This window comes from Hyperoodon ampullatus (assembly GCF_949752795.1).
Source record: "Hyperoodon ampullatus genome assembly, chromosome: 10".
Lineage (NCBI taxonomy): Eukaryota > Metazoa > Chordata > Mammalia > Artiodactyla > Ziphiidae > Hyperoodon > Hyperoodon ampullatus.
In genome coordinates this window covers 57,083,741-57,227,919 of record NC_136923.1, presented here as the reverse complement: position 1 = coordinate 57,227,919, position 144,179 = coordinate 57,083,741, and the positions used below count along the sequence as shown (strand labels likewise).

The 144,179-nt window shown below is 38.8% G+C and overlaps 2 protein-coding genes across 2 annotated transcripts; one reads left to right on the top strand and one right to left on the bottom strand.

Moving 5' to 3' along the window:
- The first annotated feature begins 39,983 nt into the window (after nucleotides 1-39,983).
- On the top strand, nucleotides 39,984-111,923 carry CMC1 (C-X9-C motif containing 1). Its single transcript, XM_079712242.1, has 4 exons — nucleotides 39,984-40,017; nucleotides 62,137-62,226; nucleotides 108,282-108,372; nucleotides 111,539-111,923. The coding sequence occupies exons 1-4, from the start codon at nucleotides 39,999-40,001 to the stop codon at nucleotides 111,657-111,659; spliced, it is 321 nt and encodes a 106-aa protein (XP_079568368.1). The 5' UTR covers nucleotides 39,984-39,998; the 3' UTR covers nucleotides 111,660-111,923.
- A 3,574-nt stretch (nucleotides 111,924-115,497) lies between these two features.
- AZI2 (5-azacytidine induced 2) lies at nucleotides 115,498-132,070 on the bottom strand (the record flags this gene model as incomplete). The annotated part of the gene is made up of 7 exons (XM_079713383.1): nucleotides 115,498-116,144; nucleotides 118,479-118,597; nucleotides 124,034-124,092; nucleotides 128,460-128,608; nucleotides 129,674-129,773; nucleotides 130,260-130,385; nucleotides 131,855-132,070. 7 exons carry the CDS (start codon nucleotides 132,068-132,070, stop codon nucleotides 115,732-115,734), a joined length of 1,182 nt encoding a protein of 393 aa, XP_079569509.1. The 3' UTR covers nucleotides 115,498-115,731.
- Between the last annotated feature and the right edge of the window lie 12,109 nt (nucleotides 132,071-144,179).

Sequence of the window (144,179 nt, the reverse complement as noted above, 5' to 3'; positions counted from 1 at the left end):
TATGCCTTGTTAAAAAATATACAGCATTATAAAAAAGAATTAAAAATGAAAAAGCATCTGATGCAGGCCTCCCCACAGGCCCACCCCTGCCACCACTTGTTCTCGAAGTTGACATCTGAGTCTCAGGGGTAATCAGGAACACAGAATTCATTCCAAAAATCTCTGCGGCTCAGTTGGAACAACTGTTCGTGTTTATAAGGCACATGGTTTGATGAAGATTGCATTTATTTTAGATTAGTCTGGGGGCTGGCCCTGTTGTTCTAAAAGTCTAAGGATGGGGCTTCCCTGGTGGTGCAGTGGTTGAGAGTCTGCCTGCCAATGCAGGGGACACGGGTTTGAGCCCTGGTCTGGGAAGATCCCACATGCCGCGAAGCAACTAGCCCGGTGAGCCACAATTGCTGAGCCTGCGCGTCTGGAGCCTGTGCTCTGTAACAAGAGAGGCCGCGATAGTGAGAGGCCCGCGCACCGCGATGAGGAGTGGCCCCCACTTGCCGCAACTAGAGAAAACCCTCACACAGAAACGAAGACCCAACACAGCCATAAATAAATAAATAAAAGTTTAAAAAAAAAATAAATAAAATAAAAGTCTAAGGATGAAATTACAAATTTAAACAGTTGGTGTCGGTGGCAAACCCTGCTGTTTGCTGGAGCAGATGCTGTCAGTGCTCCTCCCACATCCTGTAGGCACTTTTTCTCCCGGAAGCACCTACAACTCCCTGCCAGAGGGCTTTCTTTAGGCCTCATGGGGCACAGACTGGAAGTGCTGGGTGTAAGTACCCCTGGAGGAAACCCCAGGACAACCTGGTGGGGTAACTCTGAGAAATAGCCACACTGACCCCAGCCTGATGAATTTCACTGACCATTCTTGTAACTTGATCTACAGTGTGCCCTCCCTTCTTTCTCTCACTTCCCTTCTTCCCTGGTGTTTCCTGGTTTCATCTCCTAAATAAACTAGTTATACATTGTTTTAGGATCTGCTTCTGGGGTAACCAAAACTAAGATGCTTCTCTTCCAATACTTATTCCTTTCTTCCTTGTTAACATGACTTCAATTTTCTTGGAGTTCCCAGCTTCAAGTTCAAGTTCATGGGCTTCAAGGGAGGCTGTCTCTCCCCCACCCCAGGAAAGGGGTGCTGATTGGTCTAGGCCCAGCACAGGGTTCGGGTTCTTCTACGTGAGCAGGTGGCTCCGTTATGACCAGTGAAGACACTGGGAGGGCAGAGCCAACATGGAGGAGGCAGAACCATGAGAACTGCAAGAGCAGAGGCAGAGCCCTAATCAGATCACACCCGGAGCTGCTCTGCCTCTGGAATTCTTGTTACATGAGACATTGGCCATTCCTGTTGTTTAAAGCAATTGAGCCAGGGTTTTTTGTTACTCCAGGCAAAAAGCATCTAATTAATACATTTTTATGTCTAGAGAAAAAAACCCCACAATCCTTAGAGTGTCAAGAGACAGTGTATGGCCACTAGAGCAGGAATCAAGAGCCAGAAGGGGACAAACAGACATCAGGACAAGCAAGGGGAAGTGGACAGGGGATGGAATTATGTTCACTGAATAATAATGGCAAAGGAATCCAGAATGTCCAAACCAGAGAAACAGGGCACCAAGAGTGGATAATCAACTAACCAACCTTTCTTCTTTCCTTCCTTCCTCTCTCTCTCCCTCCCTCTCTCTCTCCCTCCCTCTCTCTCTCTCCTTCTCGTCCTTCCTTCCTCTGTCATTCATGAGCACACACTCTATTCTAGGCACTTCTAGGAAATGAGCATTCAGTGGTGAGCAGGACTGACATGGCCATAGCCTTTGGGAAGCTTGCACCCAAGAGAATCACTAGCAAGTTGAAGCCCAGGAGTGCATTTCAGAGCAAGAAGCAGGAAGGTGGACCCATGTATGGGCCCAGATAAAACTGTGTCGCCGCAGCTGGGTGCTCTTTCTGCCGCTCTCTCCCCCAATAGGTGGACATCTCGACTCTGGGCCTCAGCGGAGCCAGGAATGACTCCTGATATCAGGCAGTGTCAGTAACTAAACTAACCCCAAATAAAGAAAACTCTTCCGAAGACCTCACTGGAACCCTCTGAACTGGGCAATGTTTGGTAAAATGGCCCTCTAGAAGACAAAAGTCACTTTTATTAAAAAATATATATATATGGCAATGAGATGGAGGCTGCTATTTGGCAAATGAGATTTTTTCTCAAATAAGAAATGACCTGAGTTGAAGGTGTCAGGTAAGCTCAGCCAAAAAGCTACCTGGAAATCTGTATTGATAAGTCCATGCTCAGTAGGGGAAAAAGTACTGTGATGTCTTCCGAGGCACGGAAAGGATGTTAGCCACTCAGATACCCATTTGCTATAGCCAGGAAAACTTGGAAGAAGGGAAATCTTGATGTCTCGCTACCCCTTTGGAAGAAATTATTTTATAACTAAAAGGAGAACAGAGACAAAATATAAAATTATACTTGTTTCTCTTAGAATTCATGCCATAAATATTACTTATACGATTTAAATGTACATTATGCTTTATTATTAACATGTTTTACTTAAAATGTTTATCATTTGTACATTTAATCTGGTAACACATTTTTTTGCACTGACCTGCAGATGTCTGTCACCTACTATTGTTCTGCTTTGTATATATTCTTCTTTGTATATTATTTTCAAACATATCAAAAATATTCACACATACACATTTATGCTCTCTTTTCAAGCTAATATGGCTGATAATTATGTTATAAAAAAGTATGAGTATTGCTAAAAATGTGTGGTTTTGTGCATGTTATGGAAGCTTAAAGGCTATTTTTGATTCATTTATTTATTCATTCACTCAACAAATATTTGTGGAATGCCTATGACAAGCTAGATGCTAGAATCTTGAGCTAGAAGCTAGATTTGTTGCTATAAGTCTCTGTAGAAACTACTTTTCTACTGTTGCCTTATAGTTAACCGTGAGTTATTAATACCAAGATCCAAATAATAAATCAATATGAGATGGCAAAAAAAAGTCAAAAAACAGAAGAACAGGAGCAAGGTCAGATTCAGATACAAAGATTCATAGAATGAAATATACAAGATAAAAATAATCAAGAGAGAGTGTGAAGACCATGAGAAAATCTGTGAGACTGATACCCACAGAAGTTTACAAATAAAAGGAAAGCACCGTCTAGTCAGTGCTTGGTTGGTATCAGCAAGTTCTCATTGACAGAGAGCTGTGTTGAAAGGCTTGAGCCCCATTCTTTGGTCCCAGTAGATCCTCTAGACCTACAAAGCACTATTTTCAACCATCTGAGTCTTCATCACTTCATCACAGAGAGCCAGTCAGTCCCTCTACAATCTCTGCTTTATGTTTCTTTTCCACCAAGTTCCAGTTGCTCTCTAATTCTGAAAGCAGAAGTCCAACATTGTATCATAAGAGGCAAGATTTGGATTCATTCTGACACATCACCTGTGGTGCACCATCTTTGGTTCATGACAGAGCAGTCACTTATGCCACCTGAACATCCTTCTCTTCTAAGATGCAGAGAACAGAACATCACGTCATCAAAGTCAATAAGTTAGAAAAAAGAGAGACTTAAGACGGCAAGGTACAAACTAAGATAAGCCACCATATGTGTGCAAACCTTCATGGGAGAGGGAGGAAGTTGGCAGGCCAATACTTAGAGCCCTGGGACCTAAAGGGAAAACTCTAATCAGTGGTGTAGATTCAGAAATTCTGCCTCATCATTTTTCTCAGAACAAATCAGGCCCTGTACACTGACTTAAATCAGCTATCTAAGAGGAGACAGAAATATGTATCAGTAGGTCAATTATTTATGTGTGGTCAAAATCCCTCTAACCTTTCCCAATCTCAAGGGACTTATAAAAGCTATCAGGAATTTTCTTGAAGACCATGGACTAAAAATAACTGAGAACTATACTCAGTATCCTATGATAAACCATAATGGAAAAGAATATTAAAACAAATATATATATATACACACACACACATATATAACTGAATCACTTTGCTGTAAGCAGAAATTAACACAACATTGTAAATCAACCATACTTCAACTCAAAAAATGAAAAAAAATTAACCAAAGTGGAAGAGTCTTGAAAGGTTTTTAATACAGACAGGGGCAAAGCCTGGTGATCTGACTTTATTCCATGTCATCCAAGTGTTCATGCTGGGCAGATGGAGCTGTGGGGTCTGAATAAGATATTTTTTCCAGGACCTGCGGTTCTGACTCAGAACAAGCACTGGAGTGGATCAGAGCTGACCCAGAGCCAAGCTGTATGAAGTGAGGAGGGAGATAAGGATGGGAGTTACTCAAGACCCAAAGAGTCAAAAGGAAGTCTGACTTCTGTGGCTACATCCACCAAGCTGACAGCTTCTCTCCTGGCTTCCACTTTCATTCATCCAATGGGAACCACCCTCAGGACAGCAGAAAGTGGAGGAAGGATGGGATTTTGGCAACGGGCCTCAAACATTTTGGTCTTAGGACTCATTTAAACTCTTAAAAGATAAAAATTATATCTATTGGTATTAGAAATTAACACAAAAATTGTATCTATTGATTTTTACCATATTAGATATTAAAACTGAGAAACTTGTATCTGTTGACATAGGTATATGATAAAATAGATTACTATAGAAAATGATATAGAGAAAAATTACATCTATTGGAAATTTTTACGTTAACTTATTAATGTAGTGAAAAATAACAATAATTCCATAGTAAATTAAAGTAATTAAAATGTTTTATGAAAAATATATTTTTCCAAACAAACAATAATTAGTGATAAAACTGACAGGTTTACATTTTTGCAAATCTCCTTAATATCTGGCTTAATAGAGGGCAGCTGGATTCTCATATCTGCTTCTGCAGTCTGTTGCCATATCGCATCATGTAGTCCCTGAAAAATTCTACTGTATACTTAAGAGAAAATCAGAGAAAACAACACAAATATCTCAGTATTATTATGAAAATACTTTTGAAAATAGCTATGAAAGGGCTTGGGGACACCAAGGAATCCCCACACCACACTTTGAAAACTGCTGGTTGGACTATATATGCCCCTGCCCTCTCCTTTCTAGGCTACAAGTTGTCAGTGGTTGTGCCCCCTGGTCAGAGCTGCACCCGCTGTTGGGCATCCAGCCCTCTCTGTCCATTGTATTCCCAGCCCCTAGCCCTCCCCTGAGCCTGGGAGTGATAAAGTCTACCTGGTGTTGGTAGCCCTGGAGTGCTTCAGATCCTCTGTTGGCAACTCTTAATCTTGCCCATACCTTTCTTGGTAAATAGACCCTTCATTAAACTCTAATCAGTCATCTTTTTTCATGTGTGCGTGCAGTGGGCAGACTCTAAGGTGGCCCCCAACGATCCCCCCTCCTGGTGTTCTTGCCTGTGTGCAATCTTCTACCCTTGAGAATGTGGCGAAAGTGTTGGGATGTCACTCCTGTGGTTGCATTACGTTGTGTAAGACTCTTCTCGCTAAAACAGGTGCATTCTAGAGCCTCTCCTTGATGAAGGAAGTGGCCACATAGGAGAAGTGACCATGTGACCAGGACTGCAAGCAGCCTCTGGGTGTGCACACAGCCTCCAGCTAACAACCAGCAAAAGCTAAACCCCAACCCTACGGCCATGGAGAAATGAACTCTGAGCTTCAAAGGGATTCTCACCAGTTGAGTCCCCAAATGAAAACAGAGCCCAGTCCACACCTTGATTCCAGCCCTGTGAGACCCTAAGCAGAGGATCTAAGGTTTGGCAAGATTCCTGATCCATAGAAACTGAAATAATACAGGCATGTTATCTTAAGCTGCTAAGTGTTTGGTAACTTGTTACACAGTAATAGGTAACTAAAACAGTGCCATTTTCCTCCCAAAACCCTGACTCATAAACCATCTACACACTAACTATAAAAAAAATTTTATTTTACCACTGCTGTCCCATTATTAAACGCCTTCCCTGTATTCATTTCCAAGTCCCATGATAGCTACAAAGGAAGTAACAACTAATACGTGCAGAAGTGTGTAGTGATATTGGGTTTTTGTTGTTTAAAACTCACCAGTTGACTTTTCTCTGGGTTAGAAGGATACAGTATTAATGTTACGGAAGATGTTACAGAAAAACCCGAATGAACTTTTTGGCTAACCCAATATATAAGGGTTATATGTGCAAGACTCCTTTGCTTTTAATTCCATAGAAATTGATACTAGTACAATGTACACAAAATATTTGCATGTGGCACAATATACAATATGTGTATAGTTTAACAAATTATAGTATCATGAGGATCTGCCACCCAGCTCAAAAAACTGAATATTACAAAAACCTTTGATGTTAACTCCCTGGGTGTTCATCTAAAAGCCTATTTTCTTGCCTCCCCAACCAGGTAACCAGTATCCAGTATTTTGTGTTGTTCACTCTCTTACCTTTTGTTATCAGTTATCAACCATATCTGTTGAGATATATATATATATATCGTTTAGTTTTTAAGTGCCTTTGCACTTCACTCATATATACTTCATGTATATATGTATGTGTGTATATATATATAAATTCATCTGCAACTTGCTTTTGTTTCTCAGTATTATTTTGGATTCATCAATGTTGCAGATATAGCTGGAATTCATTCATGTTTTATTGTACTTGAACTTGGTTATCCACTCTCCTATCTATGTATATTTAGCTTGTCTTCAGTTTTTGTTATGAGCAACTTGCTGTACACAGGAGCAGGAATTTCTCAACTCCAGGTGTATACCTAGGAATGAAATTGCTGGACTGTAGGATGTGTTAATTTACACCTTCACCAGATAATGTCTATGATTTTCCAAAGTGGCTCTGCCATTTGATGCTCTTAGAAACTGTGTGCAAGTCTTCTTCTGCTCCATGTTTTGCCGATGAGCCTAATGTACCTTTAATTAATTTGACAGGATGTTGACTTTTACTCTAAGTGACACCAGAGGTTATTGGAAGATGTTGAGCAGAAGTGTGACCTGACTCCACATGTATTTTAAGTGGACCACTGTCTTTCAGGTTGCAGATAGACTACAGGAGACCTGAGAAGGGGGTGGAATACTTGGAAATGCAGGCAATAGTTCAGGTAGCAGATGGTGTTGGTCTGAACCTGGGTAATAGCATAAAGGTAAGGAGATTTCAAGACTGAGCCATAGAGCTTGCTGATGGACTGGCTTTGGGCTGGGAGAGTTGCCAAGGATGACTCCAACTTTTTCTGCTTGAGCAATTCTAAAGGTAGAGATGCCTTTAATTGAACTGGGGAAGGATGCATTGGTCAGACCTGAGTCTTGGAGATGTTAAGTTTGAGATGTTGGTTAGACATCCCATGGACACTTTAAATGGCTGTCGTATGAATGAGAATGGAGCAGGTCCTCCCCATCAGCACTGTGGATCTCTGAGTCTGGATTACTCTTTGTTGTGGGGCATCCTGTGCATTGTTAGATGTTTAGCAGCATCCTTGTCCTCTACCCACTGGGTGCAAGTAGCACCCATCCCCCCAGTGGTGACAACCAAAAAAGTCTGCAGTCATTGCTAAGTATCTTTCAAAGTGGGAGTGGGGGGCATAACCATCCTGAGGTAAGAAGCACTTGAATGGAAATGAGTTATGAAGACAATCCTGAGCTGATAAATTTGGGAGTCATTAGCATAAAGATGGTATTTGAAGTCATTAAACCAATAAATATCACCAAAGAGTAGATGGAAAAGAGAAGATGTCAAAGGGCTGAGATTAAGGGTGGGGATGCACCAGTATTTTGAAGTCAGAGAGATAAGGAGGAACCAGCAAAGTTTCAGCAAAAGAAACAAATAAGTCAGGTGGGAGGAACCAAGAGAATGTGATGTCCAAGTGGAAAAAAAATTTTATCAAAAAAGAGAGAATATAAAACTGTGTCAAACAAACCTAGTAAAATAGGATTGAGAATTGATAGTTTGGTTTGCTGTCATGAAAGGTACTGATGACCTTGACTTATCTATATATAAGTTGCTAAATACAGTATAAACTTAACAGTAAGAGACTGGTCTTATGTGTATTACCAGCACCATTACTTTCTCTGTTAAAACAACCAAAACTAAACAAACCAAATACAGTGTTACTTATTTTTTGTTGATTTTCACAGGTGATCTTTTGAAAATCTGTTTTTGGGGCAAAAATGTTTCTAATTGATTCCAGAAGTAAAGGAAAATAATTATAGACATAGAGTAAAAATTTTTTTTCAATGAGATTTCTGCAAATGGAAAGAGAGGAATCTGGCATCAACTAGAGGGAGAAGTGGAATCATGATGGAAAAATGGCAGGGCATGTTTTTATAATTATGCAAAACCATATCCAGCTGAGAGGGAAATTTTGATGATGCAGAGGAGAGAGGAGAAAATTGTTAGAGTGATATCCATGGGTAGGCAAGAGAGGTCTGAGTCATGCTGGGTACATTTCAATATATTTCATAGATGCCAAGAATGTTAAGTTTGAGATCCACACAGCAGGGGCCGTATCCTCTTGGCACTTTCTGTCCTGTAGGTAGATGCTTACAGCTTCTATCTCAAGCACAGCAGGAGGCCTTTCTCGGACTGGAAGAGAAGGTTTGGCCCCCAAATGTTGGCCTCCCCTCCCCCAAGCAGTCCTCAGCCAACGACAGATGGGAGAGTACGTACCCTGGGGAGAGGGCAGCCCTAAGGAGGTTTCTGTGCCATCCTGAGAGCTCCAGGGGGCTGAGTCCCAGTGCCCACAGCAGAAATCTGCTCTTTAGCTCCCCCGACCCCGTACTAGCTGATTTCCCTTCCCTGCCTCACTTCAGTTCCTGGGATCTCCTTCCAAATAAGCTACTTACACTCAAATCCTTGTCCCAATGTCTGTTCTGGGGAAACCCAACCCAAGACAGTATAAAGTCAAACAACATTAAGCCCTACCTACTAGTCAGCAGTACAGTACTTCTTACAAGTTGTGTAGAAAATTTGTCATTCTGGACTAACTTAAAAACAATGTCTGTATGCCTTAGCAGATTTCAACCCAGAATATACTACAACACAGAGGAATATTTATCTTGACTAAAATGGCCCCGTGTCTGTGCTTGAGTGCCACTCTCTGTCACATCAGTGTGACAGCACTAAGTGTCTAGCTTGAATAAGTGGTCCCTGTCCTTTGATAATACACCGTGGGTCCAGCATTCTGCTCACTACAATTTTCAGCTCCATCAGGGGAAGCCTAAGACGTCTCAGAATTCCCAGAGATTTTCAAACTGTGCTTCATTTGTTGTGTTATGCACTCAGTCTGTCTTGTCCCTTTGAACTGGATTCACCAGGGACACAATTAGATAGCCACTTTATTTGGGTTTTTTTGTTGTTGTTTCATACTCCCTAGCTTGCCATTTCTTTTTCAGTCTGAATTGTGTTGCTTCCTCATCCTCCACCCACCCCAACTCACTCATCTTTCATTTAAAAATCCCACAGAGACAGGTAACTATAATATAGATCCGTATAGATCCATAAGACTTCATTTTGCATAGTTAGGGAATAATTGCTAATATTTATATAGTGCTGCTTATGTGCCCGACACTGTTATAAATGCTTTACATGAGGTTCTTTTTCTGTCTTCACATCAACTCTGTGTTGCAGATACTAATATTATCTGCATTTTACAAGACTGAATTATTATGAATTTTAATTGGTACATTTTGGATTCCACAGCACTTCAGGGCTAGAAACAGTCTTGAAACTTCATTTAGGTGATCTCTTCTTGGTAAACAGAGATGTTTCCAAGTGTTCTAGGATAATCATAGACCCAAAACTTTGAAGTAGTTTACAGATGCTATGAAGGGAATTGGGTCCCTCCCAGAATTCATATGTTGAAGCCTTAACCCCTGGTGTGATGGTATTTAGAGGTGATTAGGTTTAGGTGAGCTCGTGAGGGTGGGACCCTCATGGTGGGATTAGTGTCCCTATGGGAAGAGACCAGAGAGCTTGCTCTTGTTCCCTCCACCACATGAGGACACAGAAAGAAGATAGTCATCTGGGAAAGCCAGGAAGAGGCCTCACCACAAACCAAATAGGCCAACACCTTGATCTTGACTCCCCACCTCCAGGACTGTGAGAAAAAACTGTCTGTGGTTTAAGCCACCTAGTCTATGGCATTTTGTTACAGCAGCCTGAGCTGGCTAAGGTGCCATGTTTCTGCAGGACCCAGCCTGGCATCTCTTTCCAGGCCAATCTCAGATCAGTGTCCCCCCCTCACTGTGACACTCTGGTCACAGTACTTTATTCTGTTTCTGCAATGAGACAGTACTTCTGGGTTTTCATAAATGCTGTTCCCTCTGTCTCGCACATGCTGGTAGACAAAATAATGGCCCCCAAAGATGTCCATGTCATAATCCCCTAAACCTGTCGATATGTTACTTGATATGACAAAGGGGACTTTATAAGTGTAACTAAGTTAAGGATCCTGAGATGAGAAGATTATCTGGATTATCCAGATGGCCCAGTGTGATCACAGAGTCATTATAAGAGGAAGGCAGGAGGTTCTGAGTCAACCCCACAAAAGCAGAGCAATGCTGTTGTCAGTAGAGGGCCAGGAGCCAAGGCACGTGGTGGGCACTAGAATCTGGAAAAGGCAATCCTTCCCTTAAACAGGTTCTGCCCTGAAGCCTCCAGGAGGAATGAAGCCTTGCTGACCCCATTTTAGACTTCTGAACCCCAGAACAGTAAGATAATAAATTGTGTTCGTGTATGTCACTGTTTGTGGTAATTTGTTACAGCAGCCATGAGAAACTACTACTTTCTTCCCACTTACTCCTCTCTTTATTTTCATTCTTATTGATCCTTCAAATTTCCATTCAAATATCACTTCCTCAGGGAAAGGAATGTCATTTGTCTTACCACTTCAACCACTAACTCATCAAAGAAATGCCCCTGTTATATTTTCACAGCATCCCATGCTTTTCCTTCAAAGCTCTTAAAACTGTTAGATTATTTGATTAACTTCTGAGTAACCCCCCAGATTCCAACTTCTGTGAGGGCAGAGTCTATGCTGTTTTTTTCTCACCATTATATTCCCAACATCTCACACCAGAATATCACAAACATTCAATAAATAGTTGTTTAATGAATAAATAAATGAATGAAGTAACTAATTCATATAGGATATGAAAATGATTTGATAACTCTAAAAGAGACATATAAACATTATTGTTATAATTTTAATTGGTTAGGCCTCCAAGTAAAAATTAGTGCTATAGGGACTTCACCATTGGCGCAGTGGTTAAGAATCTGCCTGCCAATGCCTGGGACATGGGTTTGATCCCTGGTCCAGGAAGACCCCACATGCCATGGAGCAACTAAGCCTGTGTGCCACAACTACTGAAACCTGCATGCCTAGTGCCTGTGCTCTGCAACAAGAGAAGCCACCGCAATGAGAAGCCCCCGCTCGCTGCAACTAGAGAAAGCCCGTGTGCAGCAACAAAGGCCCAACACAGCCAAATATAAATAAATTAAATAATTTACTAAAAAATAAAAATTCTATTAAAAAATTACCGTTATATATAAAAGGCTTCCTAATAGTCTGTGAGCCTTATTCCCATATTAAAAAGCATCAGAAACAGTTGCTGGTTAACAGGAAATTGGGGGCTCATTTTCATTCTTCTGTTTCTAAGTCACGTCTTTTTCTTGTTTCCACCAGTTCAAATATATGAAAAGTACCTTGAAAAGGAAGTTGGCTTTCAAGTTGATTTTATAACTTTATTAGTCAAGATAATCCTTGCTGTGCTGTAGTAACAAACCCCCAAATCTCAATGGCTTTAGATACATAAAATTTTTTCTTGTTCTTGCAAGGTCTGAAGAGGGTCAGCAGTGTTGTCTTCCATTTATTGATTCAGGAATTCAGGCTCCCTTCATTCTGTGATGCCGCCACTTCAGCCTCTGGCCTCCAGGCTTTGTGCAGGACAAAGAAGTCACAGCCCTTGACTACCTTGGTCCAAAGGTTACACACATCACCTCAATTCATAAGCCATTGGTCTAAACTTGTCACGTGGGTCTGACCCAATGGCAAGGGAGTCTGGGAAACGTGAGGAGCATGGGGAATATTTGGTGAGTGTTGTCCACAAGGGCTATCAATGTTTTTGGCAATGATTCACTACTTGTATGCTATAAGTAAATTGAAATATTGTTCCCCCAATTATATTTAAATGTACTTAAAAGTTCCAGCTCTTCAAAGAAGCAATAGAGTGACTCATTTTTTAAAGAGTCTTTTGTGAGTAATCACTTCAGATGTGTCTCTTTCAAATTAAGACAGGCGTGTTTATGTTGTCTTTTCCTGAAGTTGTGTCCTCCTTGGCGTGCTGGGCCAGCTCGCCCCTCTACTTCTCTACCCAACTCCCAAGTTCATGTCAGGTAATCTTGCAATGGTAGCTTGAATTTGGCCACAGTGGGATCACCTACACCATAGCATTTAGCAAATGCTACGAATTAGGACTTCTTTTGTTTTCAGAGAAGCAGTTGTTAAACACTTACTAGCACACTACTGTATACACTGGTGGTTAAAATGATTGTTTGGTCCTAGAAATCAGATTGTAACATAGTTTTTAAATTAATGTGTTATACAATTTTAAGACCAAATAATCTTTTGGCGCCCAGTGGGTCTGTGCACACATGCCCACATACGTGCTTGGGGCTGGCAATGCAGTTCAGCAAAAGGCTCCAGAAGGGTCAGGAATCCAAAGTCTGTTCTAGGTTCTGCCACTAATCCCTATGAGTCCTTAGCCAGGTCACTCAGTCTCTCTCAGGCACAGTTTGTCAAGTGTAAAATAAGAAAATGGTGCCTGCTGATCCCTAATCCTCTCCTGTCCTGATACTTACAATGCAGATCCCACACTGAATCAAGCCACAGTGCTCATACTTTGCGCTAGACTGACAGTACCAAAAACACCTAATTGTTTCAAGGGCAGACATTGGAATTTATTTCTAGATGATTCTGTTAGGGTTTGTGTTTGCTCTGTGAGAAGTCTGTGGTTATACCACAAAAATATGTATGAAAGAATGACACTCTGTTATTGTAAAATAAGTGAAAGATTTATATTGCAAGGAATTCATGTTGCAAGCTCTGTCATCTTGAGACTTAAACTATAACTGCAGCATTTTCTTTCTTTTTAGATCATGCTCTTATATTGGCTTTTGTTCCAATTATTTATTGCTGCATAACAAATCACCGCAAAACCCAGTGATTGAAAACATAAGCTGGTTTACTACGCGTCACAATTTCCTGGATCAGGAATTCAGGCACATGGGATCAAAAGGGATGCTGGGTGATGTTCAGGTTGCTGAACATATCTGGAAGCTCCAAGATGGCTTTACTTATGTCCTAGTGCCTTAGCAGGAGCAGCGGGAGGGCTAGGCTCATCTTGGTCCCTCTCTTGCTAACCCAAGGTCATCACGGCGACTGAGGGTGCCCAGAAACCAAAGCGGAAGCTGCCAGTAGTCCTCTGAAAAGGTAGGTCCAAATGTGGCCGGGTGTCACTAGTGGCAATCTCTGCTTATGAAAGCAGTCACAGGCCAGTCCACATTCAATGGGAACAGTGTCAAATAATTTGTGGCCACTTGTAATCTTGCATAAAATTAAGAAATATCTTAAATACCACTAGACCCTCTGTAATCCTGCTCTCCCCCAAATACACCATTGCCACCACCAACAGCAGAGAGATCAGATCTCCCTCTTAAACTCCCATGACATTACACCTTGCCCCTGTATGTAAACCATGTGACCTTTAGCACAGTCTTGGTATAAAATGGTTATCCCCAAATATGTTAATTTTATCAGTATGTTAAAAAAGTCTATCCACAAAATACATAATTTATATATGCAAACCTCTTCATTTATTCTCCAAAGAATGAATCTCTTCCCTGATAAATCTTCAGATATTTATATATATATATATATATATAAATTATATAGATTATATGTTATATTTATATATATATAAATTATATAGATTATATGTTATATATACTGTTGTTATATATATAACATAAAATTATATATATTAAAATTGTGTTTTATATATTTTAATTTTCTGTTTTTTGTGTGTGTCTGTGTGAGAATATCATATATATATATATATATATAGAGAGAGAGAGAGAGAGAGAGAGAGGGAGAGGGAGGGGGAGGTTAATTACAGTATATTGGCTCATGCAATTATGGATGCTGAGAAGCCTCACTATCTGCTGTCTGCAAGCTGGAGGCCCAGGAAAGCTGGTGATGTAGCTCAAAGACCTGAGAGTCAGAGTGCTAATGGTGTAGACTCCAGTCTGGGTCTGAAGGCCTGGAAACAGGAGCACCAACGGCAAGAGAGATTGATGTTGCAGCCCAAGCAGTCAAGCCCAGTTAACTGAATCTTCTTCGACATTTTTATGCTATTCAGGCTCACAGTGGATTGGATGATGCCCACCCATATTGGGAAGGGCTTTCTGCTTTACTCAGTTCACCAATTCAACTGCTAATCTCTTCCAAAAACACCCTCACAGACACACCCAGAGATAATGTTTAACCAGCTCTCCGGGCATGTCATGGCCCAGTCAAGTTCACAAATAAAATTACCCATCAAAGCTAGTAACCCTGATACTTCATTTAAGTGCTAGTAAAGAAAATTTAGAAGAATATGCCCACAACCTTGCCAATAAATTTGACAATATCAAAATTTAAATAAATCTCTATTACAAAATACCATGAACAAAGTTCAAAGAGAAGTGACAAATTTGGAAAAAGATATTTATATCATATGTAAATACAACATGGATCAATATCCAAATTATACAAAGTATTTCTACAAATCAATAAAGATAAAACACATGAGAGCAAAATAGATAAGGGACATAAACAAGTTATTTACAGAAATAAAAACACAAATGACTAGGAAAAGATGCTAAACCTCACTAGTAATCAGGGCACTGCAAATTACAATCCATTTTTTACCTATCAGATTGATAAAAATTTTAAAACCTGACAATATCAAGTGTTAGTGATAATGTGAAGGAAGGGGAACTGAAATTGGTACAGACAGTTCTGAGGCCAATTCAGTGGTATTTATTGAAACAAACAAAAATACATACCTCTGTGTCCCAGTAATTCCACTTCACACTAACTTCCTTTGTTCCTGTGCAAAAGGAAGCATTTTGCTATTGTCAAAATTGTTGACAAAGTCACATATTTTACTGCATTTTTTATTGTCAGTTAAATAAAATTTATTATCAGTTAAATAAAATTCTAGTCATAAACTAGAAATTTTGGTAGGCGGGTATTGCTTTTAATGCATTAATAAATGTATATGTTTTGTATAATTATATAAGGAACTACATTTAAAGTTACAGGAGTTATATAGCATTCTTTATAAGCATGAAAAAAATAGAGACAACTAAAATAATCATTAATAACGGAGGTGCTAAGCAAAATATACTATAGTTAAAAGAATGGGGGTAGATTTGTGTGTATTCACATGAACTGGTCTCCAGAACAAGTTGCTGAGTAAAAAAAAAACAAGGTAGAACATTACATACAGTGGAAAACTATTTAATGTTAAACACATATACAAAACACTACTATAAATTGTTATGAATTTGTAAATAATGGTATGTAAATGCGAAGAATAAGGTCTGGAAGGACATTTACAAAGCTGCTCACAGTGGCGACCCAGAGAGTGTTGAGGGTGGGACAGAAATCAAAACAGGGATTCAAAGGAACTTCAGCCCCATCTGTAATATTTTAATTTCTATCAAGACAATATATTATTTGTAAAAAGTAAGAATAATTTTAAAAATTAACCACAAAACTTTTTATTTCAAAATGTTTGAAGAGATAAATTACTCTTAGTAATAAGATGAGATATCCACATTATATTTTTAAGTGAACAAACTAAATTTTGGGTCATTCTGTCCAGTACAACTTCACTTAGGTAAAGAGAGAGAAAAAAACAGTTATATAGATACATGAGGTATTTAAGTGGAAATGCATGGAAAGGGAAAGATCCCTGCAGACTGGTGATGATGGTTACTTTGTGGGGAAGGGAATGAAGGTGGAAGGCAGAGGACGGGAGATTTTTACTTTTTTAGAAAATATGCTTCTGCACAGTTTCAATGGTCATAATGAACCAGTACTAACCTTATGATTGAAAGCCTAATTTAAAAAGTTAATCCAAGGTTGGCCTACATGGTTGGTGATGAAACATCCTGAATTTCACACCTAAACCATGGCCTATTTCCAGGATCACTTTTGTTTAGAAGATGGAAGCCTTTTTTATCCAAGAGATTGGCATGAAGTTCATGCACTGAGTCAGCAGAGGACAGCTTCCATTCATGAGGAATGAAGGAAATAGGAACACACAATTACTCTTCTGTAAGCGTTAGGGAAAATGCCCCAAAAGGGACACATTGCATTTTATTATCATTATTGGTTTGTAACTCTTCAGGCAAAGGGTGTTGAGCTAAATAATCTAGACCAAATCTTAGGCAAGAATTTGTTGATCCATACCAAATTACATAGCGAAAACTGGAAGAGACTGTACTAATTGTACAATCACTTTTTTATTATTAACATAGGCACAAAGGGATAAGTGTATAAACTGATGCTATTACTGTCCCACTCCTTTGTGCCCAAACAAAAGAAAAAGATTTTACAAACAGTGTCTGTTTGATGGTATCAAACATGGTAGGAAGAGCCTCTTCCTTCAGTCATTTCCTGTTTGTCAGTTTTCTATCTAGATGTCAGGTTTAAATTTGGAACACGCAAGAAGCAGTGAATTTATCTCAAGCGAAGGAAGAAAAAAGGGAAGAACAAAACCGGATTACCCATCAAACAACAAAATATAATTTAATATGCAAAGTAATGTTCCTTCTTCTAGTGATAAAAACTATTGGGGAGGTGATTTGCACAATACCAGTGAGAGTTATGAACAAATATGGCTCTAATGGCTTATGAATTGTTAGCCTGTGATTTGAAGACTGATTTAGTAACTACTGACATTGAAAGACATTAAATTAAAGTGATGATGAAAAGTGATGGATTCCAATATTGGGATAAGTCAAAAGTGAAATAGCAAGGGCAAAATTAATGCAAGAACCTCCAAAGAGAATGATTCAAAATGAAAGAATATTCTAACAGAAAACAAGAAGTACAATAGCACTGATTAAATCATAATTGGTATAAGGATTCACTGACACTAAAATGAAGTTCCTTCTTAGCTAATATTTGGAGAAAAGGAAGAAAGGGATGCCCTATTAAACCCTACTAATGACTGACCCAGAGAGCAGTGCAGCGCTAAGAAAATTCTCTTGGTGCATGTGTGTTTACTACATCTGGATCTCCCAGGACAATGCCAATTTACTTAGTTTTAATTGTGATATAATTGACACAGTAAAAATGCACAAACCTTAATTGTATAGCACAATTAATTTCACATATGTATCCAGCCATGTAGCTATCACCCAGACCAAGCTTTGCAATATTCCGTCACCTTAGAAGATTTCCTTATGACATTTTCCAGTCAGTTCCTCTTCCCCTAGAGGTAGCCAGCCTCTCCTGCAACTCCTATCATCATAGCTTAATTCATATGTTCTTGAGCTTAATATAAACAATCATACAATATGTAGTCTTTTGTGTCTGGCTTCTTTCATTGTTGAATGATATTTGCATTGTTTCAATTTTGAGATCATAATGGTTGAAGCTACTGCGAGCATTCTTTAGAAGGGTCCATATATTTTCATATGTTTTATATGTCATCAAGTTCCTGTTGATCATAAGACCTGTGAATTAAACAGAAATGTTTCTCAAACTAAAATGGTGAGACAGAGATTGGATTACCATAACAGACGGTCCCCTCCAAAAAGAGAAGGAACAGAAGGTACAGAGCAGTCATAGGTCTGTAGCAAGTCTGAAATCCACCAGGCTCATGCCACCTCCCCTTGATTGAGGCCCAATTCTCACCCTGCAACTGGGTTATTCTTGGCTCTTGGCTTTGACCTTTGGTCTCTTGGCTCCTCCTTCTGAATCATGATTTCTCTTCCATAAAAAAAGTCTGTGTTTGCAGCAAGGTAACTTTCTTAGCCTGCTTCCTGCACATAGAAATTAATTTTTTATACTATCTCTGTCCCTTTCATTCCAAGCTGTTTTCATTCCCTTACCAATTTTGTGGTTTTCTTGTATCAATTTATAATATCCTCAATAAACAAAGCCACACCCACATTTCTTTCATAGACAAGTCCTTCCATATCTGGGCCACATGTATGGATGCTATGGGACAAAACCCTTAAAATTCTTAAAAGCCTTATTGTTACTGAGAGAGTTTATAAAAGTCTGCCCGTAAATCTTTCTGAGATCCTAACAAAGTATCTTACAACTGCATATTTGAGATATTTACCTTAAAGCCATGTTCCAGTGATAGCTCTGGATTTGGTCTTGCCATTTATTATTTTGAAAATCTTTTACTGGGAGACACTGGGGATGGAAAACAGTTTTATTTTTAAGCCCAATGAATCCTGAATATATTGTAATTCCTCTAAATTTGACTGAAAAAGTTAACAGTTCCTTCCTTATTTCATCCCCCTTTCTTCTTGTAAGTTATTGAAATCAGTAGAAGAAGCCAGTTGGCACTTTCTGCATTCTGCCTGGAAATCTCCACAGTCAAGCCCATGAGTATTTCAAGTACCCATTCTATTTTCCAAGTCTCCACAGGCAACAAAATTGCCAAACTGTGTGCGGCTACATAACAAGGATTCCTGCTTCCCCATCTTCAAATAACACTTCCCTCACTGTCATATGAGTCCTCGTCAATGGCCTCTTGAGGCGTTGAATTTACAATATTCTTGAAGCGCTACCAGCATCCACCCACTGCCCGTGCCAAAGCCACTGTCACTTATTTAAGATTTGGGTTATGGAGCACCCTCTTTGCAGGTACCATTTACACCAAAATGTAATGGCTTCAACAATAGCCATGTAATTATACTCATTGTTTTCTGGGTTAGGCATCAGGCAGGGATCTCCAGAGTGATTCTTCAGCTCCCTGTGACACTGACTGAGGTCACTTAGTGGTATTCACCTGTGGCATGTGGGTTGGTTTGGAGGGTCCAAGACAACCTCGCTGCATGTCTGAAGCACTCTGGTGGGATGGCTGGAAGTCTGGGCTTAACTGCAGTGCCCACACATGGCTTCTCTAGCATGATGGTCTCAGGATATCAAACTCTGAGAAAGCACATCAGCAGTCCCAGAGAGTGTGTTCCATGGGACCAAAGCAGAAGATACTGACCTAATCTTGGAAGTCACACAATATGCCACTTCTACCACATTCTAATAGCTCTGAGTAAGTCGCAGGTCCTGGGAGGGAGCCAAGAGGTGTGGTTCACTGCAGGATCATCTTTGGAGACTTGATAGCATATATGGAACAAAAGTAGGATGTCACTTGAAGACTAAGAAGAATCATTGTAATGTCACTGTTCCTTATCCAACTAGCAAATAAGCATGCTCTACTTTTTAGCTGTTATGAATCTTCTCTGTGTAGTCTTAAGTACATTGTTTAACATTTCTGTATTTTATTTGCCTTATTTGTTATACTTTGTAAATTTGTTGTGATGATTTAATTGAGATCATAAAGTGCTTAGCTGAGGGTCTAGCTCATAGTAAATATTAGGCATAATAATATAAATATTTAATATTTTTAGTCCCTGTTCCTATAATAATCCTATTGCAAAGGAATTATTTGTAACAACTAATAAAGAAAAAAACAAACACAGAGAAAGTACTATGACCTGTTAACTGAAATAATTTTATTTTATTGTTGACCTTAGATATCTATAAAACTTACTTCTAAATGCCAAGCAGAAAACTTGGAAGGGCATTCACACATGTCAATACTGACATACTCCTAAATCTCTTTGTGGCTCTGGTATGTCTCAAGATGATTCTGGAGCATGTCCCCAAAGCCAGGAATGATGAGGAGATTATTGTCATCCACAAGACCCTCTCTGGCTTAGACTACTCCAAAGAATGGGGGAGGTCACCTGCTTCACATCCCAGGGAATCATTCTGTTTCAGAACCAACTCTGAATTCAAGAGAAACTTCAGTTATTTTATTTTTTGCCCCAAATTAGAGGGCATATAGACAATAAGGCTGGCCAATGTATGGCTCTAATGAGCACATGTGGAGCTGGTCAAAACATTCAAAATCTTAAACCTTAAGATCTGAGGTTTCCCACATCCCAAACTCCCCTCTCTTTCAACCCACTTGTGTTTCCTCTCTGTTAGGTCTGCAGATGGGCAAGCAGTAAGGTTGGAATATGCTCCTGAGGGCATAGCACTCTCCTTCTTTGGAAGGCATGCCCAAAGAAGATGAAGCTTACTTTTCTGGAATCTCATTTACAAAAACAAGTCTCCGGCCTTGGTCACATCTCACTTTCTTCTTTTCTACCAATTTTCTCCCAAATGTTACTGTTGGAAGGTTGCCAAATCATCAGTGATGCTGCCAGGGCTAAGCTTTCTCAGGTGTTGCCTGGTTAACTCAGGCCTTCCAGAAGGTCAAAATAAGTCTGAGAACAAAAGTGTTCTAAATCTAAATGGGGCCATGGTGATAAATGATGGCCATTCTGATTCACTCAGTGGAAAGTACATTAGTGTAGAGCTGGGACTTTATTAAGGAAGAGGAACTAAATATGAATTGACCATCCCACTTGGCAGTGATGCAACATGGTATGATACTATTCGACTGGTTAGAAATATTGGAATATTATGCTACTTTGTCCAAAACAAACCAGTGTTATTTGGTTTTTAACTCATTTTCCTGCTACCCAAGACCCTAATGGTTTGACATTTCCTTGCTTGCTGTTACAAACAAACCAAGAAAGAAGAAGCAATTTGGAGCTGTGTATTTAAAACTGGAGGCACTTAAAGAACAAGGTTGCTGCTCTGAGGTCTGCAGTTTTGTCTGAATGTCCACATAGAACAGGCCTGGGAGCTGGTTTTACCCACACTTTGGAAGAAAGAAGACAGCATATGAGATGGAAGAGACATCTTCTGAATGAGGAAAGTAAATTTGTGTTCATTATCAGTACTTGGGTTCCAGCCTAAAGAAGGCTATTAGGATATTAATGATCAATTGTACCACTTAAGTGTAGGGCCAAAGCTAATATTGCTCTAGTACTGAGGGAGTATTATCTCTCATAATGGGTTAAAATTTGAACATATATTTACTTCCAAAAAGAAGGGAGTTACAGATAAACTTCTGTCCCTTAGTCCCTCTTCTCAGTCATGATATTTACACATCAAAACTAATGAGTCACAGAGATAGAAAAATCAAGACCCCAAAGAGATGGGGAACCAGACTCTAAATTAACAGATCTCATCATTAGGGTCAGAGAGCAGCGGCAAAATCGACTATTATAATTATAATCATAGTTATTGTTATTGTTTTGAGTTACCAGAGGGCTCAGAAGGCTCAATTTCAGAGGACACGTTTAAACTTTCTAGTTTTGTCTTACTGAAGTTACAACCATTGTTAAATCTGATAAAGAGTTCTGTTCCCTTTTCTAATTCCATGAAAGACTAATTCATGTATAAAAAGCCTCTACTTCATTCACTCCTTTGTAAAGGAAGAGATGCATCAGTCTACTCAGGAAACAAATCTTGTTACACATGGGAGATCAATTGTTTTATGAAATAAAATTAAAAGTGTAAATGCGGTTAACATTTTAAAGATATGGCAATTGAAATTACGCCTTGAACTCATTTGACCAAGTATTTTTTTTCCGTTTTTTGAAATCACACTTGTATTGACATGCACTCTCTTCCTCTATCTGGTATGCACAAGGTGTGGGAACTTGTGCAATAGATAATTAATCTCTATTGTTACCTATAGTTTCATAGTTAACACTGTCTTAGCAGAAGTGTGAAAACACATTCACACCTTTGAAAATGGATGATTAATCAAATGACAATATGAATATTAGACAAAATTACAGAAATGACTGCAAGGCAGAGCTATTTATGATTACAACATTCTATTTCATTTTTAAGGGTAGACTGTTCAGTATAATCTGTGCTCCTCAAACATCTAAGCAGATTCTCAACTATTTAATTGCATAACTCCTCAAAAAAGAAGAAAATTTCAGATCCTTCCCTAATTAATCATTTTTTCCAGTTTTATGAATAAATAATTGACATATATCACTGTATAAGTTCAAGGCATACAGCAGAATGGTTTGATTTACATATATTGTGATTACCACAATAGGCTCATTTAGCATCCATCCATATAGATACAATAAAAGAGAAGAAAGGAAAAAAAATTCTCCTTGTGATGTGAATTCTTAGGATTTACTCTCTAAACGGTTTTCCTATATGTCATACAGCAGTGTAGCTATAGTCATCATGTTATACATTACATCCCTAGTACTTATTCATCTTGTAACTGGAGGTTTGCTCCTTTTGACTACCTTCCTCCAATTCTCTTTCCTCTCACCCTCCACCTATGATAACCACAAGTCTTATTCCTTTTTCTATAATTTTGTGGTCTTGGTTTTTTTTAGATTCCTCATATAAGTGAGATCATACAGTACTTGTCTTTCTCTGAGTTATTTCACTTAGCATGATGCCTTCAAGGTCCATCCATGTTGTTGTGAATGGTAAGATTTCTTCATTTTTTATGGCTGAATAATATTCCATTGCAAGCATATGCCACAACTTCTTTTTTTTTGAAGAAAAAAATGTTTATTAAGACCAATGTGCAGCATGTGGCAAACACAAAGTTGATCCCTGTCTACTGTCATTTTACAGCCTAGAGGGGCGGATAAGATACAAAATATGTCCCAGAGATGTTTAAACTTAAGACATATCATTATATAGTTATCAGTGGAGTTTGTATCTTTCTTTTATTTTTTGAACATCTTTATTGGAGTATAATTGCTTTACAGTGGTGTGTTAGTTTCTGCTTTATAACAAAGTGAATCAGTTATACGTATACATATGTTCCCATATCTCTTCTGTCTTGCATCTCCCTCCCTCCCACCCTCCCTATCCCACCCCTTTAGGTGGTCACAAACCACCAAGCTGATCTCCCTGTGCTATGCGGCTGCTTCCCACTATCTATCTATTTTACGTTTGGTAGCGTTTATATGACCATGTCACTCTCTCACTTTGTCACAGCTTACCCTTCCCCCTCCCCATATCCTCAAGTCCATTCTCTAGTAGGCCTGTGTCTTTATTCCCATCTTACCCCTAGGTTCTTCATGACCTTTTTTTCCCCCTTAGATTCCATATATAAGTGTTAGCATACGGTATTTGTTTTTCTCTTTCTGACTTACTTCACTCTGTATGACAGACTCTAGGTCCATCCACCTCACTACAAATATCTCAATTTCGTTTCTTTTTATGGCTGAGTAATATTCCATTGTATGCCACAACTTCTTTATCTGTTCATCCATCGATGAACACTTGGGTTGCTTCCATGTCTTGGCTATTGTAAATAATGCTGCTATGAACATGGGGATGCAGATATCTTTTTGATTTAGTGCTTTCTTTTCTTTTGGTTATATTCCCAAAGTGGAATTTCTGGATCATATGGTAGTTCTATTTTTAATTTTTAACAACCAATGGATCAAAGAAGAATTAAAGGAGAAATTAAAAATCTCTGACATAAATGAAAATGGAAACACAACATACCAGAACTTGTAGGATGCAGCAAAAGAAGTTCTAAGAGGGAAGTCCACAGCAATAAACACTTACATTAAGAAGCAAGAAATATCCCTGACAAACAACCTAACACTGTGCCTTAAGGAGCTAAAAAAAAAGAAGAGTCCAAAGTTAGCATAAGAAAGGAAATGATAAAGATTAGAGCAGAAATAAATGAAATAGAGAACAGAAAAACAATAGAAAAGGTTAACCAAACTAAGAGTTGGTTCTTTGAAAAGATGGACAAAATTGACAATTAACTTAGCTAGACTAACCAAGGGAAAAAGGGAAAGAACCCAAATCAATCAAATTATAAAGGAAAAAGGAGACATTACAATGGATACCATAGAAATTCAAAGGATCATAAGAGGCTATTATGATCAACTGTATGCTAACAAGACAACCTAAAAGAAATGAAAAATTCTTAGAAACATACAACTTACCAAGACTGAATCTGGAAGAAATAGAAAATCTGAATAGACCAATTACTAGGAGATTGAACTGGTAATCAAAAATCTCCCAACAAAGCCCAGGACCAGATGGCTTCACTGGTGAATTTTACCAAACATCTAAAGAAGAATTAATACCAATCCTTCTCAAGGACTGAAAAAATGAAAGAGAAGGGAACACTCCCAAACTCATTTTACAAGACTAACATTATTCTGATACCAAAACTAGAAACAAATACTACTAGAAAAGAAAGCTACAGGACAATGTTCCTGATTAGCAAAGATACAAAAATTCTCAGTAAAATGCTAGCAAACAAAATTCAGCAGCACATTAAAAAGTTCATTTACCATGATCAAGTGGGATTTATCCTTGCAATGCATGGATTATTCAACATATACAAATCAATCACTGGGATACATCACATTAACAGAATGAAAGAAAAGAATCCTATAATCATCTCAATAGATGCAGGAAAAGCATTTCACAAAATTCAACATCCATTCAAGATAAAAAACTTAAGAAATTAGACATAGAAGGAACATATCTCAACATCATAAAGGCCGTATATGACAGGCCCACAACTAATATCATACTCAATGGTGAAACGTTGAAACCTCTTCCTCTAAAATCAGGAACAAGACAAGGGTGCTCACTCCTACCACTCCTATTCAACATAGTAGTAGAAGTCCTAGCTAGAGCAGTCAGGCAAGAAAGAGAAATAAAAGGTATCAGAATTGGAAAGGAAGAAGTGAAGTTGTCTTTATTTGCAGATGACATGATTTTATATATAGAAATTCTAACAACTCAACCAAAAAACTGTTAGATCAGATCAATGAATTTAGTAAAGTTGCTGTATACAAAATTAACATGCAAAAATCAGTAGCATTTTTATACACTAACAACAAATTTTCTGAAAGCGAAATAAAGACATCAATCCCATTTACAACAGCATCAAAAGCAATAAAAAACTTAGGAATAAACTCAACCAAGGAAGTGAAAGATCTCTACTCTGAAAACTACAAGACATTGATGAGAGAAATTGAAGACACAAATAAATGGAAAGGTATCCTGTGTTCATGGATTGGAAGAATTAATATTGTTAAAATGTCAACACTACCAAAAGCCATCTATAGATTCAGTCCAATCCCTATCAAGATTCCAAAGGCAATTTTTTAAAGAAGTAGAAAAAACACTCCTAAAATTTATATGCAACCACAAAAGACCCCAAATAGACAAAGAAATCCTGAGAAAGAAGAGCAGAGCAGGAGGCATCACACTTGCTGATTTCAAGCTATCCTATGAAGTTAATAGTCTTTGAAACAGTATGGTACTGGCATAAAAACAGACAAATAGACCAATGGGACAGAATCGAGAGTTCAGAAATAAACCGGAGCATATACAGTCAACTAATATTTGACAAGGGACCCAAGAATACTCAAAGGAGAAAAGATAATCTTTTCAGTAAATGATACTGGGGATAATTGAAAAGTCCATGTAAAAGAATAAAACTAGATCCATATTTTACACCACTCACAAAAATTAGCTCGAAATGGATTAAAGACTTGAATGTAAGACCTGAAACCATAAAATTCCTAGAAGAAAACATAAGAATAAAGCCCCTTGACATAGGTCTTAGCTATAATTTTTGGATATGACACCTAAAGCACAATCAACAAAATCAAAAATAAAGAAGTGCGACTACATCAAAGTAAAAAGCTTCTGTACAGCAAAAGAAACTATCAATAAAGGGAAAAGACAACCTATGGAATGGGAAAAAATATTTGCAAACCATATATCTGATAAAGGGTTGATATCCAAAATATATAAAGATGCATACAACTCAATAGCAAAAAAACCAAATGACCCAGTTTAAAATATGGGCAAAGAACCTGAACAGCTATTTCTCCAAAGAAGATACACAGAAGGTCATCAGGTACATGAAAAGATGTTTTACATCACTAGTCATTAGAGAAAAGCAAATTAAAACCATAATGAGATATTACCTCATACCTATAAGAATGGCCATCATCAAAAAGACAAGTGATAACAAATGCTGATGTGAACGTGGAGAAAACCTAGTGCACTGTTGGTGGGAATGTAAATTGGTACAGCCAATTTGGAAAACAGTATGGAGGATCCTCAAAAAATTAAAAGTAGAGCTACCATAAGCATTTTTAAATACATGAGGTTAAAAAGGGAAAGAGAGGTATAGTTCAGGATCATAAACAGGGAAGAGCCAAGAAAAGAGAATCATATTTGAGTGAATAGTCAGTTATTTTTTTCCTCTGGACTTTGTCATTTCCATTTAAAATGCAGACTAATCTGAATAGGCAATTAAACATCTAGTCTATCACAGCAAGTCCTTTTTTGATAGATGCATAAAAACCAAATTGAGAGATAAGCTTCGTCTTCATTGTTTTGTTAATTTTCTAAGTGTATCTGTGTGTTCTCTTTAAGAAATAATGATTGGGAAAAGGCAGTGATACTTTAGGAGGAATGTAGATCTAATAATTGGAGGTTTAAGACCAGTATTCCATGTTCATTGTAGTAAACTCTTCAGATAAAAATATTTATCTATATTTATATTTTAAAGCCAAAGCGCATATTTGTGACACTATCACAAATATGTGATTTGTTGCCTCATAGTGTGGTATTTGAAAGACGTATTAACCCTCCTGTAATGCCTTGAAATCCAGCTACATAGCTGATTCATTACCCCACCCCAAATTAGCCCAGTGCTTTATACTCAGTATACATCCTTTTCTACAGAATCAGTGCTAAACAGTAAATGATGAGACAAGCAGGGCTGAATAAGGCAGCCTTCCTGTGCACATACAGCCCAGTCCCCATAAGGCCTCACTACTTCTCGAGATCATGATGATCATTAAAAACTTACTTGTAGACATAAGCCTCTTGAGGGCCACAAGCACTGTTTTATTCACCACTGAATCAACACCTATGTCAATGCCCAGGATATTAATGAGAGATTCAACAGTGGACATAGCTATTCAACAGACATGAGAGAATTTACACAGTCAAATAAATCCTGACCTTTAACAGTGGTTACTTTAGCCAACATAGGCTTATAGTACTGTTGCTGAAAACAGGAATGCCTCAACATAAAACATTACACAAACCAGGTTTAATGATCCCAGGTATGCCTGTCAGGAAAGCTGGGTTCTAGACTGGACTTTTTTCCATTGGGCAATCATTTAAGATCTGCTGATCCCTCTCCTTGAAGTTCTATAGCTTCTTCCCATTGCTTTGCTTCAATGAATACAGTGGCCAGACTGATCTGTGGACCATGAACAGAGACTGAGATGCCTCACTTTTACAATGAGGGACTTCAGTGGGCAACATAGTTCTCCATTTGTAAATAATTCAGTGATCTTATTTCTCTTTCCATTTTTAAAAATTTCAATTTGAGTCCTTGACTATGTTATCAAAATGGCAAGAAAAGTTGATACATCTTATCAATTCTTTTGCTACTAGCTTGGGTAAAAAGTTTGGTGTTTAAGAGAAAGTGGATGGTAAAATGAAACTAAAGCTTTTAGATTACTGTGGATTTCATGAAAATTAGGCTATGTTATTCTCTTTTAAAACAAGTAACTACCAATGTCATATCTATAAGAAACTTGATTAAATATGAGGTGAAAAATTGTATCTTGGAATTCTCTGATTTTCATCCGTATGTCACATTAGTATGTTTCTGTGTTTTTTAAAAAATACCCACATGTTCAATAAATGATTAAATTCATTTTTTAAAGCATGTAAATAAGACAATTAAGAATTAAAAGTACAAAAACCTGTTAAAAGAGAGGAGAATAACAGATGTATCAGGGACCTGGGATGAGTTAATTTATGAAACTTAGCAATTAAAATACTGCAAGTTTCCTGGTAGCTAAGACATGATGGGAAACTCACTGGATAACTTAGTTCTGAGTCTAATAAAAGAATACCTACAGATTTGTTCTTTCCTAGACAGACTCTTTTTCCATTCCCATCAAGCCATAGACAACATTTAACACAAACATTACACAAATTTCACTATATTTTGTATCTTCTGGGTCATTGCCACAGTATTAAGTTATAGAGCTTCAGGTGAACTAGAAGTTTGTGTCACAGGACTCATTATATCTTGTGATCCCTGAGACACTGCTCAAGAAATCAATGCAAGTTTATTTGCTTATTAATCAACAGATTAAAATTATAATATCCAATCATTAATAGTTGTCAATTAGCAAACATTCACTAGTAGAATGTACCAAAGTAAAAAACATTTTCTAAAGTGACCTGCAGTAAATATGTCTTTTGACCATTCCCATCTAATAAATCTGGTGATGGTACTGGACTACCTATTATACTTTTTACTTAAAATATTTTATAATAAAAATAAACCTAAAGTGATGAAAATACAAACATTGAAGCCTCTATTTCTTTTTATGATCTTTGTATGAATGAAGAAAAAACTTGGGAAAATTACGTGTTCTCAGTGTTCGGATTATAAGGGGAGTGTCAAAAGGTGCTTATTGGGGTGACTTCTAGAACACTAGTGCTACTTTGAATTTGTGGAATCAAAGTGGGTCTCTAAAGAAGGGGTTTATAATCATAAGGAGGTGTCCTGGACAGAATACGAAGTATCTCAGAAAGGTTTTAGGGCTCTGTTGCACCCTTTCTTTAAAGAGTAACTGCCTTTCTGAAACTTCCTATAAATGGAATGAACTGGGGCTCCAGAGGGATGGAGATAAGGGGGAAGGAGTGGGATTATAAACTCAGATCAGGCCAGAGGTAGGCCTGGTAATTTGGAAATTAGCCTGTGGAAAATCTGGGGTCATTAAAGGGCTTGCAGGAAACAATGACATGATGAGATAGAAAATGGTTTTACAAGGCATCAAGTAGTTGAGGTGCACAGAATGAATGGGAGAGAAGAAAACCTGCAGGTCTGAAGCAGTTGGGAGGCTACAGAAATAGTCTGGCTAGGAAGGGGTATGGGTCTGCACAGATACACTGACTGTGAGGAAAGAAAGATGCATGGTTTTACAGGAAGTTACACAACATAGTTTGGATTTAGGGAGTGAAATACAGAACTTCCCATTCAAAGATTATTCATATGTTAAGTACTGGCTGAGCTCTGACAACATTGATTGAAATAGGGATGACAGAAGGTAAGTCTTTTCTAATGTGCTGAGTTTGAGGTTATCAGTAAGACATCAGAACTATTCAGTAGAGAGCTGGGGACGCAAACCTGTAACTTGAGAAATTAGAACTCAAGTAACATTTGGGAACCCTCCACATAGAATGCAACAGTTGCATCCCCGAGAATGGATCACTTTTCTAAGAGAAAGGCCACAGAGAAGGCCGGAGCTCTCAAAATTGAACGTAATGGGAAAGCCAAAAATTTTAAAATGGAAGAGGGTTAGTCAAAGAACAAAAAAAAGAGCAGAATTCATGGGAGAAGTAGGTGGGTATAGTATCAATCTTATTGAGATAAAAGGTTTTCTAAAAGGACAGATGGGGGTAGGCAACAGCGTTGGATGTCTCAGAGGAGCTGAGAATGCTTCTGCACCCATTTATGGAAGCAGCACCTTTAACGATTTCCTACTTCTCTCATCCCTTGACAGTAAACGTCCTCTTAGGGAATGTGATTCTATTCTGCGTAGTGGAAAATGTACCTCCCCCAAGGGGCAGAGCTACTCCTTCTCCCCTCCGATAGCCTTTCTAGAACACCAGGTGTCTGATTGGGTACTCATGTGTTTCAAGTCTTCTCAGGACCACTACAAGAGCAACTCGCTCTCTTGACCAGAAAATGTGATCGCTTATGGCCATTTCTATTTCCTAAGGGTAAGTTCATTGATTCCTAAGGTATTTCTGGGATTCACAGATTGCAAAAGTACTACTATAGGACATCTAACATTTATTGACTACCAATTGCATGTCATACATTGGCTAGCATTTCCAACATTGTTTCTTTATTTAATATTGACAATATTGCACACTGGATATTATTGGGAATTATTGTTCCCAATTTTTTGGAGTGGCCTCCCAAGGTGGTTTTATTTGCCTTGTAGCGGAAGGGAATTTCTCTATACTTTCGAAACTGAGAAAATGGGCCCCTCTTGGACCAAGAGATCAAAGAATCAAAATCAGAAAAGCGTCAGCACTAGAGAATAATGCTTATCAGGCCATACATCGCCCATTCTTGTTTGTTACCAATAATAATTTGAAATTACAAATTATAGGGAATTTCATCTAGTTGTGATAAAATTGAGCTTCTTATATAATACCATAATTTCTGTGAGTAAAGAATTTTTTGCTGTCAATTTCTTTGTCCCAGTTAAAACTTTTCATTTTAAATTTGACATAGTGGCTTAGCTGTTATCTCTTGTATCTGGTTTAGAGAAGTTGACAGTTTTTTCTTTGTTTTAACCTATTCAGTTTATGGGAGAAATATACTATCATTTATACTTAAACCCAACCTACAAAGCAAAACCAATATACAAATTCAGGAAGGTGTTTTTCACCCTGAAAGTAAACAGGGCATGCAATTTTTCATGGTTAATACTTTTTATAATTGGGATACTATATACTTCCAGTATAATTAACTAAGAGTTGGGTTATTCATACCTTCTGAAAATCCAGCTTATGTTGCCCTCTTAATGGTAAATTGAAGAGGCTGTCATTAGCAATATTTCACAGGTAGCCCCTTTTGCGTTACCTATCCATAGGTTGAGTCAGTTGAAAATGAAAAGACTATGACAGTAACAGCAGTCACAGAAATGGGCAGAGAGATGGACAGGATGAATAGCCTAGAAATAAATCCTAGATAATATAGAGCTGAAAAGGAAAAGAGAGGTTATTCAGTAACTACTTCTGGGAAAATAGTGTTAGGAAAGTGGGTTTGTTATTTGGAAAAAGCAGTCAAGTTAGATATTCAATTCCTACTGTAATAAGAAATAAAGAGGAAGAAAAGAAATAGATGTAAAATAGAAATCTATTTTTTAACCAACAGAAAACAGAAGAAACATAGAAGAGAGAATGAGTTATCTCTCGCTAAGAATTAAATAATGGGATAAACAACACAGAAAAATACTCCATATGTAAGTCTGTCAAATTAAGTAAAAGGAAAACAACAATTACAATAAATAAATGCCACAAACAGGATAGAAAAAGGCTTTATATAGAAAGATAATATATAAATCAGTAAGGAAAATAGTGACAGCCTAATTTTAAATGGGAAAGAATATGCACAATTCATAGGAGGACAATGAAAGCATGCAAAATATTTATCACTGCTAATGAGACTCAATAAGCTTTAACAACATGCCTGTTTGTATCAATTTAGCCAATATATTTAAATGACTTTACCTATTGTTGACAATTTATCCACAGTAATTGGCGCAGCAATTCCACTTCTAGGAATTATCCTTCAGAGATAAACAGAGCTAGAGATGAAAACTTTATTTTTAGAATATTTATCTCAGTGTTAATTTTAAACGAAAAATGAGAAACAACCTAAAACTTCAACACTAAACAGTGAAATAAAGTGTGGTATGTAGACTCAGGTCACAATAGGAAAAGAGCAGGCAAATGGTGGGCTGGGGACAGTAGTCTGTTCTTTTGTGCTTGGATTTTTATGTATTTCCAATGGCGTTTTGCATAGTTAGAATTTTTTTTTTTTGCGGTACGCAGGCCTCTCACTGTTGTGGCCTCTCCCATTGCGCACAGGCTCCGGACGCACAGGCTCAGCGGCCATGGCTCACGGGCCCAGCCGCTCTGCGGCATGTGGGGATCTTCCCAGACCGGGGCACGAACCTGTGTCCCCTGCATCGGCAGGCAGACTCTCAACCACTGCGCCACCAGGGAAGCCCAGTTAGAGAGAATTTGATGGTTGTGGAAAGGGTGGCAGACATTCACAGCAGCAGAGAGGTTAAGAATGTAAACTCTGGGTCGGATTTCCATGGGTTCCCATTCAGTTCTGCTGCTTTATGATCTTACTCTGTGGGCAGTGAGGGAACCATTGCAGGTGTTTGTATTTATTAGGACAACCAACTTGAATTAGCTTAAACAAAAAGTGGTAAGCAATCAGCAAGTGCTCTTGTAGCCTAGATCATGTACAAGTGGATTGTCTTGGAGTACAATCCCAGGAGCAGGAGTGAGAGGGAAGAATGAAGCAGGGGAGGAGGGAAGGATAATACGTGGACCCACATGACAGGTCACTGGGGCTGGATACCAGGGGGCCTTCGAGGTGTCAGGTGTCGTATAAGGTGTGCTTCAGAACTGTCTGCCCAGGGAATAGAAAGCAGGACATATTTATCCCCTGAATCCCACCCACCCTTGATCAAGGTGGGCCCCTGGGCACTAACTCCCTCTGCAAGTTGTTGTGTGTGTGACAGCTGAGAGAGCCCATGGATGCTCCACTCCAAGGTGTCAGGGGAGCGAATGAGACACACGAGGTGCCACCAGGTTGCGCCTGACGATGGTTGAAACCTACAAAGCACTGGTGGCCACAGCAGGAGCTGGGGCTGAGAGGGTGTACGAGACGTGTCCCATACACAAGTCTTTGTGTCTCAAAGAAGAGCGAAGACCCAGAAAGGCAGGAATAGAGCTGAACCTCAGTGAAAATAACCAGAGGTTCCAGTTCATCTGGATTTTGTCAGTCTCAAATGTCTGTATCTCTTTGGCTGAAAAGAGGCGTCACCTTTTCTCTACATGATAGAAAACTTGTCTCTTAATGGCTTCTACATTTTGCATATTACAATTTCATCCTTAGGAAATAAACTGATGTAATTAGACCCGTATCTAATATGTCCCGAGGCAAAGCTTCATTGACTTATTTAAGGTCAGGCACCTTAAAGAGAGGTGTCATGTCAGGACATGAGGACACTGGTATTCAAGTATAAGCATTTATATAAAGTCCTCGGTATTCAAATTAATTTCTCCCTCCTCCAGGCTACCCCATCACCTTCTCTCATGTTGGGCTGTAATTATTTGTTGATGTGTTTGTCTCTCTCCCTCTAGACTCTGAGTTCCTTGAGGATAGGGGCTTCATCTTTTTTCTCTTTGTTTCCCCAGGACTAGCATGGTGCATGGTACATAGTAGGTTCTCCAGTTTGGGGGAGAAATAGGTAATGAATTCAGCAAGTTTGTCCTTGTCAGGTTAACAATGCAGAGCTATTTGGTGTACATCACTGAAGTTCTCACTGCTTATTCCCTCTAAATAAGCAAAAGATCCTTGAGATGTTTTCAGTGCAGCTAACTAGGATGTCATTGATATTTCAGACTCAGTGTACAACAAAAAGCACTACTGTTGTTTGTTTGTCAAGTTTGTCAGCTCCTGTAAAAAAGTTTCCAAAGATCATGGCATCTGCAGGAGACCAACGTAAGAGATCTCCAGTGTAAGTCATGTTGTATATTATCATGATCTTTATTATTATCGTATTTTTTAGGAATAAGAGTCTCTGACCCCAGAGAAAATTGTGGTCTCTCTCATAGGAGGCCACCCCAAAAACGATACACAGTAAAAATAAAACGTAAAATACAGAAAGCCTTCTGCAGAGGTGAGAGGTGATTTTTTCACACTTTTCTTTTCTCACCTGATAAGTGATAGGGCACACTGTTAAATCTCCTTTGAAGGGTGTTTCTCGTAATCTTGATTTAAACATATTGTTACCTAGATTTCAGTCCTGAAGGCAAAGTAGCTCTGAACTACTCTATCAAAAAAACAAGAACAAAACCAAAAAAACTGAATATTGTGCAATAATAGTTCAAAAGATCCATTTTCTAAAAGTAGAAGATACTCATCACAGTAACAATAGCTAGAATTCAGGAACAGCCTGTTTTGTGGCAGAAAGCACCAGTAAGGTTTGATATAGGTCATCTAACGCTCACATCAGTCATGCAGGGATAGTCTTATTGAGAAAACTGAGGCTCAGGTGGAGAATGACGTATCAAATGGAAATTAGACGTAGGAGAGGAGATGGGTAGGTCCATTCAACATGTGAATGAGTCTCTCAGCTTTCAAGTTGAACAAAAGCCAGAGATGAAAGACAACACACTGTATTATTACATTTATTAAAGTTCAAAAGCAGGCAAAACTAATAAATCCTCATAGAAGTCAAGAGAGTAGTTACTTTTGTGGGGTGGGGTTTGGATACGATGGGGTATCAGGGAGCCTTCTAGATGATGAGAAATGTTTTATATCTTGACATGGATGGTGGTTCAAAAGTATGGACATATGTTAAAAACTCATTCAGCTGCACAAATATTTGTGCCCTTTTCCGTATATAAGTTATATCTCAATTAAAAAGTTAAAAAGAAGGGGAAATGGAATTAGAATTCAGCTCTGTTTAGTTCCAAAGGCCCTCTCCTTCCACTACATACTCTTTCTGCAATGTTTCAAATGTTTATGTTCAACACAGAATCTGACCCATTTTCCTGGGATAGTTCACAGAATAGTCTCACAGATACTTTAATAAACAATTACAAATAAGTTTATATAGCAGAAATTGCAGAGTACAGGAATGATTATGAAAGGATGATATAGTAGCAGGGACTAGTTTATAAAGAGTTTTGTGAGCTCATTAAAGGAAATGGTTTTATTTGTACAGGGAACCACTGAAGGATTTGATATGACAAGTTTTATGATCATATTTGACTTTGAGGGTGAAATGGATTAGAGAGGATGGATGGGTGGGTGGAGGAAAGGCCTGGGGACAGAAAGCGAGGTAGAAGGCTGTTGTCATCATCTCTGCAAATGTGATCTTGGACTAAGAGTGATGACAGTGTGGTTGTAGAAGAAATAAAGATCGGTTGAGTGGAAGTTGTGATCAGTTGGATGTGGGCAATGAGGGGCGGACAGGAGCTCTGAAGTGGCTCAGAGGGCTGATCCTGAGTGAAAGGGGTCCTGTTTAACCACCAGGGAAACAGGAACAAAGTATATTCCTCTGGGGAGAGGCTAACACTGCAGGTTGTCAGGGCTGCAGCCAAGTAATTTGGGATTCAGAGAAGAGCTGTTATGGGCTGAATTGTGTCCCCACCAAATTAATATGTTGAATTCCTGAGCCCCAGTACCTCAGAATGTGACTTTATTTGGAGATATGGTCTTTCAAGAGGTAATTAAGTTAAAGTAAGTTCATTAGGGTGGGCCCTAATCCAATACGACTGGTCTCCTGATGAGAAAAGGAAATCTGGACACAGACTTACATTGAGGGAAGACCATGTGAAGACACAGGGAGAAGATGGCATCTACAGCCAGGAAGAGAGGCCTCAGCAGACGCCAGCCCTGCCAGCACCTTGATATTGGGCTTCTAGCCTCCAGCTGTAAGAATATAAATGTCTGTTTAAGCCACCCAGCCTGTGGTACTTTGTAATGACAGCCCTAGTGAACTAGTACAAGTGCCAACCTGGACTTCAGGCCATTCACATCGGAGAGGGCACAGGCCGTGGTGTTCTGGGAGCTAAATCACAGCTCAGAAAGCGGACAGGGCCACCAGCGACCCTTGGATAGAGATCTTCTAACCAAGAACTAGTTCCAAAGTCTGTCTACTGGTAGGAACAGGGCTTCTAATATTCTTCCAAATTTAATTCTCAATGGCTCCAAGATGGGCAGAGCAGAGCTATGGGTGGATTAAAAAGTATGGTCTTTCATGGAAACAACCTAAATGTCCATCAACAGATGAATAGATAAAGAAGATGTGGTACATATATACAATGGAATACCACTCAGCCATAAAAAAAGAAGGAAATAATGCCATTTGCAGCAACATAGATGAAACTAGAGATTGTCATACTAAATGAAGTAAGTCAGAAAGAGAAAGACAAATACCGTATGATACCACTTATATGTAGGATCTAAAATATGACACAAATGAACCTATCTGCAAAACAGAAACAGAATCACGGACATAGAGAACAGACTGGTGGTTGCCAAGGGGGGAGTGTGTTGGGGGAGGGATGGAGTAGGAGTTTGGGGTTAGCAGATGTATGCTACTATATATGGAATGGATAAACAACAAGGTCCTACTGATAGCACAGAGAACTGTATTCAGTATCCTATGATAAACCATAATGGAGAAGAATATTAAAGAATGTATAACTGAATCACTTTGCTGTACAGCAGAAATTAAAACAATGTTGTAAATCAACTGTACTTCAATTAAAAAAAAAACCACACACACAAAAAGGTATCATCTGATTCAGAAGCAAGCCAGGGCTGACTAACCATTTCAATTTCAAAAAAATAACTGGATTTCAACTTAGAGCAAAAAGGAGTGCTAGATCCAGTCAGAATTGACTTGATAAACAAGATATTTGTTTGTACTTGCACATTCCTTGGCTATTAGACTAAAAAATAAATATATATTTATACATATATATATGCACATACACAGATGTTTAGTCTACACACCTCACATGCTCTGCCATGGTTCAGCCGCTGTCCTCGCTCCCTTGTGTCCTGCATCTTCTCCCTGACTTCCCCTTGGTCTCAGCATTGCTCCCCAGTAATGAGGGTCAAGGGCAGATTGACCCTCAGGAATAAATCACCGTGACTTTCTCATTGGTCTGTACACATTTGTCAAGGAATGGAATCACCTGGAAATCCTTCTTGACTCCTTTTCTACTAAATACAGTTAGGAAGTATAGCTTCTCCCTTTGCAATTACTCTCACACTCACCCTTTCTTTGTACATTTCACACACCTCAGTTCAGGTTATCATCTGATTCTGCCTCAACGACTGCAATAGCCTCCTTACTGTTCTGCTCAACTCCTAGCTCTCTCCGCACCCCCGAAATCTGTCCTACAGAAAAATCTTTGAAAAACATCACTTTGACCACAATGCCATTTTTCTACTTGTTAGCGTTCAGCTGCTTATAGCAACACATTCAAATCCTCTGCAACCTAATGTTTAAGGCTTTGGGAATCTGGGTTTTCTAATATTTTCAGTCTTATTTATAACTATCCTCGCTTCCCCACGTTCATCAATATGGTTTCGGGCATCGCCCACCCCCGAGCCACAGTGCAGCCTTGAGCTCCCCCTGCACTCCTGCTCGTGTGTGTCCTTCCCTCTCTTCCCTCCCTCCTTTTCCATGCCCCTTCAAGAACAGCTCGAACCCCGGACACTTTTGCTCATTCTTCTCCTAGCATCACAAGCCTTCTTCTCTGCCTACCCGTGCCACCCATCTTTCAAGGCCACCCTTAATTTCTCCTCATCTTTGACGTCTTTTCTAACCGTCCTGGCACTCAATCTTCTGTGACAGCAACTGTGAGGCCGTTAGGGTCTGGATGCCTGAATCCCAGGATTGTGGCTGGATAACAATCGCTGCTCATTCCCAGGACTACGGACCCTCCTCCCTCTTCTGCTCCTATGGCGGTGAGCGCCCCCAAGTTGTCTATTCATAGTGTGATCCCTTAGGAAATTTCTTGTTTTGAATTGCCAATTGCCTTTTTATGATTTAACTTTAAAAAAATGACTTCTCTTTCCCATGCAGATTGTAAAGACTGCCCCCACACGACCTAGTTTCATATGAGGGAGGAGAGGAATGCACTATCGTGTACCAGGTAGTGATGTGCTGCTTTTGCCAGTGCTCCTAGTGTGATGGTCTAGCAGTCTGTTGCAGGAAGAGCTTCAAGACCCAAGAAAGGAGTCTGCCTGGAGTCAGCAACAGAGACATCAATGGTTTAATGGATGAGAGAGCTTACGTGTCTGAAGCAAGGTCCGGGACCAACATCCCACCGTGTGTGGCAGACGGCGGGCAGGACATGGTGGCAGTCTTTGCTCCCGGGGGCAGGTGGAGATGTCAAGTTGGCTTATCGATTATCATGGAAAGTAGCAGAGGGGCACGTCCCACACCACCCCTTTGATAAGTCACTATCTGGGGCCTGGGGCAAGTACATAAGAAGGTCAGTCATGTGAGTAGCGTGTAGGTGAGGCAGGCACTGGCTGGGCAGGGGATGTACAGAGAGCAAGAGAACAGCCATTCTGAGTGGCCTGACCATACACTGATTTATGGGGCACACAAAACCCGTGATTTTACAGATATTCTTGCTTAGGATAAGGCTAAAGTAGAGAGTATTCATTTACGTGTTTTTTTTTTTAAGTGAGTTGATTTAAATAAAAAAACATTAAATAATAATGGTTCAAGTGATACTCGGTGATGGCAAAAACTGTGGAAGTGGTCCTTGAATGACTGAAAGAGTGTTAGATGGTATTACATTTATTTCTCACAACAACCTTGCAAATTAGAAACTAAAGTCAAGAGAAACGTTGGGACTTAGCCAATCTAGAAAGCTAACGGGTCACGAAGCAGGATTCAGGTGGAGGCATTTAGGTCTCTGATGCTCTCCAAGGATTCGCCTTTACCATGACACCCGTTTGTATAAGGAAGATTTCGTTTAACTACTTAAGTGTGTCTGACTTGTGTTTTTATACCTCACCTCATCTCCTCAAAAAGAGTTACTTTCTACATTAAATTCTTCACCTCCAGAATGAATTTGGTGTGCTTCTAAACACATTTATAAACATACCCAGTTTCTTGCCTGGCTGAGTGAAACATTAATTCTCCAGCTTGGCACCTCATCCTACAGCTGTAATAAGGGCCGTTATGCCCAAATAGGCCCTTAAACGGAAGACCTGCTGAGCAGAGACCCACTTTCCCAGCCCTGCTCCACCTCATCAGCTTCTCTGCCAACTGACCAGGCGGAAGCAGCAGCAGGGGAGGAGGGCCTGCATGTAGGTGGGGAGGGGATCGTTTTGAAAGCCTTAAATCCCTCACAGGGAAGAAGCAGCTGCTCCTTGTTTTTCTAACATCTGTCCCATCTGTCCCCATCCGCACCTCACCCTTCACCTCACCCTTCGGGGGCTGGAGCTAGCTACACGTAGATACGACAAGGGAGCCTTTCTGAAGGCTGGTTGGTGAGTGGGTATGAGCATCATTGCTACTCAGAAAGTTTCTTCTACTGAGAAGGGGACAGTTGGGGTTCTTGAGGACGATGGCTATCACCTTCCTTCATTTTTTTCTCACAAACATGCAGCTTTAATTGCCAGAGTGGGGATTTGTAGCATCACCCAAGTCGGACTGTGCGCCCTGAGGGTATCATTTCACGAGACAGAGGTACCCCTAACGCCCACTTCCTAATTGTAACCTCCGGGGGAGGCACAGGCTTCCGATCCGTGGGGGGGTGGTGGTGGTGGTGGTGGTGGAATCAGGATGGTACACACAGTACAAGGATGCTGCACCGCCTTTAAGTGCCGCTCGCCGCATTTAGCAGCGTGCTGCCCATACCCGGGTTCCCTGCCAACACTGTGCGCCTCGGGACTTAAGGACCTTATTTTTATCCAGTTATTTCACCCTAGTATTCAGAACTGTGGCTGGAACCTGGCAGGCATGAAATAGACACTTATGAATGAATTAACGTTAACGAAGAAAAAACAAAGGAGCAGTCTGTTTCCTTTGGTTCGAAGGCGGGAGTGCAGGGAGAGGCTTGGACTTGAACCGAATCGCCCCGGGACGCGCATCCCCCGGGCACGCCACTTACAGGATGGGCCAGCAGGCGCTCCCTTTGGCCCCCGGCGCGCCTGCGCGGTCCAGGCGGCCCCCACCCCACCCCGGGTGCGCAGGGACACCCCCTCCCCGGTCCTTCCCTCCAACAAGTCCTCCCACTCGGGTCACGGGGTTGAGCGCGGGGCTAGGAGTGCGCAGGCGCAGTGGGCGGCGGAAGTCGCGACCAGGAAGTCAGAGGGGCAGGGGCCGCCCCGCTTTGCGTAGGGCCCCGCGCTCCTCCTCCTGCTCCCGCGTGCCGCCCACCCCATCTCACGTGGGGCCCAGCCCCGCCCCACTGTGCGGGCAGCCACGCGGCTGCCACCTCCCGCGCGCGGACATGGCCCTTGACCCCACAGGTACGGGGCGGGAGGCGGGGGTTGCGGAGCCTCGGGGGCGTGCGGCGGGCGTGGGGCAGGGGGCGGGCTGGAGGTGGCGCGGCGCTGAGGCCGCCCCGCCCCCCAGCGTCCCCGGCGCCCGGCCCGCCGGCCCTCGGCGCGAGGGTTCGGGGATGGCCGTCCGACTGTGGCTTGCGGACGTTTTCCCACCCTAGCGCCTGCCTCCTTGTCATCATGCTCTTTGCACAGTTTGGGGCACAGGCTCCTTTAAATATCTGTGGTCCGACTTGAACACACCGGTCAGGGGGAAGGCCCGTTTCTCTGGAAAGTGTCTCCGGACTCCCGGTCCCGTCCCCTTGACTTAGGCGCGCCCTCCTGGTGCTGCGCGGCGTCAGTGCCCGCCTCCGACGCCGTCCTCAGGGGTCCCCTGTGGTACCGGGCGCGGAGGATGCTCGCAGAGTTGCGGGTCTGGGGGGAGTGCTGATTGGCTTTAGGACATTCCCTTCGTTTTATGGTTGTGAAAACTCAAGGCGGTGGGAGGAGGAATGGCTTCCAACCTTTGGAGAGCCAGAAGTGAAACAGCCCCTTAGGAGACTCAGGGAGAAGGAAATAGACGTGTAGCTGACAAGTCTTGGGGCTGGGGGAGCCGAGCCCGGGTGGGACTCAGAATCCCACGTCCAGCCCGGGCTGCAGGCCGTGCTGCAGGCCGTGCTGCCGTTTGAGTCCTTATGGAGTAAACAGATACTTGTTGCCACCTCACTGTGTGTCGTGTCTTGTTCTAGGCCCTAGGAAACTAGTGTATAGGACAGAAAGTCCCTGCTCTGTCTAGATCTTGTGTTCTAGTGGTGGAAGAAAGAAGGCAGCACCCCTCTCCCCGTACACACTTTTACAGATTGTGGTAAACATGAAGAAAATAAGCGGTGACAGAGGTAGATGGTAAAGCGAGGACCACTTTAGGTGGAAGGGTCAGTGAAGAGCACTAGGAGGAAGTGTCATGTGAATTGGCATCTGAAGGACCAGAGAAAGCAGTCCTGTAAAGAGGTAAGGAACCAGTATGCTAAGGCGCTCCAAGGTGCAAGTGCTTTAATGATTTGATTGGAGTGAGGGCCAGAGTGTGGAGGAGATCTGTCAGGAAAGATGCTGGGAAGGTAGGCAGAACCTAGATGCTGCAGGGCTTGAGTGGTGATAGGTAAGCATTTGGACTTTTCCTGATGTTATCAAAAACGTGTGGAGGGTTTTAAAGAGGGCAGTGGCATAATATGATACGTTATGCCTTTACTACCCTGGTAGCAGTGGTAGCATTGTAGAGGGGCCCTGAGAGGAAGGTTAAGATGGTAGCAGCAGTCCAGGCCAGATATGTTGGTATGTATTGGCCTGGGCTGGTATTAGGAAGAAATGGAAAGAAAGACAAAGCTTCGGAAGATGTTTTGGAGGAGAAATTGACAGGACTTGCTGTTGCATTGAATAAGAGTGGTGAGCGAAAGGGAGGCATGAAGAGTAATTCCTAGGCTCTTGACTTCAGCTGGGTGGCTGGTGATGGTCCAGTCTAACAACATGATGCTCATTGGACATTCAGATGAAAGCAGACATGGAAACAAGATTGGAATGGAAAGTAAGAAAGTGGACTCAGCAAGTAGGACAATTTTTAAAATATTTCCTTGTTTAAATATCAGGATACAAATGTATTGAAGTCAGCTTTTTTCTTTTTAAACTTAATTTTTGTTTGGTTCATAGGTTGAAACATAGGTTCATATTTTGATATTCCTCTTGCTTCTTACAGTACACAGTGATATGTTTCTGAGTAGATGAGTAGATGAGTAGATATGCCACATGAAGCTTATATAGCAAAATCTGTTTTCTCATTGGTTTACGTTAGGTTTTAAAAAATCTTTATACAAGTTTGATTTTCGTTTGGCAGCGGCTTTTAACTAACTGCCATTTTAAGTAACTGTCCATTTTTATCAGGAAATTCTGAACCCAACAATGAAATGCAGGTTGAATACTTATATGTAGTTTTATTTAAGCAATTTTCCTTTCTGTGAATGTAGAGGTTATACCAGCACTCTTTGGAAGCTTATCAGCCATAATTACGTTCACTATTTTCTCTTACTATTTGAGTGCAAAGAGAAAAAGCTGGAGAGTCCAAAACACCCAGGGAAAGTGTGAGGGAGAGAGAAATTTTTAAATAACACTAGTTGCTGTTTGCACTTGCAGATGTTCAGAATTACTTTGCCCAAGCCTCTGGCGGTTTAAAATAGTCCACGGGCAGTTCTAACATGCAGAGGAGAAACAGGGCTCTGAAGTCTCCCAGGTTTATTGACTTGATCTTCAGCTTTGTTTTCTTATCAGCCTAATCCCCCTGCTCCTAGAGAAGTTCTCCCTACATCTGTAGCTGTAAACAGGACCTTTGATCACACAGTAATGATTCAAGAAATATACAGTATAGTTCATTCTCCTATAAAAGAACTTAAGCAGTTAGTCTTATTCCAAGTTATAACTTTACCAATTTATAACTCTTTCTGCAACTATTGTATTTATTTTTAAAATCCAGTCAAATTTAGGGGATTGAAATTTTAGAGGTTGTTTATTGATCACCTATAGAAAGGTTGTTACAAGTGGTGCTTGTTGAAGTAGAATTTCCAGAAAGGTAAAATGATTACTTATGCTAATACAAAGTGAATATGTGTTGAAGATTTTCTTCAACTCAGTAATTAGTAAGGGAACCAGTAAAATGTAAAAAACACTCCAAAAAGCATTGAGACGGTAGATACTAGACTATGTCATAGATTGTTGGCTTAGATAAAAGCTGGTTAATTTAAATAGGGCCATAAACTGTCATTTTGGGGGTTATCTTTGCCACTGGTCAGATATTACTTCTATCACTGTTGGACAAAGTTTTAGAATTTAACCTCTGCCCCTAACAAGTTGTAAAATAGCCCAGTCATGGGAAGTCCAGCCCAGTGCTGTCCTGAAAGGACACCCAGTTAAGCCTTTGCTGCTTCCAGAGTCCAGAGAAATCATCTGACATGATTATATTCCCAGGTGACAACTCACAGGAATCTGGGTCTGAGAAGTTTGATTTCTTACTTTTTCTAACAACTGGAAGAGATTCCCTTCTCCTCTGTTTTTCTTCTACCTTTTCCTCTTTGAGCAGGGTAGGTAGTTTCCCTGCCTCGTCTATTAGGGTGGATTCACAGTGGGGGCAGCAGAAGAGAAGTTCCCTTAAGTGTGTGTGTGTGTGTGTGTCTCCCTTCATGGGTGTTTTTTTCCAGAAGTCTAATAAGGGGAAGAACGTGGTAGTGAGCGGGCTCAGGGGTGGGAAGTGGGCTCAAGAATTTCATGACATTCCATGAGTAAGATGTGTGTATCTTGGGAGGATGGCATTATGGCAGCTCTTGGAATACTTAGGTTGCATGGGTTCTTTTGGTGGTTCCCGTGGAGATGGAGGTAGATGAGCTTTAGGTATACCAGCACCCTCAGTCACTGGAAGATTCTGCTTTTCAAGTTAGACATCTAAACGGTTGGGAGAATCTTTTTTTTTTTTTTTTTTCCCTGAGCATTGTGTGATTAATATGGAAAAATACTAGAATGTAGTTGATTAGAAAATTTTTTATTTTGTTATTGCTTCTGTTTTCACAGTATCTGGTTACACACAAATTATATTCAAGTTGAGAGCTAAAAATCTGACTTCCCACGTTTTATGTATTGCTAAGCTCAAATCATGTTTGCACTAGAAAATATGTTGCTTTTGTCTCATTAGATTAATAACCTGAAATTGTTCTCTGAAATTTATTTGTTTATTTAAAAAATTTATTTATTTCAGCATGTGGGATCTTCGTTGCGGCATGCGGGATCTTTCATTATGGCGAGCGGGCTCTAGAGCACAGGGGCTCAGTAGTTGTGGCCCACGAGCTTAGTTGCCTGACCAGGGATCTAACCCGAGTCCCCTGCATTGGAAGGCGGATTCTTAACCACTGGACTGACAGGGAAGTCCTCTGTTCTCCGAAATTTAAAAATGCTGGCATTAGCAGAGAGCACAGGAAAGAGAGAAGCATTGAAGTCAAAGAGGGATGTGTTTGGAGGCCCTGTGGGGTTTGGACTGTGATCATGAAATGTCTCCTAAACCCGTTGGTGGAGTTTGAATTTTATCCAAGAATAACAGGAAGATACTGCAAGTGTAAGAGAGTGACAGGTAGAACTTTCCTTCATTGTGTGTTGATCTGACTTTTGATCAGATCCCAAGCGAGATCTCAGTTGAACCATCTGCATCGGGGCATCACACCTGGAGGCATGGGAGGTCCGTCCCTCGTGGGTGGTTGTAATTTTGACCACCTGGCCAAGGTCTTGTCCCATTTCTTTGCTATGTTTTTTCCTCTCTTGTAATTAATAAGTAATCTGTGGGGAGACCATTGAAGACCATGCAGATGTTCATTCCTCATCAAAAATCCCCCTTTGATTGAGCCTCCATTGATGATTTTTGCCCGATTCAGTCTTTCCTATGATGGTTACAGAATGATGGTTTTCTACCTCCAGTGCTCTCTCCACGTTTATTAGATGGTTGTTGACATTTTGCTGTAGACAAGAAACCATTTTGTTTCTTATTGATTTATAGATTTGTTATTGGTGTGGATTCATGAATTTCTATCTTCTCCATGGTTCATCATTTGTTACTGTGTGTAATTATTTTGGTACTCACATTTTCTCAGATATGGCCAGTGAGAGTTCGTTCAAACCAGCTTCTGGGTCCTTGGGACGTGCTCCCATCATTTTTTGAGCATTTCCTTTTTTTCTCACACAAGATATCTCTGGCTCCTGTAGGACCTCCCCTGACCCAGCCATAGAATTACTCATTTCTCAGACAAGCCCTGGTTCCTTTACTTGGGCACGGTATTGAGGAACGAGATTCGGGCACCTGGGCACCACTTGGGTGTTGTATGTGCAGGTGATTTATTCATGGAGTGTTCTTAGGAAAAACCTGCCAGGGAGGGAGGGGAACAGGAGCAGGAGGAGAGGAGGCTGAGTGAGGGTGTGCTGCAGGGCTTGTCCTGCTTTGGAGGCAAGGGAGCTGGGCTTTGTGATGCCTGTCAGCCCAAGCCTGCTGCAGGGGTAGGGAGAGGGGACCTCGAGCCAAGTGCTCCCACGCCCCAGGGCGGTGCTGGGAAGGTTGCAGGTGTGATGCTTCAGGTTCTCTCCTCCAGGAGGCACCTGTGTTCCCCGCCACGGGAGGGACACCAGCTCCATCCTAAAAATAACTTATGTGAATCTGTTAGGAACCTTAGTTTGGGTAGTGAGAGCTTGGATCAGGTAGGCAGGTCAGGTAGGAAGGGGTACCCTTGCACACATACGTAAATACACATAGATGTGTGTACTGCGTCCAGGTGTAAAGTATCTCGGGGTTGTGGTAAAAAAGTTTAAATATACCTAACATATGCCAAATTGTTTTTGTTTTTGTTTTTCCTCTAGGCCATTTGACATGCTTTTCCTTCTTTTTGGAATTTTTCCCTTTCTGTCCCACCCCCACACCTGTCTAAGTCGTGTTCATTTTTTTAAAAAATCAATTTCAGAGGATGCTTTCCCTGATGGTCACCACCCTCCAGTGTTTTGCAATTTTTTTTTTAATATTTGGAATTTTAAAAACCACCAAAATGTCAAATAACCTGAGTATGGAGTTTCTTTCGTTCTAATCTGGAGTTTTTTTCCTTGAGAAATGGAGTGAAACCTATAGACGGGGTATGTCTATATGTATGTATCATATAACTTGAGAGATGAAGAAAAATCTGATGTGAAAATGGGAATATTTCCTTGCGTGGTGACCAGTAAATGTCTTTCATATGGTTCCATATCTTTAACTATATTAGCGAAAGGATGTTTAGAAAGGATAGGCCAGTTAATTACACCTAGACTGCAAGACATTCTCCACCAGCCCCAGGAGGCACTGTACTGTTATGCAGTTAGCACCGAATTGAATTTGGGAATGAGTAGGACTGACTTGTTTCAGACTTCACCAGTAACCTCAGGTCCTTTAAGAATTCTGAATGGCATAATCTGAGATTTGAGGATGAGAGGCAGGGAGAGTAAGATGTATCAGAAGCTGAGGCTGCTTCAAGCCTTAAACTTGTATGTTTTTAAATACTTCCAGCTGGTCTCAAGGGGTTCTTGACTCAGCACAGAAAGTTCATGTTTCATTGACTCGATTAGTATGGTTATTTATCTCTAGGGGTGTTAATGCTATATTTGTAGGAATCTCTAGGTGTGTAGATGTCAAAAACGCAAGTACCTTAGACTCGATAGAAGTGGGCCACACAAAATGTGCCCAAATAAGAACGTTGATTCCCAAATTAACCTTCTCCCCCCACCAGCCCCCATTATACTTTTACATTTGTAAGTAAAGAGATTGAGGGAAAACGTTTTTAAGAACGTGGTGTTTACTATCCTGCATTGTGTTTTTGCTAAAGAACTGTTACTGGGAAGTTTTCCAGATTAAAGGATTTGTTAATTAACTAAATATGATTAATTGAAAGACAGAGTTTTAAATGTTTATGCTGCAGAATAAGGTACATCAGTGTATAAACAGTCCTTAGCATGTTGCTTGGTACATAGTAGGTGCCTGATAAGTGTTTAACAGAATGAATATCGAATGAATATATTTTTTCAACTATTTGTTAGTATAATGATTATCAAATATAGAAAATTTAAATACATGTGTCATTCATTAAATAGTTTTATTGCATGTTTACTATATGCTAGGAGTTAGAGGGAGTTATGGAGGTTAATGAGACATGGTCTCTGACCTCATTATACTTAAGTTTCGTGCAGTGTTTTTTTTTTATTTTTTTGTATTTTCCAGTCACTTAGGCTGGGCAGCCAGGTGAGGGAAGGGGTCTTGGGCTATGCCCCTTAACCCTTGGGTGTCTGGCATGATATGCCCGTTTTCTTTCTTTTTTTAAATTTATTTATTTTATTTATTTTTAAAATTTTTGGCTGTGTTGGGTCTTCGTTGCTGTGCGCGGGCCTTCGCTGGTTGTGGTGAGCGGGGGCTACTCTTTGTTGCGGTGCGGTGGCTTCTCTTGTTGCAGAGCACGGGTTCTAGGCGCAAGGGCTCAGTAGTGGTGGCTTGCAGGCTTTAGAGCACAGGCTCAGTAGTTATGGCGCACGGGCTTAGTTGCTCCGCGGCATGTGGGATCTTCCCGGACCAGGGCTTGAACCCATGTCCCCTGATGGCAGGTGGATTCCCAACCACTGTGGCACCAGGGAAGCCCCGTGCAGTGGTTCTTAGTCTAGAATCTGATATTCAAATTATTTGGGGAGCTTTTAAAAATACCAATGCCTGGGTGTTACCCCAGCATCTCTGTTTTAACTGGTCTAGGGTGGGACCCAGACATCACAATTTTTAAAAGCCCTCTCAGGTGTGGTTGTTAGATGCAGCCAGAATTGAAAACTTCTGGTACCAAACCCTGTCTTAGTCTGCTTGGGCTGCCATAATAACATTCCATAGACTCGGTGGCTTAAACAGTGAATATTTTATTTTCTCGCAGTTTGGGAGGCTGGGAGTTTGAAGTCAAGGTGCGGACCGATTTGGCTACTGGTTCTTCCCCTTCTTTACGAGGCCACCTATCAAATTAGGGCCCTACCCATATGAGCTCATTTAACTTTAATCACCTCTCCAGCTACAGTCATTTTGGGTTTAGGGTTTCGACATGAAAATGGTGGTGGTGGGGACACAGTTCAGTCCGTAGCAACCATTGATCTAGCAGGAGAAGATTTCGTAGGTAGTGTGCTGTGCTGTGTTCTAAGTCCACGTGTGATTAGAGCCATAGCGTTTGTGCATGAAACACCATGGGGTTAGAGGATGGAGAATTCGCTTTAGGTACTGGGGTCAGGGAGCACTTTGGGTAGAACAAGAGTTGAGTGTGATGTAAAATAAGTAAACTTTTGATAAGGAAATAAGAGGTAGGAGATGGAAAATAAAGACAGAAGATTGAGCTTGAGTTTGACTTGACTAGTGATTTGCTGGGTGGTGATGCAAGATTGCTTTGAGCTTTGTAAGCCTCGGGTTCATAACGCCTGCTCCTGCCTGTGATGGTGTTTGTAAAATGATCCCTTCTGCCCCCACTTTTTCCTTCCTTCTGAAAATATTTATTGTGCTTTTTCTGTGTACTATATAAATCTAAGCTGACTTTTTTTTTTTAAAGCTAAGAAGGAGAATATAACCACTGGGGTGGCAGAATAAAGATTTAAACTATAGAAATTTTAAGTTGAAATTCTGATGCTGGTGGGACTTGGGAATTACTAACAGATACTTGAAAATGTGGGCCGAGTAGATTTGGAGATGTAGACAAGCGCTGAGAACACAGGATAAAAAGTACCATTTTTTTTTTTTTTAAATTAATTAATTAATTTATTTATTTTTGGCTGTGTTGGGTCTTCGTTTCTGTGCGAGGGCTTTCTCTAGTTGTGGCAAGTGGGGGCCACTCCTCATCGCGGCGCGCGGGCCTCTCACTATCGCGGCCTCTCTTGTTGCGGAGCACAGGCTCCAGATGCGCAGGCTCAGTAATTGTGGCTCACGGGGCTAGTTGCTCCGCGGCATGTGGGATCTTCCCAGACCAGGGCTCGAACCCGTGTCCCCTGCATCGGCAGGCAGACTCTCAACCACTGCGCCACCAGGGAAGCCCAAAAAATACCATTTTTAAGGTGGAGCCTTGTGGGATTGCCGCGGGAGAAATAGGAGCAGAGTTTACCTAGGGAGTGTTTGTACTTTTTTCAGTGTTACCGTAGTTCAGAATATTTTTGAGACTCCTTTAGAATTTGCCTTCAGCCTCTACAGTACACATATCTTAATATCTTAATTATTTATCTTAATATCCTCATTTTGGTAAATTTTTGTTCTGAAGGTGAACTTGAATTTCAGCCAAGGTTAGCCAGAGGCAGTCTGGTGAAGATGGTGGGAAGAAAGTTGTATTGTGGAACTGGTTTTAACTCAGAACTCAGACTGGCTCTGAAGGCCATCCTGAGAAAGATGTGAGTGATTTGAGCAAGGGTTGAATCTTTGAAATAAGTGAATAAGGTCTCAATATAAAAATCATTCCCTTGCTATGTTATCAAAGTGGTCCATGTGTTTTGTTAAATTTTATGAACTCTTACAAGGTGGAGGGGAAGAACTGGTAGAGCTAGTGTGGCCAGAGGCATTGAGGAGCATTCGTAAGGATGCAAGTAGCCCACTGTATTCCAGACGGACACCAGAGGGAAAATAAATTGGGTGTGTTGCTGGGAGGCCCAGGCAGGCTGTCATTTATTCCTTCTGTTTCCTGTAATAACACGGCTGATTTTCTATTAGTTATCAATGGGAAATTGTGCCTGTAGCAAAAGACAGTCTTGAATTTTTACCAAATAAAGTAAATGTGAAGCCTTTTCATTTAAGACATTATGGCCACAATGGAGATTGCAGTGCTTTTCTAAAATTGGCATGTCTTCTTGCATAAGTCGATTTCCTGCTTTGGTATACTTTTAGTCTTGTCCCTTTCTGGCCTCATCTTGGTTAAAGCAATGTGGGTGGAAGAGGAAGTTTTCACACCTAGCAATCTGTAGAATCTGAGGTCCAAGAAATAGGTGCTTTGGGGAAATGGGCACATGTGGTGTGAACGAGGTGGTTACTACCAGTGGAAGCTGATAGGACAGAGGAGTACAAATGTAGCACAATGATTGTGGGAAGTCCGTGGTGTGTGACCCAGAAGCAGGGCAGAAATAGGCACATCTGCTTCATTGATGTGCTTTCTGGGTTTTGTAAGTTTGAGCTTATAAAAAGATTCTATTGTCACTGACTGACCTGATATTTGATGTTTATTCTCTGTGAAGGTACTTTTCAGCTAACTGACAAATCGGTCCTTTTGCTTTTTTTTTTTTTTAATAATTTTCTCCATGGTCAGAATCATTTAGCTTTACTTTCTGATCAAGAAATGTGAAGTTTTGAATTTTGCTTGTTCAAAACTATGCTTCTGAAACCAACAATCTTCTTGTCCAAGGGTTCTTTCAGGCTTCACCGTGACTTTGGAAGCTCACGGGACCTTGTTTGGTGAAGTCCCCTGAAATAGACCACTGCCCCAGGTGAGGGGTCGGGTTGTGGAAGAAGATTTGGGGCCTGCCCTTTTATCAGAGGCCTGGGTTGTATCCCCTCTATGAGTCTCCATGTTTTTATGTGCAAAATGGAATCCAAATACTTAACCTGAGGGGGCTTTAAGAAGACTAAAGGGTGTTCCTGGCCTTCATCTTGAGGTTTCATAGCCAGAGGCTGCTGGACTGTTGGGGGGAAAATCTTTCCTGCTATGGATTTTCTTTGTTTTGTCGATTCAAGTGTGGCCTGAAGGGAAGATGGTGGGAAAGGGACACTGATCTTCCCTGTGTTTGTTTTCCCAGTCTCCGTACCCCTGCCCACCCACCCCTTTTTCATATTACACTGTCGCTGTAGAAGTGGGTATGACTGAGCTGGCAGACACAGGGAAGTCTGGTTGGGGCATCAGTGTCTTTGAGCACTGAGACTGGAGTCCTCCTGGGCTCCTGGTGTGAAGCACGCAGTGCAAAGGTACCAGTGGAGAGCTCTGGTCCTGCTGTATTGTACACAATGGTATCTGCCTGGGCCCTTCATTTGAAGACTCTTGGTAGCTGGTATAGAAGAGGGACTTAAAGTAGAAACCGTTGCTAATAAGAACAGTTTTGCATATTTACTACAAGCATTTTTCTTATTTTTCCTCCAGAGTAAACAGTAGCATGGAAATGTCTGCGGGAACAAGTAAGTGCAACTAGGAGGTTCCAAAAAAGACAAAAAAGTGGCATTATCTAAATAACAGTTAAATTAATTAAATTAGAACATTTTCAGTGTTGAAAAGGCATTCCTTGCCCTTCTGATGGTGTCACTTCTTTCCAGTGGAAGATTCTGTGATGCTCTTAGTTGCGTCACTGTTATCTTTGTGGATTCATGGCAAGTGCTGCTGTCATTTGCCTTGTGATTGAGGATGGCATGTTGCAGGAACACGTGAGCCCCAGAGCAAAGTCTGAACTAACAAAGTCAGCTAGTGAAAAAGGTGAAAATTGACTTTCAAGTGATGATAGAATGTTGAGAAGTTAGAGCTTTGGAAATTTTCCATGGTCGTGTTATCCTGATTCTTCATCTCAGTATAAATTCATGTGACTATAGAGTAGCAAATTCTCAAAATTTGACTTTTTTTGTAGGCTTTGGTGCAAATGTATAACATATGCATCATATTGACATTGAGGGAGTCACCCTGTAATTTTGTGAATAAAAAGTGCCATATCTATAATATTTGTAGTGTTGAAGGAAACTTTGAAATATGTATAAAATCATAATTAAAAATTGACATTTAATGATCGGTGTGCTACCAAGTGCTATCAGAATTAATTATATATTTTTAAGTCTGGTTTGTTTTTTCTTTTTTTGGGGGAGACTGCATGGCATGCAGGATCTTAGTTCTTTGATCAGGGATAGAACCTGTGCCCCCTGCAGTGGAAGCGTAGAGTCCTAACCACTGGACCTCCAGGGAATTCTCAAGTCTGTTATTTCTGATTTAACACCAAGAGTGTAGAAAATCTAAAGCAATATTTATATGATTCTAGAATTTTCTTTGCCATAGGAGGTTTTAGAAGAACGATCAGAAGGAGTTCTTGCAAGCCATTTAAAAAATGTTTCCGGGGCTTCCCTGGTGGCGCAGTGGTTGAGAGTCCGCCTGCCGATGCAGGGGACACGGGTTCGTGCCCCGGTCCGGGAGGATCCCACATGCTGCGGAGCGGCTGGGCCCGTGAGCCATGGCCGCTGAGCCTGCGCGTCCGGAGCCTGTGCTCCGCAACGGGAGAGGCCACAACAGTGAGAGGCCCGCGTACCGCAAAAAAAATAAAATAAAATAAAATAAAAAATGTTTCCGGAGGAATGTTATAACCTAGAATTTATAATGTAGGTAAATTTAGGTAATCAATATTATAATTTACTTATGGAAAAAATGGTTCAGTATCACAAAGCTATGTCTTTATTCAGGGAACTAATTTAAAAAATTAGTGCTTTATCTAAGACCACTGCAAGATGTGTAGAGAAAGAGTGGGTTCATCAGGATGCATTATAGGTGAGTTGTATAGATTAAAACTGTATGAGTGAAAGGAAGAGATCACATTCTGAAATTGATTATATAAAGTAGATCAGCATATCACAGTATTTCTTCTAATCTGTTCAGTAATAATACTGTTAATTACTGATGCCTAAATATGGTTTGCACTATAGACAAGGAGAAAAGAAGTGTGTGGAGACTGCCTCAGTTTTATTGTCTTCCCTCCAAATAGATACGAGCTTTCCACTCACAGGATGTGTCACAGGCACTTCAAATTCAGCTTGTCTACCCTGAATCACCCTCCCACCTGGGGTTTCTTTTGTCTCCCTGTCTCAATGAGTGGTCACATCATTTCATTTGGAGCCAGAAAACTGGGAAGCTCGCCTTGACTCATCCTGGTTCCTTAGTCCCCTCAGGCCCCACCACTCCTCCAGAGCCTCCCTCTCAATCTGTCCTTTTCTCTCCACCCATACTTGCAGTTCCTTCTGTATGCTAGTGTTCTTTTTCTCATCTTATAGCAGCTCTGGCAAAGCTAAGGAAAAAGAGAAGGCATAAATCAGTAGTGTAGGCCAGAGTTCAGCAATCTATACCCTGGGCAGAATCTGGTAAGGCCTGTAGGCTGTGAATGGTTAGTAACATTTTCAAAGGGGTGTTAAAAATAAATAAATAAAAGGAGTATACATGACTGAGATGGTTTGTAGCCTACAAAGCTTGAAGTATTTACACTCTGGTCCTTAACCGAAAAAGTTTGTTGACCCCCTGGCATAGGTAGTGAAAATTGGGATACAGTTATAGGTGTAGTAAAGAGGAAAAAGTCATGTGAACGTCTTCATATCATTATTTTGAAATTTTAGATGAAATGGATAGTTTCCTTGAGAAATACAAACTTACTGAAAACTGCAACTGACTCAAGAATAAATAGAAAGCCCTTAGAAAGTTGGATCAGTAGTTAAAACTCTCTTTGTGTCTATCTCCCACACACATACATACTCCCAAACCCTGATTAAACCAGGTACACGCACACATATACATGGCAGGATATTGGCTTATGTGATTGACTGTTGGGCAGGTCTGAAATGTGTAGGGCAGGGTGTCAGGAAGGGCAGCTCTGGAACTCTTGGTCATGAGACAAAGCTGTGGTCTGCAGGTGGAATTCTTTAGGAAAATCTCAGGTGCGCTCTGAAGGCTTTTCAACTGATTGAATCAGGCCCACTCAGATTTTCTAGGATGGTCTTCCTAAAGTCAACTGATTAAAGATGTTAATCACATCTGCAAAAATACCTTCCCAGCAACAGCTGGATTAGTGTTTGTGTGAATACCTGGGGATTAGCACCTCACCAAATTGACCCATAAAGCTGACCATCACAGGTGGTTTCTACCAAACTTTCAAAGGACTGGTAATAATCTTGATTTTTATACAAAGGGGTCCAGAGAATACAAAAAGAAGTCCCTAATGTATTGTTTAAACAATGTGACTTTGATACCAAAACAACACAAAGATAGGAGAGTAAAGTCACAGGCAGATCTCTCAACATGAGGATAACTTCAAAAATTCTAAGCAAAATTTGAGCACTCAAGACAGGTGCTGCTGGTTACTACTCACTGTTCTTCTAAAAGACATAGACAGAACTGAAAAAAAAAAAGGTACAGAGCTTTCCTGATGATTGTCTATATAGAAATTGGAGGACTTCCCTGGTGGCGCAGTGGTTAAGAATCCGCCTGCCAATGCAGGGGAAACGGGTTTGAGCCCTGGTCCGGGAAGATCCCACATGCTGCAGAGCAACTAAGCCCATGCACCACAACTGCTGAGCCTGTGTGCCACAACTACTGACGCCCGTGTGCCTAGAGACCATGCACCACAACGAAGAGTAGCCCCTGCTTGCCACAACTAGATAAAGCCTGTGTGCAGCGATGAAGACCCAACACAGCCAAAAATTAATAAATAAATAAATTTATATTAAAAAAAGAAATTAGAAGAGAATCTATTGGCAGAGTATTAGAATTAATGAGAATTAAGTAAGGTTGTATTGGTTACAAGGACAATATAAAATATTTAGTTGGACCTACATACCAGCAATTAATAATTACAGGGCTTCCCTGGTGGCGCAGTGGTTGAGAGTCCGCCTGCTGATGCAGGGGACACGGGTTCGTGCCCCGGTACGGGAAGATCCCACATGTCGTGGAGCGGCTAGGCCCGTGAGCCATGGCCGCTGAGCCTGCGCGTCCGGAGCCTGTGCTCCGCAACGGGAGAGGCCACAACAGTGAGAGGCCCGCGTACCGCAAAAAAAAAAAAATTAATAATTACATATTATTTATGAAAAGATACCTTTCCTGATAGAAATAAATCTAATAAAAGATGAATAGTATCTTGAAGGAGAAGGTTATAAAACTTCTTGTCTACTTAATTATTTAATTTCTGATAGTTAACGTGTTAAAATCACCCACTGTGAGTATAGATTTGTATCATATTTTAAAGTTAGCATTATCAATTGAAGTAAAATATATAATACAGTGAAATTTACAGATTGTGAGTTTTTTTTAATTTATTTATTTATGGCTGCTTTGGGTCTTCATTGCCGCATGAGGGCTTTCTCTAATTGCGGTGAGTGGAGCTACTCTTCATTGCGGTGAGCAGGCTTCTCGCTGCGGTGGAGCACGGGCTCTAGGCGTGTGGGCTTCAGTAGTTGCGCATGTGGGCTTAGTTGCTGCGCGGCATGTGGGATCTTCCCGGACCAGGGCTTGAACCCGAGTCCCCTGCGTTAGCAGGCAGATTCTTAACCACTGCGCCAGCAGGGAAGCCCAGATGGTGAGTTTTGATAAATGCATACACCCCAAACAGGACATCCCTCAGAGAATATCCGTCTCAATGCCCATGGATAACTAGTGTTCTGATTTTTATCATTGTAGATTAGTTTTGCATGTTCTTGAATCCTATGGTATGTACTCTTGTGTCTGGCTTCTTTTTCTCAACATAATTTTTGAGATTCACCCAAGTTGAGTAAACCAGTAGTTCATCCTTTTGTAGTGCTAAATAGTATTCAGTGGACATTTAGGTTGTTTCCAGTTTGGGGCTGTCATGAATAATGCTTCTATAAACTGACTTGTACACGTTGTTTTCTGGACATATATTTTCATTTATCTTGGGTAAATGAATACCTAGGGAGTGGAAAATAGGCTGGGTGTATATTTAACTTTATAACTTAACAAGCAGGTTTCCAAAGAAGTTTATCATCTCACACTCCCGCCTGCATGTATGAAAGTTCCAGTTGCTCCATGTTTCTTCCTTACATTTGGTGTCATTAGTGTTTTTCATTTTAGTCATTCTGGTGAGTGTGAAATGACATCATAGGTTTCATTTGCATTTTCTTAATGACTAATGATTTTGAGCACCTTTTCATGTATATATTTACAGTTTTGTGTATCTTCTTTTTGAAATGTCCACTGTAGCCTTTTGCCTCTTTTTTATTGGGTTGTTTGTATTTTTGTTATTGATAATTAGGAGTTTTTAAATATATTCTAGGGCTTCCCTGGTGGTGCAGTGGTTGAGAGTCCGCCTGCCGATGCAGGGGACACACGTTCGTGCCCCGGTCCGGGAGGATCCCACATGCCGCGGAGCGGCTGGGCCCGTGAGCCGTGGCCGCTGGGCCTGCGCGTCCGGAGCCTGTGCTCTGCAACGGGGGAGGCCACAACAGTGAGAGGCCCGCGTATCGCGGAAAATAAATAAATAAATAAATAAATAAATAAATAAATATATTCTAGAGTCAAGTCCTTTGTCAGATACATATATTTTGCCCGTTTCTAATTGGATTGTTTTCTTATGGTCGAGGGTAAGCAAGTCTAAATATTCTGCAAATACATAAAGATCTTCTCCTATGATTTCTTCTAGAAGCTTTTTTCCTTAACTTTTTATTTTGAAATAATTACAGACTCACAGAAGTTATAAAAAATACTAATGTGTAGAGTCTCTTGTGCCCTTCACCTTGCTTCCTCCAACAGTGAAATCTTATGTAACTGTAGTACAAATATCAAAAGCAGGAAGCTTGATGTTGGTACAATACTGTTAACTAGACAGTAGACCTTTTCGGTTTTCACCAGTTTTTATATACATGCATATGTTTGTGTGTATGGTTCTATGCAGTTTTATTCCATGTTCCTGTTCTTTTTTTTTTTTTTTTGCGGTATGCAGGCCTCTCACTGTTGTGGCCTCTCCCGTTGCGGAGCGCAGGCTCCAGACACGCAGGCTCAGCGGCCATGGCTCACGGGCCCAGCCGCTCCGCAGCATGTGGGATCTTCCCGGACCGGGGCACGAACCCGTGTCCCCTGCATCGGCAGGTGGACTCTCAACCACTGCGCCACCAGGGAAGCCCCATGTTCCTGTTCTTAAAGGGAAAGCATTCAGTCTTTTACCATTAAGTATGATGTTAGCTATAAATTATTTGCAGATTCTTTGTTAGATTGAAGAAGTTCCTTTCTAGTCCTAGTTTACTGAGTTTTGTTTGTTCATTTTTAATGAATAGTGTTGAATTTTATGTTTTTTCTGTGTCAATTGATGTGATCTTACGGCTTTCCTTTTTTACACTGTTAATATGATAGATCATATTGATTGTTTTTCAAATAGTGAACCAACCTTGCATCCTTGGAATAAAGCTCACTTGGTGTGGTGTATTTTTCTTTTTATATATTGCCAGATTTGATTTGCTAATATTTTGTTGAGGATTTTTGCATCTGTATTCATGAAGGATATTAGGTTTTTTTTTTTTAATATTGCTTTGCTTTTGGTATCTGAGTAATGCTGTCCTAATAAAATGTGGTGGATTCAACCAACTGCCATTGTGTAATACTGTAGTACCCATGTATTGGAAAAAGTCTGTGTATAAGTGGACCCTCACAGTTCAAACCCGTGTTGTTCAAGGGTCAACTGTATTGGTTTGAGACTTTAAATAATGAACATTTATTGCTATAAATTTCCCTATAAGCACTGCTTCAGCTTTGTCTTCCAAATTTTGATATGTTATGCTTTCATTTTTATTCAGGTCAGTGTATTCTTTTACTTCCTCTTTCAACTTATGAATTATTTAGAAGTATGTCATTTAATTTCCAGGTGTCAGGAGGTTTTCCTGCTATCTTTCTGTTACTACTGTCTTGTTAACTCCATTCCATTTGATTTGTAGGGTTTCTGAATTTATTTCTTAGTTTTTTTAAGTGGTTGTTCTAAAGATTACATTATGCATACATAGTTTATCACAGTCTACTAGCATCAACATTTTATCTTTCAAATAGAATGTAGATATCTTACTACCACCAAAGTTGCTTTATCCTCTTTCCTTTATCATGAAGTCATCTTTAATATTATTTCTATATACATTGAGAATGCTATAATTTTTGCTTGTCAAAAATAATTTTTAAAATTCAAGAAAAGAATAGTTTATTACATTTATTCTTTGTGTTGCCCTTTCTTCATTCCTGTTTTTCTGAGTTTCCTTTTGTTAATATTTCCTTCCTGTCTGAATAACTTCCTCTAGCCATTCTTTTACAACAGGTCTGCTGGCAAGAAATTACCTTAGCTTCCTTTCCTCTGAGTTATCTTTATTTTATCTTCAATCCTGAAAAACATTTTTTCTGGTTATAGAATTTTTGATTGGCAGGTCTTTTCTTTTAGTACTTGAAAATACTGTGACAATCCCTTCTGGCCTCTGGTTTCTGAAGAGAAAGGCTTTGACTTTTGAATTTTTGTTCTGCTATATTTCTCTCTGATGCCTTGAAGATTTTTTTTTGAATTTTTGAATTTTATTTTTTTATACAGCAGTTTCTTATTAGTCATCAGTTTTATACACATCAGTGTATACATGTCAGTCCCAATTGCCCAATTCAGCACACCACCATCCCCTCCCCACCATGGCTTTCCTCCCTAGGTGTCCATACCTTTGTTCTCTACATCTGTGTCTCAGCTTCTGTCCTGCACCTTGAAGATGTTTCTTTCTCATTTTCTGAAGTATGATTATGATTTGTCTGGGTGTGTATTTCTTTAGGTTTTTAACTGTTTTCTTGAATGGATTGGCTTTTGTCTTTTGACTAGTTTGTAAAGGTGTCAGTCATTTCTTCAAATATTTTTTCAACCGTGCATTCTTTTTACCTCTTTTTCTGAGACTGTGGTAAAATCAGTGTTAGATCTTTTCTTCTTGTCTTGCAGGTTCCTGAGCCCCACTTCATTTTTTAAAAAGCCATTTTCTATTTTATAGATTGGAAGATTATTATTGAATTATTTTCTAGTCCTCTGACTTTTTATTATGTCATTTCCATTTGATTTTTGTATATTAATCTTGTATTGGGAAGCCTTGCTAAACTCATGTACTAGTTCTAGTAACTTTTTGTAGATTCTATTGGATTTTCTATATAGATGATTATATGATCTTTGAGTAACTATGGTTTTATTTTTTCCTTTTCAATCTGGAAGCCTTTTATTTTTCTTGCCTTATTGCACTGGCTAGAACATCCAGTATAATGCTGAATAGAAATGGTAAGAGCAGACTTCTTTATCTTTTGTTCCCTGTTTTAGGAGGAAAACATTCAGTGTTTCACCATTAAACATGATATCAGCAGTGGGTTTTTCTTTAGATGCCGTTTATCCTGTTGAGGAAGTTTCCTTCTGTTCCTACTGTACTGAGGGTTTTAATTACGAATGGATATTAGGTTTTTGTCAAATGTATTTTCTGTGGCTTGTTGTCATAACCATGTGTCTTTCCTTCTTTAGTTTTTTAATATGATGAATTACATTTCTTGACTTTTGAATATTAAATGAAGCTTGCAATCCTGGGATAGACACCACCTAGTCATGAAGTATTATCCTTTTTTGTATTGCTGAATTCAATTTGCTCATCTTTTGTAAAGAGTTTTACATCTGTATTCATGATGGGATATTGGACTGTAGTTTTCTTTTCTTGTAATGTCTTTATCTGGTTTTGGTATCAGGGTAATGCTGGCTTCAGAGCAGTTTTCTGAAAGAGTTCATATGAAATTGATATTATTTCTTTCTTAAATGTTTGGACACATTCGCCAGTGAGGCTCTCTGGATCTCGAATTTTTTTGTGAGAAAGCTTTTAACTACAGATTCAATTTTCTTAGTAGATATAGGGCTCTACTGGTTATATGTCCTTTTGAGTTAGGTTTGGTTATTTGTGTTTTTCAAGGAATTTGTCCACTTCATCTTCATTGTCAAATTTATTGACTTACATTTAAAGATCACTTAAATACATTATTATTATATAAAAATGTGTATCATTTCTGATCTTTGTGACCTCCTGTTTTTACTGGCAAAGTGGTTTATCAGTTTTAATAATGTTTTCAAAGAACCAGTTGTGGTTTCATTGCTTTTCTCTATCATTTTGCTTGTTTGTTTTGGTTTCTATTTCATTGATTTATGCTTAGGTCTTCATTATTTCTTTTCTTTGCTTTGTGTTTCTTTATTCTTTTTCTAATTTCTCAAGGTGGAAGATTAAGTCATTGATTTAAGACCATCGTTTTTTTCCAATGTAAACTTATAGTGCTATAAATTTTTCTATCAGTACTGTTTTAGCTGCATCACACAAATTTTGATACGTTATATTTTCTTTCATTTCAGAATACTTTCTAATTTCCCTTTTCATTTCTTCCTAGACCCATGGGTTATTTTAAAGTGTGTTATTTAGTGTCCAAATGTTTGAAGATTATCAAGAGATCCTTTTGTTACTGATTTCTACTTTAAATACACTGGTGTGAGGGAACATACTTTGTATAATTTGAATTCTTTTACACTTATTAAGATTTGTTTCATAGCCCAGACTATAGTTTATCTTGGTAAATATTCAGCTGTTATTGAGTGGAGTATTCTATAAACATTAGGTCAAGTTAGTTGATGATGTTGTTCAAGTACTCTACGGTTTTAACATGTAAATTTAAATGTATGTTTTCTAATATGTCTTATATATTTATCATGGATTAATTTTATTTGATCAGAATATATTCTCTATTACTTCTTGTGGCAGATTTTATTTTACAAAGAAGGTTACAACAGTATCTTCCCTCCCTCAGGCTCTGTGTGATGTGGCCCTCTCCCTCCACTGGAGTGTAGGCTGAGCCCAGTGACTTGAAATCAACATAAGGTAGCAGGAACAAGGCTGCATGGCTTCCACAACAGGCTCAGAAAAGGCCACCTACCCGCTGAACCCTGTGTAGGTGATTTGGCCTTTCCAGTCCGCATATCAGATAAATATGTGAAGAAAGAAGTCTTCTTGACAGTAAATCCTCCAGCCCCAGCTCTTGCAGCTATTGAAGTCAGAGCCTGTGGCTGGAGTCTTCCCAGATGAGCCCCAGACACAGAAGCAGAGAAGAGTCACTTCTGCTCTACCTGCCTGAACTCCTGCCCATGGGCTCCCTGTGCATACAGAAGGGTTCTTGTTTTCCATCACCACATTGGATTAGTGGCTTGGTTTGTCACACTGTGATAAAGATCACTTCTTTTTCAGTGGGGTTGAAAGAGATAAACTTTTCCGTTCCTACATATCTGAAAATATCTTTAATTTCACTCTTAATTGGCTCTGGAATTCTTGGATATAAAGTAATTCTTTCTCAGAACTTTGATGTTATTTCATCATTATCTTCTTGCATCCACATCTTGCCCGTGAAACATGATGTAAATCTGGTCCTTGTTCCTCTGTGTGGTGATTTTTTTTTTTTCCCTTTTGAAGCTTTTAGGTTTTTTGAGCTTCAGATATTTCATCAAAGTGCATTTAGGTGACCTATGATTTGTTTCTTTCTGAGGACTCATGTCTTTTATTTGCTTCAGTATATTATATTTATTTGAAAATCTTATTTTCTTTACTCTTTTCACCCTCTTAGGAGTTGTTTACTTCTTGCTTAATTACAGTTGGGTTCTCCTTTTCACTGTGTTGTCCTTCAACAAATTTAGGTGATTCTTGGCTGTTTGGTTGTTGCTGATTTTGTTTGCTTTTTGAGATGCCCTCTTACCCTCTCTACAAATACTGTATCACTTCATAGCTGCATCCAGAGGATGTTGGGAACCAGAAAAAGTTTAGGGGTTCCTGGTCTTAAGTGTCACTAGGTAGATACTGAGAGACTTTCTGATGTTTTGGAGATAAGTGTCTGTATTTACTTATTTTACCTGTGGTCTGAAGGCAGCAGAAGAGTGACCTCCTTTGGCTCCTGCTGCGGTGTTTCGACCACTAATGCTTTGGTTTCCTCTAGGGATGTCTCCTTCTCCCCGTTTCTGCTGCTTCAGAGTGTGGAACATGCGTCCTACTTTTGGTATCAGTTTTTTCCTGGGAAAAAACTCTGGGGATAAGATTGCCTCCTTTAATCTGATCTCATCTGCCTTTTGCCTTTCAGAATTCCTGATCATTTGGAGGATACTTACCCCTTTGGATTTCAGGGTTCTCTAGGAATTTGAGGAGCAGGTGGGAGTTTGGAGCAGGTGCTCCGGCTGCTGTTTTAGTCTAACTGAGGTAGTTCTATTTAAAGTGCACAGAAACCTCCTGTAGTTTGTTTTTCTATGCACACGAGTTCCACTTTTTCTTCTTCTGCCAGCTCTTAAGCTACTCTTGTTACTGGGTAGAGAAACTACTCACATGTCTCTTAATCTTGGATCTCTTCATCTATCCTTGGATCTCAGTACTGTATTGCTAAAAATCCTCTTTTTGTGGATTATATGAATTAAAAAATTATAACACTTTATGACTTTAATTTTGCCAAGACTACATGGAATGTGTTATCAAATAAAAGTGTTGCAATGTAGTTTGCAGAGTGTTTTAGAAGGATGTTGCCTACACTCTCACATTTTTTTCTTTTGTATATAAAACAATATTTAGAATGATTTTCAGCGACTAAAGAATCACAATTTCATGAGGTCATAGAAGAGTCACTTTTTAATATATTTGCATAGGCTTTTATTTTAAGTAGACCAGAGTGCTTATTTTTCCCCTAAACTGGTGATTTACCTGAGACTTTACTATATTAAAGGAAGATCTTTTTTTTTTTTCAGAGCAGCATCTCAGACATGTCGAAAAAGATGTTTTGATCCCGAAAATAATGAGAGAAAAGGCCCGAGAGAGATGTTTTGAACAAGTTCAAGGTAAGATTCAAATATTCATATGAAGATCAAATACGTTTTTTATAACATGATCTGAATTTAATCCTTAGCCTTGGAATCAAGTAGTCAGTGAATTAATATGTATGAATTGCTTCTTACCCTTTCACTCAGATACCAGTATTTCAGCTTTCAGAACTTCCAGGCAGTGTTCAATTCATTTACAATTTAAAAATATTCTCCCAGATTCCTAGTAAAAAGCATTTTTTCCCAGATGTACAGTTATATATAGAGAAAAACTTGTATTCATATTTTGGAGAAACAAGTTATTCTGGTGATTCTGATAGGGAAAGAAGAAGCATCAAATGTAATGTGTGCCTGTTTTTCCTCTATCAACATATTCATATAGGAATATAGTCTAAGATGATTTTCTTTGGTGTTGTTGTCTATTACTGAATTGTTAATGGAATCCCAGTAGTACTTACAAGTCTTTTTAAAAATTTCTCTATATTCTACATTTCTGAGCAGAAGATATTTATGTAAATGCATGCACTAGACACCCACATATGCATGTATTCTTTGAAAAATGTTTTTTAATATAAAATATGTCTGTATTTTATAAATCTAGAGATATGTTGATTAATATGTAATATTATAGTGAAAAATATAAACAAAGGCATAGAAGATGAAAAATGAGGCCATAAATGATGGGTAATTAGAAAAGCAGATAGCAGTATTATAGTAGAAATGTCTTTTAATAAAAATATTCCTCTTAGAATGTCCACGGCAAAGAAACAGTGGTAAAATTGTGCTGACATGGACTGTTTTCCTGGCAGCCCTGTAGCCTTCGTTGAGGGACTACAGTAATGCTTAGTGGGGCTGATGGGCTGCAGTGCCCTGCAAGTTTCTCTGCAGGAAGCCAGGCTGTGTCAGCTGTAGTTTGGGGACTATGTCAATAACATTTAGGTGCTAGGCACATTTCTGTCCCTTAGATCCTATCTCCTTAGAGAATGACCTCTGGGACTGATGGGCAAAGGCAATAAAAGAATAGTTCCTCAGAACTGACATTGTGTGATGGTCATTTCTTAAATGATTTATTATGAGCTATTCCCATTTTAGATCCACCTATAAATTAGGTTTGAATTAAATCCATCTGTAAATTATTAACAAGTTATCAGTAATTTATTAGTATCATTTGATGGTCTTGCTTTCATTATGAATTAGTTGTATAATCAGAGCACCTTCCTTTCCCCCACCCCCAGATGTCAGAAGTTACTCCATTGGCACCTGCGGGTAGGGTTCACTGCACACCTGGCGTCAGCGGGTGTCATGCTGATGGTCTCAAGAGGTAACCCTCCACCTGCCTCATAGGACTTTAAAAAAATATCCTGATTCAGGTGAGGGAGGATAAAACTTAAAAATGGATAATAAAATTATAGGGTTTTGTAACACGTTATTCTGATATCTAGAATGAAAGAAAGCTAGATAACTCAATTATAGACTTCTTACATGATTCAGATGAAAATGTGAAATGGTCGAGTTTGGGTTTCAGAACTACCTTTGCTTTGCTCTTAGACAATGAAACTTTGTTTTTGGTCTTTGAAATGAAAGAAATAGAGTATAACTTTAAAATATTTGTGTTACACACCTATTACTTTGTAATGGTACAGAAAAGAAAATGTTTAGTTTTTGCTTCTTTATCAAAACTTAAGTTACTTAGGATGTTGACTTTTTTTTAATACCATACTTAAAATCTTCTGAAGACTGAAAGCATCTTAAAATTTGAGATCCATTTGAGTTATTTCAATGCATTTGTCCCTACTAGAACACGTTATAACAAATGATCTTTGAGTATTTGAATTTTTATAGATAATCATATATTGATTTTTTGTCAGGCCATATGGTCCAAAACAGTGTTTTAGAATCTAAAATCGATTATTTTATAAAAGTATTATCTTCCCATTTAACCATGTGAACTAGGAGAGAACATAAACTGGCATTGCTCAAGTGGGAGCAGAACAGCTACATTTAAACTGAACAATAAGACGGAATTTAGAATCAGAACACTTCCATTGTGGTTTATTTATTATTTATAGCCTTTGTTTTATTAAATAATTACAGGATTTTACATAAAAGCATTATGCATCCTAATTGTGCAGTTCTTGAGTAAAGATATAGGAATTCTAATAAGTGATCTGATTTTCTGCTAAATGCCTGAAACATGATTATGTAGGAAAGCTTTTCTGTTTTTGTTTTTTTTTTTCCCATGTCATTTCAACCTGGCTGATCATAAGAATTGGGTCAGGCTGCCAGCAACTTAGGTTTGTGAAGGGAATGGAACAGCTTTTCCAGTGACAAAGAGAAATGAAATCACTTTCAATGAAAAAAAAGATGCCTCATTATAATCACCAACAGCAGTTATTGACAGCTACACTTCCTATTAACAAGGAGCATTTAACTAAGAGTTTGGCTGTTGGATCTTTGGACTTGATCTAATTTGCTAGCATTAATTAGTTTCTTTTGAGCACAGACACTTGGTGCTCACAGCTATAGATTTGGAGGGCTAATTAGGATAGAAAATTGAACAGAATGGGGTAAGGCATTAACCTTCAACCATTACCAGCTGGGACACTGATAAAGACCACAGCATCCAAATGCTCCCTATTGATGTGAAGAGTACCCTAATGAATATCAATTTCAGCCAGGTTGCTATATTCTTACTAGTTCTCTCTTCATTATAAGTTTTAACCAGCTTCTCTGATCCCTTCATTATCTATATGTACACTATTGGGTTTTACTCTACACTGATTTAGTCTCATTGCACATTTCACCTTCTGTTTAAACACACTTAAAATTTGTCTTAAGTAGTGGATAATGTTTAGAATGTTTCATTGTTATAGCCCCTGATACTTCTAAAATTTAACTTTTATCTATAATTACATGATTCTAATTCTACAGTTAATTTTTATGAAGTCATGGTAACTTTGCCATTTCCATCTAATGAAAATTATAACCTGAAACAAGAAAATCTCAGCTTTTGGGTGACAGTTAAGCAGTGTTTGTATTAAACTGGTGTCAACTTATCTTTGTCTTTATAAAATAGATTTTTTTGTTTCCTTTTGAAGAGAAAAATAATGCTCATCACTTTTTCCTTTGTAACTTAGTTTTGATTTGATGAGTAAAGATGGCTTGACTTGGGGATTAGATACAGAATTGAGAATCTGGATCTCACTACTACATAAACTTTCACAAGATTATAAACTCTGTTGGTAAAGCATACATCAAAGGAAAGGCAATTGAACAATGGATTTAAATAGAAAACTTCATAATGTTCTTCTTTTGCCAGTGGTATTAGTGGCAGTGAGTAGAGCCACTAAAATAAATGACCGAAGCAACACAATGAATGCTGAATACACTGGGAATGGAACGGAAGAAAAATTCTAGAATGACCAGTCTCTGCCTTACTCCCCTCAGTCTCCCCACCTCCCAAAAGCCAAAACAGAAGTCCCCTTCCATCAAGTGTGATGGTGGAATCATTGCTTTTTCTTGAATCAGGGACTTACCAATGTGTGGTGTTTTAGGAGGATGGTTTGATGACCTCTGGAGGCTACTTCCCACTCTGACTTTTCCCATGCGTTTGACTCTTCACTAATTTAATGATTTATATTTTCTATGTTAGTAATATTTTTTAAAATATTGCTGGTCATACATAATGATAAAGTATGCATTCTAGTGCTATAAAGTTTTTTTTTCTGGAAATAGAGGCTTTATAAGAAAAAGAGTCACTGAATTGCTGTGTTTTATAAAAATTCATTGTATTTCTTTGCTTTTTTGAAATGCATAATTGGCATTTGATATAACATCTCTATGCTGAGTAAAGAAGTTTGCCTTAAAAGTAGTAAGAACCTTTTTTTCTTTTTGTTATGACAGATCAAGACGAGAAAAGTACTTTGACATCAGGGGTGGCCTGAAACTTTCTTTAACCTGGATATATTCTCCAACTCACTCCTTTCATCCCTTGGGCCTTCTTTTATCATATTTCAATGTTTCTTTTGTATCACTGTTTTCTGTGACAGTCTTTTTGATCTGCTGGCCAATAGGTAGGATTGGTTCTAAAGGAATTGTATAAAGTATAAGGAAGCATGGATTGTTTATTTGACACATCACAGAACTGTCGTTAAATAACACAGAAGCTTGATAAAATGCCTGCCGTCTTTATCAGTCACTCACAACTGAAATATGTTATATTTTGCTAAATTCCAAAGATGGATGAATTAACAAAAAAAGAAATACAAATTAAGAATGCTTAGGATATTCTTTTTTTTTTTTTTTTTTTGCAGTACGTGGGCCTCTCACTGTTGTGGCCTCTCCTGTTGCGGAGCACAGGCTCAGCGGGCATGGCTCACAGGCCCAGCCACTCCGCGGCATGTGGGATCTTCCCAGACCGGGGCAGGAACCCATGTCCCCTGCATCGGCAGGTGGACTCTCAACCACTGCGCCACCAGGGAAGCCCCAGGATTTTCTTTAGGATATTTGCAGGCAGAGAACTATCAAGACATCATTAAAACAAATTAGAGGGCTGCAGACTATAAATGGTCAAAGTAATCAATCTTCTATCCAACTCTGTTACTTGAACCTGCCCAAAACTTTTCATTTGTTGTTTGAATTGTATGTGTATTATCACATGTATTTTTGCCATTTAACTGCTTCACCAATGTTAAGTCACATTGAAGTAGAGATTCAACACATCTTTAGACTGGTTTGGATATGTTAGGAGGATAATATATAAAATCATAAAATATGAGCATCTTTTATGTATAAGAGTATGTTATATATTCTAAGAAATATAAAGAGATTTAAGGCACAAGTCCTCTTCTTTGGACCTACACTGGACTGTGTCAGGGTCCTCAAGACCACTCCTGAGTTTGGTGATTTCCTACAAAGACTCATAGTACTAAGCATATAGTCATACTGATGGCTAAGATTTATTAGAGCAAAACCAGCAAAGGGAAGAGGCACATGGGACGAAGTCCAGAGGAAACCAGGTGCAAGCTTCCTAGAGTTCTCTCCTGGTAGAGTCAGTCAGCGTGAGCTTAATTCCACCATGGTTGAATTGTGACAACGTGTGAAATGTCTCCGGGGGAACTCGTTAGAGACTCGGTCCTCAGACTTAACTGGGAGTCGGTCACGTGGCAGCCTCTGCATAGTATGTACCAAAATTCCAGACTCCCAGAAGGAAAGCAGGTGTTGAACACAAACCACGTGGTTTACCCAGTTTAGGCACAGTGAGTAGCTCTCATCAATTAGGGAATGGTGGGAATGCTCCCCAAATCCAGGTTCTGACACCAGCTAAGGTCCAGCCTTGTAAGCAGGCCTTTCGAAGGAGAGTGGTGTCAGGCCTGCTATGGTAACTCTTTTTTGCACATGGACACAGTAAAAGTTATTATGTATTTAATAACTTTATAATACTTAATTAAATAATTATGTGTTCAGTCAAAGTTATTATGTATGTCTGTTGGGCCTGATGTCATGCCAGTGGCATCATGAATAATAGACCTCTGTCAGTCACAAGTAGAGCTGAATGATTTTTAAAACAACTGAGCAAAGTATATGATATGGTCATTGCTCATTGGCTTAGTGGTTCTCAGTTACATTTATTAATTCACACTTCTGTTGTAGGACTAAATGATTGTCTTGACTTATTGGTCTTGTTTCTGAATAATGCCAATTTTGTAATAAAATTATCTGTAATTGGACATTAGTACTCCTCTTGAGTAAAATGGCTAGTTCTTCTTTCACAAAGAAAGGTGCAGTATGTTTTAGTTTTAGAAGTTAAGTTAAATTTTTTTTTGAATTTTATTTTATTTATTTATTTTATACAGCAGGTTCTTATTAGTTATCCATTTTATACATATTAGTGTATATATGTCAATCCCAATTTCCCAGTTCATCACCTAGCCCCCCACTTTCATCTAAATTTTTAATTGACTAAATTAGCAGGGAATATTGTCAGAGCAGATGAATCTAGTGTTTTTAACAACTGATTTATGCAACTCATCTCTGAAGGTATAAGAGTGAAAAGTCTACATTTGAACACAAAACCAAAAAATTACATGGCTTGAAACTTAGAAATATTGTTAAAATGAGTAAATATTATTTTTTTTTTTTTTTTTTTTTTTTTTTTTTTTTTTGCGGTACGCGGGCCTCTCACTGTTGTGGCCTCTCCCATTGCGGAGCACAGGCTCCGGACGCGCAGGCCCAGCGGCCATGGCCCACGGGCCCAGCCGCTCCGCGGCACGTGGGATCCTCCCAGACCGGGGTACGAACCCGCGTCCCCTGCATTGGCAGGCGGACTCCCAACCACTGCGCCACCAGGGAAGCCCTGAGTAAATATTATTAATAAAAATGTGAGTTATAACTTCTATCAGTATTAACAAGTTTGTATTATTTTCCTAGTTTCCTAGCTATTTGACTTTCAGTTATTTTTCTGTAATAGACTTAAATCCTTTCATCTTACGAGCAATTAATCCAAAACTAAGTGTCATCTTTAAACAGTATCATGTCCTTGTATGTAAAACCTGAGTACGAGATCACACTTCATTTAAGCTATCTGATGATCCTTGAGTTGTGATTGGGATTCTAATCAGAGCCTGTGACTGGTAAACTTCTTGAAAATACACACAAATAGTTATATTTTTACTAAATACATTCTTATAGAAATCTTGTATGTCTGTGGAAAATAAAGGGGAAGTTTGGTTTGTACAGAACCCTGGAATGCACTAGATTGGTAGGTTTAGAACTGTTTAAAAAATAATCAGTTCTTTTTGGGATGGGGCTAGAATTTGTTTCAAACTGTAATGTCTAAAACAGATAAAAGCAGTATTTTTTTGTGTATTACAAATTACTGATTTTGTTACATTTACAGAGTCAGTACATGAAAACAGTTATTTTCAGGAAGCAAATTTGAAATCAGATGTTATAACAGTTGTTGCCTAGTATGTATCTCCCAGTTAATTTTTGAGGTTCAGTTTTTTGAGGGATGCAAAATATAGAGTAAATCCTAAATCACATAAGGAAGTAGTTCTAAATAGTAATGATTTCTTATGATTTACTCGGATTTTCACAGTATTGTTCAATTAAATAGATATAATAGAAAAATTTTGTTCTGAGGCCCATAAACAAGTTTTTCTGGCATCATATTTTATTACATTGGCTGTCTCCAAAGTGTTAGCATTTGATAATACTATTTGCATATGTTTTAGTGTTGGTCAATTATTACATGACTAAAAATATATTTTTACAAAGCCGGAACGGAATTTTTAGATTCTCTTAGGTACTTGAATGGACCCTTAGGGTTATATGGAACGTGGTCATTCAAAAACATTTACTGAGTATTTCCCACTTAGTAGTCACCATTATATGAACAGTAAATAAAACAAAGACATTTGCCATGATAGCCCTTAGATTTCAGTGAAGGAGGGAGATAAATATTGTAAGTTATTATAAGTAAATATAAGTGACCTGGAGAATAATAAAGTTGGGTAAGGCAGTGGGGAGGGTGGTGGTGTTAGAAGGGGCTGCAGTTTTTAGTAGGTGGTCAGCATGGGTCTCACTAAGACGGTGACATTTGAACAGAATTCTTGTAGGAGGTGAAGGAGTGAGATGTGTGGCATCTCTGGGAGGAATGATGTGAACAGGAGTAGCATGTGAAAAGATGCTGAGGCACTGGATGCGGCTGGCATGTTTGAGGAGCACCAGGAAGGTCCCTGTGGTTAGGGTGGGATGAGTGAGGAGGAGAGCGGGAAGTGAGCATTCAGGAGGGTGACAGTGGATAGAATCAGGGTCTTGTGGGCACTGAGGAGCCAAATGAAAGCTAGTGATGGCTTAGAGCAGTGGAAGGAGACGGGGTCTGATCTGCAATGTGCTAGCATCACTTGCCGCTGCGTTAAGAGTAGATGGTATGGGGCAAGGGCAGACCAGGGACGCCAGTTTAGGGATGTGACTGTGATGGTCCAGCTGATAGAGGGTGGTGAAGTGGAAGGGTGGTAACGGTGGAGATGGTAAGAATGAGCGCACCCAGGGTGTATTTTGAAGACAGAGTGAAGAGAGAAAAAGACGACTCCCTGTTACTTGTCCTGAGCAAGTAATGGATGGAGTTGTGGTTAACAGAGATGGGGAAGCCTGTATGTGGAGAAATTTTATTATTTTATTTTAGTTTTTCGCGATCGATAGATCAGGAGTCTAGTTCTGGACGTGAACTTTGAGGTGTCAGGTAGACGGCTAAGTTTGAAGCCACTGTATTGGACGGTAGTAAAAATTCGTTACTCTTTTCAAGGGAAACAAAGGAGGCGAGTGTTTATCCAATTGTGGTGGTTCTGGTATTTTTCTAATATTTTTGTGTAAGTGTCAATTTTCTTGGTGTGCGTTTGATACATGTCAATTTGGACAGTGATAAAGACTGACATTTTTGTTCCTTGGTTTTTTTTTTGTTTGTTTGTTTGTTTTTTGTGGTACGTGGGCCCACTGTTGTGGCCTCTCCTGTTGCGGAGCACAGGCTCCGGACGTGCAGGCTCAGTGGCCATGGTTCACGGGCCTAGCCGCTCTGCGGCATGTGGATCTTCCTGGACTGGGGCACGAACCCGTGTCCCCTGCATCGGCAGGTGGACTCTCAACCACTGCGCCATCAGGGAAGCCCCTGTTCCTTGGTTTTAAGGTTCTACCTGGTCCACTTACATTCCAGAATTAAATCATGATTATACTGATTTGTTAATTCATCAAACTGTCCTTCAGTACTGCTGGCTGCAGTATCTGGTGCTGGGTACCTGGTCTCACACCACAGTGAAGAGGCTAAATTAGCCATTTGTATCAAATGACGTGTGGTCAAAGGCAGCAAATACCGTTTCTCTGTGCCGACTCTGATGAGTTGGAAGTGGCTGCCCAGCACACTGGTGCTGTGTCAGACATGAGTGGTGGATTTGGTAGGTGATGATATGCTTTGTCTAGTACTTGTCCTTTTGGCCTACGTGCTAGTTTATTTGTAGTTAACTGCTTTTTAGTTACTGATCTTGTTTGCTGTGTATTATTTATCCCTGCCTTCACCTAGATTGAAAAGTTACTTTCTTCCAATAGCTTAAGCAGTTTTTATTATTCACTTCATTTTCTGGGAACACCTCTAATGCTGTTTTCTGTAACACTCTTTTTGGGGCTGTAGCCCTAACATATATACACTGTAGACCATTCTCTCATTAAAAATGTGGTCATACTCACATAGCATAATAATTTGAGGTACATGTTGAACTTAAATGTTTATTTTTATAATTTACAAAATGACAATGAGGTATCACCTCACACTGGTCAGAATGGCCATTATCAAAAAATCTACAAACAATAAATGCTGGAGAGGGTGTGGAGAAAAGGAATCCTCTTGCACTTTTGGTGGGAATGTAAATTGATACAGCCACTATGGAGAACAGTATGGAGGTTCCTAAAAAAATTAAAAATAGAATTACCATATGACCCAGCAATCCCACTACTGGTTACATACCCAGAGAAAACCATAATTCAAAAACAGACATGCACCCCAGCATTCACACAGCACTATTTATGATATAGCCAGGTCATGGAAGCAACCTAAATGCCCATCGACAGATGAATGGATAAAGATGTGGTACATATATACAATGGAATATTACTCAGCCATAAAAAGGAATGAAATTGGGTCATGTGTAGAGATGTGGATGGACCTAGAGACTGTCATACAGAGTGAAGTAAGTCAGAGAGAGAAAAACAAATATCGTATATTAACGCATACATGTGGAATCTAGAAAAATGGTACAGATGAACCTGTTTGCGAGGCAGATGTAGAGAACAAACATACGGACACCAAGCGGGTAAGGGGGGGCAGGATGAATTGGGAGATTGGGATTGACATATATACAGTAATATGTATAAAATAGATAACTAGTAAGGACCTGCTGTATAACACAGGGAACTCTACTCAGTGCTCTGTGGTGACCTAAATGGGAAGGAAACCTGAAAAAGAGGGGATATATGTATACATATAGCTGATTCACTTCGCTGTACAGTAGAAACTAACACAACATTGTGAAACAACTATACCTCAATTAAAAACAAACCAATAGGGCCTCCCTGGTGGCGCAGTGGTTGAGAGTCCGCCTGCCGATGCAGGGGATACGGGTTCGTGCCCCGGTCTGGGAGGATCCCATATGCCGCGGAGCGGCTGGGCCCGTGAGCCATGGCTGCTGAGCCTGCGCATCCGGAGCCTGTGCTCCGCAACGGGAGAGGCCACAACAGTGAGAGGCCCGCATACCACAAAAAAAAAAAAAAAAAAAAAAAACAAACCAATACTTTCTGATGTTTAGTTTTTAGTGAAATTGAAAGCCTTCTCGATTTTTATTACCTTGTTAATCATATGAAAAATGCACTCAAAATATTATGTGAGGGGCTTCCCTGGTGGCGCAGTGGTTGAGAGTCCGCCTGCAGATGCAGGGGATGCGGGTTCATCTCCCGGTCCGGGAAGATCCCACATGCCGCGGAGCGGCTGGGCCCGTGAGCCATGACTGCTGAGCCTGCGCGTCCAGAGCCTGTGCTCTGCAATGGGAGAGGCCACAGCAGTGAGAGGCCCGCATACCGCAAAAAAAAAAAAAAAAAAAAAAAAAAAAAATTATGTGATAATTATTAGTTGATTTTATGAAGGATCATTAACAAATCTGAACACGTTCATAATGCTGAGTTTTAAAAAGCATGATATAAAATTGTATACCGAGTATTATCCTAATTATAACAAAATGATAGATTCATATAGAAAAAAATATTCAAAATTTAATAATAAGGGGCTTCCCTGGTGGCGCAATGGTTGAGAGTCCGCCTGCCGATGCAGGGGACACGGGTTCATGCCCCGGTCTGGGAGGATCCCACATGCCACGAAGCGGCTAGGCCTGTGAGCCATGGCCGCTGAGCCTGCATGTCCGGAGCCTGTGCTCCGCAATGGGAGAGGCCACAACAGTGAGGTGACCACGTACCGCCAAAAAAAAAAAAAAAAAATTAACAATAATACCTGGAAATGTGGGAAGGAAAAAGGTGGATCATAGGTTATTTCTTTTCCTACATGTAGTTTTTTTTTCATATTCTTCAAAATGAGAACATTACTTTCTTGAAATAAGCTTTTTATATGTCCTGTACGTGCAAATTATAAGTACATAACTTGATGAATTATGACAGAGTAAACGTATCTGTGTAACCACTATTGAGGTCAAGAAACAGAAATGACCAGAAGAAAGAAGAAAAAAGAATGAAAAGAATTGAGGACAGTCTCAGAGACCTCTGGGACAATATTAAACGTACCAACATTTGAATTATAAGGGTCCCAGAAGAAGAAGAGAAAAAGGGACTGAGAAAATATTTAAAGAGCTTATAGTTGAAAACTTCCCTAATATGGGAAAGGAAATAGTTAATCAAGTCCAGGAAGCACAGAGAGTCCCATACAGGATAAATCCAAGGAGAAACATGCCAAGACACGTATTAATCAAACTATCAAAAATAAAATACAAAGAAAAAATATTAAAAGCAGCAAGGGAAAAACAGCAAATAACATACAAGGGAATCCCCATAAGGTTAACAGCTGATCTTTCAGCAGAAACTCTACAAGCCAGAAGGGAGTGGCAGGACATATTTAAAGTGATGAAGTAGAAAAACCTACAACGAAGATAACTCTACCCAGCAAGGATCTCATTCAGATTTGATGGAGAAATTAAAACCTTTACAGACAAGCAAAAGCTAAGAGAATTCAGCACAACCAAACTAGCTTTACAGCAAATGCTAAAGGAGCTTCTCTAGGCAGGAAACAAAAGAGGTGGTAAAGATCTATAATAACAAACCCAAAACAATTAAGAAAATGATAATAGGAACATACATATCAATAATTAGTTTAAATGTAAATGGATTACATGCTCCAACCAAAAGACACAGACTGGCTGAACGGATAGAAAGACAAGACCCATATATATGCTGTCTACAAGAGACCAACTTCAGACCTAGGAACACGTACAGACTGAAAGTGAGGGGATGGAAAAAGATATTCCGTGCAAATGGAAATCAAAAGAAAGCTGTAGTAGCAATTCTCATATCAGACAAAATATACATTAAAACAAAGACTATTACAAGAGACAAAGAAGGACACTACATAATGATCAAGGGATCAATCCAAGAAAAAGATATAACAGTTGTAAATATTTATGCACCCAACATAAGAGCACCTCAATACATAAGGCAAATTCTAATAGCCATAAAAGGAGAAATCGACAGTAACACACTCATAGTACGGGACTTTAACACCCCACTTTCACCAATGGACAGATCATCCAAAATGAAGATAAATAAGGAAACACAAGCTTTAAATGATACATTAAACAAGATGGACTTAATTGATATTTATAGGACACACCATCCAAAAACAACAGAATACACTTTATTCTCAAGTGCTCATGGAACATTCTCCAGGATAGATCATATCTTGGTTCACAAATTAAGCCTTGGTAAATTTAAAAAGATTGAAATCATATCAAGGATCTTTTCTGACCACAACGCTATGAGACTAGATAACAATTACAGGAAAAACTCTGTAAAAAATGCAAACACGTGGAGGCTAAACAGTACACTACTTAATAACCAAGATATCTCTGAAGAAATCAAAGAGGAAATCAAAAAATACCTAAAAATAAATGACAATGAAATCACAACGAACCAAAACCTATGGGATGCAGCAAAAGCAGTTCTAAGAGGGAAGTTTATAGCAATACAATCCTACCTTAAGAAACAAGAAACATCTCAAATAAACAACCTAACCTTACACCTAAAGAAATTAGAGAAAGAAGAAGACAACCCCAAAGTTAGCAGGAGGAAAGAAATCAAGATCAGATCAGAAATAAATGAAAAAGAAATGAAGGAAATGACAGCAAAGATCAATAAAACTAAAAGCTGGTTCTTTGAGAAGATAAACAAAGTTGATAAACCATTAGCCAGACTCATCAAGGAAAAAAGGGAGAAGACAAACCAATAGAATTAGTAATGAAAAATGAGAAGTAACAACTGACACTGCAGAAATACCAAGGATCATGAGAGATTACTACAAGCAACTCTATGTCAATAAAATGGACAACCTGGAAGAAATGGACAAATTCTTAGAAATGCACAACCTGCCAAGACTGAACCAGGAAGAAATAGAAAATATGAATAGACCAATCACAAGCACTGAAATTGCAACTGTGATTAAAAATCTTCCAACAAACAAAAGCCCAGGACCAGATGGCTTCACAGGCGAATTCAATCAAACACTTAGAGAAGAGCTAACACCTATCCTTCTCAAACTCTTCCAAAATATAGCAGAGGGAGGAACACTCCCAAACTCATTCTACGAGGCCACCATCACCCTGATACCAAAACCAAAGATGTCACAAAAAAAGAAAACTACAGGCCAATATCACTGATGAATATAGATGCAAAAATCCTCAACAAAATACTAGCAAACAGAATCCAACAGCACATTAAAAGGATCATACAATATGATCAGGTGGGGTTTATCCCAGGAATGCAAGGATTCTTCAGTATATGCAAAACAATCAATTTGATACACCATATTAACAAATTGAAGGAGAAAAACCATATGATCATCTCAATAGATGCAGAGAAAGCTTTCGACAAAATTCAGCACCCATATATGATAAAAAAATCTCCAGCATGTAGGCATAGAGGGGACTTACTTCAACCTAATAAAGGCCATATGTGACAAACCCACAGCCAGCCTCATCCTCAGTGGTGAAAAAATGAAACCATTTCCACTAAGATCAGGAACAAGACAAGGTTGTCCACTCTCACCACTATTATTCAGCATAGTTTTTTGGAGGTTTTAGCCACAGCAATCAGAGAAGAAAAAGAAATAAAAGGAATCCAAATTGGAAAAGAAGAAGTAAAGCTGTCACTGTTTGCAGATGATATGATAGTATACATAGAGAATCCTAAAGATGCTACCAGAAGACTACTAGAGCTAATCAATGAATTTGGTAAAGTAGCATGATACAAAATGAACACACAGAGATCTGTGGCATTCCTATACACTAATGATGAGAAGTTTGAAAGTGAAATTAAGAAAACACTCCCATTTACCATTGCAACAAAAAGAATAAAATACCTAGGAATAAACCTACCTAAGGAGACAGAAGACCTGTATGCAGAAAATTATAAGACACTGATGAAAGAAATTAAAGATGATACAGGTAGATGGAGAGATATACCATGTTCTTGGATTGGAAGAATCAACATTGTGAAAATGACTCTACTACCCAAAGCAATCTACAGATTCAATGCAATCCCTATCAAACTACCACTGGCATTTTTCACAGAACTAGAACAAAAAATTTCACAATTTGTATGGAAACACAAAAGACCCTGAATAGCCAAAGCAATCTTGAGAAAGAAAAGTGGAGCTGGAGGATTCAGGCTCCCTGCCTTCAGACTATACTACAAAGCTACAGTAATCAAGGCAGTATGGTACTGGCACAAAAACAGAAAGATAGATCAGTGGAACAGGATAGAAAGCCCAGAGATAAACCCACACACATATGGTCACCTTATCTTTGATAAAAGACGCAAAAATATGCAATGGAGAAAAGACAGCCTCTTCAATAAGTGGTGCTGGGAAAACTGTACAGCTACATGTAAAAGAATGAAAATAGAATACTCCCTAACACCATACACAAAAATAAACTCAAAATGGGTTAAAGATCTAAATGTGAGGCCAGACACTATCAAACCCTTTGAGGAAAACATAGGCAAAACACTCTTACGACATAAATCACAGCAAAATCCTTTTTGACCCAGCTCCTAGAGAAATGGAAATAAAAACAAACAAATGGGACCTAATCAAACTTAAAAGCTTTTGCACAGCAAAGGCAACCATAAAGAAGACAAAAAGACAACCCTCAGTATGAGAGGAAATATTTGCAAATGAAGCAACTGACAGAGGATTAATCTCCAAAATTTACAAGCAGCTCATGCAGCTCAATATCAAAAAAACAAGCAACACAATACAAAAATGGGCAGAAGATCTAAATAGATATTTCTCCAAAGAATATATACAGATTGCTAACAAACACATGAAACAGTGCTGAACGTCATTAATCATTAGAGAAATGCAAATTAAAAGTAGAATGCGGGGGCCTCCCTGGTGGCGCAGTGGTTGAGAGTCCGCCTGCTGATGCAGGGGATACGGGTTCGTGCCCCGGTCTGGGAGGATCCCATATGCCGCGGAGCGGCTGGGCCCGTGAGCCATGGCCGCTGAGCCTGCGCATCCAGAGCCTGTGCTCCGCAACGGGAGAGGCCACAACAGTGAGAGGCCTGCGTACCGCAAAAAAAAAAAAAAAAAAAAAAAAAAAAAGTAGAATGCGGTATCACCTCACACCTGTTAGAATGGGCATCATCAAAAAATCTACAAACAATAAATGCTGGAGAGGGTGTGGAAATAAGGGAACCCTCTTGCACTGTTGGTGGGAATGTAAATTGATACAGCCACTATGGAGAACAGTATGGAGGTTCCTTAAAAAACTAAAAATTGAACTACTATATGACCCAGCAATCCCACTACTGGGCATATACCCTGAGAAAACCATAATTCAAAAAGAGTCACGTACCACAATGTTCATTGCAGCTCTTTACAATAGCTAGGACATGGAAGCAACCTAAGTGTCCATCAACAGATGAATGGATAAAGAAGATGTGACACATATATACAATGGGATATTACTCAGCCATAAAAAGAAACGAAATTGAGTTATTTGTAGTGCGGTGGATGGACCTAGAGTCTGTCATACAGAGTGAAGTAAGTCAGAAAGAGAAAAACACATAACGTATGCCAACACCTATATATGGAATCTAAAAATAAAAAGGTCATGAAGAACCCACGGGCAAGGCGGGAATAAAGATGCAGACCTACTAGAGAATGGACTTGAGGTCACAGGTAGGGGGAAGGGTAAGCTGGGACAAGGAGAGTGGTAGTGTATATATGGACATATATACACTACCAAATGTAAAATAGATAGCTAGTGGGAAGCAGTTACATAGCACAGGGAGATCAGCTTGGTGCTTTGTGACCAGGTAGAAGGGTGGGATAGGGAGGGTGGGAGGGAGACGAAAGAGGAAGGAGATATGTGGATATATGTATATGTATAACTGATTCACTTTGTTATAAAGCAGAAATTAACACACCATTGTGAAGCAATTATAGTCCAATAAAAATGTTAAAAAAAACTGTCTACAAATTGAGTTAAAATTTTGTTCTAGTTAGCAAGTATGTATTATAGAGTATATATACAAGCATGAGAGTTGGTCCTTTAAAAATCTTATTTGTATTAAAAAACACACATATATGACTTATCAAGTTATTACGTTATTATTGTAATCCTGTATATCGTCCAGGGAAACTCTCAGCTCATTCTGTTAACTCTGGTCATATATGTATATTAGACTTGTATATGCCCAGTTTCTGAGTTTCACTAAAAAGAGGCCGAGTCCAATATACCATTGTTGAGTTGTATAGGTTAGTTAGTGTCCTTGGTAGGTAATATTCTTTTCCCATTGATACAATGACTCTTTTTTTGCTCCATCAGTGTTTTGAGTGGGCCTATTTGAATATAAACACTTCTTCCTCACAATGCAGAGTCAGTTTAGATGGGCAGCCGGCAAACCTCTTCATGTTTTTGACCTTGAAGGAACGTTGGTTTTCCTATACATAGTTGTTTATACTGGGTAATTTATAGGGTTAATTGTTATTGAGATTGGATTCTTCACCTTTTTCCCTACACATTTTAACGTGCCATTTAATGAATGTAAAGTTATGCAAAGCATTCATATTAAATAGACTTGTTAAGTATGACTTTCCTATCTGCTACATGGTTCCTACTGAGAGTGTTAATATTCAAATATTCATTTATGATGGGGGTTATTCGGGAATATGCCTAATAAAAATATACCATATTCTTCATCTTCAAATTATCACTGTTAAAGAATGCATTCCGTAATGATATTTTTCAGTAGTGGATGGAATATCTCAGTTTTCTTCTATTTTCCTTTCGTTTTAAAGGAAAAGTTCCAAGGTCATGGCATCTATAAGCTGGTTAGGAACTGACGTATACTATAGAGTAAAAATTGAAGCTGAGTTGCCCTCTAGGGGTTCAGTTTTAACACAACACATTTTGAAATATGTAATGAGATCTTTGGGGAAGGGGTCCATCTGCTGAATGGGGAGTCTGTTCATTTTCTGTGTCCTGTGACTAGTCAGAGCAAGCTGACTTCACTAGTGAAAATGAGAATGTCCCAGTATTGTAACCTTCAGGCAGTTTAATCAAACATCCTTTTTGGGATTTTTTGGTTTGCTTTTAAAGTCAGCATGTGTGCCAGACTAATCCAATCATCAAAGTATTTTTAAGAATTATTTGGTGATTGATCCACGAATTCTTTTCTGATGCTCCTTTGCCTCCTCAGTGTCACCTCTTAAGCACTTTTAGGTCAGCTGCCTTCCCTCTTCTGCCCAGACCCAGTGCAGACCCTAGTGAAGTGGTTTAATTGTGAATCTTTATTCTCTCAGGATGTGATAATGAGATTTGAGTGGCATCTTTGTGGACTGGGTCTCCAGCCTAAATGGTGCCCAGCTTTATATTGCTTGAGGTCCAGTTCTCTTCGGACTCTGTCTCTGGCACAAAGTGCTCTACTGTGTAATTGGAGAGTTAGGCTCTTTACTGTTTAGAAAGAGGGAGCAATTTTTTTTTCCATTATTGAAAATGTTAACTGAACTTGGACTTGAGTAAATGGTAAATATGGAGTTTATTTTGTGTGTAGATATTTAAATGTTTTGTATATTTCAGCACATTTGTATATCAAATATAAAAATTCACATGGTTATTGATATATTTTTAAAACGTTAGTGTGTATTGTGTGTTTGTGTGCATGTATGTTTTAATAATGCTCTTTGATTCCGTTTGATGGGTGCTATAAAACTTCTTTAAATATATATTTTTCACCTCTGTACTTATATTGAGATTTTCCATTCTTTTTCTCATGGTTGTGGAAAAACCTTGATTACTGTCAGAACCTATTTTTTAATCATTAATTTGTAATTATTTTTAAAGTTCGGGTTTTATCTGTTAATTATTTTAATACCTGAAAACTCATTGGATTTTGATATATATTAAAATACTAAATTGGCTGTGGTGTAGATTTGTGCTGTCCAGTTTAGTAGTCACTAGTCACAGGAGCTACTTCAGTTTTCTTAGTGACACTACCCACGCTTCACATGCTCACTAGCCACATGTGGACTGTGGCTGCCATATTGTATAATCCAGACACTAATCATCACCACCACTGCAGAAAGTTTTATGGGACAACAGCAGTATAGATATATGAATCATCTTCTTCAGTGTATTTTTTAAAACATCTTAATACTGGTAGTTCCCTGTGTAAAATGAACTGAAACGTATAAACATTATATGCCTTTATATTTTCTTCTCTTTAATCAAAAGACTATTTTGGAAATAACTGTAATTGAAACGGATCACACATGAAATACTTTTACCTTTCTATTTAACTTAAAGATCAGCCTTTATTACAAGCTGAGTGATATCAAATGATGTAATAAAAATTATACATTTTTGAAATATGTAAATATATCTACTTTATCTCCATCTTGTGGTAGAAATATATGGAAATCCTGTTCTTAAGAATATAGTTAAACTGTATACATCTTTACACTGACTTACCCTGCTCTTTCTCATTACTGTAAATGAATTAAGTGTTTATTAACAAAGTTTTAGGTCTTATTCAAGGAGCCAGTTAAAAATAATTTTAGATTTTATAATTACTATTAAGGGGGAAATCCAGAACTACAGCTGCCATTCGAATATGTTGGAACATTAAAACAAAGAATACAAACATTTTAGTCATGGTTGAGAGAAAAACAAATACGAGAGCTTTAACTGCTTATGTGCAGATGTAGTTTTTTGTTGTTAAAGAGGATTATGGTAAATATGTTTCTGTGATAAATCTATGAAGTTTCATGAATTGTTTCTTACTGCCACATAGTTTTTTTTAAAATACTTCTGATTTTTAAAGTTTCTAGTTTTTGAATGTACTCAGCGGTTTTGTGGATAATTATCATTGTAAAATTATTTTTGGAAGTAAATTTTAAAATGAGCATTAAAACAATTTGTAAACTATAGCATTCCATATAAATGCATAAAATTATCTTTTTAAATCCTAATATGAAATATCAAAGGTTTAAGAACATACTTTTAAATCAGATTTATTTGAATCAGATTTATTTAAAATTTTTAAAATTAAATAATTAAAAATATTTCTTAAAAAATTTTAACAGATTATATTTAACCTAATATTCTTAATTTTTATATTCTTCTAGCTTAAGTGTTTTTAGCTAACTAATATAATTTACAAAGCAACATTAATTTAGAGTTAAGTTTTTATATGGGAAAGTATGAATGCTCTAGGAATTCTGAAAGAAAATTTTAGTTAAATTCCAAGAATTTAGGAGGAATTTTATGCAACAAATAGACTTTTAAGCTAGGTTAGATTTAGATAGCTTTTTTTTTTTTCTTTCTAAACTCCGTTTGTTTATCTTATTAACTATTAGGGAAGAAATAGCCTATAAACCGGTAACATCTAAATAACCTATTTAGAAGGTATCCCGAATAGGAGTTAAAACATGAAAGCTGAATACAATGCAACATTTTTTGGGACAGTGACCAGAGATTAGCCTAATTATAAGACTAGCTTAGGACCCTGTTTTGGTGCTCCTTGAAAGCCTAGCAAAAAAGTCTAGACCTAATATAATAGAAAACAGGGATTTCCATGTAGCAAAGCTTTTTATTTAGGGAAATTCTGTGATCTTAGAAACTTAGCATTAGATGGAGCTTTTGAGGTTAACTAGTCCCAGTTCAGGAATCTTTCCAACAATATATGAGACTTATCGTTTTCGATAGCTCTGCCCCAATTCAGACTTTTATTATTTACCTCCTCCTGCATCTGATTGTTAGTTTTTTAGAAAACATCATTCTTTTAATAAAAATTATAAATTCTCAATTTATATAATGTAAGGAATATAGAAAGTATGAAACCCCCTCCACAAAATTACCCTAAATGTCAACATTCACAAATACAGGTATCTCTCTGTGAACATATATGGAAGGGATTACATAAAATACATGATTTTTAAAAGTTGAATTTAGCAAAACTAAACTGAAAGATTTGCTGAAGTTCAGGTAAAATTTTCTGGGTTAAAAAATGTATTACTTCCAAATTTGCCTCAGATCTTAAGAAAAGATTATATAAAAACCATTAATAAACGTGAGTCATGTTTTTTAAATTTCATATTCTAATTATGAACAGTATTGAAAATATTATTATACTCCCTCCACATCCTGACTTTTAGGGTCCTGGTTTTTGTAAGTTGTATTTTTACATGGTCTCAATTTATAATACTTCTTTTCTATAACTATGAATTCAGTACTCACCACATCTTCTCCTAGTTGTATTTCTTTATTTTGATCCATTGCTTGATGGGCTGGATTTCATTGTCACATAGTTTATTTAAGAAGAATCTTTGGGTTCTAGAATCCTTACTGTCATGTTTGGAAATGACTACTTGTTGCCTTATACGTGTGTGATATGTAGGATGGGTGTAAAATTGTCGGGTCATGTTTTTCCCCTCAGAACTTTGTACATATTGCATTCATGTTTTATGACATTGGATGTTGCTCTGGGAAGTCAGAGGCCAGCCTGACTTTGGTCCCCGCCCCACCTTGCAACCATCTTGCCATAGATGATTTGACTTTTTGTGTTTGGATAGTAGAAAAATTCTTTCTTTACCCCTGAGTTGGGCATCTCGGGTATTTATTGCTCTGTATCAGTTCCTTCTGGAATATACTGTGTCTTTCTGCTTTGTAGATTCAATTCTTCATGTCAGAGAACTTTTCTTAAATTGTCATTTAAAATATCTTTTTTTCTTTTCCTTTTTTGAATTCTCTACCTCTAAGATGCCAATCGTCCTTGGAACTTTGACATGGGATTAACACTTGATGTTATTTGCTGCATCACAAATTACACCAAACTCAGTGGCCCCAAACAGCACACATTTATCATCTCTCAGTTTCTGTGGGTCAGGACTCAAACAGGGTGGGGGTGCCAGGAGGCTGGGGTCTTTCCAGGCCACCTTAGAAGCTGCCTACAGTAATTGCCTACCACACCTTGGTTTTCTCTACCTTTGCATGACCTTTTTAAATTTTCCTCTGTATTTATGGTGATTATCCTAAGTCATTCTTGTAAAATCTCTCACTTGAATTTTAGCTGTGTCTATTCCCTATTATTTATTACCACTATTATGGGTTTGTTTTGGTCTTCAGTTTATATTTTTATCTCTTCTTTCATCTCACTCTATTTTATCAGCCATTCCTTGAACTCTAGCTTTCTTGAATTTATGTTTTATGAAGTTCTTATGTAGTGTGACATCTGAGATGAATCTTCTTTTCCTTAGGGTATGTTTGCAGAGTTGCCCTGCTGTTTCTCTGAAAAGTTGTGGGTTAATTCTCTCTAACACTCCTGCCACCTTTTTCTGATGTTTCTCGTCCCTCGTGGGAGCCTGGAGGGAGGGGAGAAGGAGCTCGCAGGCCAGTGCAGTGTTTCTGTTAAATAGCCCTTGGGGCTGTGTCCTATTTCCTATGGGGTTGCCTCTGGGTGCCCATCTCTGTTAAGTGGGGAGCCTGGGGAATGGCATCCCTGGGGGCTCTTCTTCCCCTGCTGGGTCCTCTGAGGGGCTGAAGGCTTTTATTCTAGAGGTTTTGTTTTGTTTTTTTCCTTTTCTCTAGGATTCCCGTTTATGCCCTTAGTCTGCTTCTCTCAAGGATGAGGGGTGCTAGTAGTGTTCATTCTCAGGACTTCCTTAGCTTATTTTCTCTGCCCATTGTGTTCTGGGGGTAGAGTGGGGCTGGAAGCTGGGCTGAGCCTTGCCAGAGTCTTTTCTTTCTTTCTCAACTATTCCTTTTAAAATTATGGTATAAGACCATAGCTATACCTTTTTTCTTTATTGTGGAAGCTAGCCAGTGTTTCCTTTTTTTAAACTACTTTTGTTTACTTTTTTTGAGGAAGGGTTTATGAGCTTGAAATATCCTGCAATTTGTAGCCAGAACTATCCTCAGTATCTGTTGCCTGAATTGTTTTCTTAGCATATAGACTAGATTTCTCTATCTAGAAAATTTCCTTTCCTTCCCCAACTTTACTCTAACTAAGTGTTGCTGCTGGGTAGAGCTGCTGAAGTGTACGGTTTGGTCCATGTCATTCTCCACTGCCTGTCGGGTCCAGTCTAAACTCTTACATTTAAGGTCTTCCAGGATGTTACTTAATACTTAAGCCTGCTCTACTAATCACCGTCTTGCTTTTTTTCTTGAACTTCGGCTCTGGCTAAATTTAAGTATTTCCAGTTTCCCATACATACCCTGGGTCGGTTTCCAAGATATGGCCAGTCCATAACATGGCATGTGTACCCCCGTGGTTTTTAGACCTCCCAGTCTTCTGATCCCTTTCTCTAGGAACATGCTCATTTGTCCAGATCCATCTCAGTGTGTGGTCCCCAGAGAAGAGCACAGAGAGGCTGTGAGCTGCCACTGCGATTGTGACACTGATATTAATATGAGTGGTCCAGGCGTCCTGTCATTTTTCATATCATGGGATCACATTGACTTTATCTGTCATTCTCTTCTAAAATTTGAATGTTGTTTTAAAATGTAAATGCAGGAATTTGTATTTATTCCTGAGAAATTTCACCTTTTTTTTTTTTTTACAGGATTTCCTTAACTGTAGATTGATTGATTGATTGATTGATTGATTGATGGCTGTGTTGGGTCTTCATTTCTGTGCGAGGGTTTTCTCTAGTTGCGGCAAGTGGGGGCCACTCTTCATCGCAGTGCGCGGGCCTCTCACTATTGCGGCCTCTCTTGTTGCGGAGCACAGGCTCCAGACGCGCAGGCTCAGTAGTTGTGGCTCACGGGCCTGGTTGCTCCGCGGCATGTGGGATCTTCCCAGACCAGGGCTCGAACCCGTGTCCCCTGCATTGGCAGGCAGATTCTCAACCACTGCGCCACCAGGGAAGCCCAGAAATTTCACCTTTAATCAGAGGAGACATTAGCAGGAATTGGTGATTGAAGAGGTCCCTGAAGAGAAGTCTGATGACACTTATGAAAGTTTGGTTTCAAATGATTCGCCAGAAGCAGTGAACTTGGACGCCTTAGGTCTGAGGTAGATGGTTGTGACATATCCAGCAAGATACCCAGCTTTTAGCAGAAATTTGCTTTAGTCTTAGGTTTCTAATGTAAGACATTACAATAAGGTTTTAAAGCAAAACATACACTGTTTCAAAGTATTCTTTTTCTTAACTCAAAACCCTGTTTTGAGTCCTGGAAAATCTGTGTTCATTTTTTCCCTAAGACCTTTTATATTTTGTATGTATGATTAAATTTGAACTGTGTGGATTTCAACTAAGGGAAGAGAATAATTTTTTTTAAGAACTTATTTTGGTTGGGTAAAATAATTCTACGTATTTATAAGCTGAAATAAAATATTGTCCACATCTTTAAAAAAATTGGGTAAAATAAATGTAAAGTTAGTGATTTTTTTTTTTTTTTAAAAAGGTCTTTACGATAGTAATGCCCAGTTATATAGAAAGGGCTGCCCCAGGGTCTTCTGTTTACCATAGCACGATGTATGCCCGTTAGTGATTCCGCCAGTGCTGGCTGTGAGGCAATGACATAAATGAATTCCAACAAAAAATTATAGATAGAACGAGCATTACAGTTTTGAGAGCCTTACTCGAGTGTTATGATTGCAAAAAGAGACATGCTTGTTTCCCACTGATATACAAAAATTTCTGTAATTGCTTTATTTTCTTACTGAACAGCTTTCTAGTGTTGCACATATGGAATTATATAGCAAAATTGGGAGAAAGTATTTTCTTTCTTTTTTTTTTTAGCATTAAAAAAATATTCATTTATTTGTTTGGCTGTGCCGGGTTTTGGTTGTGGCATGCGGGATCTTATAGTTGTGGCATGCTGGACCTTTAGTTGTGGCATGCAGAATCTTTAGTTGTGGCATGCAAACTCTTAGGTGTGGCACGTGGGATCTAGTTCCCTGACCAGGGATCAGGCCCAGGCCCCCTGCATTGGGAGTGCACAGTCTTAGCCACTGGACCACCAGGGAAGTCCCAGTATTTTCTTTTTCTTATATGAAATAAATTTCTTCCATCTACAATATTAGGACAGGTAAACTTTTATTAACCATTTCAGATGTCAGATGGATTTAGGAGAGTTTTTCATAGGCTTTTGCAAAGTAAGTAAGATAAAGAACTTGTGTGGCTACATGGACAGTAGTGAATAGCAGAAGTTAACTACTAAACTGCTTGTATTTCATAAATAAAAAGAAAGAAAACTCTGTATTTACAAGTTAAAAACTCATTTTAACCTGACATCTTTTCATCTTACTTTTCCCATCTTCTCTTTAGGAAATCTGTCTGTGTTCATTGACTTACACAAAATAGAGGACTTAAGTTCTTAGTGGATGCTAGTAGGGTAACGTCTAGATTTATCATTCCAAAACATCAGCCAGTACTCACATTCCCTGTTATTCAGGGCACTAGTTATATTAGAAATCAGGCTTGGGTTAACTAGCCAAACTTATTTCTTCGTTGTTTTGTTACCGTGGTAGAAGTTGCAGAGATGTTTACTGTATGTTACTGATTTTTTAGAAAAACAAAGATAAAGAATCTGTAACTCTGGAAGGCATAGAGAATGCCGTTTTCACACTTTGCTGCCCTAGAAATACCGTTACTGAATGTTTCTTCAATAGATGTGTTTTAATCTGAGCTCAGTTTGCTTTAAGATTTTAAATCAGTTTTTATGTATTTCTTTTGTTTTGAGTCTTTACTTTCATTTTCGTGACATCTTAGAATTAAGCCCTGCCTGATTTCCACAAGAGCCATGTAGTTGGCATTAGCAGCTATGCTTTCTCTTTGGTGGCTGGTGGAGGGGGCACCTGCCTTGTGTTTAGTAATCCAGTTCTGGAAATTTGTCTTATCTACAGTTATTCTTTCCTCATGTCCATTTTCATTATAAATATTTTTTGAGCTCTCGTGTGGAATTAGAAACTACAGTATTTGTATTATGCTATCATTGGGTATACAAATGTTATTGATTCCTTTACTCGCTTTAAGTTTTCCCCCCGAAATTGTCAGAGGGTCCTACTTCAACCATCTTACATAAAATGGATCCTCCCTCTCCTTTTTTTCCTATAGCTTTGTCTATATTCTAGCCTGCTGTACAATATTGTATTTCTTGCCTGTCTTGTTCTGTTGAGTAAGCTTCACAAGGACAGAGAGTCTGGTTTGTTTTACTCATTTATTTCAAGTACCTAGAATAGGTACATATAGAAATGGTAAATATTTCACAAAAGAATGAAGTCAGAATATGTTGTCTGAGTTCTTTTTCTACTGTTGTAGAGGATAAGAATTAGTGTGGACTAGGCCAGTGGCTTTCAAAATATTTTTTCACCCAGCTGATGGTAAGAAATACATTTTAAATTACAACCCAGTGTATACATACGTATGCAATTTTGTGTTTATGTATGTGTTTATACAGATGAAATGCACGGTGTACATTATTTCCTCTTCTCTTTCATTTTTAAAAACAAATGTTTTCAATCTGCTAAATTTTCATGATCCACTAAAGGGGTACAGACTTCAGTTTGCGTTAGGCAATAGATAAACCTAAAAAATTTTCATGTAAGTAGAACCTGGTTTTCCCTTTGTCTTACGTGACTGTTTGGAAGTGTTTTGTTTTCATTTCAAATTGGTCCTTAAGAGTATTTTTCATGTTTCTATATTACCTGCTGTTTTGAGAAACTGATTCTTAAAAAACGATGGATAAATTATTTAGTAAAAATGAACTTAATTTGTAATATGTGCAGTTCCTCTCAAGTGTGTTTGTTTTTTTACGTTTGGGTTCATTTCTTTTTGAAGGAGGAAGAGTTCCTTCCCCATAAACGGAGCCAGTAGTTCAGAGACAGAAATGAAACTTCAGTGGAGTGAAAAGCAACGATAGATTCATTTTGAGATCTGAATAGAATCCAGGACCAAGTGGGTTAGGAACAGACTGTTAGAAATCTGAATTCCTATCTCCCCCAGCTGTCCCAAGACTCAACAGGCCAGGAATAATGCATATATTCAGTTAACTAGAATGTGACAGATACGCCCCATGAAAAATGTAATGGGGAGACTCCTTAAATGGTTGGTCGATTACCATTGTAACTGTGTAATATTTTACACTAAAACCAGAAGACCCAGGAAATAACTCTTTCTATTTGACATTAAAAAATATGATGATTCTCTAGTTTTAAAGTTTGTACATTTTGCGAAAGCTCTTTTTAGCTTAATGTCAGCAAAACAGCTGCTGTTTGAATTTACTTTGCAAAACACTGAATTATTCATTTCCATAAACAAAACTTCCTTAGTAATTATTTAGCATTAATTTATTTCTCTTTATTTCAATCAACCCTGTTGACATTCTATTTTAAAATTAAAAATATTCTTTGTGGAATTTAACGAATACAACTCTGTGACAGCCACTTTCTCTACTTTCTTCTGTTCCTATGACAGAAAATTACCAAATCCTTTTTTATTTTTATACTTCGAATATTTTATATTTTAATTTTTACTGTTTATTTTTATTATTTTAATGAAAGTTACTAATAAGATATAGACCAAAAGTAAAAGTCTTATTTAGCAGTATCTTATGTGAAGTAGCTTCTTAACACCAAGCCCCATGTATTTGACCTGTTAGATTTCGCCATAATACGTGAATATAATGAACAGCTATTATATTGGATTCTGACAATGTAAAATTATTAGAAATATTTAAGATAATTATTCATTTCATCATTTGTACTCACAGACTGTTTAATAGACTTTTTAGTAGGAGAAGAAAGGTAAAGATTGTAGTTTTGCATTTCTTGGGACTCTTCCATCCATCTTTGCAAACATGGGGACAGCCCTTTAAATTGCCTGCTTCCTCTCTGTAGTCATGGTGAGGGCTCCCCCTGCCCTTCAGACTCTTATTATAGTCAGTGCACTTGCCCTCCTGGGCGATCACCACTGCCGTGTGATGTTTGTTGTATTTTTCCATAATTGCTGTTTAGTTTTACATGTCATTGCTCTGCTGCTCCATTGGAAACTTCTGGAGGATAGCAAACAAACTACTTGTTAGGGCTTCCCTGGTGGCGCAGTGGTTGAGAGTCCGCCTGCCGATGCAGGGGACGCGGGGTCATGCCCCAGTCCGGGAAGATCCCACATGCTGCGGAGCGGCTGGGCCCGTGAGCCATGGCCGCTGAGCTTGCGCGTCCGGAGCCTGTGCTCCACAACGGGAGAGGCCACAACAGTGAGATGCCCGCGTACTGCAAAAAAAAAAACAAAAAAAAACCTACTTGTTAGCTCACTAAATGTCTGGTAATATAATAGAGAATGAAAAGAATCCCCATATTTATTTTATAAAGTAGTGTCCATCCAAATGAAGCACCCTTCTTAGCTCAGGTGCTTCTTGGAGCTCACAGTCAGAGAGGTTCAGCAACCCACACGGAATCCCTCCAGCCCAGGCTTGGAGGGAATGTAGACTTTCAGTGAAGGGCCCATTTCGATGCCCTGTTGTTGGTTCCCAAAAGGAATGTTCTCCATCCATCATGGCCTTGCGGGACCATAGAAAGGCTGAGGTCTGTAGAATAGGAGGTGGGGGAGTTAGTTAATTCCTCTGTTTCAAGGGCTGCGATGCTATTTAGCATTATTAGGAGACTTCTGCTTTAGTGGTTGTTGAATGAGTGATGGTAGGATTTGAGGGGATTACCACGTGTGCGTATTTACTCTGGAGTTGAAGTGTTCATGAGAGTCTTTCAAGCTGGTGACACAGACCATCAGCCTTCACCAGGAGCCACTATGCAGACATACGTGTTTTGTATTTTGTATTTCCTGTGCATGGTGTCTTAGAAAACAGAGTTAACCGAGCTACTTAAAATTGTGAGATTTTACATAAAACAGAAATTCTAGCTTCAAAAAAACATGAATCCTCAGATCTGGGATTCTGTTGCCATTCCTGCAAGGCAGACAGTATCTGGAAGAAAGCAACAGCTGCCCCTTTAAACATGGGGCATGTACACTGGTTTAGTAGTCTTTGTGCTTGCACTGTGATTTTATATACATATGAAATATTTTATATTATAAATACACTGTTTGATATTATACATATATAATACATTATATGTATATAATGTTTATATTAGAAAAATATTTCTCTGAAAATACGCTTCAGTTGTAAGAAAATCCAATGTGATGTCTGTGTGGTTCAAGAAAAATAGGACAGAGTCTTTCATGAAAGTCAAGAATATTCTTTTGTGTCTGACATGCAGATGGTCCACCTTCCATGCTGCACAGGCAGCCCCATCCTCAAATTCTGCAAGTCTTTGGAGAGTGTCATATCTTAACAAATTTTGGTTTACATGCCCCTAGTTAGGGTCTATAAGTAAGTTGTTTGGCTCTTTCTCATGGGATATGAATTTTGGAAATATAAATTTCCAGGTTAATTTACATAGTTCTTTGGTTCCTCATATTCTTTCCTATGACATGGTATCTAAGACACGAGAAAAGTTACACCTAAGGTAATACCTATGAATTATTTAGTACGTAGTAATAACCTACTTTGTGAGGTTTAAATATAATAGATAATAAATATATACTTTGTATATTTTATATAAAATCTTTCTAATATTTTACATATTATATATAACATAATATATATAATGAGCAATGTTTGACATGCCTTACGTACTCTAAATCATATTGTTTTCAGTTCTAATAAATAGTACATTTAGCTGTGATTTTGCTTTCTTAAATGTATTGTTTAAAATTTGCAATTTTTCTGTCATTTTCATCTGTATTTTTGAGTTTGCTAACAAACAAAACAAAACTTTCTGTTCAGTTAACCCAACAAATGGGCTTTCCTCTTCTCCCTTCTTGGATTTGAAGCGTGTTCAAGAGTGAAAGGGGAGGAGGATCTATCTCATGTTCTCTTTAGTTGTGTAAGTTACAGATGTGTCAGCCTTTTGTCATTTTAGGATTCACTCATTTTTACCCTGCTCAGTACATCCTGCTTTTTCTAGAAAAGTCATAAAAGTAATCTGGTTGTTTTTAGGTGTGTGCATGCTTTTTAGAGGTGGCTGTCATGGAAAGAGGATGACCTGAAAAGAACTGTTTCTTTTCTTTGCCCACCTTGTAAATATCTGTGCCCGAAACAAGACTCCCCTCCGAGAGCAATCAGTCTGTAATAAAAGCACATTCCTAACTATTTAAGATGTTAAATAGTGAAGTTTGTTTTAAAGAAGTCAGGTTTACTTTATGTCAATTTTCTATTTGCCCTGTATAAGATATATTTAATTACTTTATTCCATCTCTGTGTTCAAATTAATCAGATTCTGACTACATATTGGTGCTCAAATTAGAATAATTCTTTAATCAACTGTGTCATCCATGCCATGGTAGACTAGAATAGAAAAGCTACTCTTGGCATATTGAAGACGTGCACATTTTATTTCTATTGTAATTTAAAAGTAAAATCAGAAATATTGATTTCTACTTGACTGGAGAGATGATTTAGTTTGAATATCAGTCTGATCTTAATCAGGTGAGAATTAATTGAGTTGGAGGTATTAGATATTCAGTGATGTTAAGTGAACCATGGTCAATCTAGAGAGAAGCTTTCTTTTGTACTATGTTAGAATTATCAAATAGCTCATGCACCACCATGTTAAATTATCTTTCCATGTTCATCCTCTACCTGCTTGTCTCATTAAATGCACCACTAAATTCATTCTGTACCCAGTCTAATGTTTAAAGTAGCAAGCTAATAAATCACAATTTAATAGAAAATTAAAAGCATAATAATTTTGTCATAAAATGCTATTGTTGTCAGAATTTTCTAATGATATATTTTCTAGTACCTAATTTAAAAAACCAAGTGATAAAACCTCTGCTTTTCAAGTAATACCTGGGACTTAAAAAAAAAAAATCTTAGCTTTACTCTCTTTTTTTTTTTAATATTCAACATTGCAAGAATCAAGTGAGCAATACAGAAAAATTTTAATATTTATTTCCAGAAATAAAAATAGAGTATGTAACATTATATTGGTCTACGACATGGCATGGGCTTTTTATTTATTTTAAGAGTGTGATAGCAATATCATAAGTGTTGTGAAAATATAAATGGTGAGATAACACCTCCATAGGACTCGCCCTTAAGTAGTAAAATTGTAAAGTCTTTAAATAAACTGCAGCCAGAACGGAAAGGATGGATTTGCCTTGTTAACTAGGGATACTACACTTATTAAATGCCTAATTAAATTTAGCATCACATGTCTTCTATTCTTTTTTTCCTCTTTAAAACTGACAATTGGGACCGATTTATTAGCAAGGGAGCACGTGTTATCAGTGTCAGATTTCTTCCATTTTGGCGGTTGGTGTGACTGTGTTAAATTAAAATAAAACCAGGAGTGTGACTTTTGATGGTGTCATTTTACCTTGGACGACTGCTTCACTTGGCGTTCGTAGGATGGAAATAGTCGGATCTCTGCAGCTCGATATTTTGCAAAAAGGAATGACCACATTTGTATTTGAGAACAGTTAGCATCTAATGAAATTAAGCCATCCAGGCAGAAGTATCCGTCGAGTGTGATGAGCGGGGTGTTCTTGGTGAGAGAAAGAGGGGTCCCCACCCTGTTGTCGCTAAGCAGCAATTCCGGGAAAAGGGGAAAGGGTTGTTTAAGAAAAAAATCAAGAGATGACCTTTCACTCTGCACATCAGAATTAAAGCTCCTTTCTCCCCTCTCCTCTACCCAAAGGTATTACTTTCTTCTCTTTCTTTTTTTTAAAATTACATTTTGTAAGGTTGACATATGGACAAACTACCAAAATACAGTAGGAACGTGTTTCTGCAGTTCTCCCCTCAGGCCCCAGGTTTCCTCCTAAGACCACCACCACCACCAGTCTCTTTCATATCCTCCCCCCAACCCGCCCAGCCGTTCTCTGTTACACAAGCATCTGTCTGTATAGGTACACATATGTACACATATGTGTGTGTGTGTGTCCTTGCTATTTTCACTTTGAGTCTTGGAAATCACCCCCGGTCAGTGCACTTTCTTTAGCGGCCAGATAGTGCTTTGTGGTTTAGTATTTCTACTCTGGCTGTTGGTGTGACTGTTAGATTAAAAGAAAGCTGATAAGTGGCTTTGAATGGTGCCAAATGCTGTTTTTTACTTATGTGAAGGTATTTTTTGCCTCAGCTAAAAGAACACAGGATGAGGAATGGCTAGTGATGTGCCATTCTTTTAATGATTCTCTGCAAATGATTTTTGTTATGTATTTATTTATGTATTTATTTTCATTAAGAAAGACATAGCCTGGTGTGATGAATTGGGAGATTGGGACTGACATATCTACACTTACATGTATAAAATGGATAACTAATAAGAATCTGCTGTATAAAAAAAATAAATAAAATTCAAAAAATTCAAAAAGAAAAAAAAAAGAAAGGCATAGCCATAGTAATTTTTATATTTTAGTTGTCTCCTGTGTTTGGATATGAAGAACTTACTGTCTTTTCAAATGCTGTGTCTTAAGGGAAATGCCAAGCTGTTTCAAATCCTTTTTTGGAGCAAAACAAAGATGTTAGATACATCAGTAAATTTGACAAGCCATCAGACTAGGAAGAGGGTGAGCAGGTTTTGTCAATAGTCTGGGAACTACATCCAACAAGGAGGGAGCAGTGTTCACATTGGCTCTGAGCCAGGAAAAGGAAGAGATAGGAATGCTATTGTCTGTAGTATTTGATGGGAAGGCAGCAGCAGGAGACTTAACTCTAGTTTTCCAGGCTATAAATCCATGCACACACACACCCCAATGAAACTGGCTACCTTGTGAGATAAGGAGTTTTCTGTCCCCACAGCGTTTACACAGATGATTAGAAAGGACTTTCTGAATTGAGGAAGGGTTTACGGTTTGTAAGTCCTTCCTCCTCTGGCCATTTCCACCCCAGAAGTCTAGAACAAGGTCCTTTCCTGGACCCTCCCCATGAGTGGTGGTGAATGGTCCCCATTGACCCATGCTTATCCCCAGAATAGTCTGTAAAGCCATCTCCTAGAATGGGAAGGTACAACAGGCTGGTTTATTGCTTGCATTACTTGCGTTACTTACAGCATTGGTACTGCTTCTGTGTAATCCTGCTTCTTATTAGGGGATGGCAAGGAAGCCTGGAAGCCTCCGTGTTCAGAAAGGGGCTGGCTTCCTTGTTGGTTGCTCTGATGGGTGTGTATTCATGAATAGGTCTTTTAACTTTGGAGGCTGGGGGGCGGACACAGAGGGAACATGTAGCAAAAATGTGTGGTGTAAACCAGACTCATTCACTTAATTTCTCTTGCTTTGTCACTTTCTAAATCCTCCCCCTCTGTCATTGTTAATAATACGCATGGATTTTTCTATCTGGGGAGACTGAAAGCCTTTCTCACGTGCAGTTTTTTTTAGGAGATGGGGTGATTTGGTGCTTTCCTTGGGCACACCAGGCTGTGCTAAAGTCTACCTTTCCAATTCTGATAGCACTTAGAATCCCAAGCACAGAATTTAGCATTTCATTGTCTACTGTTTGGAGAAGCCACTTTCTAATGTGTAAAATCCTTATTTGAAATATTTAAATGTTTTATTTGAAATATTTAAATATGTTTTATTTTAAATATTTAAAAGTTTTATTTTAAATATTTAAAAGTTTTATTTTAAATATTTAAATATCTTTTATAGGCATTCTGGAAAAGGTGTGGAGCCAGAGGGTGAGGTATCCGGTGTTATTTTATTTTGGGTGATTGCTCAGGAGCAAGAAATCAGAGCCATAAGCTGTAACTTTTTTTTTTTTTTTTTTTGCCATACGCGGGCTTCTCACTGTTGTGGCCTCTCCTGTTGTGGAGCACAGGCTCCGGACGCACAGGTTCCGGACGCACAGGCTCAGCGGCCATGGCTGACGGGCCCAGCTGCTCCGTGGCATGTGGGATCTTCCCGGACCGGGGCACGAACCCATGTCCCCTGCATCGACAGGTGGACTCTCAACCACTGCGCCACCAGGGAAGCCCTGTAGCTTTTTTTTTTTCCCCCTGTGGTGGTGACTGGAGGGGCTGAGCCATCCCCACTGACTTCCCGGTCCCAGTCGTGACCTCATGTGAGGTGACTGGTGGGGCTTACAGCTCTCCTGTGACCCTGGGGATTTCTGCTGGGTGTGGAGGATTTTCCTGTGTTCTGATTGTGGAAAGGAGTAAGTGGGATTCCATAGTTGTTACAAGTATTTTTCAGGAATTAAAGAGGCCTGGCTCCAGGCCAGTCCTTGCCACACTGTGTGTTTCAGAAATCTGTGACATCACCTACTCAAAGCTCAGGTTTCCTTGTCTGGTAAATGAAAATAATAATAGTGCTTACCTGTTATTTGTAAAAATTCACGTGAGCTTATAAACATAAAGTACTCGTGTCTGGTGTATAATAAATACTCAGTATATATCAGTGGCCATTATTATTTTGATTTTATTGCTATTACTATTAACATCTTTAAATACCTTGCAAGAAAAAATCATGAAATCACATAGGAAAATGGAAAAACAAAAAAAGGCCACCTGAAATAAGACAGTTTATTCTAATGGAGATATAGACCCGACTCAGCATTAATGTATTATTGCCCTTTGTTCTCCATAAACAGAGATCATCTCGTTCCAAGTGCTACATACTAAGGGCTCCTGGTCGGGATCACATTTTATTCCCATTGAACTTCCATTCCAGTAAATGGAGATAAAGAATCTGAGCAGCTCATCACCAGCTGCCTGTCTGCGACTCACCTGAAGTACAGGGAACTAAACATGTCCAGGGCTGCCTTGTTCAAAATGGCAGCCACTATGCACATGTCACTTTAATTAACTTAATTAAAAAGAAAAATTAAGTTCCTCAGTTGCATCAGCCACATTTCAAGTGCTCAGTAGTCCCATGTGGCTAGTGGCTACGCTATTGGAAAGTTCAGAGAACATTTGCATCATTGCAGGAAGTTTTACTGGACCATAGAGATATAACATGAACTATATTTATAATTTTAAACTTATAGTAGACACATTTTTTAAATGTGACGTTAATTTTAAAAGATAAAAGTAATTTTAATATTTTATTTAATCTATATAGTAAATAAATATTATCTACTTAACATGCAACCAATATAAAAACTATGAACTAGATAGTTTATGTTACTTTTTCCATCCTAAGCTCCCACAATCCAGTATGTCTTTTACACCAACAGAACGCCAAAATTAGGAGTAGGCACATTTCAAATCTTGCTTGGTAGCCATGTGTGCAGGGTTTAGAGGGTTACAAACCCAAGTTTACCCAGTGAAGACACAACTGTTTGGTATTATTGAATTGCTTTGTGCATCTATCACTGTATTATAAACACATTGAAGTTAGGGACCCTGTTTTGTACTTAATGAACACTTGATTAAAGAAATAACTGTCTTGGAAGTAAAAGTTGGAAATAAAAGCTATGTTTAATGCATCAGTGATAAGGAGCAATGATTTTTGTTCTAATCCTCTCTCTGACCTTATGTGAATCAAAGATATTTCTGGACAGCAGAATTTCATAAAATGTTAACATAAAAACCAATAGGTGGGGCTTCCCTGGTGGCGCAGTGGTTGAGAGTCCGCCTGCCGATGCAGGGGACATGGGTTCGTGCCCCGGTCCGGGAAGATCCCACATGCTGCGGAGCGGCTGGGCCAGTGAGCCATGGCCGCTGAGCCTGCGCGTCCGGAGCCTGTGCTCCACAACGGGAGAGGCCACAACAGTGAGAGGCCCGCGTACTGCAAAAAAACAAAATAACAAAAAAAAAAACAATAGGTGATTGTCACTCCTCATCTTAGCATTCAACAATAATGACCATGCCTTCTTTAACCCAAACTGTCCCAGGAAAGATAGTCATTTGTGGATACCTTTTATTTATTTATTTTTATATTTAAAAATCATATTCAAAAAAATTTACGGAAGAACAAAAGGAGAGTGACCTTAGAAATTTTAATAATAATTAAACATAGCAAGTCCCAATTTTTATTCTGTGTTGCCCTGTTATGAAAGTTTTATACTTAAAATTCATATTCATAAAACTCGAAGTTTTATATACAATGTGTTTGAATGAAACTAATTCATTGTGGACCTGGAACACACCTATCTTGTCAGTATTGCTCCAGATTCCAACACACCTCCAGTCAGTCTCCCTGCACCAGCAATCCTGGTTCTTATACTTGCATCCATGAAATATGACATTTTTGAAAACTTTGATTTTTTGGCTACTAATTTGTTTTGACGAGAGGATAGTCATGCTTTTTGCTCCATAATTTCAAAAATTTTTAGTTTTTTGACTTATACATCCCATAAATACTATTTCCTTCTAGTCATCTTTGTTTATAAGCCAGCCTTAGGCATTTGGGTCACATACACTTCAGCATAAAAGATGAAGGAGAACACTGCCGTGTGTCCCTAGCACCTGGGATGTACAGGTTCTTGTTACAGGACACCACGTGCATGAGATGTCCCTCTTGTCAGATGACTGATGGGGTGAGTATGCCATATTTCCTTTTTGTCCTTCAAAGTATGTTATTTACCTGATTTTGAGAAAGTTCACCTGGGATACTGTCATCTGAAGGTACTAGTCTGTGGTTGTGTTTATAGATCCATTTCACCACCATCATCATCAGAGTCTGGAGTGCTGCTTTCAGTTCTTCACATTCATCTTCTGATTCATCTAATACGTGGGAATCATCTTTTTGTCAGTTTTCTTTCTTCTACTATAGGCAGTGTATTAGTTTACTATCACTGCTGTAACAAATTATAAACATTTAGTAACCTAAAACAGCACAGATTTGTTACATTACAGTCTGTAGTTCAGAAGTGTGACACAGGTCTTCCTGGGTTAACATCAAGATGTTGGCAGAGGGACTTCCCTGGTTGTCCAGTGGTGAAGAATCCGCCTTCCAATGCAGGGGGACACAGTTTCAATCCCTAGTCGGGGAGCTAAGATCCCACGTGCCGCGGTGCAACTAAGCCCACGCCACGCAACTACTGAGCTCATGCACCTCAACTAGAGAGCCCAAGTGCTGCAAACTACAGAGCTCATGCGCCCTGGAGCCTGCATACCACAACTAGAGAAGAGAAAACCCGCACCCCACAACTAGAGAGAAGCCCGAGTGCCATGATGAAGAGCCCGCACGCTGCAGCTAAGACCCGAAGCAGCCAAAAAAACAAAAAAAATAAAAAGTAAAATTAAATAAATAGGCCTTCCCTGGTGGCGCAGTGGTTGAGAATCTGCCTGCTAATGCAGGGGACATGGGTTCGAGCCCTGGTACGGGAGGATCCCACGTGCCGCGGAGCAACTAGGCCTGTGAACCACAACTACTGAGCCTGCGCGTCTGAAGCCTGTGCTCCGCAACAAGAGAGACCGCGATAGTGAGAGGCCCGCACACCGCGATGAAGAGTGGTCCCCGCTTGCCACAACTAGAGAAAGCCCTCGCACAGAAACGAAGACCCAACACAGCAAAAATAAATAAATTAATTAATAAACTCCTACCCCCTCAACATCTTCAAAAAAAAAAAGAAAACCACAGCTTTAAAAAAAAATTAAATAAATAAATATTAAAAAAAAAAAAGATGTTGGCAGAGCTGCATTCCCTTCTGGAGGCTCTATGGGAACGTCCATTTCTTTGCCTTTTTCAGTTTCTAGAGGCCTGTCTTAGCTCGAGCTGCTCTAACAAAAATAACATAAATGGATGACTCATGAACAACAAAACTTCATTTCTCACAGGTTTAGAGGCTGGAAGTCCTAGATTAGAGTGTTAGCACAGTTGGGTTCCTCTTCCGGGCTGCAGACCTTTGTGTCCTCACATGGTGGAGAGCAGAGAGCAAGCCAGCTCTCTCCCTTGACTCTTATCAGGATGTTAACCCCATTTATGAGGACACCACCCTCCTGACCGTATCTCATCCTAACTACCTCCCAAAGACTCCACCTCCTAATATCATCACGTGGCAGGGTAGTGGGGGTGCAGTGGGGTTTCAACACATGGATTTTGTGGGGACACCAACATTCAGTCTGTTACAAGGCACCCAGTTTTTTGACTGGCGTTCCTCTTTTTCCATCATTACAGCCAACAGGATAACCTCCCTCTGACCCTGCCTCCATCTTCACGGCTCTTTCTCTTTATCTGTGCCTCCCTCTTCAACTTTCCAGGACCCTTGTGATTACTTGGGCCCCACCTGGATAATCCGGGATAATCTCCTTATTTGAAGGTCAGCTGCTTAGTAACCTTAATTCCCCTTTGCTATGTAACCTAACATATTCACAGGTTCCAGGGATTAGGATTTGGACATTTTGGGGGGCTATTCTATCTAACATAATCAGAAAGTGAAAAAAAAAAATCTCAAATCTCAACTGTGTTCAAGGAAAGCAAAAACCAAGACTACTTTTATGTATTCATGAATGATGATGTAATACATCAAGCAGTACAGTAAGAAAACTGATAAAATAATGAAGGTTTATTTCACTGTGGCATCATTTTTCTAGGTGATTCCATCATTTTGTTTTCATATTATTTTAGCCTTTTTTTTTAGCATAGTTGGGAATAAATGCTGAGTCATGATGAATTAAGTTCTAGGATAATATATAGTAAAAATGTTTCATTAAGATCATTAAGAGTCTGTGTTGTGTCTTAGCCTTATACAAAGATGCAATGAACCTATATGATAATTGCAAGATAGAAATGAGTTTTATTGTATTGCAAAAGTTGTCTGTTTTCTGTGGTTTTTTGGAAGGCCTCTAAGAAAAACTGAAAATCATGAAATATCTTTAAAATATTGGTTAAAGCTACTCATGAAAGAAACTCAGAAATTAAAATTGGGTCCAGTGGACCCTGATCTCTATACAGAGGGTCAGTGTCTTGGTTCCCTTGCCTTCTGTGATGCCCTGAGGTCCTTCTGTCTTCCAGTCTCTTCTCTCTCTCTGCTGGACCCTTACCTATTGGCAGCCCAGTGGTTACCCAGGACCTCTTTACTTTTCATTATTTTTAATAAGTTACTACTGTCAAAACAGTATCTTCCAACTTGCCTCAGCGCCATAGAGCTGAGTGCTTTCTGGAGAGTCTACTTGGACATTTCAAAGGTCCCCCAGCTGGATGTGTCTGAAACTCATCCTCATCTGTTCCCCATCTCCCTCCACAGGCTGCAGCCAAAACAGAACAATGTCATATGTGTTTCTTTTCTGGTGTTTTTGTCATCACACTGCGCCGTCTGCTCCCAGTGAGAAGTGCAGGCCAGTGGTCCCCAACCTTTTTTGGCACCAGGGACCAGTTTCGTGGAAGACAATTTTTCCATGGGCTGGGGGGCGGTGGGGGGGTGGGGGTGGGGATGTGATGGTTCAGGCGGTGATGCGAGCGATGGAGAGGAGCAGATGAAGCTTCGCTCGCCCGCCCGCTGCTCGCCCACTGCTCACCTCCTGCTGTGAGGCCCGGTTTCTAACAGGCACGGCCGGGGGGTTGGGGACCCCTGGTGTAGGCATTATTCCTGACTCCTTGTCTGTTACCCCCTGAACTGATGCTTCTACTCCTCTGCCTTTTACCCCCTTGCCATCTCTCTTTTTTTAATTATTATTATTATTTTTTTTGCGGTACGCGGGCCTCTCACTGCTGTGGCCTCTCCCGTTGCGGAGCACAGGCTCCGGACGCGCAGGCTCAGCGGCCATGGCTCATGGGCCCAGCTGCTCCGCGGCATGTGGGATCTTTCTGGACCAGGGCACGAACCCGTGTCCCCTGCATCGGCAGACAGACTCTCAACCACTGCGCCACCAGGGAAGCCCCCCTTTGCCATCTCTTGCTCGGATTATTGTACTCACATCTTAACCAGTTTCCCTCTTATTCCCACTCCTGCCTCCCTGCCAGCTCTTCTAGTTCTCTGCAGAAGAAAATCTGATGGTGCCGTTCCACTGTGTAAAACCCTTCTAAGGATTTCCATTCCCCTCAGGGCAAAGCCTAAACATTGAGCACTGCCTGCTGGTCATAGTGGTACATGCCTGTCCTCCTCTACCTCCCATCCACCAGCTGACTCAGTGTAGATCATAGCTTACAAGGATGGTAAGCCCCTCTTGGATGGGTTTGGAGTCCCAATTCTGTGCTTCCATAGCACCCTCCCTGCCTTCCCCTGTCTGAGTGGGTACCACATTCGCCCGGTAGCACTTTTTAATTGTCTGTCTTCCTCAGGGACTGTTGGTTCCCTCTGTCTTTTTCAGCATGGAAACCACAGAACCTAGCATAGTGCTGGGCGTGTAGTAAGTACTTGGAAAATGTTCGTTGAATGACTGATACTTTATGAACCTATGGGATAAGTAATGAAAGAATTTTTGAAAAAATTTAAAATTTTAATTTATTGAATCAGTTAATAACTATGAAAGCCTGAATTAACTCATTGGATAGTGCCTGGGATGTAATAAGTACAATGTTAGCTATTATTGCTGTTGTTACTATTATGAGGCAGGAATGTAAGTGACTTTTTTCTTTTTCATTCTACTCTGATAATTTAAGAAAAAAATAAATGATTTGGGATTAACATATATACACTACTATATTTAAGGTAGGTAACCAACAAGGACCTGTATAGCTACTGTATAGCACAGGGAACTCTACTCAGTACTCTGTAATAACCTGTATGGGAAAAGAATCTGAAAAGGAATAGATACATGTATATGTATAACTGATTCACTTTGTTGTACACCTGAAATAACACAACATTGTAAATCAACTATATTCCAATATAAAATAAAAAATAAAAAAAAAAGAAAAATAAATAAATATTTGCAGTTGGATCTCTTCTTAAACATTAAGGTGATGGCATGATTTGGTGATTTCTCATCTGCAGTTTTTTTTTTTTTTTTTTTTTTGCGGTACACGGGCCTCTCACTGTTGTGGTCTCTCCCGTTGCGGAGCACAGGCTCCGGACGCACAGGCTCAGCGGCCATGGCTCACGGGCCCAGCCACTCCACGGCATGTGGGATCTTCCCGGACTGGGGCACGAACCCGTGTTCCCTGCATCGGCAAGCGGACTCTCAACCACTGCGCCACCAGGGAAGCCCCCGTCTGCAGTATTTTTGATTTACCTTTGGAAACGGAAACATTTTGAAGGCGTGAGTGCAGTGAAGAAACCAGTATTTCAGTGAATGTGTCTCATAAAAGATGAGGTGGCTTCTGCATGTTATGTTTTCCATTGAAGGGTTAGTTTTATGGATCTCTTGAAAAATTGTCTATGGAATTTTGTTGTTGTTGTTACAGTGTTTGCTGGCAGATACTCACTAATACACTTTTTGCAACTAAATTGAGCTTGTCCTAAGTAGCTTCTCACCCAGTCTAGAATTATGTATAATATTTGGCTTTTTTGTAGGTTGGATTGGATTGAATTCTTTCCAGAAGCCATACTACTGGTATCATGGACTCAAAGGTTGTGAAGAGATCTTACAGTTTCATTACTAAATTTTATAAACAAATGTATTCATAAAGTCAGAGCTGTTTACAAACTATTTCCCATGAACTTCATGAAATACTGTTGATTATATAGATAATGTGCTTTGTGGCCTGTGGCCATGGCTGCCCTCTCTGAGCAGCCATTAGGAGGGAGAGGACACATACCTTGGTTCAGGTCTTCACCCCTGCACTAGACGCTGGTGAGCTCAGCACCCAGGGCCCTCTGCCCCCACAGCTTGAGGAGGCTCTGCACACAGGCCTTCACTTAGAAGATAGCTTCTCCTGGGAAAATTAGCTTTAGATTTCAATCTCTATTATAAATCTAAAACTCACAGACACCTTTGTCTGAAGCGAAATCTTAAGAAAAGTTGACACCTACCTAGGCTGTCCCCAAATTGTATCATTTAAAAACCTCTTCTGATTCAGTAACTGGTCAACAGATCATTTATACATTGTATCAAGTACATCTCTGTTTTTATTATCTAGCTCACTATAAGGAAGCCATTTTATGCATAAGATTTCCAGTTGTAGACTTGATTATATGTTTTGAATTTAGGGTGATTTTAAAAATCTGCCTACTACATTTCTTTAATAAGCAAGACCTCCTAAATGTCTTTCCTTTAGATTAAATTGAAGTTCCAGATTTAAAAGTGAAACCTTCAAGATGGTGGTGTAGTCATGGAAATATTACACAGAGCTTTTATGTTAAAATTCTAAATTACGTTGGTACCCAAATAGAGCTCTGCTTTTTGTAATGCTGGAAACAAAATAGGTACTCTATAAGTACTTTACTGATTGAGGAAATAAAAGTACTAGAAAGTTAGAGGTAAGTGCTATGTCTAAAGATGGTTGTGTAAAAATTCATAAGCTCAGGATTTTTTAGAAAATATAAGTTAGTGGAATCACAAAAGGAGTGGTTCTGGTCAGAGATATGAAACATTGGAATTACTTCTTTTAATATTGTATGTTTTTAAATTGTCATTTCTCATTGAATGCTTTAGTTCTACCTGTATGACTGCATTTGCAAAATAATACGTTGCTTGAAACTGACTAAATGAAAAGTGTGGAAGGCAAGTGTTTCTGCTCCCACACACAGCCTTGCCCTTCATCCTTGGCTTAATCAGGAAACCTTATTATTGGCGGTTATTTAAATATTAAAATACGTTCAGAAGTTCCATAAATTAAATGTGTGAAAAGCAATGAATTCCAAACCATTTCTTTCTCTTACTGCTTTTATATGGAGTTTCCCCAAGTTTTTTCTTATATAAACTGGAAATTATATGGACTTCTTGTACTTAATCACAGTATGATTATTTTGCCCATTATCCCAGACTAATAGGAGAAGACTTTATCTCTTTCTGTTTTCCCTAGCTTCACTTGATCCAAATTTTAGCATGCCCACAGAATATTTTTACCCATAGTTTATTTATTAAGTGGTTTCTTTCAGAGAAATGAGTGTTTACAGAAGAAGGATAGAATTTCATGTTCTTGATATTTTGAAGAAAAAAGTCTTGAGTGCTATCTTTAAGCACATTTCTTTAAAGTTTGGAATAACTTTTAATCATCTCTCTCACTGTTTATTGATATTTATTTGCATTACCTTAAGATATACGTAAGTTAATGAAAGTTCATTTTATAGTCTTTAATGGTGAATAATTTATTTATATACAGGTATAAGAGCTCTTTAACACTTAATATTGAGAGACAGAAGATATTTAAATTGGGCTTGTTTCAGAATACCATCCTAGGAATCTGGCAACATCACTGATATATGAACGTTTGCTAATGTGGTTTGAAAGAAGGATCCTCATTAAAATCTTGTTGCTAAACAAGTGACAGAAACCTTACAAACAGCTTGAGGCTTCAGGCCAGTCACAGTTACTCCTGAAGAGATCTGGACAAGTGTGAAAATTCAGAGACTGTGCCTTTATTGTAATCAGAACACATAAATGCTATCTGGAGTCAATTCCCTACTTGAGGACATTTTTAGTCATATTAGGGAAAACAAATCTTAACATAATTCAATGCCTAAGCCTTCTGTTGTGAATTTGTCAAGTGTAAAAGTATTGGGTGTGTTAAATTCAGAAAGTGTACTTTTGGTAATAGCCCTTGTATTCATGTTTTCCTGCAAGGGACTGGGGTTTGGTCAACTAGCACATGTTCATGAGGTAAAGTTCATGATGCTCATGACCTTTCTGTAGATGATATTTGAGTGCACTGGTTGATCCAGGCCTCTGAGTGATGGTGAGTCTGCGAAGAGTCAGCCCATGGTGTGTCACCACCGTCTAACATTTAGTCACTTCTGGATTAACTTTATGTTCACATTCCCTTTGAGGGTTGCTCCTGTCTTAATTCTTATTTAGGATCATAACCCTTGCCTCTAGAAAGGCAGGTCTTAACATCAGGCTGTACGAAGAGCAGTTAACATGTAGGGATGCTAATGGCTTTCCAGAGTGGAAGTTAGTGGACTTTTCAATAACCTCGTGGCCCCCCATTCAGGACCTTTGATGAGAACGAGCTGATTGTAAGTCTGCTCTGCCTTTTTGTTTTTGGTTTTGTTTTTTTTTTTTTTTGCAGTACATGGGCCTCTCACTGTTGCGGCCTCTCCTGTTGCGGAGCACAGGCTCCGGACGTGCAGGCTCAGCGGCCATGGCTCACGGGCCCAGCCGCTCCACGGCATGTGGGATCTTCCCGGACCGGGGCACGAACCCGTGTTCCCTGCATCGGCAGGCGGACTCTCAACCACTGCGCCACCAGGGAAGCCCTGCTCTGCCTTTTTGAGTCATAGGGGATCCTCGTCAAAGGACACAGGAATTCCCCTTGCTCTGATTTGGCCCACATGCCCAGCTCATCAGTGAAGAGACGACAAGAACATTTGTAGTTGAGTGAAAAAGATGCCTGATTCGGTTCAGGACTCAGTAAACAGTGGCAGTTCTGAGACTGGTGAACAGCAAGCTGAAGGAGCCCATGCTCTGAGCTGGAGCATCCCTGCCCCACTGTGTGTGACCAGACACGCACACCGTTTGAAGTCAGGTCCTCTCCCACATCAGCTGTCCTCGATCCCATCGCCCCTCATCCTGCAGACTGTGCAGTGGACTTGGATGTCCATGCCATAGGCCTCTAGGTCTGGCACAGCCCCCTCAAAGGAGTTTCTTGTGCATTTACAAATCTCAATCATTTTCAGTTTGCTTGTGGTTTAAAACCACATTTGTTACACATTTTGTGTCTTCGTGGAGACTCCTGAAATTACCTGCTTGCTTTAAGATGATTATAAATTTTATTTCTTAGTAGTTGAAAGGGTAATACCAAGCTCAAGAAAAGAGAGGAATTCTGATAATTTTGTACTAAAAGAGTTATAAAAGCTGTTCTCCAGCTTCTCTGTGAGGATGATGTCATATTTTAAGGTCTGAGATGGACATGGTTGGTTACAGACTGGAGGCGGCCGGGGCTGGGACTAGAGCCCCCAGTGGGTAGAAGGACCAGAAGAGTTCAGGAGAGTTGCTGCCCAAGCAGGGGAACCCCGTGTACTGTCCTGAGGAAGGGCTGAGGAGGGACCTGGTCTGACCCAAAGCAGACCCAGTAGAGAAGCAGGGGGCCCCGCTGTGGATTGGCCTCTGGCACCTGGGTTTTCTGGGTTGGTGGTCCTGAAAAGGCAGGATGCCAAGGGGCCAGTACAATTTAAAAGGGAAATTACCAGAATGGAAATGTGATAGAAAGCCATTTGGATTTTCTGGGGCATTTCAGAGTTGACTCAGGAATGGGATGGGAGCCCTATTACCAGAAGTGAAGGACCATGGCAGGTTGTGTGAAAGAAAGAGGGTAACTTGATGCCATCAGAAGACACACAGAAACTGGCCCCCAGAGGCCCGTGTCTGGACACAACTCCCCTTTTACTCTTCCTGTTCATTTCTTCTAGAATATACTCTTTTTTTTTTAAATTGAAGTATAGTTGATTTACAATGTGTTAATTTCTGCTGTACAGCAAAGTGATTCAGTTATACATATATATATTCATTCTTTTTAAAATATTCTTTTCCATTATGGTTTATCACAGGATTTTGAATATAGTTCTCTGTGTTACACAGTAGAATATTGTTGTTCATCCATAGAATATACTCTTTTTCTCTGTAGGGAGACCTTGGAGATGCTGCAGGTTTGGTTCCAGACCACTACAATACAGTAAATATCACAATAGAGCGAGTCACACAAATTCTTTGGTCTCCTGGTGCATTTAAAAGTTATGCTCACACTATATTAAAGTGTGCCTCATGTCCAAAAAAAGAATGTACATGCCTTAACTAAACAATAGTTTATTGCTAAAAAATGCTAACCATCATTTGAGCCTTCAACGAGTCGTAATCTTTTTGCTGATGGAGGATCTGGCTTTGATGTTGGTGGCTGCTGACTGATCAGGGTGGAGTTGCTGAAGGTTGGGGTGAATTTCTTAAAATAAGACAACAATGAAGTTTGTCGCATCGGACTCTTCCTTTCATGAATGATTGCTCTGTAGCCTGCAGTGCTGTGTGATAGCATTTTGCCCACAGTAGAACTGGTTTCAAAACTGGAGTTAGTCCACTCAAACCCTGCCGCTGCCTTATCAACTAAGTTTATATAATATTCTAAGTCCTTTGTTGTCACTTCAACAAGTTTTATAGCATCTTCACCAGGAGTAGATTCCATCTCAAGACCACTGTCTTTGCTCATCCATAAGAAGTGACTTCCCCTCTGTTCAAGTCTTATCAGGAGATGCAGCAATTCAGTCCCATCTTCAGGCTCCACTTACAATTCCAGTTCTCTCGCTATCTTCTCTGTGTTGGCAGTTACAATAGTAACATCAAAGATCACTGATCACAGGTCACCGTAACAATTATATTAATACTGAAAAAGTTTGAAATATTTCAAGAATTATCAAAATATGACACAGAGACATGAAGTGAGCAAATGCTGTTGGAAAAATGGTGCCGATAGACTTGCTCGAAGGAGTGTTGCCACAAACTTCAATTTGTAAAAAAATGCAGTGTCTGCACAGTAGTAAAATGCAGTACAATGAAGTCTGTCTGAATTAGAAATCCTACATACTCTCTACATTCTGCCTCTGTGAAGCCACTTCACTCTTCACCTCAGAGGTCTCCTCTCCCCCTTTCAAATCTACAACGTAAAGGACTTTTATTCTGCCTTTTATCCATGTACACATCTTTTGTGGAGCATGTCCTGTGAGCCAAGCACAGTCTAGGTAATAGATGTTAAATGAGTGAATATTTTAGAGCTGTTAACAATTACAGAGATGGAATTACAAGTCATTTTTTTTCTTCCAAATTTTTTATTTCAGATTTCACTAAATGTTGCAAGGACTCTGGAATCCTTATGGTAGTAAAATGCCGCAAAGAAAATTCTGCATTGAAAGAATGTCTAACTGCTTAGTAAGTAGTTACCTCAGCGTTTGTGCTCCTGTGTATATGTGTGCGTGTAGTATGTGTAGTAGATAAGAGTATGTTATTTAACTCATTACATGTAATATATTCTCTACTTCTCCCCACCAAATTTGTCATATAGTTGGCTGAGTCTAAAATTTTAATTTGTTAAAGATTCTTCTGAGAAAAATGATACAACATATTTATGAAGGGTCTTTTCAAGTTTTGTGTGTTTGTCAGCATTTTATCTGATTAAAATACATGATTTTTCATATGATTTAATAAATTCCTTTTCATGAACAGAAAATAGAATATATTATAGATGGGTTTATGTTTATCTCTTCTAGTGAAAAGGTACTTTTGCCAGCCTTGGGATCTTTTGGACTAATGTAATTTAACTTCTAGGAGAGTTGCAATAAATCAAAGGTAAATTTAGATTTTTGAAGTTAAATTACTTTGAAAAATAATTCTTAAATATCATGTTCACTGATATTCTCTTATAGTTCCTTGAATCTTAAAGTAAAAATATGCAGAGGTCTTTGAATGCAGCTGCTTTCTGCTCATCTCCCCACATGTTTTATCACCCGCATTATTGACAGGCAGTGTTGTGGATACAGTACTTTAGTGAGTAGGGAGTTGGTAGTTGTCTGTGAGATCTTAGTTTTGGGAACACTTCCTTCCTTCTGTTCTCTGCTCCCCTAGCCTGTGAAGCATCTATGTCAGAATGGTTTGATACTTCTTAGGCAATTACATAAAAAGTGGTGATTATCTGAATCTTAAATTGTTTTCTGATAACAAATAATGTACACATGAGTTTATAGACTCTTTTAGAATACTGAATCTCTACATGTATAGATGAGGAAACATACTCCAAGTCCGCATGTCTTTTCTCAAGTCAATAAACAATTCTAATAGCTGCTCTTTTTTATGAGCCCAGACCTGCACTAAGTGTTTAACTGTGGAGAAGTAAGAGTTCTGGTCCCTAGAGCTCCCAAGAGATGTTGAATGAATAGATGAACCTCTTTCACATTTGTATGACTGAATTTGTTAAATTCCCTTTTGTACATTGATTAAAGGATTTTGACACCTCGGTTTCAGTCATCATATCATAGGGACTCATTATTCTTAGTTGGGACAGGGCAGCACTGGAGCCAGGAGCAGGGACCGTGGGGAAGGCAGCAGGCTGGTGTCTCCTGGGTCCCCCGGGCGTAGCTCCCCCTGCAACCCATGCAGGGTCCTCACTGTCAGGTGGGGTGATTATTCCTCACGTGGAAACGCGTCACCCCAGCGCTGGCACATAGGAGATACTGTGTACTCAGTCATTGTTAGCTCTTTTTAAAAGTTTGTCTGTGTTATTTGTTAGCTTTTGTTATCTGGATATTAATCATTGACATATCCTGCCATCTCTCGCCCCCTAGAGATGGAGAAGATAACAGGTCCCAGTCCATCCTGGGGGGCAGGGGGAGGCTGTAACTGCTTAGAAGAGAGGGGAGCAAACCGAGAGGACATTTGTGGGAAAGAAATGAGAGCTATTAGGAAGAATTCTACTTGACCTCAAGTCTCAACATACTCTAAGAAATACTGCTTTTTTGTCTTTGCTTAAGTGGGGGCTCTGCTTTACTTCCTGTCAACCTTCCATGGGTGGAACCACTACCCTTTCTCATCTCCGCCTGGTGACACCCTGAAACAGTTTTGTGTTCTGTTATTTCTCCCCGTCTCTTCTCACTCATCCCTCAGTAAACTGCAGTCTGGCTTCTGCCCTCGCGACGCTGGAACTGCTCTTCCTGGAGGTTCCAGTGAGTGTCTTTTCCATCTTTTCTCTGATACTTGACCCCTCTCCGGAAACCCCTGGAAGTCCCTTCCATCTGGCTTCCCTCTTTACGCTCTTTCCTGTCTCCTCAGCATCTCTACCTATTTCTTCTCCACCTTTTCTTCCTTAACCTCTTCCTTAAAGCTGGTTCCCCAGGTTCTCTTCTCCGTTTTAAATCTGAGAAAGCTGTTTGCACCCGTGGAATTCAGCTGCTTCCTATGGGTCATGGCACTTCTCCACTTCCCTCTGCCGGTCCGAAACCGAACTGAGCTCCTTTGACTCCTGCCTCGTGTCTTTGTGAATTATAGTTGTCTCGGACCTAGAATCTTCCTGGTCTCCTAACTGTTGATTTCGTCTCCTCAATCTCCCCCAGATCCACTTCATCCTTTTCATCAGAACTGTGCTTCCTTTGGCTTAGGTCCTCCTCATTTCTTGTCTGGATTATTGTAATAGCTTATTTATTGGACAATCTTGCTGCCCACCTTTAGCCTATCTGCCACACGCTGTCAGGTTCATCTAAGGCAGTGGTCCCCAACCTTTTTGGCACGAGGGACCATTTCGTGGAAGAGTTTTTCCACGGTGGGGGCGGGGAGGGGATGGTTCAGGCGGTAACGCGAGCAATGGGGAGCGGCAGATGAAGCTTTGCTCCTTGCCCGTCGCTCACCTCCTGCTGTGCAGCCCAGTTCCTAACAGGCCGTGGACCAGTACCGGTCCGTGGCCCGGGGGTTGGGGGCCCCCAGTCTAAGGCACAGAACTGATCTTACAGTTGCTTTGTGAATAGTGCCCGTTCAGGGTAGATTTGACTTCTCAGTGGGGCATGAATGGATCGCCATGATTTGGCCCTCCCCATTCCAGCATCTCAGGCCCTTTCTCCTGCACATGATCTGCTGTGGTGGTACTAATCTACTTGTACTTCTTCATGCATCACAGTTTTTCCTCATCTGTGGGATTTTCCACATGTGCCTTCTATGTGGGTTTCTGTTGGTCCTTCAAAATGCAACTCAGACGTCTCCCCAACAGCTCCCCTTTCTCCACTCTGCCCCACGTTTCGGGCCACAACTGCCCTAGTACTTTGTGTACATAATTGTGATGCAGTCTTGTCTGCTCTCATGGGTCCCTGAGGATGGGTGCCCTGACTTCCCATTGTCCTATCCTGGGACATTGCTATTCAAAAAAGAATGATTAGGTCTTTTTTTTCCTTTAACTAATTTGGTAGCCTAATGTTTACAATGAATTTATGACCATTACTAAAAATCTGCTTCTAAAGATTGTGCCTGATGAACCGGATGTCTGAATTTATTGTTAAAGTAAGCTTATATGCTTGTAAAGTGATTCACTTTAAAAGATTTTCATTCTTTCTCGTAGCTATAATGATCCAGCCTTTTATGAAGAATGCAAAATGGAATACCTGAAGGAAAGGGAAGAATTCAGAAAAACTGGAATTCCTACCAAGAAAAGGCTGCAGAAGCTTCCCACAAGCATGTAGGCAAATATTCAAATGATACTCAGTAATGCCAATGTCCATGGAAATCACAGTCACCTGAAATGATGGACTCAAAGAAGTGTTTGCTTTATCCTTAATTATGGAAATAATTTTATCTGAAGTAAAGATTTTTTTTAAACTTCAAAGTTGAGTTTATTGAATGGGATAGGAGTAAGTGGGGAATTGGAACATGGTTTACCTGGGCATAATGGGTTTATCCTTAATTATGGAAATAATTTTATCTGAAATAAAGATTTTTTTTAAAACTTCAAAGTTGAGTTTATTGAATGGCATAGGAATAAGTAGGGAAATGGGACATGATTTGCCTGGGTTGTAATGGGGTTTTTCATATAGAGAACAGCTATAGTTCTCTAACAGTGATACCAATTTTTAGGTGTCCACATGAATCTTACTCATCAATCTATAGACTAATCATGGGGCCAGAAGTAACTAAAGGAAAGCAGGAATGGACAGCCTTCAAAGGAGTTAATAACTTGGCAGTATAGCAGGATGGTCATGAACCTGGCTCCACCACTGAGGATTAACTGAGTAGGTAAGTAGAGTATGTAGGACGGAGTCTTGGACGTGGTAAATGCGCTTTAATGGTTATTAGTAGAAGTAAAGGCTTATTTGGAAACATAGATGAGGAGATAAGTGCTTGTACATGAATTAGTTTACATCTTTAATAGAAAATTTCCTAAAGTGTAGTGGCATTCCTTGGCCTGTTAATTCTGCTACTGAAAATATTTTAATCTTTTTAAAAGTCTTCTTTATAAGGATGAATGACCATTTTGTAACATGGTAGTGGTTTCAGGAACTAGTGTAAAAAATTTCTGTCCCAGTGTAATAATTTGATCCCAGGTTGAGCTTTTATATTAAAAGTTGCTCTTTTTTTTCCTATGAGCTGTTAACTCTTCACGATAGCCATTGCAACTAGTTTCCAGGTAAGTAAAATTTATATGTACTTACATAGTTTTTATTAAAATGACAAATAGAAATTCCTGCCTACTAGGACAAGATTTAACTTAGGCCCCAATCCCATGAAATAGATCTGAGATCGAGTTAAAAGTACATAGGACCCTAAAGAACCATGTGATGTTCAAGTTCCACACTTTGCTCTTGAGTAGACCACTCAAAGGAACTACTTGACTCTTACTTGAAACCCAGACCACATCTTCCAGGTATACAGATCAAAAGGAGGGAGACAACAGGAGCAGACAAGCAAAGCAGATACAGCCACGGAGACCACACGGCATGGGGGTAAACAAGCCCACGCTCCTCTGGGGGCCTTTGGATATTGGTGCATTTCCTAGAGCACAGGAATTAGTTTGTTTTTAATGACTCAAGTGAAGAAAGGGCAAAATGGTTACTTTAAAAAGCTACTAAAAATATACAACTTGTGGTTATTTTATAGTTTTAATTAGAGGGGCCAGTTTCATTTTTATGTGGAAAATTCATCTATGTAGATGTTGCTTCCCCACAGGTGCTAGACAGACTAGGTTATAGCGTATAAAAATGTCCACTGCATGCATGGTACTCTGGGGAATCCGTCCCTGTCCACTCGGCTCTTCCTCTGGCTGGCACCCCTGCACCTCTGCTGACACTCTCCTGTTCAGTTACAGGCCACAGATCTTCTACCCATACGATCTGCCTTCTCCAGACAGCATGAGACAATCCTGTTTTCACAGGATTCAGTCCTTTAGTGCTTGAAGTCTGAACTCTCCCCTCTACTTTGGTTCTTGTGTTCCACAGAGGTACATCCCTGCTCTAGTTATGAACTAGGTTCCATTTTAGCAGAACCTCAGTTTCCTTTTAGAGAAGATGTAACTTCTATTTTAGCTAATGGGGAGGATTGAGAGGTTTTTGTTGTTATCCATGTTCTTTTCACTCTGTTATGGATGTGCTGAATTGGGTTATCCTTATGAAAATCTGGAGGTTAAAGAAATTTTCAAGGGAAGTCCTTTGGAGCAAGCTTCAACTAGTATGAAACAAGTCAATACATTTTTCCATTTTAAATAAGCTACAGATGGGCCATTCTCTCACTTCTCTTTGAATCTTACCAATAACAGAAATGATCATAAAATACATTTAAAAATTTATGACTGGGAAAATTTCTTTTGGTTACTCTTTCCTAAATAGTTTTACATCATTTGTTTAGCACTTTAAACTGTCAAGAACATCAACCACTGATTTTCTAGCATACCTGTTTGATAGCTACCCTATTGTTTAGATGCAAAAGCGCTGTCTCCATTCAGAAGTTGGTTTAACAAGACAAATGTCTGTTACATGAATCAGATTAACAACCTATAATTAGTACATGACCCTGGAATATTTAGGCAAGGACAATATTTCCACTTCAATTTCAAACAAAAATAATTTATTTTAAGTAATGTCTTGGCATTGTTCAAAACATCAATCAAGCCATTATGTCATACGACTTATTTTCTTTACAAAGGAAAATGCTCAATCTTGGTTTTAAAAAAGGCAAACCAGTAAGCTACATTAGAGATTAGATATAATGTACAGCCTATGCAGCCACATGACAAATAGTTTCTGCTGCTTTGTTATTACACAGGTAGTTGCTTCCTGCAGCTAAAGCCGGGAGTCTTGTATTTGTTTTATGCATATTGGGTTTTGTTCTATTACTTGGCAGGAGATCGTACTCCCTCGAGTCAGCTGTGTTCATTGGTCAGAATAAATTCCAGCATCTGACACCAACTCCATTAATCAGACAAGCTTGAATAAGTGAGTAAGATAATAGACAAATATCTGGTGAATGGTGAACACTGTTTATATATGTATGCTATTCAGTTAATGTAGAAGAGATTTGAAATATTCTTTTGAGTCCAAGGTGTTTGCAACCATCTATCAAAAAGGATAAAGGCCTTCTACATGAAATGCTTTATCTCAGGCAAAAGATGTAGGAACGGAGACATATATTACTAATATTCTTAATACCACCACCCTGAAAGAATACAGAGAAATTTCCGTATAAAGCCATCCTTGTTACTTGTTTATAAATGATAGGCTCTTAGAATCAAAGCGCTGGGGGACATTTCATGGTTATACTATATCATATATCAATACAGCACAGAATTTGGTTTCTAGGATTATAATTTCTAATTAATTAAAAACCACTTTCTCAATAAGTAAAATCATTACATTTCAAAACAAAGTTTAACCAGTTAATAAGCTGCTCTACGGAACAAGCAGGTGTAGACCCTTTGAAGAAAACGGCTTTATACAGTTAAACACCCATTGGGATTTTCACTATAGCACTGAAGGACAGATTAGACTGAAGCCTTTGTGATACTATTCCTACTTCTAACTGGATAATGTATATGACTGTAATAGTTTATTCACACACCACATGGTTTTTCAACTATTTCATCACTTTTTTTCAATTAAGACTTGAGGGATGTACCAGGACAGAGTTGGCTTCAACAAGCAGATCACTTCAAGTCTTAAAATCCAAATTGTACTTTAAATTTTATCAACATCGTGATTAAAAAATGACTTTAAATCTTATACTTTGAGACACAACAGCACATATAGATGCAATAACCCAGATAATATTGTTCCACTGTAATTTCCTTATCCTTACGCATTATAAGGTCAGCAGAAATATAACCTAAGTCACATTGCCATTTTACTCCTTTATGCAACTTAAAGCAACTTAACATGCTTTTTCTCTGATACAATGGTCTCCTTTATTTTTATGAGTTAAGCATTTCACATGCTTTGTAAAACCGTGTCTGAAAACTTTCAATTCCATTCTTCACGTGAGGGACAGCAATGTACAATTATCATCAAAGGTAGAGTTGTCATTGTGAAACACCTTAGGTTTATTAATTAGTAACACATATCTGATTCTTAGCCAGAATATGGAGCTGGAGGTTGTTCTTTCATACTGAAAAATCAACTACATAATATGGTACATTATGTGCAAATGTAAATACTGAAGAACTCTGCAAAAGTTTAATCATAATCTGCTTTCAGTTTGTTAATGATTTCCCAAGAAAATCACTGAGGGAGATACAGCAACCTCGTGAGAACATCATAAATCTCTTCATAATTAATTTTTATAATGGCAGTTTTGATTATGTTGATCCAAGTAATGCAGTAGTGGCAGGTTGGGTAAAGGCAAAGGTTTATTTTTAGTTTCCCCAAACGTTGTCTCACTTGATTTAGGAGGGCTTGGGAATACCCAAGAATTATCTTCCAGAGAATTTCTGCCATAAGAATTGTGTTCCTGAAAGTTTGTGCCATCGTGAGGAATGGATCGCTCATGATCTGTCCATGACTGGAGAGCTGCTTTCTCTGATAAAACCTTTGCATCTCCTGGTAAAGGGGAAGACGTGGTATGACAAAGAGTTTTGCCGTTTGGTGAGAGAGGGGCCTGTCTTTTGTACGTTGCAGTAAAATTCGTCAAGTGCAGTTTTGTGCTGTCTTTCCCAAGGTCTTCCATGCATCCTGCTGGGGCGCAAGCTGAAAAGAAAGCACAGGCTAAGCATCAGCTGTCCTGGTATTTATGATCATAAAACAGTAAACAAACACTTTGTTAACTTGGTTGATTCTAGAACTGGAAATGGACATTTCCAAGTTAGTGCGATCACTGTGGCAGTGTGACTTGAAGTTGACAGATGATCTCAGTTCTAATCCTGGACCCGCTATTTACTGACAGGGTGACACTTGACTGCTTGCTCCAGGTGTCACTTCTCTCGTCTGCAAAATGGACACAGGAATCTTGTCCCGCCCATATCATAGTGAACATGAGGAAATTCCTATTTTAAAAAGCTGGAAACCAATTCACTTAAAATACAAGCAAAGACCCTGTTCCTGGCTCTTAATATGGCTGGAGAAGGCTTGCAGAATGTTTGTGTGTCAGTGGAGACTAAGAAAGCTGTTCTTAAGTTTTAAAAATTTTGTTAGATATAATATTCCTTAGCTTAGTCAAATCTGTTTTCCATAGGTGGTCCAAAAGTAAATTTTTCCAGAAATAACTACATTGTAAATTGGCGAGACCCAACTGAAATTTGATATATATTAAAGGCTTTTATGGATAAAACAATTTAAATTAAAAGCTATAAAATCATCTCATTTCTTGTCAAATATATATAATGGTAAATGTAAATTCTGCTATGGTCACAATATAGGTCAAAAAAAAAAAAAAAAAGCAAAAAAAATGAGTTTAGTAACATGTAATGGCTTAGAAAACAGACCGCTCTCCAGCTGCTGTTCAGCCACAGACAACACAAAGCAAGGGTGTGCTTCCCTCCCTCTGCATTCCCTTTCCCCAGGCAGCAAAGACAAATTCACCCTCAGCCCAAGACGGATACCAAGTGCAACCAAGGCCTGACTCTAGTTTTAAAGGAGAAAGAAACTGAACCACATTAAAAAATAAGCTCATTGCCCCTTTTCTTGGGAGGAGGTGACAGTGCTCAGCTTCTGGACAGGGTGACATGTGGGTCTAGAGAAAAGGTGACCTGGGCTTATCTCTGTCCACTCCGCAAAGCACTCAATTCTTTGTGGAGAGTGGTGGCCCCGGGCCTGGCACTGTCGTAGGAAACGTGCTAGAAACTTACGGTTCAAAGCAGGCAAAGACTGATCATTCACCAGCTCAGAAGGGACATGACAATAAGCATTTCCAAATGAGAAGACAGCATTTCTCCTTAATTATTTTTTGGAAGTTCTATTTAGTATATAAGAGGCACACTGAAAACTCACTGAAAAATTACTCCATGAGTCTCGTTTAAGAGAGGTCTTATTTCTACCATCAACTTAAAGTTTTCTCATACGTAACCCTAGCCACTGGAAAACCTGAGGACAAAATGAACCGTAAACTAAGTTGGGGCGTGCCAAAGCACCTTATTGTTTTGCCTGGTTCATAAGTAACTAACCCTAGAAACGGAAAGGCAATTCTGAATTTAGCTTTCTGTCCCAACGTGCAACGTCCCCCGCCCCACAGGAAACATTTCTGAGGAGAACTATTTATAAAATCTCTTGTGCCCTCTTTAGGAACAATTTGAGGTGCAAACGACAATTTTAAATTAATGATTTTTTAAAAAAAAAAGTCACATCTCATCCTTTAAAAATAAAGTTTACGGCATTCAAATTTACATTACACAACTTTACAGGAATACAACCATTACGTAATAAAAGGTACAAATGCACTGATTTTTCTCAGTATAGAAATAGCTTTGGCAAAGTAGCCACTACTAGTTAACACAAAACTCAAGAAAAGGTTTAATCAGCCAAGCAGTTAAATATGAAAAGCAATGAAAATTTTTGTTTGGTTGAAAGGGCTAAGTGAATAGCATCTACTCTCTATTCAAAACAATCTATCCTTTAAGGAAAGAAAAATTAAGTGTACGAAAAATGAAAATAACCAAATAACGAATCAGAGTTCTCTCTTTAAAAACAATTTAAAGAGCTACGTCTTTGGTGTATTCTGTAGCACTGGAATGAAAGTAGCTTTTGGTGTCTTTTTTTTTTTTTTTAATATATGAAGTAGTTGTGGTAAAAGGTCAACTAGAGCAAACTTAACACCTCAGCCTTGAACACATAAGCAACACTTGGCTGAGAAAAAAGCCACAAGGGGAAAAGAATACAGTACTGAAGAAACACACATCAGCAACACCTTTATGTGTGAAGTTGACCAGTATGAGGCTGAAGCCAGAGCAGAGAATGGGTGGCTGTGAATAGACTACATATACTTTGGCTTATCAAACTCATTTGATGAGATTTCGATAAGATACAATAACGAGTTGCTCTTTGAGCAGTTTGGCTGGAATCAGTGGTTTCCGGCAAACCCTGACTTGCCTTTCTTGATTGCAGTTGGGGTTTTCATCTTTCTTAGCAGTTCAGCTTGTACTTGAGTCACCAGATGTAAATTAGACATTTCTCTCTTCAGTTCCCAGTATGCACTTTGCATATTATCACTGAAATACAGGGTTTAAAAAAAAAAATAAAGTTAATGGTTATTATTCTCGGTGGAGAGAAGGGAATAACTTTAAAATAGAAATAAGCTTATCTGCATTTCTGCTCAAATTCTTGTGAAATAATACAAATTAAATAAAACTTCCTCATTAAATAATTAAAATATTTAAATAGAGCATTATAACAAGTGAAAAAATCTTATTCACAATAACATTGACCTAATTTTTATCAATTAACTGAACTATATTAAACAGAAGGGTATTATAAAAAGTATTCTAACCAACAAGTTTAATAGTTCTCTTCTCAGGACTGAGATTTTATGGTAGCCTACGATGTGCAGTGGCGTTAATATATTTAATAGTAAGGAATATGGTCTTCACTTGCAAATCTGATCAAGAATAAAGTGACATTCATTCATGGATGGATTTTAAATTTGTATTTATCTTTTGATTATTCTGTTCTGATGTTGTGAATTGAAATGCTGTTATCAATTCTGAATGTACACTGAAGCCCACATTAAAATAAAATTTAGGTTTCATGCATTCCAGTCTTTTATGTTTGACTGGGCTGTCTCATATTGTTGGTTCTAAACCAATGTGACATGACAGCACAAGACATGAAGAGCCAGCTGATTTCCTGGTACGGGAAAAGGAGCTGGAGAGAGGATTATATGAAACAGAAATAAAAACTTCACAAATACCTCTCATAATTAAAAGCATTTTACCTCAGTTATCTGAGAAGTTATAAATCAGTTATTTTAAACCTAATTTTATTGAGTTTCATCTTCCATTAAGCATTCTTATTTGCATATTTCATGATTTTTTTTTAGGTTCTTAGTTGCCAACTAAATAAATCAAAATCTTCAACACATATGTAAGAACTGATCTCATAGTGTTCAAACAACCCCTACTGCCTCTTAAAGATATTAGTGTAATTTTAGTGATAATGAAATCAAATTAAACAAACATGTCACGTCATGCTTCAATTTTTGTCTAGCTATAAACAAAAACCTTTAAACAAACTACAAGGATAACACTCTTCATATCTAAATCTAATATCTTATTCTAATTATGGAAACAGAGATATTCAAAAACAGTTATTTTTAATTATGACATTCCTTTTTTGTCAAAATATTTCCATTCCACTCAGACTATAATTCTTTCAATAGGAGCAGGAGAATAAACTTTCTACTGCTTTTGAGAAAAATCTACTTGTTTTAATCTCTTGTAACGTCATTTGTTAACCAGTAGTCTATTAAAAAACACAGGGATTTTTGCAGGTTTTTGATAGGTGTGAAATAATTTCTTCACAAAAATTAGTTAACCACCTCTGCTTCGGCAGTCAACATCTGAACCGTGTGCTACAATGAGTGTCTCACATAGGAACTGTCTGAAGTGTGAAGAGTCAGTGGTTCCTTGGTGCAATTCTGGGCATTCAGCATGCTTCCCAAAAAGAGTTACTCACATTACGTAGCAGCTAAGTGTAAACACTGTACATGTGCTAATTCATGCAGTCATGATATGAATCATACAGATTAAAAACAGTGGCTTGAGATGGTAAATCAGTACCTGACTTGGAGAAAAGCAAATACGGTACTCAAGACAGTGTTTGGATACTGGAATATCAAACATTTCATCATTCAAAATAGCTACCCATATAAAATAAGAGAAAATTATAATAGAGGTGTTAATGCAGCACTAATACACATTTTCCAATTCAATTTAATGAAGACTGCTTATAAATTAGGTGACACCAAAAACTAGGTCACCTAGTTTAACATATGTCTAATCTTTTTCTTTTGCCCTTAATGTCACCTGAATTGAAAACTACAGATATAAAAAACTAAAATTATTACTAAGTATAAGCTCTCCCTCTTGTGGATAACAAAGTAATGGCAGTTACTTTACACTTCACCATTTATATTAAAGTGCTAGAGTCTTCAAAGTGTGTTAAAATTTTTAAAATTCTACTTGAACAAATCATTGCTTAAGTAAGACTGGACAGTTGTCATCCACAGATCTTTAGCAGAGCTCCAGCTAACCTTTACTTATCCAGGTATTTTTGAGCCTATAAACTGTTCCCCTTCTACCTCCCACCAGCTGGGAATATAAATTAGTTAAATTTTGCTTTAAATACCATACAAGCAAAATCCTACTGATATATATAGTTGTGTACAAAGAACTCATAAAGCTACTTGAACACTGAGATGCAACACCAAAGCACCCCAAATGAGAACCCTAAGAAATAAGACAGATGAGACAAAAAGATAACGGTGGTTGAGCATGTACTATGTGCTAGACAGGCACCTCACCCCGTTCTCACACAAACGCGGCAACCTGGGAGCTCACTTCACACACAAGGAAGCAGGTGCAGGAGAACTTCCTGACTAACAAGCTGCTGTTCAAAGCTGCCTTTCAACTATCCAGTCCTGTGACTGACTGCTGCCCTTCGTGGGTAACATTTTTCAAATCATCATAACCTTCAGCTTCATCACATGTTTACCAACTACTGACTTCCAACACAACCTTCTTCGTCCCAGTATAAAATTCCACACCTCTAAATTTTAAACGTAATGAAACCTGCTTATCCACATCTCAAGAAGGGGGCACATGTCCAGCTTACATGGTAAAAACTGTAAAAGCTCAGTTTTCTTAATTGACACTGTACGTTCAACTCTTTAATACTGAATGTTCCTTGTATAAGAAAAATCTACTTTTTTTTTTTACTTCAGCCCTATTTTTCTTTAGCTTTTCAAAATTTATTGAGCTATTACATTCCCCAGAGGAATTAAAATGAAAGTATGCGATAGTCTTAGCCAAGAACTAGAGACTTAGAAATGTATATCTTGACAACTGTGATTTCTTCAAACAAGCATCTTTCAAATATTTTTAATTGTAAGGCACAGCAGGCAATCATTTTACACTGCAACCCATATTCTGTTATGTTCTATTCTGTTTTATTCTTATTTCTAAAATGCTTGTCTTAACTCACAAAAGTTCATGATCAACTAAGGCAACACAGCACAGTGTGAAAAACACTAACCTAATCCCTATTTTCTAAACCAAGAATTTGCATCTGAAGAAGTTACCCCATACCTAGATCTGGCTTAAGAACTGAAGGCAACAACATAAAGATAACCCCAACTAGTACACTGGCAGGACATTGGCCAAGTTTCTGATGGGCAGGGCTGTTATTGTTAATGATATTGTATACAATGAGGAACATATAAAAGGCCTCCAGTAATTAAAATGTTCACTCAGGAAACAATATGGGGAACAATACCTTGTTCCCCTGGCAATATGATGGAGGAAATGCAAAGAAGGAGGTGTTCCAAAAAGGGGAGTTTTCCAAATAACTGGAAAATAATCCTTAAAAATACCTAAACTTTTAGTTAATGGTTTTATGGAAACATTCCTATGTACTTTTCTCCTAATATAGTAAACTTAATTTAGCATCTGAATTGTTCCATTTAGAAGTGGATGACATAACTTAAAGACTAATAAAACAGGACTATAAACTGTAAATAGGTATAAATGATAAGGTAAAGGAAAAACAAGATAAAATGCAGTCAGGAATGAGGCTAACATAAAAATGCATGATATAGTTTACCAAGGGTAAGCTACAAGTTTGGTTATTAGTTTTCTAGTTGCTAACCAGAAGAGGGAGAGCTAATCAGTTCTGCAATCCACACTGCTATGGGTTTGCAAACACAGAAATGTACTTGAGCACTGGGGAGCCATTAGGACCCGCTTTAATTACACAGTTCTTTAACATACAGAAACTCTTAGACTGAACTTAATTCATTCTAAAATCTTTTTCTCTCAGTTGATACCCTGAATTGATACTGCGCTTTAGAGAATTCAAAACTGTACTTCAAAGCCAAAATTACATAGTTCTCAGCCTCAGAAACCAGACTTATCTCTTGGGGCCTTCCTCCTCCTCCAAATCCTGGCCTAGAGATCCTTCACTATCTTTTTAGTTATATGATGCCTTCAAACACACATTTTTTTGGTGGGTGGCGGACAACTTTTCAAGTTATTCTCAAAAGAAGTGATCCAAATTATGTAACACTGCCCATGAATGGAAGCAGAAACCCTGTTCTATACCATGTACTTCTAATAAACTATTTATATAAGCCCTTTTATTTGACCTACTGATTCTAACATGCTTCTTTCCAAAAATGGTTTAAGAAGGCTTATAAAAATGACAAATACAACAAAATTAATAAGGGGAAACCTAGGTTGACAGGAAGAAAGAAGGTAACTGACATAGAAGACACCTTGGAAAAATAATTCACATGGACGCTATACTAGACACATGTTTTAAAAAAAGGAAAAACTTCCTTGCTGGATATTTAGATGAAAATTGAAGGCATAAGTGAACTACTGTTTGAATGGCAGGGCTGAGTAGCTGCAATAGACTCTGGCCCATGACGCCTATAATACTTACTGCTGGCCCTTCACACAGGAAGAGGGGCTGCACCGTGTTTGCTCATACTGTTTTCCCCAACTGAGCGTTTCTCTCCATTAGATTTTTGATAGGAGGAATAGGTATGAGATAATTCAGTAAATTTTGGAAGCCAAATGAGCAAACAGTGAAGTCAAATGAGTCTGTTTCATTGGGTGGAAGCATCCATGGAGAGAGGGAATGCTAACACAGCAGAACAAAAATTATCAGATAAAACAATGCACTTATGTTACTTAAATAAAAATGATATATATATTTGAGAAAAAAAAGGGCCAAAGTAACATACATGAACTCTGATAGCTACTTTTTTTTTTTTTTTTGCGGTACGCGGGCCTCTCACTGTTGTGGCCTCTCCCGTTGCGGAGCACAGGCTCCGGACGCGCAGGCCCAGCGGCCATGGCTCACGGGCCCAGCCGCTCCGCGGCATGTGGGATCTTCCCGGACCGGGGCACGAACCCGTGTCCCCTGCATCGGCAGGCGGACTTCTCAACCACTGTGCCACCAGGGAAGCCCATGATAGCTAATTTTATTCTTACCCCAAGAGGATAGTTCTCTTAAAATTCTTGTCATATCAAAGACAAAGGCTGTCCAAGTTTGCCCTTAAGACAAAGTGATATTGCTGTGTATGGAAATGCATAATTCTTCATGTAAAAATCAGGATTACAGAATACTTCTGCACAACTAGCTCCCTAAAATCCTATCTAAAATATTACTGAATGTTCAAAAATTTTATCTAAGGCATCACAATATGCACCTTTCTACTGCTCAAGTTCAAGCCTGTTGTTAAGGAACAGTTAAATATTTTTTATAAATACATTGTGATCAGAAATTACATGCAGTACCCAAATAGTGTCAATCTGTTTTTAAGGTCAAATCATAACAGAAATCTATGTACCTATACAAAGTGGCCTACAGAATAATTATTATTGTTATATAATGTATTATTATTCAATGCTGAAGGATGTTCATACCTTGAAATGCTTAGTCTTTGGAGATCTCTGCTCTTCAGATTGTCTTCCTGAGATGGATACTGTCATTGTTTAAAAAACAGTTTAAAAGTTGTAATTGTTACCTTCTATTTATTCTCAGTACTTTATTACCCTACACGTGCTTCACCTTTTACAGAATACATCTGTAACTGTACAGCATAAAACTAGTATCTTATATTCAATTTTAATGAAATAACTCCAAATCTATACTAGATATTTCTAAATCATTTCCAATTATTTAAAGTCAGTAATGCTTTAATTTTCTTTAAAAAATACACTTGCTCTCACATAAAAGACCTTGGAGTCTTACAAAATGTATTTCTGATGATACCAATCTGAAATCTATATTCAAAAAAGGGTAACGGATTTATCAAATTACTGTTTCTTCAGGTATAGCTGAGTGAATTCCACCAGAAAATGGAAGTTTATTGGTATTTCACTTTTTGGTATTATTACAAAGAAATACCAAAATTTAACAGGTTATTGTTTAAAAAGATTAACATAAATTTCTTCTTTCCACAAGAAAATGACAGGGAAAGGACTTCATAAAGTCCTTATATACTTCCAAGTTTTAGTAGTTTAGGTTATAGATGACAAAAAGAACCTATAAAAGATATTTAAAAGTGGACTTAATACATTTAAGATAACTCTGTAACACTTGTTTGCAATGCATTCAATTCAGGGTCTATAACAAATAAAAATGACTACCACAGGCACTAATTCTATTAGCAGAAATGGCCACTATAAACTAAGAGAACAAAATTTAACTTTACCACTTCTTATTTATATAATCTAAATGATATTTTTTAAAGTGGAGCACTAAAAAGCCAGAAAAGGACTTCACGAGTCCTCTGAGTTTGGGAGTGTAAAATATCAAAATGTACTACAGAAGTTAAAGTGTCTTTGGATCTGATTGTTTAGAAAATACCAACTAAATACTGTAAATGATTTAGTTGCATCTCAGGGAGCCCTGTGGACAGGGGAAACAGAACTGGCCCACAAGTCAGAGGAAGTCTGACCACTAACAAAGCACATAACCTTGGACATTTTCCTTTCCTGTTCCTCACAGGAAATGAAGGAATCAGATCAAGTCACTTTTCGTTTCTCTGTATAATTAATTTAAAATGTACATTTTAATTAGTGTATACTTATACATATATGCACAATGGAAACCTTCTTTGTTTTTAAAGCCAATGATAGTAAACAAAACAAAACAAAAAACCTAACAGTTTTGCTTGGTGAAGTATTTCTCCAGCTACCACCTAACAATTCAGAAAATCTAACGTAAATTAGCAAAAAGCACAAAGGAATTGTCTCTAATACTCAAAGACCCTGTCCCTGGCCAGTCGTCAGTTTGCCACGTTCTAAAGGCAGTAATGGATGTTTCCCAACTTGTGCCATCTGATGTTGGAGTTTCACATAAATGGGCCCATAGCTACAAAATCCTGGGAAACACTGTTCAAGTTAAATAGGTTCCTGTACTTCAGGACTGCTCAGAACCTTTAGTACACACAGCACACTGTGCATCTCTAAAGAGGCTGTTATTGGCTACCTTAGGCATCTACACCAACTCCATTTACTGAGCCAGTGTTTCCTATGCTTCGGTCCTAGTGTCTGTTTTTCTCAAAGGATCCACTGTTCTGAATATAAGTGGCTGAAAAACTGGAGGATACAGAAAGTAAAGAAGGCCCATAGTGGAACTGACCCTGGAACCTTGACCTCATTAATACCAAACACTCAATCAACTGAGTTCACTAAGTACTTTAAAAAAAAAAGCAAAGCCCCCAAAGCCCCAATATTCTGTCCATGTAGGATGCTATTTCACACTTCAGAAGGTGTTATAAAATATGTTTCACAGAAAGTACCATCTTAAAAATATTTGTAAGTATAGCTACAGTAGATATAAGTAAGATTATTAATGTGAACATAAATTTTCTCTCCATAGCTTGCTCTTTGACTCCCATATCCAAGAGGACTCTGACCAGTAACACCTTTGAAACAAGATTGAAATGTACACATCCCACAATACCAAGATTTAAACTTGGAACCCTTGATAAATTGATAAATTTCCACTCCATCTTTCCGTGGTTCATATCTTTATATTAGTTGTGAGCATTTTTGACTTTAAATCTCCCCTCCCCCAGCCAAATAAATTCCCATGAAGAAGGGACCGTGTCTTAAATCCCCTTTTCAAAAAAAAATTCCTCCCTTACCTCACCTTCAACTCTTAAAGTTTCTTAGTCTCTCAGATTCAATTTCATCAGCAATAAAACAAGTGATTTCTAAAGTTTCTCTACCTTCAAGTCTGTTTCTGATTTGTGAAAGATGAATTAAACTAAAAGCAAATTTATCCTCTAGCACCACCTAGTGGAAAACAAATAATAAGAACTGAACTGTATTAACACATATCACATATACACCCCCTAAAGCGCTGCTTTTCTGGATTACCCTAATTAATTTTTTTGAAACACATTCACTTATTGAATACCCTATGTACTAGGCACCATGCTGCTTAGATATTTAATGTCAAGTTTATAGAAAAAAAACTCAGTTAAATGAGTTTGCTAATGTCACAATAAGCAATGCAATCATGAACCAAGTTTTTATGATTCCATGGTTCTGCTTCCTACTCTATAAGGAGATATCCATTATTTATAAAAGCTATCAAATCATTTCAAGTAGAAAGTATATACTGACAATTGTAATTCAGAGCTTCAAGATGCAGATCTTTTCCTGCAAGCACATCTTTTTAAAAGAAGCCTCTCAAGGGCTACGGCAAGTGGGCTTGCAAGACAGGATGCTGGAAGCTACTAAAGGAATTGTGAGTATAATCACGGGTGCAAAGCTAGGAAAATCAACTTCAGATGTCAAGTAGGAAAAACAATTTTTTTTTGCTCTAATGGGAGGTGATAGTAATTTTTATAGTGGGTGTTTCCCCTTTATCAGGTCTGGGGGCTCCAAATCAAGTTCTTAATGTCCAGTTCAGAAGAATTCACTGGGTAAAGGCCAAGGCAGGATGCTGTATTATTCTTAATGCCTGTCTCATTCTTAACCAGTGGTCACCTTCAGTAAAGACCACATTAGAGATGAGAGACCTGTCGGCTCATCTGAGGATACTTGGGACTCAGGGCAGAGTGCTAGCTGGCAGTGAGCCACCTCCTCTTTCAGGTGGTGGCTGCTCAGAAGAACCTAGGGTGGGGACATAGCTCCTTAGTAGTGCTGGATACTCTGATGGGCAAAATGTTGACCTGAGAAATAATTATCTAAGTGGCTACCTTAGTTTGAAATACATAAGTGTACAGAATGTATATAATGGCTATTGAACTCCAGACTACTAAACTTTTCAATTTCTTGTAATAACTATTTTAAACTTTGTGTTTGGAGTATTGCTCCCACACTGCTCTGCTTCTCTACCATTCCTTCTTTTTATTCTCAGCATTGTCATGACATTGAAAACATTTATCCAAGCTTTTCTGAACCCAATGTAAAGTTGTCCCTCAGTATCCTATCCATGGGACACTGGTTCTAGGATCTGCAGTGGGTACCAAAATCTGCGTATGTTCAAGTCTCACAGTCGTCCCTCTGTATCCTCGGGTCAGCATCCATGGATTCAACCAACAATGGATAGCGTAGTCTACAACCTGTGGTGGCCTCGATCCACAGATGTGGAACCCACAGATACCAAAGACCGACTGTATACTTACTGAAAACAATCCTTGTATAAGCAGACCTCCACGGGTCACAATCCCATTGTCCAGGGATCACTGTATTAGTAGACAGACTCTGGGTGAGGACCTGAGAGGCAACTTATGTTTCAGTGGATGACTTCAGGCTAACCACACTTTAGCAGCTCAGCAGGGTTTTTGTTTTGCTCCCCACTCCCACCCCCCGCTCCGCCAACCCCAATTCTTGCATTCTCAGCTATTTGCTGAAAATTAAAGTTGCTCCAAAAGTATTAGACTTCTGAGAATTAGTGGATGCTGTAAAGTTTTGTTTTAATAATTCTAAAAGCAAGTCTCCTGTCATGTCTAAATTAATGCAATTATTACGTTAAATGAAGTGGGAAACTTAAAACCTGAGTTCTCTTTAAACTTTACAGAGAAAAAAATGACTTAAGGAAACTGAAGGAAAGGAAGTCTGAAAGAACAGCTTTAATTAATAAACTAGTAAGGTTTTTAAAAATTAGCTTTTAAACAAAAAAATCATAATTCTGGGATTATGCTAAAAGTATACAGTTATCATTTTAGCAAAAATGATTAAAGGGGAAGATAAAGGTGTATTTTCAGATAATGTGACTCTAAGTAGTTATAATTTATGTCAACTCTATGATTTAACACTTAGTTATAAATCCTACATATGATGCACACATATGCATGCTGAATTTCTCAATTTAATAATTTTGTAATACCGTTTGTCTGGCTTTTTGTAGCTCTATTTTGAGATCTCTACATTCTTTCCTCATCAGTTCCAGTTCTTGTTCCAAACCATGGATCTTCAGGTCACAGCTCAACTTTTCCACCTCCCAGTTGGATGAAGGTGGATTTAAATTTCTTATCACTAAAAAAAGGATGGACATTAAAATTGTTATTTCTGACTTCTACATTGGTTGCAATTCGAAAAAGATTATGCTAATAAAATGCAGGTTAAAAGAAAAACCAATATAAAACTTGAACAATTACTAAGTTTCTGAAAAACAGTAATTACTTTCAAGTATCTATCCTAGTAAGAAATCTAGCAATCTTATTTTAGAATGTATTAATTACCCCATCCCTGATTTTTGGTTTAGGATAAAGAGCAAATTTGTCAGCCTGAAACTTTAAACTATACAACACATATCAAGCATATGCTGAAATTATAGATGGATGAATAATCTATATACATCAAGGTTAAGAGTGATAAGAATTAAATGAAGTGAGTAAACTGATGCTCACTCAGCTCATCACTCCACCTAGTCCCTTTAGACAGTATAAAGTTTGACCATCAGGCCTAGAACATAACTTCCAAACGATTTTATTCATAAACATTCCACTGTACAAACTCAATACCACTGGATAGGGACTAACCCTTGACTTGGTTCCTTAGGCTCTGTACATAGAAAAAGCCCCAATCAGCTGCCATGAGAGATCTCACCTCAACCTCCCATCAAAAGGTTTCTCAGAGGCCTACTCGTCAGCTTGTCTTATCAGAGTGAATGTGCATGGGAGCAGGCTAATACCCACATCTCCCACTCTTAACTTTTCAACATAGCATCTCATCTGCACATTGTAACAACCTTTAGAAATTGGGGTGGGGGGGAAGCAACTGTAACTACTCAATGACAGGGCATCTAGCAGTGGGCAAGAGGCTTTGGAGAGGATGAGGTTCTACTCCTTTCTTCATCTACTTCACTGCAAACTAGACCTGAATAAAAACCATCAAATTTTCTCTAGGAAAAGTACAATTTATATTCAAGGAAAAGTTAAAAGTTGATATTTTGTAAAAGCAGAGCAATTAATATAAGCCTAAAAATTAAAAAATAAGTCCTTAGGATACAGACATAGAAAACTGATCATGGATATAACACAGGAATGGAAAAATGTATTAATTGCGTTAGAATAATTATAACAAGTTTAAGTGGCCTACCCTGCTGAGTTTCCACCTCTGTCCTCAGCTGGAGGAGTTCTACTTCTTTAGATTGTAGCTGTTCATTCAATACTTTCAAAGATTCAGAGTTGTCTTTATTCTAGTTAAGTAGAGAAAATGCCAAATTACATTCAATAAAATCTATAGGTTGGTATTATACTATAAATTAATTTTCAGGTAGATGTTGAAAAAACTGATTCTAGCCTTTGAAAAGCAAGGTGGGAAATGAGCTCAGTTTTTCACTAATCTCTTTTTCTAACTTAGGACATATTATTCACTGGCTTTTTTAAAAAAACACAGTGATAAACTCTACTAAGTCATGATTTTTCAAAAGAAGTTAGTGGTGTTAGATGTACTTAAGATCTAAACATCAAAAAAAAAAAGACCTAAACATAATTACATATTGAGTACTTATTTTGTATAGAAATAACTTACAAATATTCCTATCAAAATTTTCTATTTTTGCCTTGAGCATGCAATTTTTTTAATCTAATAAGTGTAAATATCTCTCATTTCTAACTTTAACCTCTTGAAGGAGAAAACTCATTTACAATATACAGATACCATCCTTTTCAAACCAACTTACCATTTTATCCAATTTGCTCTTCAAATTATCTCTGTCAATGCAAACCTCTCGATATGCATGGTAGGCCTTATTTACTTGTTCTCGTCCCACAGAACTTGTTTCTTCATCCTTTCGAGCTCCTATAAGCTAATGGTATAAAATTAGAAGACAAAGCTTAAGAGGATATTCTACATAATAAGTCAGTCTTCTATGGCTCCACAACTTACCTTAATTACTCTAATGCAGGGAATAAAGCCTGGACTACAATTAAGTGAACATTTCACTTCCACACAATTAAGCTTTACTGATTAAGAAAGTAAAAAGTACAGAACAGATATTTTAAAAACTCTTCTTTCAGGCTTTTACTTAATCAGTATCTTATACTTTGTAGTAACTATTTATAATATTAGTTCGTCATACTAAACACAGTACATCATTCTTTTATAGTGCTTATGTGTTTTCCAAGCCAGCACACAGTATTTAATTTCCATCATCAGAAAAGTATCAAGTTAGTGTGTACTTGACATTTTAAGGAATAGACGTGTTAGTTCAAGTCCTATATTATTCCAGAAGAGAAATTATTAGGATTGTTGGTCACAAAGTACAGAAATATTTCCAATGTTACTTATACCAAATCACATTTTTCTATTGACTTTTAGAATAAACCTAACTACAAGCTCCAAAATGTTACCTTTTGTCACTCTATCCAGTATGTCACAATTTTACTTAATAGTCATTAAGAAAATTCATACGAATACAAAGGAATTGATTATTTTTAAAACTGAGTCTTTTCTTACTTCCTCCAAATGAGTGAAACTCTACCAAGCCCTATCCTTAAGTTTTTATAACTAGATCATTTCCTTCCCCCTTTGTGCAAGCTGCTGTCTGTAACATACCACTACACTGAAGATCTAAGGATCATAAACTATGATCTGAAGAAAAATGAACTAAGTTAAACTTTAAAAATAAATGGATGCGTGAGGAGGATTTCCCAATAAATGGATGAGTGAGGAAGATTTCCCAATAAGCTAAGTAGATCTGATGATTTATAATTGAATCAGCTACCTTGATTATGTATTCTATAACAGTTTCTGCATTAAAAGGTGTAAACAGAAGACATTAATTCATCAGTTAAATGCATTCTTATTACGTGTGTTCAAGAACAAAGAAGAATGTTGAGGTAAAGAAGATGTCAGTCCTGGTAAAATTTCAGTACTGATGAAAACATTATTAAACATATCAGAACAATGTTCCAGGAACTTCTTCCTTTGACACTTCATTTCCTTTGTTGGTATATAATTTTTTGCACATATTTAAAAATCCTGAATAAAATACATACAGCTATGAAGGTAAGGCAATCTGAAAAAAAGAGGTAAGAAAAATATTTGAACTTTAATCCCTTCATGTTTTTAATCCTATTCTACAAATATTCACCAAGCACTATGATAAGTGAAACACAGTAGGCTAAGTAAAATGCCCAGGGTTTTGAGATTAGCAGGGAGTTATCCTTAGAAATTTGGTACTCATGGGAGACAGAGCAGAAAAATATTTAAAATTTCAAATGCTTTGAATTATTAAGTCACAAACATAATGAAGGTAGTAAATAGATAAATTACCTTTTCTTCCAAAACTCTTATTCTTTTTTTTAAGAAAGAGTTCTCTTTCTCTGAATCCTTAAGTCGTTTTTTGATGTCTTCATATGCAGTGACAAGGGCAAAATGTGAAGCAACAGATTCATCTCCTGAATATATTGAGACTGGAGTCACTGTATCTCTCCTATGGGCTTTTTCATGATTCAGAATGCAGATATCATCTTCTACCAGTGCATCCATGACAGCTATTTAAAAACATAAAACAGAATGTCTCATTGAATAAATGAAGAGAAAAAAGAAGGTATATTTAGAATAATGTGAATATTGGGGAAATGTTTAAAAACTCCTATTTCTTTTTCATTTTTTATTGAGATACAGTTGATGTATAATACTATGTAAGTTTCAGGTGTACAACACAGTGATTCACAATTTTAAAGGTTATATTCCATTTATAATTATTATAAAGTATTAGCTATATTTCCTGTGCTATACAATATATCCTTGTAGATCATTTTATACATAGTAGTTTGTACCTCTTAACTTCCTACCCCTATCTTGCCCCTCCCCCATTCCCTCTCCTCACTGGTAACCACTAGTTTGTTCTCTATACCTGTTTCTCTGTTATATTCACTGGTTTATTTTTTAGATTTCACATATAAGTGATACCATACAGTATTTGTCTTTCTCTGACTTGTTTCACTAAGCATAATACCCTCCAAATCCATCCATGTTGTTGCAAATGGCAAAATTTCATTCTTTTTTATGGCTGAGTAGTATTCATTCCATTGTACATATATACCACATCTTTTTTTCTCCATTCATCTGTCGATGGACACTTAGGTTGCTTGCTTCCACATCTTGACTATTGTAAATAGTACTATGAACACTGGGGTGCATGTATCTTTCTGAATTAGTGTTTTTACTTTTTTGGATATATACCCAGGAGTGAACTTGCTGGGTTATATGGTAACTCTGTTTTTAGTTTTTTGAGAAACCTTCATACTCTTTCCACAGTAGTTGCACCAATGGCTTCTTGATGATAGCCATTCTGACAGATGTGAGATGATATCTCATTGTAGTCTGAATTTGCATTTCTGTGACGATTAATGATGTTGAGCATGTTTTCCTGTGGCTGTTGGCCATCTGTATTTGGAAAAATGTCTATTCAGGTCTTCTGTCCATTTTTTAATCAGGTTGTTTGTTTTTTTGATGTTGAGTTGTATGAGGTGTTTACATATTTTGGATATTAACCCCTTATCGGTCATAACACTTGGAAATATTTTCTCCCATTCAGTAGGTTGTCTTTTCATTTTGTGGATTATTTCCTTTGCTGTGAAAAAGCTTTTAAGTTTATTTAGGTCCCATTTGTGAATTTCTGCTTTTGTTTCCTTTGCTTTAGGAGACAGATCCAAAAAAAAAAATACTGCTATGAATTATGTCAAAGAGTGTTCCGACTGTTCTCTTCTTTATAGTTTCAGGTCTTACATTTAAGTCTTTAATCCATTTTGAGTTTATTTTTGTATATCTTGTTAGAGAATGTTCTAATTTCATTCTTTTACATTAACTGTCCAGTTTTCCCAGCAACAGTTACTGAAGAGACTGTCTTTTCTCCATTGTTATTAAAATTTTTTTTGTTTTTTACTTAAGTATAGTTGATTTACAATGTTCTGTTAGCTTCAGGTATACAGCACAGTGATTCAGTTTATGTATATATAATATGCACACACACACACACACACACACACACACACATGCCTGTAATGTTTGTTTTGCTTTATTTCAGACAACATGAATACTAAGGGAAGGTTTTGTTTGTTGTTTTCAGGGTCTGGTCTTCCATCATTGTCTATTTGCTTTTCTGATTTTATAACTGAAAGCTTCCAATTGCTCTCAACTAAAGTCAGAGTTTGGCATGTCCACTGATTTGTTTATATCTAGGATTATAGGAAAGTTAGGCAAAAATAAATGTGTTTACTACAAATCTGAGTAGTTGAAACCTATGATTCAGTCATTCTTCACCAACACCAATTTAACAATTTCTAACCATGTAGGCCAACTCCTTAAGTTAGATTCTTTGCCAGTTTATCAAGAAAGTCGAAAAATACCCCAATATCCTACAATATCCCCCCAAAATGGCAGATCCTCATAACCATAATTAACTCCTGCTGCTTCCAGTACAAAACTGCACTTTCTCCTAATGATGGATAAAGAGTAAAGTTTTCTTCCTCTGAAGGGTTTACTTTTTCTTCTCTGGATTCAACTCTGTTCCAAAATAACAGTAAACATAATTCGAATCACATTGCTAGTAGCTGAAATCCTCATATTTCCTTTCCAAAAGGAAAGTATGGGTTATTCCCATACTGCAAACCTCAAGTAGGCATATGTGTCTCTATCTAAGACTCTTTCACACACACATTATATCTTAAAAGAGGAACAAGCAGAATAAGAGCACATGGCTAGTGGATGCAGTCTAGCTTAAGGAGAAGTAAAATTGTGCCTATCTTAGACATCTGACTTAAAATGTCTTAATATCCAACCAAATGGACAGGATTTATTCAACTGGAATCGTTCTTTTTTTCCCTAAAGACAGCTGAAAAACAAACTGCTCTACAGAGTTGAAACAGATGGTGTCCCACAGTTTGTGCACTTTGAGGATCCAAGCCTGTATGCTTTTGCTTTACACAAAGTTCTAACTAGGTCAGCGGTGTGACTTCCTACTCATTCATTTTTATCATGAAACAATCATTTACTCAGCAAGGAAAACCCAATGTGGGAGACGGCTGTGCAGTAAAATAATTGTTATGCCATAAAGGGAAGTAATATATTTGAGATAATACAGAATGCTATGAGGATTGAGGGGTGGGGAGGAGGAGGAATTTTTAAAGAAGGTACCGGGAAAGATCAAATGACTCTTAACCCTGCATTCTTAGGTGAAGAGTGTGGTTATTTTTATTGTACTTTCTGTACTTAAACACTAACAGTTTGCTAACTTCCAGCAGGGGTAACAAGTTCAAGGGCCTGAAAGAGTGCGGAAAAAGAATGAGGAGGGGAATGACAAGAGATGAGATTGGAAAAACAGAATGGAGACCAATGGAGGTCGTCCTTTATGATAAAGAGACTATAGGATTTGGTCCCTATTCTGTGGAATTTAAGAAAAACCTGGACATGATTCAAGAATGTGAGAAATACTTATACAACAACTATAAAATATATTCGTAATCAAATGAACTACTTAGTATTATGCTAAGTGTTTTACAAATGTTATCCCCATTAACTCTCATGATTACCCTATGAGGTAGGAAAATCTTATTACACCCATTTCACAGATGGAAAAACTGGGACCCATAAAGGTTATGAAGTTTAACCAAGATCAGCACAAAAACTTGGATTTCAGAGCCTGAACTATTAGTACTTTTCCCTCCCCACTGAAACTTTTTTTTTTTTTTGTGCGGTACGCGGGCCTCTCACCGTTGTGGCCTCTCCCGTTGCGGAGCACAGGCTCCAGGCACGCAGGCTCAGTGGCCATGGCTCACGGGCCCAGCCTCTCCGCGGCATGTGGGATCTTCCTGGACCGGGGCACGAACCCGTGTCCCCTGCATCGGCAGGCAGACTCTCAAACACTGCGCCACCAGGGAAGCCCACCCAATGAATCTTTTACACACTAAATTCATCAAGAACTACAAAAGTAGGAACCTTTTGGAAGGTTTTTAAGTACCTTATATGGAAGGGAGTGTAATGATTTAACAATGTCACATTTTATAAAGTATGATAACTGGTCATTTTTAGGATAAAATGTGTAGTCAGATTGCTTATTTTATATACTTACATTTGTTGCCTATTTTATTTATACATCACCCAAAGTTGCATATGGTCTCTCTCTAAATACAAGAAAACATTATTTGCCTAAAAAAGCTTTTTTCAAGTTTTATGTCATTATTCTATACACTATAAACATGACTTGGAATACACTGTCCTAAAAAATTGCTTATCTGTCTTAAAAAGTATATGAGAAATAGCCAAGCACACCAAAGAGAAAATCCACTTGCATCACAGATATGCATCAAATTTTAATAGTTGTCATTTAAATTTGTTATGAAAATGAAAATTTTAATTTATATCCTTGCAAAAATAAATATAAAATCACATAAGTATCAGAAATATTAATGCTTATCTTATTACTCCATATACACCCAACTTCTGGAGATTAAAAGCTGCAGGGCCAGGAAAATGAGATCTCAGAAAGGTACAAATAATAGAAGGCAGATATCCCACTGTATTTATTACTATATTGAAAGGAAAACTGCTAGCAAAGTAAAAAAATAGGTTATGTGTAACATTTGGCTTTATTGCTAATGCAAGCATCCTTCCTCAACCTTATTTCTACAGAGAAGTAAAGGGAGCTGCAGTAGCCTACCTCACAGTAAAGTAAGATTCAATTTTATATACTTTGTGATGAAATGCCTCTTCATGGGTATCCAAAGTATCTGGCCCGGAAAATGTGATTTTCTGCATAAATGGTAAAAGCCTAATTGGCTATTATTATACTTAAACTAGACGAAGCTAGCTTTAACATTTGCGAAAATTTATACTGTATCTAACCTTATTTACCATAACTTAAATTATCTTAAAATAACAAACCTGTGTTTACTTTAATCTTTAAAAAGTGAGTACCATGAGCAGAATATTATTATCAAAGATTAGAATGATCAAAAGATTAGATAGTATTTTAAATAGCCTAGCAGGAATTGATAATATTAATTTTTAAAACTTAACAAATGTCAAAAATATTATCCCAAGATTAAGTGGGCCTCTCTCTACCATGAAAGTCAATGATAAATGTATCCTACAGGAACATGCAACACAAAAAATGGTCTTTTACAAGAATATTCTAAGAAACTGGAGCTGACCTAGAGCAGTGTTTGCAAAGTGAGGAATGGACAACTGCCTTAGAATCATTTAGCCTTCTCTTCAAAACTACTGATTGCTAGGCTCCAGTGCAGATCTATGCAAATCAGAATGTTGGGGTGAAAATCATCAAACTGAACTGTCAGTAATCAGTCCATGTGACTTTAAGTCCCATTCCAATTTAAGGACCGCTACTGTAGTGGAAACAGAGCTAAGTGGAGACTACGTGATTTACAGAATCCCGATGATAACTAGTACTCCTAAACATTTGTGGGCACGGTTAGTTCTATGTTATCAGTTGGTAAACATCACCTAACTTTTCTTTTTTTTTTTTTGAACATCTTTATTGGAGTATAATTGCTGTACAACAGTGTCATCACCTAACTTTTGCATGGAGATTTTGTTCTTATTACAGAAAGTTACTTCATATTCATCATTTCATCTTACCACAATAATAAGGGAGGGTGAGATATATTTATCTATAGACAAATAAATTTATATATAATCATGAAAACATTTTATATATTTGGCAATTAGATTTTGTTTCTTTTCAGAGGTTTACATAAGAGAAGTACAAATTAAAAGAGAATTAGAGGGCTTCCCTGGTGGCGCAGTGGTTGAGAGTCTGCCTGCAGATGCAGGGGATGTGCCCCGGTCCGGGAAGATCCCACATGCCGCGGAGCGGCTGGGCCCATGAGCCATGGCCTCTGGGCCTGCGCGTCTGGAGCCTGTGCTCCGCAACGGGAGAGACCACAACAGTGAGAGGCCCGCGTACCGCAAAAAAACAAAAAAAAAAAAAAAAGAGAGAGAATTAGAAAGGACTGAGGTGAAAGATATTGACAATTGCTGAGAACAATGAAATTCCCAAGAACGATTAAAAGTTGTTGTGATCACCCAATTCCAGTGTGGGGGAGGAGGCATTTCCACACCATCAGCAAGCAATGCTCTGGACACCAGCTGGGTGCCCTACAATTCAACTCAATTCTGACACAATCTACCTAAAGATGGCATGGGATTCCACACATAAAGGGCTCAGTCCCACAAGACTTCCCTCTACTTCAGAAGCCAACGGCAAGCCCAAGTTGCTACCTGTACTTCTGAGGGACCAGCTGCAAACTGGAGGTTCCAATGATTCCCTCCAATTCAGGATGCCAATCACCAAGTCCAGGTTGTTACCTGTACTTCTGATCAACTGGCTGTAAATCAGAGGTGCCCACAACGTTCTTGAATTTGATTAACTTGCTAGAGCAGCTTAGAGAACCAAAGAAACCCATTTACTCACTTGATTACTGTTTATTATGAAGGATATTAAAGGGTATGAATCAACAGCCACGTGTAGAGATACACAGGGCCAGGTGCTAACAAAGGAGCTTCTGGCCTCCTGGAGTTTGGGGCCAGCATGGTGGCATGTGGAAATGTTCTGGTTCACCAACCTGGAAGCTCTCTAAACCCTCCCCTCTTTGGGTTTTTATGGAGGCCTCATTACATAGGCATGATTGATTAAATCACTGGCAACTGATTCAACATATCTCACCCTCCCACCCTCCATCCCCCAGGTCAATGGGACTGAAAGTTCTAATTCTCTAATCACCTGGTGAGTTCCCCTGGCAACCAGTCCTCATCCTGTGGTGCTTTCCAAAAGTCACCTCATTAACATAAATCCAGTCAAGGTGGAAAGTCTCCGTTATAAGTAACAAGATATCCATTTATGTCACCTTGATGTCTCTGAAAAGGTTTCAGAAACTGAGGACAAGAGACCAAATATTATGGCAAAAGATGCTCCCATGGCTCTTATCCCTCAGGTAATTCCAAGTGTTTGGGGAGCTGTGGGCCAAGGAACCATGGATGAAGACCAAATGTATATGAGAAATATATTTTGGTCAGCTGAGTGACCACATATGTTTTTCTTACAAATCACAATATCACAATATTAATGGAGAAAGATGGGCACAATCTGACAGATGAGGTGGGTAGAAAAGAGAATAGCAGTTGCTGAAGGCTAGGGAAGAGATGTAAAAAGAAGAAGAAAAAAATTCAAACATTATTGATCAGAATTCATCTTAGGAGACCATAAATTTCAGTCTTTTCTACAATCAACTTTGAGAGGACCCTCAGTTGAGGTATGCTATACATACTGGGGTGTGAGAGACTAGAAAACATAGAATTATTTTCTGACACCAGATTAGTCTTTTTTCTAGGAAAAAAATGATTATCCTGTTGTATTTAATCACCTTAATATTTCCTATTTATTGCTCACTAACCATGTGACAGGTACTACTGCTTCTGCATAGTAGGGGAGAACTCACCCCCCCAAAATATGTCTCTTTGGTTATGTTCTAAGAAACGAGAGGTGAGGAAAAACTGTTAAGACCAAGTAGGAGTTACCGTTTTGTAAGAAACATTCACATTTATAAGGGAAATATCCATTTGTGAGGTTGTTTCCCTCTCTCTTCCAGAAAGCAGAGGATGACCAAACGTCTAGAAACTCTTATAACAACCTTATCCTTGTTTACTGTGCTTATTCTAGGAACCTCCCATAACTGACTCTTCCCCACCCTTAACATCCCCTTTTGTCTTTAGCTGAGAATGGTAATATTTAAGGCGAGGGCTTTGACCATTTTGGCAAGTTACTCAGTTCTCCTGGGTCTCTCCCATGTATATGTATTAGTAAACTTTTGTTTCATTTTCTCCTGTTAACCTACCCTCATGTCAATTTAATTCTTAGACCAGCCAAAGGAACCTGGAAGGTGATATGATAAACTTCATATTTTATGGCAAGACAAGAAAAATTTAAACATAAAAGTTTTCTCTGCCCCTTTGGACCTCCTCCCTTCCCTTTAGTGTTGTGTTGTGCATCCGCATTAACCAGACCTCCTTAGGAGATAACTTCCTTCTTAATCTTTAAGGGGCCATGATGACCCCATGACCCACTACTCACTTTGTACTGGCAGATCTGGATTGTATAAACTGTCAATAACACATCATTTAGAGTATAACCCTTCGTCTCAAAAACATGTAACTCTGCTTTGACCTCTAATGGGTGGAGCAGCCCTCAGAGCATTCTAAAAGACTGTCTCCCAGTACAATCACCAGGTTGGCTCAAATAATATTTCCTATTTCTTTCTTAGATAGACTATTGATTAATCTTTTTGTTGACATGCATGTCTTACCACCAGAGGACACCTGGCGTCTACTGTGAACCAGTGCTCAGTACCAGCATGGGCTCATTAAGCCCCACCAGCTCAGATGTTCTGATGAGTTCTGATATTCAGATCTCATTACGTTTAAGTGATGATCCTAAAAATTTTATTCAGGCTGTTTTTACTTAAGACTTGGGAGTCTTAAGGGTAACCGGTGCATTTCCCAGGCAGGGGACCTAAGGGGATCTGGGCTGGGCAGGAGGCCCAGGGAAACATAGGTGGCTGGGTTTTTGTTAGAGTTAGATTTAAAAAAACAAGTCAATATATGGTCTGAACAAAACTTCTGCTAGTGAAATGAGAAACTGAATTAATTCAGGTCTGAAGAACAAGGGACATCTGCTCCTTCCAGCCACAAGGAATTCTCAAGTGACTGAGAACCTAGTGGAAGTATCTGAGGATCAACCCTCGTGATGTCGCAGTCCTACAGGGGAACCCACTACAACCATTAAATACTGCTCTTCCAGAGGCGCACACTAGAAAGACTGATTGTCTTGTGCTCTTGATGCTGAGAACTCGGCCTCTTGTGCACCAGTGCCAAATCGAATCTCGGAGACAGTGTTCTGAGTGAAGTAGAAGAGAATAGCTTTATTGCTTTGCCAGGCAAAGGGGGACAAAGCAGGCTCCCGCCCCAAAAACCTGTGTGTCCTGACCTGGGAGGATATGATGAGGAGTTTATAGCAATGGTTCAAGGGTGAGGTTGCTGATAGAATTAGGGTGTGCCTCCTCTAATCTGGTCTCAGGTAATCTGCTTAATGAGCTGCTCTGGTTCCTTTAATGTAGTCTCAGGTGGTCTTTCTCTGGTATGAAGAATGCTGACATTTTAAAGAGCTTAAAGACATTGTTATGTGTATCCCTTGAGGTGGCACCAGGACCCTGCCCCAAGGCTGCACAATTGTTTCTTGTCTGCTCCTCCCTTGTCTCTGCATCCCCTCCCTTCCTGGATTAGTAACTGTTCGAATCTGCCCTCTGGAACTCAGGGAGAGTCATGGAGGCTGGAGTTAAGAAACAGGGTACAGGAAGGCTTCCGTGCCCAGAAGCCCCACACTGTCTTGCTCAGTTTCACTATGAGCACTCTCAGAGGCTTTACTGGGGGAGGGAGAAACCGAGACACATAGAAGAGTAGAACTAATCCAAGAGTAACTCTTCTGGGAGCAAGAGAGAAGCAGCACACATCCCATCCACCTTTCTATCCTCAGAAAGTTGTTCAGAGCATATCTCATATCTGAATTAGACTACCAAATTCATAATGGGAAACTGTGCCTTAAAGGCCAAACAGCTCCTAGACATACTGCCACCTAGGGGGATGCCAGCTGGGTTTATGTATGCTTGCAAGTGCTTACTTAATTGAGAATTAAAGGATATCCTGCCCTGAAACAGCCAAGATGGGGCTCTTTTTTGGCTTTCCAAAACTGATTTTTGCATGCAGTTAGAGAAAGCCAGCAGAAGCTAAGTTCTTACCCTGTCAGTCAGTCTCCTGGAACACTGCCTACAGGGTCTACTGGAAACGAGTGGTAAGAGTTTTTCTAAAATTAGATTAGCATGAGAAAATATTTGTAGGGCTAGCTCCTCAGTTCCTTTGAATTAGAAAGACTTGTAAATTGTTGAAGTTTTAGAGAGCTCTCATCTTAAATTATTTTATCTATTTTAATTGGTATGCAGAAGCCCCAGAAGGCTTCAAAATGCCAAAACAGCTTCATTGAAAGATTTGTTGTAGAAGGCTAATGAAATATTAATGTTATAACAAGTACCTAAAATAAACAAAAAAATCCTTTAAGACTGATGATCCCTGGTCAGGAACTAAGATCCCACATGCTGTGCAGCATGGCCAAAAAAAAAAAAAAAGACTGACATAACTACTGCTCTCCTCTAACCTCCTTCAAGTACTCACTCATTCTAGTAATCCTCTGTCGGAATTGCCCACTCTGAAGACACTATTAAGTGGTTACCATTAGAAATGGAATCACCCGAGGCTGTAAGTGAGCCTGTTCAGATCAGAGGCCAACTGAGGGCCATAGTTAAAGAATTTCTTAAACCCAGGAGGGATCCTCAAAAGTTTCTGTAAATGGATTACCAAGATGCGAGGCCACTGGTTTGACTAAATTGACCAGAGCTGATATTCAGAGCCTGATAGGAATTTTTTTTTTTGGCGTTCTCCTCTAAGCTCAGTGAGGAAAAGAACATTCCAACATAGGTGGATGGGTAGGTCTTGATATCATTGCTGTGGCCATCCAATTCTTTGAGTAATTAAAAACAGCTGTCTTTTTTTTTTTTAATTACAAATCCAGTCTTTACAGAACCAGAGGTGTGGCTCCACAAACAATTTAAAGCCCACCAGTCCTTTTACCACTCCCAAAACCTCCCTTTGGTTTTTGGCTAAAATACCACTGGTTTTTAATCTGTGCTTTCCAGATACAAGGAAACCCTTCCCCTGGATCTAATTATGACTTATAGCAATTTGGTAAATTACACCTTTGTAAGTAGAATTGAAACATTTATCTTTTCTCTCTATCCAGCCGTTCCCTCTAGAAATGGGAAACTCTTAGGTTCCCAGCACTTTTATCAGGTAAATAAGGAAGGCCACCTCCTGATAGGTACAGGAATCTCAAGGTATTTTGGGGATCTCAAAAAGAGAGAACTTCACCCAAATCTACAGATATTGCAGGCAGAATCTGTGGCAAGTCTTTGGTGTAATTTATCTGGCCTTGAGAGGTCTTTTAAAGGTTTAATCTAAGATTCCTTATGAAAAGTTCCAACACAGCCAATTTATGAGTCTATGCTGTCAATTACAGACTTATTTCGCAAACAAATTAATATGGCTATATTTGGTAGAAATAAGGGTAATTTTAGAGAGAAAAAGATTATGCTTCAGTGGATATTAAATTCTAGTTTTGCTAAATGAGGCTTTTTTTTTTATATTTACCGCCTAAGACTCGCTTCTTAGATGGCTCCTTGTTGTTATGCTTTATTACTGTAAAGTTTAATTGAATTATTAAAACAACACTCTAGTTTGTTTCTAAAGCTGATCACAATAATCTATTTTTTCTTTTCTTTCTTTCTTTTTTTTTTTTTTTTCTTGCTGTACGCGGGCCTCTCACTGTTGTGGCCTCTCCCGCTGCGGAGCACAGGCTCCGGACGCGCAGGCTCAGCGGCCATGGCTCACGGACCCACCCGCTCCGCGGCATGTGGGATCTTCCCGGACCAGGGCACGAACCCGCGTCCCCTGCATCGGCAGGCGGGCCCCCAACCACTGCGCCACCAGGGAAGCCCACAATAATCTATTTTTGGATGAAGATCAGATTCACCGTGACCTGCAACCAGGAGATTATGCACACCGGAAAAGACATCAGATAAAAGACCCTGTACAGCCATGTTGGACAGGGCCATATCAGGCTTCCTCTCCTGAATGAACTGTAACTCCTATCTCTGACACCCGACTTTGACTAACTAGGACCAGCACTACCAGACCAGAACAAGACAATGACATCTGAAGTAGACAGCTGACGCAAGATGACCCAGGCCTGCACACTATTACTTTGACAATTGCTCACACTTTTGCTTATAAATCCAATGTATTTTTTCCCTGGGCTCAATCATTTGCGAGTTTCAAAAATCAATCCAAACAAACCATAGGTTTGTGGACCTATGTCCAGTACTCCTAGGTTTCCTTGGAGGATTTCACCTCTCCAAGGCTCTAACTGGATGGCCCTTATTTTATTTTAGAAGAAACTCTAGTATTGTGCAAGCTACCCACTACCTTCAATATCACTAAGTGGGACCCTCTTATCTGGCCAATTAATGACACCTGTCCTGAACGTGCCCATAAACACTCCTTTTCACTAGATGAAAAGATATTGGGTAGCTCCTAATGGGACCTAATGGACTCACGGAACAAGTTTATGGCCTTGGCTCTCTCCAGGATGGTTAGAAAGATGTGCAACTGGTTTCCCTTGGGCTAAAGGTCACCTATGGGTAGCCTTGGAAACAGCCACTGCCAATTTGCCTTTAATGCTAGTGTGCTGGGTTTCTATCACTTTTCCAGTAGTGTGACCATTTGGCCGAGATATTTGTTAACTCATAACACACATGAAGGGTCAAATTTCCACTCTGAATACTCCTCTTCCCAATTTAGAAAAAAAAATAGGAAAATGTTTTGATTTAGGAGGATCTTGGCTTAAACGTTTACTACTGACACTGTTACTCCTATTGTCAATCCTATATAGCTCTCTATAAATTAATGAACATGT

Excerpts from the sequence above, each read along its gene's own strand:
- CMC1 (XM_079712242.1), top strand. Across the intron at positions 62,227-108,281 it reads ATGTTTTGAACAAGTTCAAG|ATTTCACTAAATGTTGCAAG; the intron begins GTAAGATTCAAA and ends TTTTTATTTCAG. Across the intron at positions 108,373-111,538 it reads AAAGAATGTCTAACTGCTTA|CTATAATGATCCAGCCTTTT; the intron begins GTAAGTAGTTAC and ends TCTTTCTCGTAG.